The sequence below is a fragment of the Miniopterus schreibersii genome (assembly GCF_964146895.1).
Source record: "Miniopterus schreibersii genome assembly, chromosome: 16".
Classification (NCBI taxonomy): domain Eukaryota; kingdom Metazoa; phylum Chordata; class Mammalia; order Chiroptera; family Miniopteridae; genus Miniopterus; species Miniopterus schreibersii.
The window spans coordinates 24602007-24731338 of NC_138116.1; the positions used below are offsets into that span (position 1 = coordinate 24602007).

General features: G+C 49.6%; 6 protein-coding genes across 17 annotated transcripts in view; 4 read left to right on the forward strand and 2 right to left on the reverse strand.

Annotated features, from left to right (window-relative positions):
* Positions 1 to 26298: 26298 nt before the first annotated feature.
* On the reverse strand, positions 26299 to 45650 carry DCAKD (dephospho-CoA kinase domain containing). Its single transcript, XM_081162373.1, has 5 exons — positions 45554 to 45650; positions 35235 to 35448; positions 34659 to 34862; positions 30624 to 30711; positions 26299 to 27568 (listed from the first exon to the last, which is right to left on the reverse strand). Exons 2-5 carry the CDS (start codon positions 35344 to 35346, stop codon positions 27277 to 27279), a joined length of 696 nt encoding a protein of 231 aa, XP_081018499.1. The 5' UTR covers positions 35347 to 35448; positions 45554 to 45650; the 3' UTR covers positions 26299 to 27276.
* A 9146-nt stretch (positions 45651 to 54796) lies between these two features.
* On the forward strand, positions 54797 to 83334 carry NMT1 (N-myristoyltransferase 1). Its single transcript, XM_081116087.1, has 12 exons — positions 54797 to 54950; positions 64976 to 65084; positions 68572 to 68716; positions 73872 to 73990; positions 74709 to 74800; positions 75682 to 75798; positions 76606 to 76776; positions 77926 to 78034; positions 80261 to 80431; positions 81053 to 81220; positions 82196 to 82333; positions 82977 to 83334. The coding sequence occupies exons 1-12, from the start codon at positions 54820 to 54822 to the stop codon at positions 82995 to 82997; spliced, it is 1491 nt and encodes a 496-aa protein (XP_080972213.1). The 5' UTR covers positions 54797 to 54819; the 3' UTR covers positions 82998 to 83334.
* A 2811-nt stretch (positions 83335 to 86145) lies between these two features.
* PLCD3 (phospholipase C delta 3) lies at positions 86146 to 107088 on the reverse strand. 4 transcript variants are annotated; one of them, XM_081116086.1, is made up of 15 exons: positions 107073 to 107088; positions 96162 to 96323; positions 95855 to 96083; positions 95347 to 95476; positions 94148 to 94376; positions 93598 to 93799; positions 93286 to 93430; positions 92480 to 92632; positions 91158 to 91301; positions 90887 to 91037; positions 89943 to 90059; positions 89082 to 89248; positions 88774 to 88909; positions 88515 to 88664; positions 86146 to 88348 (listed from the first exon to the last, which is right to left on the reverse strand). In XM_081116086.1, exons 2-15 carry the CDS (start codon positions 96292 to 96294, stop codon positions 88260 to 88262), a joined length of 2175 nt encoding a protein of 724 aa, XP_080972212.1. In that variant the 5' UTR covers positions 96295 to 96323; positions 107073 to 107088; the 3' UTR covers positions 86146 to 88259. The 4 variants fall into 4 exon arrangements, with proteins under 4 accessions (XP_080972212.1, XP_080972209.1, XP_080972211.1 ...); XM_081116083.1 differs by lacking the exon at positions 107073 to 107088 and adding an exon at positions 104464 to 104714; XM_081116085.1 differs by lacking the exon at positions 107073 to 107088 and adding an exon at positions 101092 to 101203.
* On the forward strand, positions 106681 to 113330 carry ACBD4 (acyl-CoA binding domain containing 4). Of its 8 annotated transcripts, none has more exons than XM_081116089.1 (11): positions 106681 to 106762; positions 106867 to 107020; positions 107132 to 107264; positions 107512 to 107632; positions 107703 to 107787; positions 108063 to 108183; positions 108434 to 108520; positions 108851 to 108921; positions 109011 to 109089; positions 109781 to 109920; positions 112566 to 113330. In XM_081116089.1, exons 3-11 carry the CDS (start codon positions 107174 to 107176, stop codon positions 112689 to 112691), a joined length of 921 nt encoding a protein of 306 aa, XP_080972215.1. In that variant the 5' UTR covers positions 106681 to 106762; positions 106867 to 107020; positions 107132 to 107173; the 3' UTR covers positions 112692 to 113330. The 8 variants fall into 8 exon arrangements, with proteins under 8 accessions (XP_080972215.1, XP_080972218.1, XP_080972216.1 ...); XM_081116092.1 differs by having other exon boundaries at positions 109014 to 109089; XM_081116090.1 differs by having other exon boundaries at positions 106867 to 107007.
* A 3760-nt stretch (positions 113331 to 117090) lies between these two features.
* Positions 117091 to 120969, forward strand: HEXIM1 (HEXIM P-TEFb complex subunit 1). The gene has a single exon (XM_081116088.1). It carries the CDS (start codon positions 117818 to 117820, stop codon positions 118895 to 118897), a length of 1080 nt encoding a protein of 359 aa, XP_080972214.1. The 5' UTR covers positions 117091 to 117817; the 3' UTR covers positions 118898 to 120969.
* A 6313-nt stretch (positions 120970 to 127282) lies between these two features.
* HEXIM2 (HEXIM P-TEFb complex subunit 2) overlaps positions 127283 to 129332 on the forward strand; it is a 5063-nt gene continuing 3013 nt past the window's right edge. Inside the window, exons 1-2 of one of the 2 annotated variants that reach the window (XM_081115706.1) lie at positions 127283 to 127560; positions 128268 to 128452. In XM_081115706.1, coding sequence (XP_080971832.1) covers positions 128363 to 128452 — 90 coding nt within the window. In that variant the 5' untranslated portion in view covers positions 127283 to 127560; positions 128268 to 128362. The remainder of the gene's footprint in view (positions 127561 to 128267; positions 128453 to 129332) is intronic. The other variant, XM_081115707.1, reaches the window with a different exon arrangement.

The following is a 129332-nucleotide window of genomic DNA, read 5'->3' on the forward strand; positions in this document are numbered from 1 at the left end:
CTCAATATCTTACTTTGCAAATATAGTTTATTCCTTCAATAAAGCCGCCTGCGCAGGGGAATGTTTAAGCCCCGCTCTCCCCCGAGAGCCTCATTTGAATTTCTAAAGTCTTTAGTCGGCTCCTCCAATGGGGCAGCTGGGTAATGAAAACGCAGCCGCTTATAGCAGGGGATTCATTTCCTGTCCGGTCTGATCTCCGCTGCCGGCGACAATGGACCGGCCCAGGGAAAGAAGAACTACTGGCTACCTGGATGCTGGGGTGGGCGGGGGCAGGGAGGTATTGGCTGGGGCCTGAGCACCCAGGGACCCACAGGTTTTCTATGCCCAGCGGCCCCTAGACAGCGTCCCTTAGGCCAGGTGCTCCCCCAGGGGCCCAGCCCAGGAATCCCTGGATGGGAAGCCGACTCCCTGGTTGGACCCTCTAACTCCAGGGCAGCCCCTATCTCGGGCCCCCATGGGAGTCTCTAATTAAAGGACTGGCACGCCCCTTGGGGACTCATTAGGCCCGCTGTGCAGAGAACATTTAATCATTGCTCAGAGCATCGATTGGAAAATCAATTTCTTTGTCTCTCCGCACGCGGCACTGGGAAAGTGGGGGGAGCGCTGACCTCCTTCTGCTGCCATGTAAAGTGCTGCACATTTAATCAGGGAACAGAAATCAATTAGCCACTTACGAGGTTGGCTTTAGTTACCGAGTCGGCAGGGCCCGCGCCCCAGCTCAGCCGCTGACAAGCGAATCTCCTCACACACACGCTGACAGGCCGCTCCCAGGCATCCCACCAGCTCTCCAGGGGTCCCCTCCCCACCCTGGGCACCCAGCCTTCCACACAGACCCCCTAAGGACCTCAGTGAGGTCCTAGGAAGGCTCCCCAAACCCCAAGCTCACCGTCACAGCTTCCCTGGATATCCCCCTTTCCCAAGAACCCAGACTCTGAAAAGCCAAGTGGAGACTCAACAGAGGCCCATTCAAACCTCAGCTTTGCCTCCTGCTGATTTCTGTGATTTCTGTGATGTCTGGGAGGCTTCTTAACCACAAAATGGGAATAATAATAGTACCTACCTCACCAGAATGGGGTGAAAATTCAGTGACATCCTCTAAAGTGCCCACGAAAGAGTTGAAGCTCAAGGAAGAGAACTTGGCACTCACAACAGTGAGTCCTTCCAGCCCCACAGTCAGCCAGGTCAGACAAGGAACAGTGTGGGTGTGGGCTGGGGGGCTCTGGCCACTTGCTCCCTTTCACGACAGGCAAGGTGAGCCCAGTGCCCCCCTCACCTCTCCCACTTCCCCATCGCCTCCTGGGGGCTTGACTCTGAGTCACCTCTGCACCCATTCTCCCCCTCCTACCTGTGCGCCCCCACCCAGCCATGCATCTGGCTGCCCCCTCACCCCCATGCCCGCCCCACACAGCGCCGGGGGTACAAGCTTTCCAGTGACGCCTCACGCACCCTCCAGAGTTATACACACCCGATTACACAGAGTTGTACACAGTCTGCATGCCCCATTACACACAGCTGTGCAGAGTTCCTCCCACAGTGGCAGTCACAGAGCTCCGGTGCACTCGCACACACCTCCTTCACACACACAGCCGCCCCCGCGGCTGCTCGCGAGCCCACGCACCCTTGCCCGAGCTCGCGCGCGTGGGCTCACCCATGGCCCCCCACCCCGCAGAGTTGCATACGGGCGGCACTCGCACTCACTCGCACGCACACGCACACTCACACCCATTCCGTAATAATATTAGACATGCCATTTCTTTTTCATGACAGTTCCAGTGGAGATGCTCAGAGCTGTCACTTGGATGAAAAATAATGCATAATCCTCGTCTTCCTTCCTTCCCTTCCCTTTCTTTCTTCCCTGTTTAATGAGCTCCTAAAAATATTCCTTGCTGTCTCGCCGAGGCTGTGGGCTAAGTGTGAGTCAAGCCTCCCTACTCCCTCCCATCCCTGTTCCTTCCCTTGGCCCCTGAGTGGGCCGCAGGATGAAGGGTCACAGCATGTCAGGGCTCGGTGGTGCCAGGTTAGCAGAAGGGCTCTTTCCCAGGCCTTTTAAGATCTCTGACTCCTGCTCCTCCCCCTGAGGCAGGTGAGACACCCGTGGGAGCAGAAAGAAAGGCAGAAGAAGGTTTTCTGAGGTTCCTGACCACCCTTGGCAACCCCCTCCTCGACTCCTGATCAATTTCACAGGAAATGCCCATCCATCATCCCTCCAGCTTGGGGTGGGGGGGTAGTTAGCCAAGGTCCCTTCTTTACCTCCTTGTACACCTGCTTCATTCTCAGAACTCGGAGAAGGAGGAAGGTCCCCCTAGACCCCCCTGTGATTTTACTAGCACCTGAGCCTGGCCCTGCTGGGAAAACTGCAATCGTCACTGCTTCCTCCAATTCATCCTTCAAGCCCCAGAGAAAAGCCACCTCTTCCCTGAAGTCTCCCTGATTCACACAGAAGTAGCTATTCGTTCACTGTACATATTGACACACTTTAATAATATTGAATTTACTGAGGAGAGGCAATCACATGTCGTGCCTGGTGGGACCTTTGTCTCTCTGTGGGACTCTCCACCCTGCGTTTTGCTTCCTTATTTATGTGTGTCACTCCCACCATATCTGAACTCCTTCAGGCTGGGAACCTGGCTTGCCTCTTTGGATGGATGGATGGATGGATGGATGGATGGATGGATGGATGGATGGATGATGGATGGATGGATGGGAGGTGACAATTCAAGGGCCTGGATGTTCAGTCAGTTTCTGTAACATTCACTGTGACTTTGGGAAAATCAAAAGCCCTCTCTGGGCCTCAGTTTCCCCATCTGTAAAATGGGAGAGCTGGGCCAGGTGGTGTCTGAGGTCTGTGGCAGCTCCCTCCAGTAATCTTCTTTCTGCCATTCTCTGCAGTGTCAGATGGAATAAACCCGTCTTTAGTCTTTAACGTCCCATCCTCTGTGCATGAGGGGCTGGGGTATGGTGTTGAATGTGGCATAGAGCTCTCAACACAGAGACCCGGGGCTTTATTTTCCCACCCGTTCCTCTGCCTCCCACCTCTCCCATATCTATTTCTTTGCTCCAGTCTCCTTAATTCCTCCTCTGAGTTTCCCTTTCATTCTCTGTCCCTTCTCTTGCTTTTTCCAGCCTGCATCCTACCGGTTAGTAGCTCAGAGCAAGTGCCCTCCCCTCCTCCCTTCCTCGGCTTTCCCTCTCCACTCCACCTGCTTCAGGAGCCTCCCTCCCCACAGGCCTCCCCATCTCGTCCCAGCAGCTCCAGTCCCGAAAGGTTAAGCTAATAGCAGCTCCTTTCCCATCAGCTGTTCTTGTTTGCTCTACATAATTGCAGGAAAGGGGGCTGGGAGGGGGGCCCGCTGAGTGGTAGCGGGTGTATAGGGAGGGGGCTGCGCAGCCTTGTCCCTGGGAAGGGGAACTGGGGGAAGGTGGCATAGAAATGGGACGGTAGGCTGTGTGGGAGCTGACCATATGGGACAAGAATTGGGCAGAAGGCCCAGCTGTGGCAGAGTTGCCCAGAGAATGGGAAGTAGGGTCCGGAGAAGAGCTGTCAGAGGCATTTCTAGTCCTGGGAAGAAAATAATAATAATAGCCATAGTAACATTTGTCAAGGATGTAGTGTGCCAGGTCCTGTACCAAGCACTTTACTGGCTTTATCTCATGATCTTCACAATAGCCCCAGGATGCAGGGTTAGCCCTTGTGCCCATTTTACAGAAAACTGAGGCTCCAGGAGGTTAAATTGTTGCCTGAGGTCACATGTTGTTAAAGGGCAGAGCCTCAAACACTCTGCTTTTATTCATTCCTTCTGCTCAGAGATTAGCATTTGCAAGAACCTGGGAGGTTATTAGATCCAACCTACTCATTGCCCAGAGGGACAGAGGAAAAGGGACTTGTCCAAAGTCACAGAGCAAGTTACTGCCACAACTGGGCTGAGGCTTTAGGTCTGATGCAGAGGGCTTTGCTCCCCTTCTTAGCCTCAGTCCCCTTGGAGACTTTCTGTGCATGAGGTGCTCAGGTGAGGGGTGACAAGGTAGACAAGACAGCCTTCGGGGTGGAGGGTGTGGAGCTGAGTGGGCTTGTGTTCACAGTGGAGGGGGAACGCTGCTTCTCTGCCAGGGAGCCGCAGCTCTGGCCTCCTGCTGGCATGAGTATCTTCAATAATTCATCAGGGGCAGAGCAGAGAGGAGCAGCGAGCGGAAGGTAGGGTGGGGAATGTCACAGGCAGTGGCAGTGAATTTAGGCCAGCACCAGAAAGTTGGAGATAGGAAGTCAGCTTGCCTAGGTTCTCAGACCGAGCCCTCTCAGCTGCAGACCTGGGGCCATGCTGGCCTCCACATTCCCACCTCCCATCTCAGGTCTGGGGCACCAGATATCTGCTCCAATCAGGACAACCTGCCTCTTGTTTTCCTCCCAATGGATAGATGCTCTTGGAAGGCACTGTTTTCCCCTTTACACTTGGGGGCTCCCCAAGGCAGAGACTGTGTCTCTACCATCAGACTGGGGCTCCCAGGGCAGAGATTGAGTCTCTCCCATCAGATTGCTCCCCCTCCAGCCTTTGTCCCTGTGATCTAACATTGGCTCCATCCTGATCCATCACTGGCCCCACCGCACAGCAGTGAATAATACTGTCCCTTCCTGGCTTCTGCCTGAGTACCTACCAGATTTTCCTTGCAGTGACCTGCTAGGATGGATGCAGCTGTGCCCCTGGCTGGTTATGCCCATTTCCCATCATCCACACCACTAATGGGACCCCTGATGACAATACAGGGGCAGGGTTGGTGAGAGGGGGTGACTCAGAGGCCATCTTTCTTGAAAGGGGGTCTCCCAAACTCTGGTCGGACACTTCCAGTCCAGGGCACTTGGTGTCTCCGGAAGTAGGGAAACTCTCTCTTGTGGAAAATGACCTGCTTTCTGGAGAAACCTTCCTCACTGGGAGCCAAAATCCATCTTCTGTGACTGCCCCACGCAAACCTGATGCTCTCTGCACATTTTCCTGCAAGTCTGCAGCTTTCTCAGAGCTAGGGTGCTCCAATCAAGAGCTGCATCCCACAACCTACCATGGGTCCCCCAACACCCGCATCTGCAGCTCATTGCATGCTTGGGTGCATGCCCCCACCTCTCATCAGAACAGATGGTCTCATTTGTATTCCGAGTGGTCAGGCTGGATTATGGCTTTCTCCATGAAACCCCATTCTCTCCCCCAGCTCCATCTTTCGAAACTTCTCCAAGCAGCATCAATAATGGGAATCAATTGATCAATGAATATCCTGGCCTTAAGGCCTATAGCCCCTGTGGAGCTTTGCTGCATCCCTAAGCACTTCTGTTCCCTGCCCACTCCATGCTCCATGCCCCATGCATCACTTCTAGGGACCTGGCCCTGCCCTCTCATGTGCCACCATCCCAAAAAAACAAGCCTCAGGACACCTTTGTTTGGACTGAGCAAGGAGTGTAGCCTGGGACTGGAGGAAGCCCTGGGGCAGGGAACCAAGGACTGATTCTGAGCTGAGAATTGTGTGAGTCTTATCAGGCACTGTGCAGGGTGGGAGAAGGAGTGCCATGACTTCAGGGTGTGGGAACTGATCACTTTATCCCCAACTCCAAATACTGACTATTCAATATTTTCCTCTTAGCACTGACTAGCCAAGTGACCATCCCCAGCAGTACTGACCACCCATCAACCCAGCTCCAACCTCCCAACACTGATGGCCCATGCCCAACCAATTATCGAATATCAACAATCCATTACTGACGCCTGATAGCCCAATATCAATATGCTAATACACCCTCTCCATACTGGTCACCCATCACCAACATCTTTACCACGACATACACTCATAACCCTCAATACAGACCTTCCCAAACTGACCGCCTCAAATTTTTTTTAAAAAATATATCTTTATTGATTTCAGAGAGAGGAAGGGAGAGAGAGAGAGATAGAAACATCAATGATGAGAAAATCATTGATCGGCTGCCTCCTGCACGCCCCCGATTGGGGATGGAGCCCACAACCCGGGCATGTGCCCTGACCGGGAATCGAACCCCTATCACCTGGATCCTAGGTCGACACTCAACCACTGAGCCACGCACGGCTGGGCTGACCACCTCAAATTGACCACCCCAAACCACTCTCCATTGGCTGTCTAAGATTCTATCTAACAAGTACCCCCCCCCCCAGCTCCCCAGTCACTATCACCTGTTACTTTCCGCTGGGCCCTGTGCAGCTCTTCACCTGTCTGCTGGTCACGGCTGGACTGCCCTGATCCTGACTAGGCACTAATCTGAGCTTCCCCCAGCTCCTGGGACCTGTCTGTTCAGCCAGGGGTGGAGCTGTCGGCTCTCCAGTCTCATTCCTCTCCATCTGACCAGGCCCTAAGAACTCCTCCCAGCTGGCACTGACCAGCTGAATAAAGTGTGGTTGGAGAGGGTCTTCCTCACTGTCCTAGGGCTGTCCTCAGAGAAGTCCGACTGCTGCTTGCTGGACACCTCCATCACCCCCCCCCCCCCCCAAGCCAGGGTGTTACTTGCTTGCAGTGACAATTGTGAAGGGCCATGGCTCTGGGCTGGGCTGATCTCACCCGGAGCCCTAAGGCTGCTGTCTTTGATGTGAGTAGTAGGTGGAAGGAGGCGCCTCTTCCTGCCCAATCCCCTCCAGGAGCCAGGGTTCAAGGTAAAGGACTCAATGAAAGACTCTGAGAGGGGGCAGAATATAGGATGGACTGGGTCCAGGAACCAAGTAGCAGGAGATTACTCTGTCGGTGAAAGCTCTGGCCCAGCCCTGGCCTAAGGGTTGGGAGGCTGTCTGTCCAACCTCATTCTCTGTGGAACCCATCCAGCGACATGCATGTGCCAGCTGTGATCTCTTGCCTGCTGCCAAGCTTGGAGCCAGGGCTCAGGAGACCCCATACCCAAGGTGGGAAACTGGCTCCTGGATTTGACTCTGACATGTGTGTCCATGATCACGTTTCTCCATAATTCCAATGAGGAGGCTCAGTTCCTCCTTTGAGGAATGCTGCTGCCCCAGCTGCCCCAGCTGCCCCAGCTGCCCCAGCTGCCCCAGCTGCCCCGAGGGGGCAATCTCTGGGCTCCCCCCTTCCTCTCCTGGGCACTGCCACAGTCCCCCTGTAACTTGTCCTGAGCTGAAACAAGGCTGAGCTTGTTGGCCATGACTCTGGATTCTGGACCCTTTTTCTGCTCTCTAGCCCCACCTTGGGGATCCAAGGAGAGCCACCATCTGCCCAGGTGGTGGACAGGAGGACCCTCACAGCAGGGCATGAAGGGAGGGTAGGCACAGGAGCTGGAAAGCTGTCCAGAACCCGCTGGCTCAGGATAGAAGACAGATTGGGGGAAGCATAGGGGCTTTGGGAGATGAAGGAATTCAAGATGAAGGAGATGGGAGGCTGACTTGAAGTTGAGATACCTGTCACCCCTCTACCTGCCACCTCCAGATGACAGGGCAGAAACTCTTAGAGTGATGTAAGGGCTGCCCTCCATCACTAGAACTTTCTGAGCTGGTGGGAAGGAGATAAGATGCTGCTGCAGTTCCTTCCAGTTGCAGGAGTCCCGGAGGCCGTGAGTCTAAGGCTGACCAGGCAGCAACCATGTGCCGTGCTGTCTACTGTGGGGTTGGGGCTGATGGGGATGGTTAAGACCGGGCCCTTACTGTCCAGTGGAGGAGATGAGAGTCTCACCCAGGAGACCACAGGACACCTGGAGCCTTCACTGAGCCTCCACATGTATACATTCACACACACACACACACACACACACACACACACTCAAAGGAGATGGCAAGAGGGAGGTTGCTGTAGGGGACAGTCCACAGGTAGTCATTGAAGGAAGAACCCAAGAAGGCTCTTGACAGCTAGGGAAGCTTCAGTGGGAAGCAGGAGTTAGTCTGGAGCTTCAGAATTGCCCAGGATGTGCATTCATGGAGAGGAGATGGAGAAGGCATTCCAGGCAGAGGGAACAGCCTGTGCAAAGACATGGACAGGTGCTGTGGGGACTTGGGAAACGTGCCAACTCCAAGGAGCCTAGAGTGCAGGCAGGATGGGGAAGAAGCTGAAGAGGGGTGGTAGGGACCTCTCGAGGTGTGAAGGTTATGCTCTGATCCCCAAACCTGAGTATATGGTGTGATTGGTTGTATGTGCTTAAGGGCCTGATGAGGCAGGATGTTTGAAATCTGGGTCACCTTGGAAAAGCAGGTATTTTGGGTAGTGGAACCTTTTCCCCTTGTGTGTTTTTCCCCCCTTCCCCAGGTGCAGGTCATACCTCTTAGATTCTTGGGTCATCTCTCAGGAGCTGCATTGCCAGGGGCATATGGATTGAGGGGATCACTCCCAGGACCTTGGTCTAGGCCCTGGTATCTCTGAGGCACAGCAGCCCTGGTGTCCTCCCTCCTGCCCTAGGCTCTAGTTAAAACCCAACCCCATTCCTGCTGGTCCCAGGGCTCCCCCCAACAGGACAGAAATCAATGTGCAATTTTGCAGCTATTTGTAGATACCCTTTCCCTGCTGGCCCCCAACCCCAGCGGGTCCTGACCAAGTTCAATGCTGCCTCCATCCTCAATCAGATGAACTGGCACTCTGCCCAGCCACGTGGGGCCTGGTGCTGAGAACCTGGCCGTGGGGCTGGGGGAGGGGGTTATGTGCCACAGCCCAGAGGCAGGGGCCAGGGCTGATCCTCTACCTGAGTAAACTCCTGAGAATCTAGAGGAAATTAGGACAAAGCAAAGCATAGGCCCAGGAATCTGTACTTTTAAGAAAGCCCTCCAAGGGATTCAAAGAGGGCTGGTGCAAACAATACTGGGAAATTCACAGCATTAGCTACTGTCAGCCTCCCTTCCCCTGCTAGCTGTGTGGCCTTATTTACCTTCTCTGTGCCTCAGCATCCTCATCTGGAAAATGAAGGCAATAATAGCTTTGGCCTCCTATGGTTGTCCAGAGGATTAACAGAGAAAATGCAGGCATGGGGCTAACTCAACGCCTAGCACTGGATAGGTACTCAATAACTGATTGATGATCCCAGCAAGTGAGACTAAGGGCTCTCAGCACCAGCACACTGGACTTCCCTGGGGTCCCTGGGTGGGTTGGCCTGGTACTGCCCGGGAGGAGAGTGCCCCTGCCCCCTCCCACTGCACTCTGGAGGCCCGTTACCTATCTCATGGCTACAGGTGAGAGAGGCTTGTCAGGAGGATGTGCTTGGGTGAGCTTGGCCCCTGGGGGTGGAGGAAAACAGAGCTTTGACTCCCCAGGGCAGTCAGGATGCTGCTTGAGGAAGCTGTAGAAGGCTTTCTGTTGGAGGGGCCCCAGCAAGAGCTCAGGCACCCCGAGGCGGTCAGTTCCTCCTGCTACTGGGAAAGCCACAGAGAGGTTGGGGTGGTAGGGTGGGGGAGAGGGGGACAATAGGCAGAGGCAAGCTGGGTGCTTCCTTCTGGTGGGGGCGGGTAAGCAGCTTTAGAACCACAGCCCTAATCCTTTCTCAAAGGGGCTCCAGGAGCCCATTGCTCACCTGCCACTCGAGAGACACGGGGCATAAATAGTTACAGGTGTGGATTTCAGCTCAGCCAACTGGGCTTCTTTTTTTCAATTTTATTGAAGTATAATTTACATACAATAAAATGCATACATTTTAAGTGTTCAGTTGGATGAGTTTTGACAAATTTATACACACGCATACCCACCACTACAATCAGGATACAGAGCACTTTCATCACCCCCAAAAGCTCCCTTGGGCCCCTTCCCAGTCGATCCCCACCCTTCCCCTAGCCCCAGGCAACCACTGATCTGCCTTTTGTCACTATAGATTAGATTTGTCTGTTCTAGAGTTTCATATAAATGGAATTATGTAATGTGTACTCTTGGTGTCTAGCTGCTCTTCACTTTTCATAAAGTGATTCATCCATGTTGTTGTTTTGTCAGTTTACAACTTTTTATTGCTGAGTAGGATCCCATTGTATGAATATATATCAGTTTGGCTGCCTGTTGATGGACATTTGTGTTGTTTTCGGGCTTGGGCTCTTGTGAATAAAGCTGCTACGAATATGTGTATACAAGCCTTTGTGTGAACATACATCTTCATTTTTCTTGAGTAAATAAGAGTGGAATGACGGGATCCTCTGGTAATTGCACGTATAATTGACAAACTATTTTCTAAAGTAGTTGTATCATTGTACATTTCTACTGTTGATGTATGAGAGTTCCAGTTGCTCCCAACCTCACCAACACTTAGCTTGGTCAATCTTCTAATGAGTATGTAGTGATAGTTGTTGTGGTTTTAATTTGCATTTCCCTGATAGTGAATGATGTTGAGTGTCTTTTTCATGTGCATATTGGCCATTCTTTATCTTCTTTTGACCATTTTAAAGATATATTGTCTTCTTCTTATTGAGTTGTAAGAGTTCACTGGATACAAGTCTTTTGTCAGACATATGTATGGCAAATATTTTCTCCCAGGCCTTGGCTTGCCTTGTTACTTTCTTAGCTGTCTATATCTTGACTCTGCTGGTTCCATGTGTGCAGTCTTGAGGAGGTTACTTAGTCTTTCTGACTCAGTTACTTCATCAGTAAAATGGGGATAACAGTAGGTTTCATGCAGAAGTATTGTGACATTTAACTCGGTTCACGTATGTAAAGTGCCTAGACCCAGAGGAGGTCCTCAGCTCGTGGTGGTCAGTATTGCTCTTAGTCTCAGGCAGTTAATGACCTCTCCTTTACCTCTCTTGGATCTGGCCCTGATGGAGTAATATCTCTTTTCTGTTCATCTGGCTCCTGAGGATCCCATGGTCAGCCTAGGCAGGGGCAGGATGCAGGTGGGATGACTAGTGCCATCACTCCATGTGAAGCTGGGTCTCCATCCTGGCTGTTGGCCAGACACACAGATCTGGGGACCACAGAGGCTGGGCCCAGGGGTCCACCATCCTGAAGTTTCAGAGGGAGAAAAAAGTGTCCCTGGGAACCCACAACTCCTACCTGCGGACCCTTAGTTGCTCATGGACACCCATGACCCCTTAGTCTCAAAATCTACACAAGCACACTCATGAAACCCTTTCCCACTTCTTCTGTCACCTGCACAAACTCAGACACACCAAAAGTGAAATGCAGTGATCACCTACTCCTAACCCCCATTGCCACTGATCAGGAGTGGCAGGCTCACTGGCCAGGCCATGTATAATTCAGAGATTTGGCCCAAAATAGTTCTATTCGAGCTCAGCCTTCTGGATAGGAGAGGAGGAGTAGGAAGAGCAGCAAAGGGAGTGGGGACAGTGACCTCAGCCCTGGTGAAGACCCTAGAGTCTGCCTCTTGCTGCAGGTGCCTGGGCAGAGCCTGGGGAGAGGGGAGAGCTAGAAGAGCCCCCTGAAGGGCTCCCTTCCCAAGTAGAGGGGCCCCTTTTTCTCCCTTTCCCACTCCTATCCCCACATCCTCCCACCTGGAAAGACAGGGTCCCCTGAGGGGCAGCTGGGAGAACAACCTGGTGAGCTGCACTGCCCACATCCGGCCACTCGCACCTGCTGTGGCCTGGTGTCCCCACCCGTATGTCTCTGACTCCCTGACCGTTCCTCAGGGCCCAGGGTGAGAGGGACACTGCTCACTTCTCAGGCATCTTTGTCCCAGGCCTCCTGACTTCACCTCACCAATCAATCAGTTAAGTCCACAAATATTTACTGAGCACCCGCCCAGGCAAGGCTGGGTCCTAGGACATTGGAGGGCACCTGGGCTGTGTGGAGAGAGGCTCATAACTTGCTGAGGAGGCAGGACGTTCACAGAAAGGACAAGGACCAGTCCAGGGAGGGACAGGCCGCAGGGGTCAGGGATAGGGGCTACAGGGAGGCTTCCAGCTGAAGGCCTGCCTGGATTATTCAGGGAGATGGGCAGGCAGGAGGGTGTGGTGTGAGCTGGGTGAGGGGCTGGAAGGGACAAGACTATCTGGATGTTAATAAGAGGACTGGTTGATGGAAGTCGGGGTCATGTGAGGATGTCACAGGACTGGTCTGGTGTGTCCTTCAACCTTCTACAGTCAACAGCGACAGGGACTGCGCCATAATCAATCCCCTGGGGTTTCCCCCAAGATTCTGTCACATGGTGTTAACCACTTCGCCTTGGAGTCAGCCTGCTTGGGTTCAAATCCAGACATCACTACTTCATTGCCCCATGACCTTGGCAAGTGACTTAACTGAACTGTTTCCTCACCTGTTAAGTGTAGGTAATAACAGTCACTACCTCATTACCTGTGAAGAGATGCATGAGAAATGCTCGTGGGATCCGTAGCCTTGCAGCCATCCTGACGGTCTCACCGCCCATGTTCTCCCGCCTGCACGCAGAGAAGCGGCAGTACTGCGTCTGCAGGCCCCGGGTGGCTGGTGGAGACAGCGAGCCTTTGAGGTCTGATTAGATTTGAGGTACCTGACCCCAGAACACCTAGTGGCAAAGGGGACTGGTGGGCCCAGTGGTATGGGCCTGTGTCGTGTGGAGCACAACACTCCCATGATGCCGCGAGAGCCCCAGGGGCTTTGACTGAGCTTTGCTGCGTTTTCTCCCTGAACAGAGTCAGTGTACAGGTTATGCTGACCCTAAGTTTTGGTGGTTCCCTCCCTCCTTTCCTCCTCAGTCTCCATCCATCTCTTTGGGCTTCTGGCTCAGTGTTTCCATCACTCTGCCTCCACTTCTCTTAGTCTCGCTAATTTTGTCTTTCCCTGAGTCTCATCCTCCCTCCCTCCCTTCTTCCAAGTCTCTCTCAAGCTCTGATTCCATCTTCCTTATCTCTCCTTTGGTCTCCAGGGACCTCCCTAAAACTACACGCTCTCTTCCTGGGACTGGAGGCACCTGGGCAGGGGGGAGGGGGTCCCTGCCTCTGAGGGGCCCACCCCACGCCAGCCATATCAATTAGGGCTTTTTTCAGAGGGAGGGAGACATCAGTGACTGCTCTAAGCCTCGCCAGCGCTGCTAATATTAGCCCAGGAAGGCAGCTCACTGATGGATTAGGAGAAATTAAGAATTCAAAATCTGTAATTTGAATTGGAGGGCCCTGCTTGGTGACAGCTAATACTGCCCCAGAAATTAATGAGTGAAGGAGGGATGGCAGCGCTGGTTTTCCTCTTTGACAATATAATTTTCCCCATGATCTGTGCCTTTGAAATCCCCATCTCCAAGGAGGCACCTGCCTGGAGGGCTAGGGTTCTGTTTGTTTCTGATCTTATTTCCAGATCCTTGTAGATCCCAGAAATTCCTGGGCTCTAGTCTCTTAATGCCCAACAGTGCCCTGGGCTCTTGCCTGCTGGTGCTCCTGCTCAGGGGAAGGCAAGGTGAGGCTGGGAAAGACAGGCCGTGGGGCACAGGCAAACCTTGCTTTCTGGCCCTGCTGCCTGCGTGTGGCCTCGGCAAGTGACTGAACCTATCATCTCAGGACTCTGATTTCTAAAATGGAGATGATATTCTCCCCCGCCTCCAGGGGGTGTTGTGGGGTACAAGATGCACCTTCTTTCTCCCTCCCTGCCTCTTTTCCCTGTGCATCTCGGCTGTGTGGTCCTTCAGAAGGCCCAGAAACTTCCCCACAGCCAAACCACGCCCAGACCTTCTTCCTGCAAGAAGGCCACTAGGCATTTTCCTATTGAGACTGATGGCTCCTGAGTCTCCAGGGCCTCATTTCTTCACCATCTTTTCTGCCAAGTCTTGAAGTTCCAGGTTACCCCAGGAAGAGGGTGTCCTGTGTCTCAGACCAGATTGCCAGCTTCCCCAAGGCCACACTTGCCCCATGCTTGGTACAGAGTAGGTGCCCAATATCTAGTGAATGAATTTAATCAACACCTGCTATTCCCTTTGTGCCTACCTCGCTGTCCCTCTACCCATGCCCACCAAGTGCCTGATAAATGCTTGCTTATGACTAGCAGATGCTGGAGTCTGCCAGGGCCTGGCCAGTTCCTCCCTGTGGTCCCAGTGCCCCTGTCTTGGTGGGAAAGTGCAGGGGGGCACATTCGCTCCTGCTGTGGGTAGCTCCCCAGAGGACACTCTCCAAAATGGCAGCTTTTAAGCAATTTTCTAAAAAGTTTTGGCATTGGGTTTGTTAAGATGATGGGCGAAAGTCTTTAGAGAGAGCCCTTGGAAGGCCAGAGGTGGGTCTTTCACTGTGTCCTTCCTCTTCACCCCTCAACCTTGGGGACACACCCTGCTCCTGACCTCCTGCCCCAGTTACAGGCTTAGTCTCTCTACCTGGCACCTGGCTGAGCTCTAGCTCGGGCATGAGGAGGGGCATCCTTAGCTGGCAGGGCAGACAGGCCCTGCAAGGCTTGGAGCCCACAGGTCCCCACAGGATTGGCCACCAAGGAGTTGGGGTTGGACTTCTCCAGCCTCATGAGAGCAAGAGCACATGAGGAATCAACAGAAATGGCTTCCTTCAGAGCTGGGAAGGGCCTTAGGGGTCACCTAAGACTAACTGTCTCTTTGACAGTTGGGGAAACTGAGGCTCAGAAAGATTAGTATGCAATCAAATCCTAATAATTTGTCCAAAAGGGAGAAAGTTGGCAGGGTGATCCCCAGAGCAGATAACACCAAATCCCTCTAGAAGGCTCTGCAAGATTCTGGAAAATCAGATGTTCTTCAACCCAATTCTGCTTCCTCAGGTTAGTGCTTGAGCAAAGGTTTACTCCTGGGGGGTAGGGGGGCTGGGCCAGGGGCAGAGATGGAGATTGACAGTGACTGAGAGCTGCTTTGGGCAGTAAACACGGCTACTGGAATCCTGCCCCCCAAAAACTCTTCTCCAACCTGCTTTCCTGGGAAGCCACCCCAATCAATTTCCCTTTCCCTGCTGAGGCTCACCCAGATCCAGGATGAATATCAGGGAGGGGGCGCTGGGGGGAGCGGCTCAGAAGCATCTACTGCCCTTCAACACTCAGGGGCTGGCGGGCTCCCGCCTGACATTCCCACGCTGCCTCCGCAGCCCAAGGGCCCTCTGATGCCCAAATCGCCTTTTCCCAGATTCAATTAAAATGCTGTTTGGAGCAAGGCTGAAATAATCACATAATCATTTTCTCTAGTAAGGTTACTAGCTGGAGCTCGATTGGAAAGCCGAACTGGAAATTGAACCTGAGGGGCAGTGACAGCAAAGGGGCTGGAATGGTGGGGGCTCTTCTTGGGGATCAAAGGTTCCGGCTGTGATCATCTCTCCCACCCCAGGCAGTGGGGGTGTCACAACCCCCACTCCTACTGTCCATCACCGTCTCACTCACTTCCTCAGGTCACACACGTCTCTCGGGGCTGCAGGACTCTCAAACCACGGAAGACAACAGGTCTGGAGCCCACATCATCAGACTTTCTCAGTTCACGGGCCCAAAGTCACCTAGGGGGTTAAGCAAAGCTAGGACTCCAGCTAGGTCTTAACTCTCCCACCAGAGCTCTGTCTCCACCCCAGGTTTCCTGTCTCCCATGTAGGAAGCCCCAGTATCCACATATCCTCCCTGCCCACCCTCTCCTGCCCTGTCCACCCCCCATCTCCCAGGGTTCCCTGAGTGCCCCCCCCATTCTCTGCAGAGGGGGAGGGGCTTGCTTGCTTGCTCTCTGGTCCGATGGACCATGCATGCCATGGAACCCCTGTGTGCCCACATCTGAAATGCCTACACTGGGCTGCCCTGTCCTTTGCAGTGTCCTTCCTCCCAGCACTAGGCTGGGGATCAGAATATCTGCCACTTGTGGCTGATTCATTTCTTCCCCTCCCCTTCCTCCAGCACATGTTCACTGTGTCCTTATTTTATGTGAGCGGCCTGCCGGAGACGAGCAGGAACAGACCAAGCAGTGGCTGCCCTCAGGTCCCAGCGGCAGGTAGGAAGGAACAAGTTAAGGACTGTAAGAACAGGACAGGAGGGACCTCACCTGCAGCTGGGGGGGCAGGGGGTTCCTGGCCTAAGTGAGCGCTAAGCCGAGGCCTGAAAGCTGAAGAGGCGTGTGTGTTCCCAAGATGAACTTGAAGGCTAGGACACAAGACACAGCCAGGTGTGACCGTGGGCAAATTGAGGTCTCAGTTTCCTCGTCTCTAGAATGGACTTCCTGCTCTGTCTGCCTCACGGGATTCTGGAGAAGAGTGGATATGCATGTACTCTGTGAGATGGACAGTTCCATTCAACTGGGTATTGCTGTTAATGGAGGGCATTTCCCTCCACCCCAGACAAGGGGACAGAGTCTGAGGGAGGGCTGAGTCAGTGGTGTGTGTGTGGGGGGGGGGGTAGTGGGGGAGGTCGGAGGTGGGAGGAACAGGAATTGAGGATTTACTCTGCAGAGCTCTTGTGGCTTCTTGGGATTGGGAGCCAGCACCTCAGCATGGGGAGTGCCTTGACCACAGGACTGGGAGTTGTGGGGGTGGGAGAAACTACAGAGTTGGCAGTTGTTGGCAGGGCTAAGCCTGGCCACTATTATCAGTGTCTAGCTTCCACATAGCAGTACGTCTGGGCCCTGGGCATTCCAGGCCCTGAGAATCCAGGTGAGATTCTGAGGGGAGTTAGTCCCCTCCCTGCACCTCTCAGCCAATCAATAGCTGCTCTACCCTCCCGGCCTTCAGCAGGGTTGGTGCTCTATGTGCCATTCTGGAACTGACTGGCTGGCCAAAAGAGCCACTATCTCCCAACCCTACAGAACCCTCCTCCCCCCAAGAGGGCTCTGGAGGAGACCTAACCATGGGCAAGCCTTGTGCCTCCTTTACCAGTGGTACCAACCACTGGGCTTCCTGCCCCTTGGGCCCTCCTAAGGCCATGCCTGTGGCCCCAGCGCCCTTCCTAGCACAGCTGGCCTGGTCAGCAGCTGCAGGGGTGAGTCACAGCTTTCATTAGAGCTTAATTAATCAATTGAGTTAATCAGACAGCTGGGATGTGCTGTGGTTGCAGATGGGGGCAGAAGAGAGAGTGAGCCAAAGCATGAAGGGTTGGTTCGGGTGAGCAGGGGCTGCCAAGGCCAAGGTTGGCGGTGGAGCTTGGTGGGTTGGTAAGGGAGGAGGGTGCTGGCCAGGACCACACCTGGGGCCTCTGGAAAGGAGGATGAGTGGGCTCAGCAGAGGCCCGAGAAGGGCCACTCCGAGGGTGCCTTTTGCTGGGTGCCAGAGACAGGGCCTGGGGAAGGAGAAAGCAGAACCTCTTCCACCCCTGGCTCCCGCTCTCATTTTTTATCTGGTCATGTGTGTCTCTGAAAGCTGTTTGAAATCCTTATTTGAATGGAGTGGGAAAATAAAATGAGAATAAAAAAACAAAACGAAAAGGTAGGTCCTCACATTCCCAGAGATTCCAATGATGGGGAAACCAGATGTCTACTGGGACCCCAGACAGAGATCTAGACTCAGAGACAAAGAGACGCTCATCTCTCCAGTTGAGCGACTCAGGCTCTGGACATCTGGACTGAGGAGATGGGGAGGAGCCAGAGGGACCAGAGCCAAGGTCGGGCCGGAGTCCAAGAAGAATATTGGGAGGAGGGGAGCACTTGAGCAGAGTTTACATTGTGATTTGCAAAATGTTGTTTCATCTGTTTTTTTCTCACATCCGACCTTGGAATTACTTTGCGGGCAGGGGGAGTGAACAGGACAGGAAGTGTGATGGTGGGAAATGGATTCAGAGAGGACTCATGGACACCCCCCACAGACCCTGCCCTCCAGGGCCTTACAGTTTCCACAGGGCGACAAGCTAAATGCAGTCTCAGATGGCCCAGAGTCTAAGTCTGTGAGAGGTAAGGGTCCAGGGCCTGAGACATGCAAGGGACTATGGGAAATGGATTCAAGGAGGGCAGGCATTTCTGATGAGGCTGTGAAAGGCTTCATGGAAAGGGTGGCACGTGAGCCAGGCCTTGCAGATGGGTGGGATTTAATAAGTAGAAGTGGGCATGGAGAGGAGGGGTGCTGCAGGAGGAGAAAACTACCGGGGCAAAGGCAGGGAGGGTGGACTGCATACGGCGTGGTTAGTTAGTCCCACAAGTTGGGCTGGAAACAAGGTTCCTGTTTGTGTCAGGAAGAGAGGGCTTTATGGCTCAAGGCTCTTTGAATGCCAAGCCTAGGAGTCAGAAACTGAATTTGGTAGGCACGGGAGTCAGTGCAAGCCTCTAACTGGGAAGAATGGGCTAGAGCAGTTTTGGGGAGAGGATGCCTGTAGAGGCGGCCCTGTGCAGGATGGAACCAAGATGGAAGAAGCCTGAAACGGGGCGGGGGGGGGGGGGGGGGGGAGAACACGTGTATATGTGTGAGTATATGTATGTGTATTTGTGAGTATATGTGAGTGTATATATGTGTGTATTTGTGAGTGTGTGTGTAGAGCAGTGGTTCTTACTCTTTGGGGAGTCACAGATGCCTCTAAGCCTTGACAAAAGCTCAGACCCTTAGCTTAGAAAAACATACATCTCAAGGAGGACGATGCCTTCAACGATGGAGAACAGGAGGTGTGTTAATAGATTTCCTGAAGCCCATTTGCTGGGCCACCTAAGGCTTAGGTTTCCTAATTCCCAGCCCTCCCCCTTTGTTGAAGAGTCTGCAAAAGCTGTAACTGAGGGCTCACCGTGGCTCTCAGGACCCGGCAGGCGTGCTGAGGGCGCTCGGTCCTGGGCATGCTGCCTCTTCCCACACCCTTCTCCTGGCACGACAGTTCTATAGCCAGAACGGGCAGGAATGGTGGGTAATAGGAGCTGGGCCCCTTGGGCACAGGAGCAGCCAGCCCAGTTGTGAACACTCCAGGAGGCCAGGCCCCTTGCCTGGCTCCCGGCATCAGCAGAAAATGTCAGGCTAGGCCGGGGAGGGCTGCCTTCCTGTCAGCACTAAGCGCCTTTCCCTTGCTCAGAAATAGCCCCAGTCACTCTTTCCCACAGATCCTAGAGCTGAAAGTAGTTGAGAAGCAGGACCTAAGTGTCCCAGCTCCAAACCAGGGAGTTCTGGCTAAGCCATTTCTGGGTTTGCTGTGTGGCTCCTGGGGAATCACACCCTTCCTGGGCCTCCCCTCCTACCCTCTTCCTCCAGCTGGAGCCGGCCTCACCAGGAGTAGGGTGGCCCCTGCAGACCCCGAGATCATGCCCAGAAGTAGCCATCAAGGAAGAGGTGGCATTGGAAGAGGCTTCCCTGCCTTCCCTCCTCTCTTTCTCTCATTCACACATGCCTGCAGAGGCCCCCTCCCCACTGTCCCAGAGGTAGAAGCCCCTTCCCGTGTGGGCTTCTTATTCTAGATCTCTGCTGGTCCAATATGGCAGCCACTTACCACACGTGGCGCCTGAGCACTTAGAATGTGGCTAGTGCCACATATTAAAATGATAACATTTTAAACATATTGATTAAATTAAAAATATAATTTAAATTAATCCCCCCCTTTTTTTTACTCTTTAAATGTGGCTACCAGAACGCTTTAAAGCACATGTAGCTTGCACTATATGTATTTGTATTGGACAGTGCTGTTCTAGATAGCTACAGCCCCTCACCTCGTACAGGGTCTTGTATAATCTCATTAAAAACTGTGTGAGATAACATTGAATGTCAACTTCAATTGAAAAATTAAAAAAAATTTAAACTCTGAGATGAGAGGTGTGGGGGTTACAAGCCTTCATTTTACAGATAAGGAAAGTGGGACTCTGTGGGGTCAAATGACTTAGTCAAGGTCATATAGCCAGGAAGGGTGGAGGCCAGGTTTCCCTGACTCTGAAACTGAGATCACTTTCCAAGACAATCCAGAGATGCCCCTTTCTCCACATTGACACTGAGCCACTCACTTCCCCCTGCCCCTGCTGAAGCCCCTTTCCCCTTCCCACACTCTGGGAACCTCCTGCTAGAAACATCCCCCTGACAACCCCATTAAGACATGCCTATTGGTCCTCCACTAAAGCCAGAGCCTAATCAAAGCGGGTGCCTTTGCCCTGTCATTAAAAGCATGCTCTTTTGTACCTGCTGTCTTTCACATAAGTGCCCCAGGGCAAAAGAAGCTGCTGCAACTGCTCCCTGGGACACACCCTCTTTCCCCCCCACTCTGATCCTCAGCTGGCCCCCTCCGCCTGCTTCCACCCCTTCTGCCTCCAGCTTGGAGAGGAGCATATTCAATGAGGCTAAGGGACTGTTTCTTTACCCACCCCCCACCCCCCTTCCGTCGTCCCTGGAACATGATAAAAATACCCAGCATTGATCTTTTTTTCTCCCCCTCTGCCGGGGTAATGTTTACCCAGGTGTCAATCAGAAGAATTTGGCTTCCTAATTTCTCTTCTCCTCCCTGGGGGCTGCTTGTCTCCCGCCTCACATGGACACTGAGCTGGAATCAAGGTTACTAATAATCCCCCAGCACACACAGACACTGAGAGCACATATATTAAAGTCACATATTGATTTATATTTTCGGGTCCCTTTGCCTTTCTGCCCAGCCTCAGCCTTTCTCTCTGCCAAGGAGAAAGAAAGAATTACACAGCTATATTTATCACCAAGATGTTTAATGTAAAGAGCATTGTGTCCGAACGTAATTCCTACCCCCTCTGCCCTTTTTGGGGATATTTTTTAAGAATAGTGTGGCATCGCCTATTCATAAGCATTTATCTTTTGTTGTCCATTGTTTAAATTTTCCCTGAAGGAAGTGGTGAGAGATTTAAGGTAGACTGTTGGAAGGACTTCCTGACTTGACAAATGGTGCCTGCCACCCCCAAGGAGGCTGGTGGTGTTGTCTTGTGAACAGAGAGGTAATCTTGCTGCAGAGGGAGGGGGTGGTAGGTAGGAGCCTATGTGGAAAGTGGGGCAATGGATCTCAGTAACAGAGACTTATCTTTTAAGGTGAAATGGCAGAAGGAAGGGCTCCCACAGCTCTAAATGCAGACACCTGTCACTCTCTCTGGAAGAGCAGCCATTTAAAAAAGCCAAACTAGCCCTAGCCGGTTGCTCAGTGGTTAGAGCATCGGCCCTGGGACAGAAGGATCCCGGGTTTGATTCCAACTAATGGCATGTACCTCGGTTGCAGGCTCGATCCCCAGCCCCAGTTGGGGCACATGCAGGAGGCAACCAATCGATGGGTCTCTCTCACATTGATGTTTCTCTCTCTCTCTCTCTCTCTTTCCCCCTTCCACTCTCTGAAAAGCAATGGAAAAAATATCCTCGGGTGAGGATTTAAAAAAAAAAAAAAAAAAAAGCCAAACTATTTGACTCTAGTTCCTTCAAGAGACTCTTGGAATGCAGTGGAAGCAACAGTGAGCATGGGAGCTCACATGCGAACTCTCACCATCTTCTTAACGCCTGCAGTGAATTTCCTTCCTGCTTCCATACATCACCTCCTTTATTATTCATAAATGCACTGGGAGCTATAGGGTGTGACCCCATTTTACACATAGGAAAACTGAGGTTCAATCATTTGCCCAGCATCATACAGCTGGGACAAGGCAAGCCTCAACTACCACCTGGCTTCCTAATTCCTCTGCAGGGCTCACCCCCTCAGCCGGGCCACAGGTGTAGCCTATGGTGACCTTCAGATCCCTCTAGCCTCCTTCCCTGGCCCGGCCTTGGGTCATGGCTCTCAGCTCACCTCTAGGCCCAGTTAACTTTCCATCCTCAGTGCCAAAGTCTCTCTTCTGGTTGTGCTCAGATGCACCTGGGTTGAGGGTCAAAACTTTCCCTGGTGGATCCTGACCCCATCCTGCTGCCTACAAGCTTCTGCCACCCCCCCCCCACCCCGTATTTTCCAGCAGCTTGATTGAGTTACTTCCGACCAGTGCCCCTCACTTCATTCTGAAACTTATTCTACCCCATGGCAGGACTGAGAACTAACGTCTGTGGAGTGCCACTATGTGGCAGCCCAGTGCAGGGCCCTGTCCCGCTCGTGGTTGACGCCACAACAACCCTGCAAGGTGAAGGTAGAGCCCCATATAACAGATGAGAAAACCGAGGCTGGGAAGCACAAATAACTTCTAGGTCACTCAGAGGGTAAAAGGTGTTACTGGGATTGGGTCAAGTCCCTGTGACCCAAAGTCCTGGCTTTGGAGCTCACTCCTACCGCCAGGCTGTCCTCATGAGACCGCGCTGGTGAGGGCGGAGGGTCCAGACAGCGCAGGGCGCGGCAGGAATCAGCAACGAGGACCCTCCAGGATAACTTTTCCCATTGAAAATCTGTTCCCCTCGCGGCCACGGGTGATGTATGGCTGAAGCTGATGAGAAACGTGCGGCGGAATGAAGGCAGGCAGCGCGGGCGACGCCGGCGCGGGGCGGGGGCAGCTCGGCATTGAGATTCCGCGGGGCGCGGGGCGCGGCGCGGGCCCTGACGCGGGCAGGGTAATTGATCTGGAGGTGCCAATTTGCAGCAACTAAATATTTGGTTTCTGCCTCTGCCTGCTCCACACTCTGCTCAAACAAACTTCAATTAAAAGTGAAAAGCGAGGGGCAGGGTGGGGGCGGCGCGCCTGGGTCCCCGCGGCCCAATCAATGGGCGGAGCCTGCGGGCTGCGGGGCGCAGCAGCGAGCCAGGCTCCCCGCGCCGTGGAGCAGGGTGGGGAGGGGGTTTGCGGGGCGGGCGCCCTGTTCCGGATCGCCGGCCCTTGAGAGGCTGTGCTTGGGGCCTGAAGCAGCGATTTTACCTCCGTTGGCGGAGCAGAGGGTGCCCACTATGTGCCAAGCTGGGGACACAAATAGGGCTAGCCGACAATCCCAATCCAGACGTCCAGGCCTGTGTACATGGGCAGGAACCCCGGGGCAGGAGAAGCCCCAGGGCACTGAACCCCCTCTCCCAATGCACCCACCACGGGAACTTTGATGATGGCCTGCTGCTCACCAGCATTCACTGAGTCTTTGCTGAATGCCGCAGGGTGCCTGGGGCACTGGGTGCTGAGGTCCATCCCCTCTCCATTATCTGCCCATCTGTCTACACTTGGGTGGGGGGAATCAATGAGGGTGACTCCAACCAGGCCCCAGCCCTGGAGGGGTCTGGAGGAGAGGGTTTGGAATTGAGGGAGGAGGCAGTGAGATCCTGGGAATTGGGAAGAGGACCTGGGGAGGTGGCTACAGCCTGGAGCAGGGGACGGGATCATTGGGTCACAGTTGCCTCTTTGGGGGGTTCAAGACAAATACAGCAACAACAATCACTGGGAAGTTTCTGGCCCTCAAGGATCTTCCAGGACTTTCTGGGAGAGACCCCAGGACTGGGAAGGGGAGCTAGTCATTGGTGCTGGGAAGCTGGGGCATCTCAGGGTCTGCTGGATGGGCAGCCTGGGGGTGGGGGCAGTTAAGGCAGTTCTGGGAAAGCTATGATGAAGGGTGGGGGTGGAGTGGCAGAGGCATCCAGGTTCAGGGTATGGGTAGATGCAGACAGATGGAACGTGGAGGGGATTTGGGATCCTTCCATCTGAGTGAAAGTTTCTTGAGGGCCAGAGTTAGGAAATGAGGCTGAGGGACTAGAAAGGTAAGTGAGGAGGCTATTATCACCTCCCACATTTCTGTGCCCACCTCCTGGAGTGAAAAGATTGCTTCCACGCTTACGCCTTCACCAAGTGAGGCTGCTGCTGGCCCAGTCAGCTGCATACTGAAGCCCCTTCCCTTTCCTCTTCTCCTTTCAACCCCTGCCCACTGCCCCAGGATCCCCTTGGTCCATGGCTGGGTGTGGAGGCACAGGTCCTGCCCACGTGGGCCACAGCTTCTAGGTAATCAGATGGCCCTGCAGGACTCTGGACCAGGGAGGCTTGGGTGCCATCCCCATCCCCAAACACAGGGCTCTGGGGGAGGCTGATCTCACTACTCCACCTCTACTCTAAGCAGTTGCCTCACCCCTCCCCAACCCTGCTCATCAGCCCTCAGCCCCCAGTTCTCTTTGTTGCTTGGGACACCAGTCTATCAAAGGGGACCTGAATGCAGAAGCCTCCTCATACTCCGCTACTCTCCCTCCCAGCTCCTCCCAGGGGCGGCCACATTCCATGCCTCAAGCCCCTTCCCAGACTGTGAGCTGGGCTTCTACTCCCTCACATTCCCCCCTCCTTCCTTCCCACCCTCTCCCTGGGTGCTGAGCTGTGGAGCAGAATGATTTCCTGTAATTGGCCAGCAATCTGGCTGCCCGACTTGTTCTATCGACATGCTGGTTAGCTGGAAATTGTATTGGAATCTGAGCGACAGGGAGGGGAGGGGAAGGTGGGGAGCAAAGAGAGGAGGCTCTTTGGGCCCCAGCTGGATGCAGCCTCAGCTCTGTGGGTGGGACAGAGGAGCCACCAGCCACATCTCCCCTTCATAGGAAGGAGCAGAATGCAGCCAACCCCTAGGACTTCACCACCTCCTTCATTTTGCTCCTTCTCTCACCATCTCCAGGGGTCTCCCCTGCCTACCTCTAATGTGCCCCTATGGCCTCAGGCAATTACTGCCACCCTATTCCCTCCTGCTCCTAGGACTAGTTCCTCCTGACTTAAAGTATCTTAGCAAGAACTAGGGGTGCCCAGCATAGCCATCCCTCTCATCCAGTTTCTAGCCATGGAGGCTCCTCATGGTGTCCCTAACCTTCCCCTGCCTATCCCCAAGCAGGGAGGCTAAACATCAGAAGAGCTGACAGTAACTCCTAGATAAAGAACCAAGGTATAATTAATGGGGGCAGTGCAGTTAGTGGGAGGAGCATTGTATTGGGGGCCCAGAAACTCAGTTTTTAGACCCTATGGCTCAAACTGAGCCTCGGTGAAATTCTAGCCTGGACTCCTTCGCAGAACTTGATTTTAAGGAGATAACCATGTGAATGTACTTTGTAAACTGTAAAGCTCTGCAAATTAGGTACCCTAGGGTCTGGGAGTCCCCTTCATCCCTGGCCAAGAGGCTGGTGCATCTGCTGCCCTCACTGGAGTCTTCATTGCTCCTTGTTGGGTGGGAAGGCCCCATGCTGAAATAGAGTACAGTGCCCAAGTTTCAGGCTGGAGGGTGGGAGGCTGGAGTCCAGGGTCTCCTGCCCTCCGAAGGGAGGGTGGGCAGAGCAGGATGGGGACACAACCCTCTGCCCCAACACAGCTTCATAATTAGCACCCAGGGCCAGGCAGTCTGCGCTCCTGATTCTCCACAGCCTTTGCGGATAGTTAGTAACTTCACCGGAGCCTGCCACAGAGGTTGGACCCCAACCTAGGTGGGTGCTGCCACCTGCTGGCCAGGAGGGATGCTGCCCACTGGGGTGCAGGGCTGGGACTCCCTGTGGCCTGGCTCTGGCTGCTCTGGGGCCTTGGGAGCCCCATACTGGCCTAACCATGGCGTCATGACCCTTAGGAAAGCAGGCTTTTTTTAAGACTGCCTTCGGTCACCCAGCCTGGGAAAAGGAGGTGGTGAGGAGGGAGGTGTAAAGAGGGGGAGTGGGAGTTGTATGGGACCGGAGGTCTGGGGAGGACTGGATCTCGTTTTCTCACCTTCCATGTTGGCCATCCTCTGACATTTTTGCATCAAACTCAGCAAACTAGGTCACGGAAGAAAGTAATTCTTTGGAACTTTACAGTCTGCAAAGGGTTTTCACTGTCCTCCATTCATTAGGTCCTTTGACCTAAGCATCACGATGCCTACCTGATAGAAGAAACTAGAGCCAGGAGGCCACATAAGGATAGGACCAGGTCGCAATCCCAAATCTGTTCCTCCTAGAGGAGGCTCAGGGGTACAGTGGGCAGAATCCTGAAGCTTGGCTGTGACCCGAATCAGATTTCTCCATCTCTCTGGGCCTGGAATCAGGATAATCAGTTATGTCACCACTAGAGTGTTAGACATCTAGCAAAGTGTCTAACACATCACAGGTGTTCATGAAGAGTCATTTTCTCAATGACTGGAGTAATAGGACACCTTGTTACCTCAATGAGGGGTCCATACCCCTCATGCCAGGTCCCACTAAACCCAGGAAGCAGCTGCCTTCTTCCTTTCTCATCCTGCCCAGGCCCCAACCCGAAGCTCACCAGCCTTTGCCCCTATGGGTTTGCAGTGAGTTAATAAGCTGGTCTCCAAGGTCTGAGCAGCTCTGGGAAATGGGCACTAAATATGGCCACCAGAGCATTCACATTTGTCACACTCATTTCTGGCCTTAATAGGTTGCTGGCCAGGATCACCACATCAGCAGGTCTGCCAGCTCTGGCAATGGAAAGGTGATGTCTACACTGGTTTAATTGGCTTGGGGAAGGAAGATGGAGGAAGTGGGCACGATGCTGCCCCTGTACCTCCACCTGCCTCTCACAAGGGTACACCTGGAGCTAGCTGGAATCCTCCTGGCACCCCAGGAGAAACCAGAGGGCTACTGTACCTTCTGGGGCCCAGGCTTCAGTGTAGGAGGAGGCCAAGTATAACCCAAATGGTATCAGCCAAGTCTGGGAACCTTAACTGGCCCATGGTGCTCGGGGAACAATGGCAGTGTAGGGCATTTCAGATCAACACACTTTATTAAGCACCAATGGCGAGGCAGGCTCTGCACAAGGAACAGAGATGAATAAGACAGTCCCTGCCCTCAAAGGGCTTACAGTCTAGTAGGAGAGACCAATAGCTTTGGGTTGATTGCTGTACTGTGGATTCAGATAAAACATGATGATGGTGGTATCCCAGAGCACCTAACCCAGCCTGGGGCTTCACACAGTGCCTGAGCTGGGAGTCAGCCAGTTACGGGGGGAGGAGTATTCCAGGTAGGGGAACAGCACAGTGAAGGCACGGAGGTCAGAAACAGCCTGGTGTGCTTGGACTACCAGGAGTTCAGGGCTAGGAGTACATGGAGTGGAAGGTACAGAATGGTGGGAGGTGATGAGCAGGGTAAGGGGAATGCTGGACAAATGCCAAAGGGGGACAGTGGGTCATCCCAGAAGAGGCCTGGCCTCTGCAAACTACTGCATTACCCACAGGGAATCCTCACAGCATCCTGGCCAAGGGCATCAACCTAAGGGAGAGTCCTGTTTGAAGATGGTAGTCCTTGGTCCAAAATGATTTGCCATGGTCCATGAAGGAGGTTTTGGCCACAATGGGGCATGTGCTCAGAGAGGGTCCAAGCCCAGGGAACTTCCCAGCTTTAAACACTGCTGACAGCCACACAGACAGTGTTCCTCATTCCCACCCACAATAAATTTATGTCTCCCACAGTTGCTTTCATGTCCCACTGTGGACACTGTAGGTGGTTTCAGAGGAAAGGGCCCTGGGGAATGTAGGAAGGAATATCTACTGACAGGGCTGTTTCTTTGCCTCAGACAGAATGTACCCCAAACAAGGGTCAGCCCAGTGCAGGGTTCCAGCCCAGAGAGAGAGAGATAAGGAGAGCGAGGGGGAGGGATATGAGGGGGCTGAGAAAACAGGATGCATTCATCACCTAGCTTCAGCCTCCGAGGAGATCGAGGCCTGGGTCTTCCTGTCTTGAAGTCCCCAGCTAGGGGGAAGGCAGGAGGTAGCGGGTGAGCAAATAGAGGAGGCTGGCAATGCCAGCCAGACCTGTGAGGACTCCGAGCCTCAGGGGCAGGTACTCTAGGGAGCGCTCCAGCTCCGCGTGCAGAAGGATGACCTGGCGTTTGGTGATGCTCCACTCGCCCGAGTTGTCTAGAACGTGGCGGGCCATGCGGGCTTTGTCCTTCAGGGGCAGCTGAGCATTGATCCGAGCCTCTGCGTCCTCACGGTTCAGGTTGTTCCGCCGCATCAGCCGTGCTAGCTGTGTGTCCCGGTCGCTATGGGCAGGGCAAAAGGGCTGGTCAGGCTTTGTAGGCCCCACCCTCCCTCTCCCCCACCAAGTTACAGGGGTGTGCAACCCCTTCTCTCAATTCAGTTTAGGGTCCCACAGCCGGGAGGAAGGCCTGGGAAGTTCGCAGGCTCCCCCTACCTCACACTACTCTGTGAGGACCCTGATAGCATGATGGCCTTAATACAAACAAGGGGAAAGGCTGCAAAAGCTGCTTTCTGCCATCTGGGGCTTCTCTGCTTTGCCACCAGACCTGAGATTTCCCAGTTATAAGATGAGAGAATTTGATCACCTGGAATCAGCTACATCCTGGATCCCTGGATGGATGACCTTTACTGAAAGGCCTGTGCCTGCGAGCTAAACGCTTCCTGCACTTCCCCTGGGGGCTTGGGCCTGCTACATCAAAAATAGCTTCCTGGGCCACCACAAAGACCCCTTTCCTTGCCTCTACTCCCACTCCTTCGTATTTAGAGCAAAAGGACCATGAGGAAATGGTGGCTGCTGAAGAAAGATGAGCGAGCCTCAATATGCTTCTCGTGGAGCAAGGACTTGAGAATTGGATCCCCTCAGTCCTTGGGACAGGACAAAGCACTGCACATTAAGCTGAACAACCCCTAGTCTCCTAACTACAAAAGAAATTCAAAGGATACCTCTTTGGCCCACTCTGATGTCGCTACCTTGGTCCTTCCTCAGGAAACTCTCTGTCTTGCCTTTGGCTACACAGGAACAGCCCGCTGTGCTCTGGAATAGGGTCATCTCTGACACCCCTCCAGCTCCGTGACTACCTAAGCCCCTCATTGGGAACAAAGGAAAAGGGCTGCAGCAGCTGCTTCTGCCACTGGGGCCTCTCTGCTTCACCCCTTGGCCTGAGATTTCCCAGTTATAAGATGGGACAATAGGTCACTACAATTTGGTCCTTTCTTAGGTGTGGCCTACACCTGGGATGTGAAGACAGAGCTTCTAAGGACAGATATAACCTGAACACCAGCCAGTTCAGTTCCAGTTCCATTCAGAACAAAATGCTGCAGAAAGTAATTTCTGGCTGGGTGATCAGGGAAACCTTTCAGAGGAGGTGGCATTAGTAATGGCCTTGAAAAGTAAGTAGGACTTCTGATTTCCTTTGTTATGGGGGCAGGGTACTATTAAGGTCATGGGACCAATCCCTGCCTGGCTGAGAACAAGAACTCTATCAAACCTTAGGAATATCTCAGGTCTAGGGCTGGGAAAATCTGGGTGAGAGAAGAGATGGCTTAGGGACACCTGAGTGCACACCCTTCAGAAGGTGTGGCCTAGACCAGAGAGCCTCCTGGAATGTGAAGGCAGAACTCTCCAGCAGCCGTTCCTGTGGCTCAGAAATATTTGTGGTAACGAGATTTTTACAAAACACTTATTCCACAATTGGCACATTCCTTGAAAATGTCAATTATCACATTTTAGTATAATCATATTTTGGTAAATGCCCCATATTATTTCAAATGCATCAGGGGTAGTAAGGCAGTTAAAGGAATCCATGAGGGGAACCTAATTTTTATAAAATGTAGATCCCTTTTATGAAAAGCAAATAACCACACTCATTCATACCTCTGGCAGCTCTCTCGAGTCGTATACCCACATGTGCTGAAAGTGGGGCATGAAACCACCAGGACTTTGGCAAAGGTTCCTTGGCTGGTGAGTGGGGCTGGAGGATCTCCTGGACAACAGGGAGAATCTACAAAGCCCCATTTATCTGCCAGGAGTCATAGCTATCTCTGCTCTTAGCAAATAGACCAACCTTGAAGGGAAGTGCCGGAAGACGGTGGCAAGGGCAGGCATGGAGGCATCTGGTGACTGCAGATGCAACCTGTTTTCTCACCTACACTCAAGATTCTTTCTTTTGGATCCCTTGGTGCAAAGTTCCAATTGTATTAAGACTCCAAGGCAAAGAGAATTCCAAGTCTTCGTGGAGTTTGCTTGGCCTCAGTTGACAGTCTTTCACAAACAGGGGACAAAGAACCCAGAGAGGTTGTATGTTTACATGGAGAGACATGGGCCCAAGCAGGAGCTATGAGGAAGCCTGAGTCTCTACACCAGGCTCAGCAGACTCACATTGGGTTTTAAATGACAGTCTATGGGGGGGAGCTGGGGGGGGGGGGGCAGGGTGATGCTTAGGGCAGTTTATGGTGGGGAGGGAGGGCAGGGTGATGCTTAGGGCACTGAGCACGCTAGGCCCCATCTCCAGTGTGCCAGAAACCTCCCATGCATTAGTTTCCTGAGAGCCACCCAGTGCCCAAAATACCCACAGAGCCAAGTGCCCACCTTTGTGTCTGTTTTGCTTGTGGGCGGCATCCAGGAAGTTTCTGAGAGACAGAAACACTCATCCTACTCTCTCACCCCACTGGGACTGTGACTCATTTTTTCTGACAGATCCTCCTCTGTTTGTCATACCTGATTCTGGTTTGCTTCATATCCTGGGGGATTCTGAGAACAAAGCTCCTTCCTAAGCTGGGCTCTGACAGTTCACTCCCTGCAACTTTCGGTCCAAATATGTTGCCAATGGGAGACCCTGGACAAATTCTGTTACCTCTCACCACGTACCACACCCCCCTCCTCGCCCAAGTTTTCTTTTCTATAACTCAGAAGTATCAGCTAATGACCTGAATACCTCATCTTGAAAGGTAAATTGAGTGAAGTAATAAGTGTGGGAGCTGTCTGGAAAGTTGAGAAGTGCTGGAGGAGGGAAAAGGGATCCAGTGAACAACAACATGGTAGCCCTGGGCAGAGCCTGCCATCTGGTATGAAGTGCCTCCAACAGCCAGCAGGGGGAGACCTTCCCAAGCACTAGAGAAACCTGGGGGCCATCCCTTCCCACACCTAACTGGGGGTATATTTGGATCAGGCACAGAGGTTGGCTTCTGTAGGCTCTGGGTATTGCTGCCCTAACCCCCTGTGCTTCCTGGCCGCCCTGTGGGGAAAGGGCAGTGATGGGGCCATTTCTCAGGCACATGCCTTACTCCAGGGGTCCTGCTTTCTAGCTTCAGTCAGGCCAGGCAATGCCACACACTCACCAGTATACCACCACTGTGTGCTTCATGTACTTGAGTAGTTTCTTGGTCTCAAACAGCAGGGGGATATCCAGAATCACGTAGCGGTATCCTGGAGAAAAGATGGGAAAGCCACAAGCTCAAGTCTGCAAGCACACACTAAGGACTATGTGTTAGGCATGGGAACATAGTTGAAGCTACTGGCTCCTACCAGTGAAAGCTCCCCAACAGAGGGGGATAGGCATAACCTGACAGCTAGCCAGTTCCAAAGCCAACAGAATGCTGCAGAAAGTAATTTTTGACTGGATGAGCAGGTAAGACCTTATAGAAGGAATGGCATCTGTACTGGCTTTGCAAAGGAGGTAGGACTTTTGATACTTGAAAATGAGTGGTTGAAAGTGAGAGTTCCAGGAATGGGGAACAGCAAATCACAAGAATCAGCAAGGTCCTATTGCTCTGGCTGAAGTGGAGGTCTTGAGCAGCATGAGGCAAAATTGACGAGGTGGTCAGGCAGGCCCAAAGCATTGAGTTCACCCTGACCCTGAACCCAAAGAGTTATTTCTGAACATGGAAATGACACAGCCAAAACTGTAGGAGACTGGGAAGAATCTGCAGGAGTAACTGGGTCCTTTCCACCCTACTTGTGCCAGGTCCAAGCCTGCCTCCCTGCTGAAGAAGAATCCCGTATGGCTACCTCTACCAGCTCTCCACAAGAGACTCACATGTGGATTGCAGCCATCAAGAAAGGGGCTGCTTCTTAGGGTCAGAGGCAGACCTCCAGCCTGGGATTGGAGGGACAGGGCTGGAGGTGTTGCAGTGGTTATGATAAATACTAAACTAACTCCAGTGGGGTAAAAGCACTGGCTGGCTCTTCCACGACAAGCCAAGTCAAGTCAAGGGCGGCACCCTCACCCACTGTGAGTGGGCACATCCCTGGGCTGCCCACCCAGGAATACCGTGGGCTCCACACTCCTAGTTCTCTTTAAGCCAGTGACCCATGTAGGTGTAATAAAGCTGGTGGGGGTCCAGAAGCAGTAAGAGGAAGGGACGGGCACTGCTCTACCTACAGACTCCTGCCTGGCTTACATGGTGTCCCACTGCAAACACTTCCAACCACAGATCCAGACACATATCACACGAATTCCAAGTGTGTCACAGGGAAACTCGCACTCTAGGTGATGCAGGGAACAGAGTGACAACACAAGCTACTGGGTTTCCTGTTCCCCAGGATCTGTTGCTCAGGAAGACTTCAATTGAATGAGGAGTTAAGAGAACGGGCTTTGATGACATGCTTGGGTTTGTAACGCCCCACTTTCCCACCATGTGACTTTGGGCCCCTTAATAAACTTCATTTGGCCCGGCTGGGCATGGCTCAGCGGTTAAGCGTCGACCTAGGATCCAGGCGATCAGGGTTCGATTCCTGGTCAGGGCACATGCCTGGGTTGTGGGCTGTACCCGATCAATGACTCTCTCATCATTGATGTTTCTAGCTCTCTCTCTCCCTCTCCTTTCCTCTCTCTGAAATCAATAAAGATATATTTAAAAAAAAAATAAATAAATAAACCTCATTTGGCCCAGCCAGCGTGGCTCAGCGGGGTAAGCATCAACCTATGATCCAGGAAGGATATCAAGGTTCAATTCCCGGTCAGGGCACATGCCCGGATTGTGGGCTCAATCCCGAGCAAGGGGTGTGCAGGAGGGAGCCGATCAATGACCCAACAGCTGGTGATCTTATCTGACGTTTGATTATACGAAGATGGGTTCATCTTGCAGAAACATCAAACTCATCATTGATGTTTCTATCTCCCTCTCCCTCTCCCTTCCTCTCTCTGAAATCAATAAAGACATATTTAATAAATAAATAAATAAATAAATAAATAATAAAAATAAACAAACCTCATCTGTGTAAATGAATGAAAAGACTACCCACTTCACAAGATGGGAAGGATTAAATGAATGAAGTCATGTAGACCACACAGCAGCCCCTTACCCAGACCCTCACTAAGTGCTCCATAAATGCTGGCTATTATTACTACTGTTCCCTGAGGAGGGAGGCCTGCAGTGCTGGCTCCCCCGCTCCCCCCCAACTCAGAACAGGAGCCAGGGCCAGATCCTCTCTGGGCCTCTTATCTCTCTTTCCTGCTCTGCTCCCATTCCTTCCTCTCCCCTCACTGTCCTTTCTCCCCAGCCCCTCTCGGGAGCTCGTGGCCAGTTCTTTGGTTCACCAGCAAAGGGCTATTCAGCTGTCACATCCCTCCTGCTTGATAAGCTCTGCAAACTAACCTGACTCTATTAAGACATCCGTCTGCCTACACAGAGACCTCCCCAACAGCTGGTGATCTTATCTGACGTTTGATTATACCAACTCTGACAGTTGTATTTGTTATAGTCATCAGGGAAAAACTGGGACTGTGGAAGCCACAGCTGTCCCCATTTTTCACCTTATCGAGCTGAAAAGAGCTTTCTGGCTTTTATTTAAGTGGTGGTGGTTGGAGGGGGGGGGGGCTGGGTGGATGACACTGCGGGAGAACTTTGGAGCGGGTGACATTATCCGACGCTTAATTTCATAAGGGGAAAGCCATTGTTGTCTCAGAGCCCAGCAGATGTACTTGCAACTGGCCTGGGAGTGAACGCAAAAGGGCAGGAATAAAAGGCAGAAGGCTTCACTCCTGGGTGGGGACAGGAAGGGATCCTGGCACCCACACAAGAGGGATGACAAAGGGAGAATCTAGAGACTCTCCTTGAGGAAGGGAGGTAGGCCTGCGGGAAGGTACTGAGATGCAGAGCAAAAAGGTGATCCAGCAGGGAGGGTGCCTGGAGCCAGATCCCACCCTGGCCAGAACTGGGGAAGGTAGGTCAGCACCATGGATGCTTGTCAAGTCATCCCTTTCCTTCTGGAGAAAGGTTCTGGCCAGAGGGGGTGGGGTTCCCCACTCTATATATGAACTTGACTCCTGAGAAAGTAAGGGGTTTGGACATGATCGCAGTGCAAAAGCCAGAAGAAAACCTAGAAGCCACCCTCATACCCTCCAGGAAGGAAAGTCTCAGCATCATGACTGACAGTGGGGAGACAAGCAGCCAGGCCTTTAACACTGAGACCAGACTGGAGGCCACATGTGCCAAAGGCTGCAGGGGGCCCTAGGCCAGCCTCTCACCTGATCCCAAGCCACTGCTCTCTGCTCAACCACTTTTGGTGACTGGCTCCATCATGGACAGTAAGTATTAGGTCACCCCTGCCCAACACAGTCCTGAAGAAGAGGATTTGAAATGTGCTGTATAGTTTGGGAAAGGCTAGCAACAGCTGTGGAAGGTGCTTGCCGACTGACCACAGACCCCTACTTTTCAAACACTCTTCCCTTCTTTCAGTCCCAGCAAGGCACCTGGCTGTCTCTGTACACACCAGGCTAACTCTCTCCATGGAGCCCTAGCCTCAAAGGATTACTCTCCACTTAGAACCCCTCCACCACCTGCCCTGGCCACCCTGGATCCTCTCCAATTTCCTGTCTGCAAACTCACTTTCCCAGGAGGCTTGACCAGCACCAAATCTGACTCTGACTGTGGTTTCTATTTGTGGGGTGATGAACAGTCACTGATGTGGACTCTTAAGCTCCCTAACAGCTTTGCAAGGTTGGCATTATTAGTCTCACTAAGCAGATGAGGAAACAGGCACAGGGGTTGGCTCATTGACAAAGTCAAACAGCTATAAATTGTGAGGGTGAGGACTTAAACCCAGGTCTTATGATCCCATTAATCATCAGCTGTTATTCCCATCCCTACTAGAAAAATCAACTTACTTCCTGGGGATCATGGCTCAAAAGCCTCAAGTGTCTCTTCTCATTAAATTGTCAACCTCCTTAAGAGTTGAGGGACATGTGCTTCTTTCCTCTGGGACTGGTACGGGGCTCTGCATGGGGGGTGCCAATAAACAGTGTGAACTCTACAGCCTGGATATCCAGCTCCCCACCCCACCCATCCCACCAACCTTTCTGCAGAGGAGAAGGGCGCTGGCCCTGGAAGGAGAGGGCTTTGCCCACCCTTGTCCCAGGCCCTGGGTCTTACCCCGAAGGAAGTACTTGAAGGTCTCCTTCATCATTTCCTTTTGGATCTCAGGGTGGGTGATGGTGTTGAGCAGATGCCGCCGGTCAGGCTGGTTAAATATCAGGTCCCCCAGGACCTTGCGATTGATGTCTCCATTCTCCAACAAGACTTCAGTGCCAAAGGCCTCCACGATGCGCCGGTGGGCAGGGCATCCTGGCTGGACAACTGTGGCAAGGGAGTAAGATGGGGTCACTCTTTGGAGCCTCTAGGCCAGCCAGAGGACCCCAAGTGACTAGAGGCAAAATGATGGGGGAACCCAGGGTTGCTTCTTTCAGTTAACGAGGGGAGGAAAAGCAGTTAAGGAAGAGAACAAAGTACAGAGAATCCCTCATGTTGGTCATGGGGTGAAGGGAAGGAGAGGGGATGTCTAGTGAAAGGGAGGAATAAAGAGAAAAGCAGGAGGACGAGCATGGGACAGGGAGCGGGACAGGGTCGAAAAGAAAGTCTTCCCTCCTCTGAGGCCTTGGAAGGCTTTATAAGAAGGAAGCACAAGGGAGCTGCCATGTATAACCCCACAACCCAACCCCTCCAACTCACCATGTCGGGCGATGACATCAACATCAATCACTGCACAACCCAGCTGCTGGAACACCTGGATCACTGAGCTCTTGCCTGAGGCAATGCCCCCTGTCAGGCCCACCAGGAACATCTTCCCAGGAAAAAGGCCGGCAGTGAGACGAGACCAGACGTCAGATTAGGGCAAGCTCAGCTAATCAGGATGAGCCACCACAGGAATTCCAGAAGGACCTGCCTGTGGGACAAGAGCAGGCCTGGTCAGTGCTGGGAGAGGAAGGTAGAGGAAGGGGAGGGAGAAACAGCCTGGTTGGGGAGTCAAGCCTGGAGCTTGGGGAGCTCTGGGTCCATCCTGAAACAGAAAACTCAGGAAAGGCCTCTGGTATTCTTTTAAAAACACTCATAAAGAAGGCAAACGAACATAGTCTAAATTTAGCAAAGTGCTGAGGAGGCAGAACAAGGTCAGGTGCCATTAAGCAAAGTGTGCTTTCTAGGAGGTGGCAGTAACTGACATAGGCACACTTCCAGTAGGAAGGGGACACCTGTCCGTCTATGGTGAACCCAAGGCACTTCCAGATGCCCACAGAAACAAGTCCCCCCTTCCCAGCCTCTACTTTTTTGTTAAATTGATTTTAGAGAGAGGATGGGAAAGGGAAAGAGAGAGAGAGAAACATCAATGTGAAAGAGAAACACTGACTGGCTGCCTCTCACATGCACCCCAACCGGGGATTGAGCCTGAAAGCTGGGCATATGCCCTAACTGGGAATGGAACTGACAACCTTTTGGTGAACAAGATGACGTTCAACCAACTGAGCCACATGAGCCACTTTCTAGTCTTGAACACCTAGGCTCACAGAAAGAAATGGCCGGCCTGCCCCACCCTAACACCAGCAGGACTATCTGGGTGGCAAGTCTAGATTGAGATGAGTAATCCCTCCTCCTCAGCTAACAAGGGGGCCAGATGGGAATCTCAACGGCAAGCAGTGGTTCAGTGGCCACTAAACCTGAGGTTTAGAGAAGTATGGATCTTGCCATGAAGAAATGTGAGGAAAGGATAACAGGCTTGGGGGGATAACTTTGAGCTTGGTGTAACTTGCGGTTCTCACACTGAGCAGCAGTAGTACAGCATGAAGGTAAGGAGCATGGACTTCTTCAAATCCAGTTCCTCGCTTACATGCTGTGCAACCCCAGGCAAGACACCTGCCTCTCTGAAGCTGTTTTCTCATCTATAAAATGCAGTGACATTATCTGCCTCCTAGGCTGTCATGCAGACTAAATGAGAAAATGCTTATGAAGCTCTTGGCACGCTGTCTGATAAAGGAAGTGAGGATGGTGATGTGGGGTGGAAGGTGGGGGTTACAGTCAGACTGCAAGAAAAAAAGACTTTCATGAAGTTAGGTCCCCATTCCTCTAACCTCAAGACTACCTAACAATATATTTTTTAAATAGTCATGTTGTAGCCCTGCCTGGGTAGCTCAGTTGGTTAGAGAGTCGTCCTGATAGGCCAAGGTTGTGAGTTTGATCCCCCGTCAGGGCACATACTAGAATCAACTAATAAATAAATGGAACAATAAATTGATGTTTCTCTCTTAAAAAAAAAAAAAGTCATGTTGCATTATCTGGAGTAAACAGGGTTACCATGTCGTGAACTTTGGTAACCCTGGATGAAAGTAATTAAATTCAAGGCTAAGTCTTCCCATCCTTCCTTCAGTGTCAAATGATGTCTCCAGGACCTTGAAATCTGTCATGACTTTTTGTTGTTGTTAAATAGCAGATTTACTGTCCTAATTACACTTTGCTTGAGCTTATACTGAAATGAGTTTGCTACCCTGAGGACACACCAAATGGCAGGGGAAGGCAGCTGTTTAGATGTGGGCTGAGTGCATGGGTGGCTTGGAGCATCACAGGGACCAACCTAAAAGTTTAAATCTACCCAGGCTCATTATCACCCAGGGAAGCCAGGGGCGGAGAGAGGGAAATATCCACCAGCTTTGTCATCCAAATGGAGAGACCTAACTAAGTTATTAAACCATTTACAAAGCATTTCTCCTCAATCTGAGACTGGAGTCGTCCCCAGGTGGTCTCCCTCCAGCTTACAAAAAGGATTTAGGATAGGGTTCAGTTGCCAAAACAAAAGTTCGTCTACACAGCTGAAGTTTGACATGGAGAATCCAGCAACAGCGTTTTTTTGTTTGTTTTAACCCACACCTGAGGATACTTTTTCCATTGCTTTTCAGAGAGTGGGAGGGAGAGACATCGATGTGAGAGAGATGCATCAATTGGTTGCTTCACGCACCCCAACAGGGGCCAGGGATCGAGCCTGTAACCGAGATACGTGCCCTTGGCTGGAATCGAACTCAGGACCATTCAGTCTGACGCTCTAACCACTGAGCGAACCAGCCAGGGCAAGCAACGGTGTTTTTAATCCCAACTCTGTCTTGTTGTCTCTAAAGCAATGAGTCCGCTACTCTTTTGTTGAAGACCAATCAAACAATGGGAGTAGGACTTGAGAATAGGTCCTGGTGGAGCAAAAAGGCTAAGGGCAGTTCTCCACAAAGCCCTGACCTCTTGACCTTAAAAGCAAGCCACTATCACAGGTCAGTGGGGCTTTGCCAGAGTTGGCTGAAGGGACTATAAGGCCATGTGGCTGAGACTTTACCCCCTGCCCACCCACAGAAACCTACTGAGTCAGAATCCTGGGGATGGTGGTGCCCTGGCAGTTCTGCTGTGTAACAGGGCTTGGGATCAACTCTAACTCTTCACTTACAGAGGCAGAGATGATCAGAGAAGGGAAGGGGCTTGCCCAGAGCCACAGCTGTTAGTGGAGCCTGGATGGAATTCAACACTCCTAACTCTGAGTCTAGACCCCTGCCTTTCTATATTCAGGGAATGCAAATTAATTTACCTTTAGACTAGGACAAAATAAGGACGGTGAATCTGTCTGCAGGCAAATCAATTCAGAGCCAAAGAAAAATGATTTCTTGATCATATTGGTACTTCCTCCCCACTGGCAGAATAAGGGTGGGGTCTTATAGGGAGCGGACAGCACAGGTGTGAATTCCAGGCTCAGCTCTGTCCCAGAGGCCTGGGGTAACCTATCTTCCCTTCTCTGTGCCTTGGATGACCATCTGCGGAAACAGACCAACAGCTGCTTGGCCTCTGTCAGGAAGGCCAAGGGGATGGAGGAGCACAGGCCCTGGCCCCTGGGCTTAAAGGGGCTGGACAAATACAGCTGTTCCTGTTTCCTCTATAACTTATTCCCTCACTAACCACCGACTGAGCTCCTCCGGGCTTTGTGGCATGATACCTGGGACTTCTCAGGCAACCAAAGGAAAACACAGGCCTTGCCCTCAGGAAAACTGGACAGACAGACAGTAGCAAATGAAACCTGCTGACAGGCAAGCAAGAGTAGTCATACGGTACACACCCTGGGCCTGCGTGTGTATGTGTGTGTGTGTGTGTGTGTGTGTGAACTCACTCACAGATTTGCTCACAAATCTGTCCAGAAGGAAGCTGCAAACAATAAGAGCCCACTGTCCCTCAAGGCTTATCAAGAAAAAAATGAAGGCTTGGGTTCCAAGCTGTCTCCAAGTCCCACACAAGCCTGTCCCCACAGCTCCTCCCGAGGCACCCATGGAGAAGTGACCACCCTTGATAACCTCTGATGACCTTCTTCCTGCCCTGGCTCAAGTCATCCTTCTCCAGAATCAGCTCATTTCTTCTTATTCCACGGAGAAACTCCTAAACCTGGCTCTGACCTGAATCCCCTAGGAAACTTTAGAAAAGGTACAGAAACCCAGGCCCCACCCAGTGCACTGAATCTGAATCCGGGATGGGACCTAGCATCCCAGCCAGCCAGGCACCAGAGCCACTGCTAAAATGGAAAGTTGTGGGCTGAAGTAGAGAGGCCTGGGTCCCAGTCTCTGAACTCTGCCACAGAACTACCTGTGTGACTGCAGAAATCATTCTCACCAGCCTGGCCCAGGGTGGTAAATTTGGGGTAAGCTGAGTCCCAATCATCTGCCTTTCTTTGAACCTCGGTCTCCACACCTGTAAACAAGGGAAGAACTGGACTTCCAGTGCTAATACCAGCATCAGCTCCTGGGGGAGGCTGTGACTCACACTGGTGCCTTCTTTCTCTGAAAGTGCTCTTCCCAGAGCAGTCAATAAATGCTCGCCAGAGTAACCAAAGAATGACATGACCTTGGTGGCCTGGGAATCTTCCCCCTCCACACCCAAAGCTGTTAACAGAAGTGGCTTGGCTGGAGGAGGAAGGACAATACCAGGTCCCATAGTAAGAGAGAAAAGCTAATGCCCAGTCCAAGAGTAAGGGAAGCTGGATTCCACAACCAACCCTAGGCCTGGCAGTCATCAGTCAAGATGGGCTCTAATCCCAGGGGAGCCATATCTGATCCTTTCTTTTCCCTTCTCTGTGTCGGAGGAGAGGCAGCAGGGTGTAAAGAAAAGGTAAGGACTAGAGCCAGAGAGGTGGGTCTGCAGCCTGTAAAGAGGAGCACAATTCCCCTGTGCTCCATAGATGGCAGGCCCTCTCACTGAGCCTCTCCAAACTGCCTTTCGGGTTTTACCTCTTGGGCCCCAATAGCCTGGAGAAGACAAAAAAATCCCTTCAGGGAAGAATGGCCTCTCTTAGAATCTCCTTGGCAGTGTTTCTTAGGAGAAAATAAAAGTGGCTGCTGCACAGGCTTCCAGAGAAAAAGCCCCACTGCTGAGTGCTGTCTGTGGAATTCTGCTAACCTAAGCCACTAGCACCTCACCCAGACCTCTGCAGTCACCTCTGACCTGCCTCCAGTCCCTGCCTTATTTCTCCCAAGGTGGCAACGGTCATGGCTTCAAGGACATCTGATTATGTCACTCCCCTAATTAAAACCTTCACTTCATTCCCCACCCGCACCCCCAGGCCCTCAAAGAAGTCTCTGGGCCCCATGTGACCTACCCATTATCCAGCCCTCCACTCTTAGTCACTCCTGTGCTTGTGACACACCTGTCTTCTGTCCCTGAACATGCAGGCTCTTTCCTCTCTCAGAGCCCCCTGCCCCCTACACTCACCATCTGGCTAACTTCTCTTGGCTAATTTCTCATTCATTCCTTCAGCTCGTCAGGCACCAGGCATTGTTCAAAACAAGGGTACCTGTCCCTACAAAGCTTACTCTACCTCCTGGGGAAGGGTGTGTGATATAAACATGAAGCTCATAATACATGTGGTGGTGCTAAGGAGGGGAGGGTATCAAGGGTGATGGGAGCCAGTGTTTCAGATGAGGGACCAGGGCGGTCTCTCTGAGTGAGGACCCAAAAGCAGCCTCTTCCACCCCCAACCCAAATCGGGCCCCGACATCTCTCACCGCTCCACTTCTTTCCCTTGTACTCCTCGTGCTTTGTACTTTCGTTTCACTATTTTCAGCACATTAGATAAAATAAGCTCCATGAGGCCACCGCTATGTCCATTTTGTGCCCCTTTGTCTCCATCATCTAGCATAGTGTCCAGTGTTTGTCTGTCACTCACCAGGTGAGTGATATTGGTCAAGTTACTTAACTTTTCTTCGATTCAGTTTCTTCATCTGCAAAATGGAGCTAATGGAACCTACTCTCAGTTGCTGTGAAAAATAAATGAGTTAACACACGTAAAGTGCCTAGAATAGTACCTGGTACACATTAAGCACTCAACCAGTGTTCCTTATTAGTTATGAGAGAGTATTTAATAACTATAGAATTTACTGAATGACCAGGGAAGGGGAGGGGAAATACTTAGGGTCACATTCCCGTCAGTGGCAAAAGGGAGGCTGGACCCAAACTCCTAATGGGTTAAAGAGAATAAGGAATTGATATTTGAATGGATACTTTCTTTCCTCCCTTGGGGGAGCTCAGGACTTCAGTTGGAGGTGAGTTCTATGCTTTGCATCTCCCAATCAACAGCCGAAACCTGCCTCCCTCATTAGCTGGCAGCTTGTTTCTTCCTCCTTTTGCAGCCTCTCAGGATCTCATACTGGGCATGACTGACCAGCCATGCCCTTCTCCTTTGAATTTCTCTCCAAAGGGTATGTATCCATTTTGCTCCAATGATCAATATAATCATTCACGAATACGAGTCACTTTCTGTCTTGGGACCCAATTATTTTCTTGTGGAAGCAGTGGTTGCAAAAATATATTGTTTTCCAGTTAACTAGTAAGTGCTATTTTTATCTATGGTTTCCCCACTCCTGATCTTGTACTACTGATGAGAGGTTGCTGTTTAAACCTGAGCCCAAGTTCCCTTGTCTGCTAGGTCTATTAAGTCACCACTTTCTCCAAGCTGTCAATTATCTGAAGGGGGCCACAAGGGAAGGTGTTGGCAGTCAGTCTTCCTCTCCCTTCTCCCCTTGCCAACACCAAGGGAAGGGAAGGAACAGGTGTCTCTTCTTGAGCACTCTCCAAGTACAAACCATCACTCCAGAGAGATTTTATGGGTGAGCAGAGAGTTTGGACTGAACTACTATGCTGGCATTTATGCAGAAAGGGATCAAAGGGAATGCCATCTCTCAGGGTGTCATAGGGGCCTTGGCTGACATCTCAGCTCCGTCCCTTAAACTAGTTGTGTGGCCTTAGGCAATATGCTAGCATTGTGAAACTGTTAACTTGCATATAAAATGGGATCAATAATGACTACTCACAGGGCTTTTGTCAGGATTAAATGAGGTAACATATGTGATGGTCACCTTATCTTCCGCAACTCAGAGTGTGACATGTCAGTCACTGAAGTCTACTCTATTTCCCTAAAGGGCACCTCCATCCTTTCAATTGCTTAGGCCAAATACCTGGGTGTCCTTCTGGCTCCTCTCTCACAATCTTCATCCACCCATCGGTGCCCCCTGCCAGCTCTGCCTCCCACCTTTACAACCAGGCCAATATCCCCTCTCCCATCTACCACCATCATCTTGCTGCTGGACTACTGCAGCACCCTTTGAGTGATTTCCTTGCTGCCACCTTTGTTCCCCAACAGTCTATTCATAATACAGCAGCCAAGCTAGTGCAACCCTTTAAAAATGCAAGTCCGATCATGTGATTGCTATGCTCAAAACCCTCCAATGGTTCTCGTCTCACTTAGAGTACAAGCTGAGTCCTTACAGAGTCCTACTGGGTTTCATGATAGACGCCGGTATTTCCTCCGCAGGCACCTCTGGCCACTCTCCACCTTGATCACACCCCTCCTGACACACTGGCCACCTTACTGCTCCTTGACCATGCTATGCACACTCCCACCGGGCCTATGGACATGCTATTCCCTCCATGTGAAAAGTTCTTCCCCCAGGGGACGGCATGGCTAACTCCCTTCTCTGCCCCATTGTCCCTCTACCAGAGGCTGTCCTGAATTTACAAAATAACACCCCCATTTCATTCTCTATTCTCCTTTTGTTCCACTTTTCTTCACAGCACTTATCAATTTATCACCACCCAACATATTGACCATCTGTTTATTTATTGTATTCTGTCTCTCCCTAGAATTTGGGAGCAGCTGTATGCTTAAAACAGGGCCCGAAAGTAGAAGTCCCTCCAAAGATATTTGTTGAATGAATACATAAACCATGAAGCAAAATGTCCAGCTCATGAGTAAGCAGGAACTCAACATGAACTATTTCAAAATAAGAACATAATCTGGTCTAGAAAACCTACTACGAGAATCACAAAACCTTTTCACATCATTTCCCACCTCAACTTTCCTGGGCTGACAGTATCTTGGGCTCACAGCTGAGGAAACTGAGGCAGAGAGCCTAGGAAGGTATATTTCCCAGCAGGCAGGAATTAGAGTATAAGAGCAGCCACCCACAGAGTGCTCTCCACGTGCCAGGGACATCTTTGATCCCATCTGATCAGCACAACAATCCAATGAAGTCAGTTCTTTGATTTACTCCTATTCTAAAAGTGAAGAAATGGAAGTTAAAAGAAGTCAAGTATTTGCCCACAGTAATTCCAGGTGGTCTTCACAATGGGGAATGAGGAGCCCTACGAGATGCATTAAGCTTTTCTAAGGGGCACAAAGGCACAGTTTGAAGGAATCAATTTCATCTCAACTGCCCATCTTCTTCCTATGAGAACAAATCAGCCACGGAACTTGCCTACAGACTCTCCTTTCCCAGACACCTCCCCCCTTCAAATTCACCCACTTCCCATGTTTCAAAAAAAGGCACAACTACCCACCCATGGCAAATCTTAACTACTGTGCACTGTCACACAGTGCAAAATATCCCTGGCACCACAAAGGGGCAATTCAAAATACCAGTATTCGTGCTGAGGCTGTAACTGCCTATGGTGACTGTAACAAATCCTCCTGCTGAGTCAGGTGGTTTCTAAACCTTTGCTTTCAATCAAGTTAAAGGAGGACCTAAAAAAACTGTCCGCTGACAGATCGTTAATAAACGATTTCAATAATAGATCACTGTGACTTTTTGGCCCGTAACTCTGAAGATGTCCAAAGAATTGAGTAATACTGTCACAGCCAAATGCCTTCAATTCCTGTGTATTTACTTACAAGAACCAACTTTATCAATGCTTAGTCATGGAATAAAAAAGTTGTGCTCATTCTAGCAAATATACACTGATGAATGCATGAACTAAAAGAAGTAGTTCCACTCAGCTTATGAAAATAAGCATTTTCAAATAAAACTTTTTATGTTTAACAATTACCAAAACTAGTAATATATTTATGTTTTGATCAATTGTGTATTTTAAATTGTAAAAACTTGATCTCAAGGAAAATGTTAAATATTGTGACAATTGTTAAAAATGTTTTAATTTTTGTGTATTTTTGTTGCGGAGAAGTAGGATGACAAGTAAAAGGCTTTCAAGCATAAAATCTATTATACTAGAAAAAAATTCCATCAAGGAAATAAAGTGGAAATATGAATTCAAGGACGAAAAATGAACGATGTAAAATTTCAACTGTTAAATAAACTGGTTTGTGTATTTTTTTCAAAGGATGAGGTATTTAGTAGATTCCACTAAAGATTTAAATTCCTGATGTAAGTTTTATTTTTCAAATGTCAATATTTACAATTAACTACAAATCATACCCTTTGGAACTACTGAAACTTTCAAAGAAAAATTTCAGCTACCTAAAAATATGCAAGTGGGTAGTTTTCAAAACAAAGCTAAGCTCACTGTTTGCCTGCCTTCAGCTATCAGCCCTGGTCTTTTCTCCTTAAGGCAGGGGCAAGGAAAGGCTCTGAACCCTTTAAACATTTTATCCAGGACAGATTCTAACTGCTCAAGGTAAGAGGATTTGGTGAGAATTTAGGGCCCTGCTAAAGAAAACCACAAAAAACACTCTAACTGGCCTGTTCACTTTCTATTCATCAGCCAGCTCTCTACCATTTCACTGTTTTCCAGGTCTTTGTTTGCACCCCGCCAAATCAATCTGACTTATTCAGGTAAAATCAACTCCCTCACTCCATATTCAAAGGCTTCCATTTCCTCAACTTTAAAATTAGGACTTAATGTCAAAGTTAATTTGGGTGAAAATTTTTCCATATGTAAGGAAGAGAGAAAAACCTCTGAAAACTTCATAAGCAAACTCAGTGCCAAAGGTGCCAAGGACTCCACTTGGGAAAGGAAGAGAAGCAGGCCTCCACCCGGCCGCCCTCTTACTAGCCGCCTGGGGGGGGATTTCACTAAAACTTTACAACCAGTCTCCCCTCCTGGGGAAGAGAAAAGCAAAGAAAGCCTGTCTGAAAAGCGAAGATGATCGCTCAGCAAAACATCAGCTATCCAGCCCAGAACTTTCCATCCACCCTGAGATAGGTATCATTCTCATTTTTTCAGGTGAGCAAATTGAGAGTGAGAACGCTACCCAAAGTCACAAAACTGGAAACGGCAGAGGCTGGATTCAAAACACAATTTTAGGTCTGACCACAAAGTTCTAAGTGAAGTGGCTTTGCACTGAACCTGGATATGAATCCACATTTTCCACCGCTTTCTACTTGTAAACCTTTCTTCACAGCTGTAAAACAGGGAAAAATAGCACTGCTCGGTCGCTGTCAAGGCAGTGAGCCACGGATGCAAACGCGTTTGATCCAGGGGCTGCCACCTGGCACGTGCTCAGTAAGTTGTACCCAAGGCTTGAAAAAAAGGCGCGTACACTACACCCCACCTCGCGACACGACTGGTGCGCCTCGGGCGGTGGTTCTGCGCGCCCAGAGCCCAGCCCAGCAACAAGGCACAGCCCGGGGTTGGCTCGACTCCTCTAGGCCGGGTGGCCCGGACGCTGTTGTAAAACGAGGCAACCCCGGAGCTGCCCCCCCTTCCCGGGGGGCCCAGCCGCTGCCGCCAACCCGCCCACGCGGCGTGCTACCTACCCGGGGCCTCTGACCCGCCTGTGCAGCTGCCGCCCGCCCAATCTCAGAGGCGCTTACTGGGTGGCTACCGACCGGCAGGCGGGGCTTCGGCAGCACGCGCTCGCGAACCGGAAGTCCGATCAACGGAAGGGGCGGGACCGGGGAGGCGGCTTTAGCCTGGGGAAGTGGGCGGGGAAAGAGGTAGAGGCCCGAGAGCTGTGGTAGGGGTGAGGCCGTAGGGTAATTCATCCCTCGGAGCCAGACTCTTTCCAAGCGAGAGGGTGACGGGGCGACTCGAGAGCCCTATCCTCGAAAGCCGGCCTGGCCATCATTGGCTGCGTAGCTTCTGGCAAAGGTAATGATAGCTGTGGTTAAACCGAGCACCCTTTACCTGACAAGTCTTACGAGCACTGTAGGAATGATCTCATTGAATCTTTCCTTGAGGTGAATGATGTCACCATCCCCATTTTACAAAAGAGGAAGCTGATATTTAGAGGTTAATCAGTTCCCCCTGTCTCACAAAGCCAGTTGGCTGCAGAACTCAAATTCTGTTCATAGAAGCCTAGCAAGTCACTTAGTCTCTCATCCTGTGTCCTCTCCTAAAGCGCAAGGAATCGCTACTGTGTCGCTTGTTGAAAGAATTGGAAATACGGAAGTTGCCCTTTATCTGAGGTTTTGCTTCCATGGTTTCAGTTACCCATGGTCTACTTCCGTCTGAAAATATTAAAGGGAAAATTCCAGAAATAAACAATTTGTAAGTTTTGAATTGTGTGCCTTTGAGTAGTGTGATGAAATCTCACTCGTCCTGCTCCATCCCACCGGGTTGTGAATTAGCCCTTTCCAGCTTATCTACGCTATCCACCTGTAAGTCACTTAGTAGCCATCTCAGTTATCAGATCAACTGTCACAGTATCACAGTGCTTGTGTTCAAGTAACGGTTATTTTTTATTTTACTTTTTGTAGTGGAGAAATATTGGCTTTCATTATAAACACCACCCAGGAGGTCAGGAAGCTAAAGATCAAAAACCCAAACTTCCCGATGGTGTGTAGATTACAGGTTATATAGTGCAAAATCACAAAACACTGTGGGTTAGAGGATTTGGGGTCGTGCTGGGAGCTGATTGGTCAGAAGTGAGGTAAGGGTCATAAATTATTTCTTCAGGTCTTGGGGACAACTCTGAGGTCTCTTCTGGTGTCCCTCTTTCTGGTTTCATGGTAAAACAGCCAGGGGTCATTCTACCTTAGGGCTCAGGAGCTGAAACATAACAGGTCAAGACGTTATCTTTAGTCCTGGCTAGTATGGCTCAGTTGGTTGGAGCGTCGTCCAACGTGGTGGGTTTGATTTGGGGTCAGGGCACATGCCCAGCTTTCGAGCTCGATCCCCAGTTGGGGCACATGTGGGAGGCAACTAATCAATGTTTCTCCCTTGTATTGATGTTTCTCTCTCCCTCCTCTGTCACTAAAATAAATGGAAACATGTTGTCACATGAGGATTAAGTATATATATTTTAAAGATGTTATCTTTAGCCTGCCCTAAGTGTGGACCCTGTGACCATTTGTCAGATCCAAGCTACTGTCTTCTGCTGCCTAGGGGGTTTGTGATTATCTGGGGGAAAGGCTAGGTTTCTAGGGGTATATATATAGAGAGCGAGATGATTTCTAGGGCTAGGATTTAAAGCTAAGTTTAATCAACATCATACGGACCCTCAGTTTCAGGTTTGTTTAGAATGGAGCCTGATACTTGAAATATTTAAAAGATACCACAAGGGTCAGAGCATGAGGAAGCTTAGGTGAAGCCATCAACAAGGATAGATAAGGTGGTCTATACTGGAATACCTAAGAATCTCAGCTCTTACTCTGCAGCATCCTTGCCACTTAGGATTCTATTTGGTTTGCTAGTTTAAATGATATCCTTTGACTCCTACCTACAACCTGTGTACCAATCATTGAGCTTATTCGACATTCCCCTTTGCTCCCAATTTAAGTTGTATTTCTACTTTGTCAGAGAATGCTCTTCAACTCGTATCTCCATATTTGTTTTAGCCTTAGATTAATAATTAAACCTATTCAATTTTCATTATATGTTCTTTTGCCAAAATTTCCCAAGCATCTCTTAATTAGATGAAACTTGACCCCTAGTAGAATCCTCAGCAGGAGCTCTTGAATATAAAATTTCTTGAGTTCTGAAAGTTTAAAACTAAAATCCTTGGCTCATACTTTTTACTTGAGTTTTAAAAAAATGCTTCTTCACTCTTACTTTCTATAATCCTGTCATGTAGTTTGATGCCACTTGATTTTTTTTTTTTAATCATGTTTTATTTTTCAATTACAGTTGATGTATAAAAATTAGCTTCAGGTGTACAAACATTATAAATGATTAGACATTTATATAACTTATGAAGTGCTCACCCTGATAAATCTAGTACCCATCTGACACTGTAATACTTAATAATTATTTAATAATGGTCCCAAAGCTCAAGAGTAGTGATGCTGGCAATTTGGATACATCAAATAGAAGCTGTAAAGTGTTTCCTTTAAGTGAAAAGGTATGTATATATAGGACAAAAAATAATATATATAAGGTTTGGTACTATCAGTGGTTTCAGTCATCCACTGGGGGTCTTAGAAAGTATCCCCACAGACAAGGGGTGACTATTATACATAAAAGCATCTAATGATGCCTTACATAAAGTAGGTGGTCCTTACTTAACTCCTGCTCTTGACTCCTTTCCCTCTCCCTAAACTGTATGTCTGCACTCTGCTTCCTTTAAGGTAGGAATTATGTCTCACTCTAGGTTCCCCAGTGCCTAGGATAGTGCTCAGCATAGGAGGGATCCAATACATTGAGGAATGAAGTAATTCAGCATCTTTCTCTGATCATTTGTCACTGAAACCTTTCTTCTTGACATCAATAGCACTGGCAACCACCACCCAATAAATAGGAGTGCATCTCATGATCAAAAGGGCCATTTGGTCCAAACACCCTTCCAATGTTTGAATCTTCTCCACATCATCTCTCCTGTCTATACTTGGATATAGCCGGTGTCAGGGAACTCACTCACTGACCTTTGAGACAGCTTCATGCTGTCTTTGAAGTCTAGTCCTGGCAGTTGGAAAGTTCTTCCTTAGATCTTTCCTAGTTCTAATCCATGGGGTCATGCAGAACAATTCTAATACCTATTTCATAGAACCAGATCTAATGGCCCAGTCTCCTTCCTGGATCAAACAACTTACAGATAACCTAGGTTTGTGGTTTTCAATCTTTCCCTACTCCAGACATATCAGAGGGATACCCAGACTCCCACCAGTAACCATGGCTGGCCATGGCAGTGATAGGGATAGGAACATGCCTGCCCCTCACCGCAAATCATCAGGCTTTTCCTGGGGCATATTGTTAGGAAATTGCTGCAGATGATCCTGCTTTTCCCAGATACTGCCTCAGAGTATTGTGAGCTATTTGTGTACAAGTGGGAGCTTTGTCTTCTAAGTAGGCATCCTTGTGGTCCAATTTGTCAACAGCAACTACATTTTGTTCTGGGATGGTCCCAGAGGAAAGGCTTAAGCGCTGCTGCAGGGGCTTCATCTCAGGCACCTCCTCGGAACTGAAGTTCTGCCTTTGCAGTTTTGAGGTGATGCCATCAGGGCTTTTTCAGCTCAAACACACATCCTTCATTATTTGGGAGGGCAATAATGATCTTGAGCTGGTCTAGCTGCTCACATGATCTCACTCCGTCCTGACAATGACCTGCATCTCGGTCACCTCTGTGTCTTTAGCATCTAGCATGATGCCTGGAGTATAGTGCTGCTCCAAGTTGTGTGATTAACAACCCTCTGAGTTCAGTAGAGATCACTTCTTTGACTCCTGGGTCTTTGATTCTTGGTCTTAAAATTAAACTTACTTTCTGTATGTTTATTTTAGATAAATATTAATGTGCAATTAAACTTATACCGTACCTCACAAATACCATTAATATTTATTCTTTATTAAACAGCTTTAAAAAAACCACGAAAACCTCTCAAAGGTTGTCACCAGCTAGAAAGTAAAGTGCAAACTCCTCAGCCTGAAACTTAAGGCCTTCTGTGACTTGGCCCCTGATCACCCCTCCAGATGCATCTCGCCATATGTTTCCCCCTTGGGAAACACCAAGGAGGATGGTAATTTAGTTACTGCACCAGACTTTGTGTTAAAACACCAGGTTGAAGTATGAACTCATACTAAGTAGCAGTGAAACTTTGGGCAAATCACTGAGCTTATTGTTTTTTCATTGTAAAACGGGAATAACACCTGCCCTGCTAATTGCACAGGGTCAAACAAGACAGTTGACAGTAGGGATCAAACGAGATGGTGTGTTAGTGCATTTCATGGGCAATAAAGCACTGTACAAACATAAGGGGTAGTAACTACACTGTGTTCCTGCCTCTGCCTTTTGCTTGTATTGTTTCTGCACCCTGAAAGCTTTATCCCTTCTTTCTCACCATTCGCTTATTTACTCACTCATATGTTAATTAATCCAACAAATATAGGGTGTCCCCAAAATGTATACACACACTTTGAATAATTATAAAGGCAGTGTCTACTAAAATACATTTCATTTTCACCTAATAGCCATCAGCTGTTAAAGTGTGTACACATTTTTGGGGTCACTCTGTATTGGTGACCTACTGTGTGCTGGCCCAGAAACAGAGGTGAGGAAAATGCAATCTGTTCTCTGCCCCCACAGAACACAGGGTCTTGTGGAGGGAAATGGTTACAAATGGAATAATCACAAAAACGGAAGTAAAACTACAGCGGTGACTTAAGATCAGGAGTGGGTCTGTAGGGCCTGCCCTCGGAAACTATAATGGGGAGCTCAGGGTTTAAGCTGCCTCCAAGGCCAGGTTCAAAGTCTGCTTTCTCCAGGAAGCCTCTTCTAACAGTGCTGCTCCAGAGAGCTGCCCACACACACCTCGCCCTGCCCCCAGTTTCAGTTATCTTTCTAGCTCATTTAGTCATACCCAGTCAGGCCTTGTTATTTTGTTTTCAACTAAGCCTGGTTTTCTGGATTTCACTGGAAGTGCCTTCTGGGCAGGGAATGCCTGGCACACTCTCGTACATACCACAGCACCAAGCAGAAGGCTGTGCCCACTGTGCTCCAGGCTCACGTGTCAGGAGATGTCACGGGAAGGAAGGGTACCATTCCTGAAAGTGAGCTCCAGGGGAGACAGGAAGCTGCCTAAGACCATCTCCCCGTCCCTTATTTCATGATTGAACCCAGCAGCCCTATTCATCTTCGGAGAAAAACCCTCTTCCTTAGGACATCCAGTCAGCTCCCTAGAATACCATCTTTCTCCAACAAAATTTGATGATCTCTTCCCAGCTAACCATCTTCATCGGCTCCTGAGTCTTTAGGACAAAGGCCAAACTCCTTAGCATGGCATCCACATCCCTTCATGGTCTGACTCCTGACTAGCTCTCCAGGCTTGACTTCCAAAATGACCATCACACTCTAAACTCCAGTCACATCATTCTTGTTGTAGTATCTCAAAAGCACCGCACTCTCAAGCAGCTGGACTTTCATACCTTCAGCCTAGAATATCCACCCATTTGTCTGCTTCCCCTATGAAAACTCAGCTTAGCTGTCTTTTCCTCCAGGACCCCTTTCCCCAGGTTAACAGTCCCTCTTCTAGGCTCCTGCTACATCCTGTGTTCCCCGCTCTCTTTATATACTCTTCTGTAACTGTCAGACTGTGTACTGACCAACTCATGGAATGAACCCAGGACAGGGACTATGTTGTTCTATCCCTGATTCTCTGGTTCCTGCCATAGAGCCTGACATGTCATGAGTACTCCAAGGTGTTGAATATATGAACCACAACCTGGCTCATGTCTTCCTAGGCCCATTAGAAGAAAGGACATCTGATATGCTGGGAGTACAGCAAGGGCCTTGATCTGTGATAGACATTATAAGAAAGTTTTTCTTTGATTATCACAGTAGTAATGCTGACTTCCTGGGAAGGGAAATACTTTATTAGGTATTGACTACCCCAGACACTTTACTAAGTGTTTTGTGTAATACTGTCTCGTTTTACTGATGAGGATATTCAGGCTCAGAGAGGTAAAATGACTTGCCTAAGGTCACTGATTAGACAAAGGCAGAGCCAGGATTTAGAACCCAGAAAGGCCCTGGCTCGATAGCTCAGTTGGTTAATGTGTTGTCCCAATACGCCAAGATTGAAGGTTTGATCCCTGGTCAGGGCACATACAAGAATCAACCAATGAATGCATAAATATAGTAGAACAACAAATCGATATCTATCTATCTATCTAAAATGAATTTTTAAAAAAAAGAACCCAGGGAGCCCAACTCTGAAGCCTGTTCTCTTAACAACTATATGCTACTATCCCCAGTAACAACCATGAATGGATAATGGAGGTATCTACATGAGGAGCAATTTCCAGAATCTGCATAACTTCACAGGCACAGCCCTCAGTCACCCTCCGGGCCCTGCTGTACCCCACTTCCTTCCTATAATGCTCCTGCTACAACGGGTGGGTAGGAAGAGCCAGTAGAGCTAGATGGGAGAGTCCTGCTATTTAGTGCGATGAGGTGCTCAGAAAGCCAGGAATGTTTACCTTGAAAAAAATAAGAATTTTAGGGAACCAGCTATTAATTGTAGAATATGTAACAACTACCGAGGACACAGGATTATACGGATCTACATAACCCCATAAGGCAAAACTTGGCCAACTTTCTACCAATGAGAGCTGTCTGAAAGAGGAAGGCTGTCTCATGAGGGAGTGGGGAGGGACAAATAGGAGAACTCTTGGAACCCTAGGAAAGCATTAATATGTAGACCCAATTTAGGAAACTCTACCTTGCACTGTGACTGTGAACTCAAAAGTAAAGTTAGACACCAAAATCGCATATGGTAATATTCAGTTACCCAGTGGTTGTTTTTTAAAAAATGTCACATATACTCAATTTTTTTCGAAACATGAAATTTAAATTTTATTATACAGAAATCATGGATTCTACAAAACCTAAGTGAGGATTCTAACTTGAAAAATCCTAAGAGAGAGGGAATAAGAGCCTCTCTCAGGTCCCTTCTAATTCTGAAATTCTCAGAGGTACTGAATTCCAGAACTTTGGATTTGGATTTGCATTCTGAGCTGGGTTATGTTCAAACTGCCTGTTTACTTCCCAGAAAAGGCTCTCCACTGAGTATCAGTCTATGATCCGGGAGATTGCGGTTCGATTCCCGGTCTGGGCATATGCCTGGGTTTCGGGCTCAAGCCCCAACAGGAAGTGTGCAGGAGGCAGCCAATCAATGACCCAACAGCTGGTGATCTTATCTGACATTTGATTATACCAAGATGGGTTCATCTTGCAGAAACATCAAACTCATCATTGATATTTCTCTCTCTCTCTCCCTCTCCCTTCCTCTCTCTGAAATCAATAAAATAAAAAGAATACCAGATGTGGATTCTGCTTCTGCAACTAGGTGGCATTGTGATTATTAATTTTTTTTTGCAAGCACAATTTTCTTCAAGTACCCTTCCCTATCTACTTCACAAGGTCACATAGCTACAATAGGTGAAACTAACACATGTAAAGCTTTACTATTGTTTTCTCTGACCTCTACTCGCCTGAAGCTGCACGTAAGGTTGACAGCAGTCTTGGCCCTGCAGAGATGTGTGGGTGACAGCTCTCAACCTGAGCAGGTGTCTTTGACTGCCTTTTGAAGTCAAATATAAATGACTTGAGATTATCTGATTTGGGTCATATTTACTTCTGCACTTGCCACTGATATAAAAACTAAGAGTTGGCAATCTTTAGCTCTTTTATTTGTTTCCCTGAGTCAGATGAGAACTGTCTCTTCCCATGTTGAGAGTTTCCCAAAGGCAAAGATCACTTCCCTTTTTGGCCAAGGAACTCTCCTCTGTTAAGAAGTTGTCCTTCCCTTGCTACCCACAACCCAACCTGAATGGGAGATCTCTTAGAATGGGAACCATGTCCTCGGGCTCTCTCCTCAAAACTTAGGTGTATCAGAACACACTTTTGATTTCCACCAGACGCCGCATTTCCCTGGTTTGCAAACTATTCATCGGAATAAAGTTTCTAAAAAACAAAACAAAACTCAGGTATGATTACTCAATCACAGAGGTGAGACCCAAGGGACTGAAGCATCCAGTCAAGGCTGCAATTACCTTCTAATAACTGATTTCCTTGAGTAGACTTATCAGACAATGGGACTTTTGTAGTGGTAAAGTATTAAAAGGGCCTAATGGCAGACAGATTAAGATTTATATACTGACTTTGTCACTTATTAGCTATGTGACTGCAATTTGCCAAACAGTCTGGTTCACATTTCTTCCTCTGTGAAAAAAAAGGGAATAGAGCACACATTCTAGGCTTGTTAAGTGGGTTAAAGGAGAAGTTTCAAAATCTTTATCACAGAGCCTGATATATAAGGGCTCAATAAAGAGTAATTGTGGAGCGTTGCTGCGGAGAATGAAAGGGACACTGAGGGGTGGAGGTAGAACAGGGCATAGAGGGGATAAATGGTGATGGAAAAAATAAAACAAAACAAAGGGGCACTCTTTGTGGAAGAACTTCGTGGAGACCGGTACTTGCAGGTCCTGGAGCGCAAGGTTTGACCAGCCAGTCAAGTCTCCTGGCTCAGAATCATTGCTCCGCATGCCAGAATCCACCGCCTCTCATGAGGCCTTTACCTACCAAACACCAGACGCCGCCCAGAGTCCCGAGTAAGGAAGGCGGCCAGGAGCCAACCTAGTTTCTTGCTGGAAAGCCCCTCTAAGAAAGCCTGATGCCTTCGGGCTCCCGGTGGGTCATACCCGCGGGCCTCAGGCCCCCTTACTTACTCGAGAATGGTAACGGTCCTTAACGGCAGTCAATAACGGCTCATTTATGGCTCTGGCACTAGAAGGGGCAGGATGAGGTCAAACCTTGTATTTCGGAGCCTCCACGCCCGAAACTCTAAACTTACACCGAACTACAATTCCCAGCATGCCACATGATCTCCGGGTCGCGGAGCGTCGGTCCTCAATGCGCGGCCTAACGCCCAGTGCTTCCGAGTAGTGCTGGCCCCGACGTTAGCACGGCCTCCCCTCATAATTTCTGGGTATTGTAGTCCACCTTGTTCCTGTTTTCCCTGGAAAGAGCCGCGCCCAGTTACGGCCCACTTCCCTACAAAAACTACAAAACCCAGAATACAGCGCCAGTTCCCCTTGTCCAATAGGAACCCCCTATGTAGTGAGGCGCGGAGGCCGGCTCTCGGGACTCAAGATGGCGGACGAGAGTGAGACAGCAGTGAAGCCGCCGGCCCCTACGCGGCCGCAGATGATGGAAGGGAACGGAAACGGCCATGAGCACTGCAGCGATTGCGAGAACGAGGAGGACAACAGCTACAACCGAGGGTAACGAGATCCTCGGAGTCCAATTCCTGTCCAGTCTCCCACCACCTGGGTCTCTGGGGTGCGGGGAAGTCACCGGGAGCTTAGAGTAACCCCACCCCCCATATTCTTATTGGCTGAGACATTGAGATTCTCCTTGGCGATTGGTTGCTTTCTTTGTCATTTACTAGGGTGGGCGCTCAGTGTATTAAGAGCCGAAGACATTCAATACTTTTATTATATAAAAGTTCTTCTGTGTGTGCTTCAGGCGCGTCCTGGGAAACGAACCAGTAGGATGATGGTTTTCGATGGCACAACACAGGTCAACATAACAGTACAGTTCAAAGGGAATGTTACTTATAGATGTGATGTGTGAACAACGTGATCAGCAATAAATAAATAATACAACATTTCGCTGCACTTCATCTTCAATGAGGAAATTAACCAGGCTATACAAACCATAATTATGTTGTAAAATGTCACTACCAGAGAATCTCAAAATATAAACTCACCTTATAAACCCTACGCAATTACTGTATAATAGTGCTTTGATGTATAGGTGTCTGTTGCTCCAAATAATCCATAAGTTTTCTGAACAATATATAATTAGATCTGCTAGCATATTGGCTCTTTTAACTTTGCGAAGTAGCCTCAAGCTTCAAGAAATTGAGTGACGGGTGATGCTTCTTCAACAGCGTTTGGGAGTGGGTTTAATACTGCATCTCCTGTACTTTAGGGTCTTGCCTGCTGTTAACTATTTGTTCCTCCTGCAGAAGAAATGTATCAGGCGTTTGAGCTCTGAGTTCTATTTCCAAATCAGTTTTCACTCTCGTAAGCCACACCCTGTCATTCCTCTCTCTCCACGTTGTTACAGTGGCTAGCACTGATGCTCACTCTCCCCATCTATATTTACATATATGTGTTTTTAACGGAAAGTCATGAGAGACTGTTTTGGACGTATAACTTTGGCAGAGTCTGGTCTGATTTTCGTAGCCGTTTTGTCATTTGCAGTATTGATGGTATTCCTGGAGGTAAAGGTAGAAGGTTGAGGTCTTTGGATAAACTTTAAAAAAAATTCTGCAATCTTGTAGAGATGAGAGAACATAGGATTATTAAAGTGGTTTATAATCTACCTCTGATGAACCCTTAGGTTAAAAGACCTTTTATATTCAATTGGCATTAAAAATTACAAGAAGGTAGAGGAAACGGAAGTTTGTCAAATTTGGTTTTATAAGACTATGTTCTTTTGCTATAACCCACAACAGATCTAATGTAATAAAAGCCTTGTTTTGAAGTTGGAGGTTCCTATGAATGGAAGAGCTGAGAAAGAGGAAATAGGAGGAACAGGAAGAAGGGAAAGTGCAGTCCTTCTGAATAGAGATTCTGCTCATAGATGAGAGTTGTTAAGTTAGAAAGTCATTTCAGAAGTGAAAGTACAGTTTCTGCTGATGATTGCTCTGACCAGTGTCTATAGCTCTTTAATGGGTTTTGTTCCCTATAATCTGTGAATCTTTTGCAAAACTGCTCTGGTTTATTAAAGTATAACAAAGTGGTAACCTTAAAAAACTTTGAAGGTGTTTCTTTTTTTTTGGTGGTGGTGGTGTTGTTGCCTCCCACATGCGTCCCAACCAGAGCTGGGGATTGAACTTGCAACCCAAGCATGTGCTCTTGACCGGGAATGGAACCTGCCGCCCTTCGGTGCTCAGGGCGGCACTCTGACCATGGAGCCACACTGCCAGGGCTCACGTACTGTATTTTTTGTAGCTTTTATCATAACACTAGTTAAATAACGTATGTGTCCAGTTCCTGCCTCACCTGACTGTAAGGTGCCTGAGAACAGGTTCATGTCTTTGAGATGCCTGGCCCTTAGTGTGTCTTTAATTAGTATTTGCTGGATGAATGAATTGCAGATGTTAAAGTTCTTAGCCCAGTGTTAGTGGAGTTTCATTTCTCCTCACTGAGGAGAAGGGTGTCAGATTTTTCTTACATACACACTTTCATTCCCCGATTAAGTCTCATTGTAAACCTTACTACAGATTTTGTGAAATACCTACAGAAATCAAGGATCCTCCAATTTACTGTGGAAGTTTTCCACTGCTTTTTGGCATCTTGAAATTTTTCTTGTCTTATATTATTTAAAGTGTTTTCAAAAGTAACATAAGAGTTGAAGGGGAATGAATATCTCCCTGTGATGCTAATGATTCTGAAGTATGCAATTGGTTAATAATAGTTCAAACTAACCCTATTCTCTTAGGTCTTTCTTTCAGGATGGGCTCACAGTGCTTTACACTAATGAAATGAGCTACATTCATGGGCTGGTATAATAGGAAATGCAGTTGTGCTAGTTTCTTATGTTCCTTGTGTATAAGTTTAGTTCCTGACTTTTTTTGTCATGTGTTTCTTTCCTAATTAAACATTTGCTGAGTCTAAATTTGATGTGTACGTATGAACATATATGTGCACATGCATACATATATAGTATGTGTGTGTATGTGTTTGTGTAGATGTATAGATGTATCTGTAGTTTTTCTGTCAGCTATTTTTTTAAAAATTCACTCAGCAGAGGAAAGGAAGGCAGCATTTTTATCCCGATTACTTGCCTGACATAAGTTAGTTACCCTGAGCAATTGAGAGGAAGAGTCAGACTAAGATCATCTTTATACCACATCCCCCTGCAGTTTATGATTCATCTACATATATGCTTTAATTTGCGTGTTTGTTTTTCATGAAAGGCTTTCCAAGAAGTATCACTAAAAAATAAACTTTATCAGCTGGCAGATTTTAATTTTGAAGTACCAAATAGGTAAAGTTTATCTGAGTGTTTTGGAACAGGAAAAAGCTTTGGAAATCGCCCCCTCTCCCCCTGCCATTAATCCTTACCAAAGGATATTTTTTCCATTGATTTTTTTTTTTTTAATAGAAAGTGGGAGGGAGGGGGGGGGGAGAGAGAGAGAGAGAGAGAAACATTGATGTGAGAGAGACACATGGATTGGTTGCCTCCCACGTTTCCCCCAACCAGGTCTGGTGACTGAGCCCGCAACCCAGGTTTCGAGCCCTTGACTGGGAATCGAACCTGTGACCCTTTGGTGCACAGGCCGGTGCTCTGAGCAACACTGGCCAGGACTGGAATTTATTTTGCTATGTCATTGATACCATTGAGATGCTGGTAAGCCATGAATCAAGAACCCTTTGATAAGGGATATTTCTTTTCTCTCCTGTTCTTTTACTCCATGGGGACAGGTTAAGATGAGTTCTTAAAAGTTTTCCTCAGTTTCTAATTATTTGTTGTTATCTCATATGAAGAAACTTAACAGAAAAGAACAGGTTTTTTTTAAAGGAATTCCATAAGCTATCCTTAGTTGCTTTTTTTTGTTAATGGTTCAGATTCTCCAAGAATGGTTCTTTCCATATTTACTTGATGGCTCATAGCTGCATCTAGCTCTTGGAAAGAAGGAATCTTTTTTGTTTCTTTTTCTTAATCTCTGCCTTCAGCTTTTGGTATTTCAAAACTAGATCAAAGCAGAAATGAAAAAAGAAACCTCATCACTGATATCAAATAAGTTTTCTAATTTTATTTCCCAATTAAGTGGCAGTTAAAAAGAAACTAATCAAGAGCTGCTTCAAAGAGAAGAGACTGGAAAGCAGAAGAAATGAAAAATAAATGAGAGCCTATTTCAGGGAGATTGCTGCTCATGGCAAACAAGTTTTGCTGATTTTTCACATTGTTTAATGTGCTCACTCCAAAATTTCCCAGCTTTACTAAGTTAACCCTTTCCCTGTGAAGTCCAGAGATTTTGGGACCATAGATTTAGTAACTTTAGGAGGATACTTCTTTAGTTTTTCCTCTTTAACTGTTTATTTGAAATCTCTACCCTGCTACCCTCTCTTCTAATTCCTCAAGGAAGGCGCTTTTGTGATTGTTGCATTTAGGGCACACAAAACATGGTGTTTTCTATTGAGAGCACACACATACACATACAGATATTAAAATTCTTCAACAGGGTTAGTCCTTCAAAATTTTCTCTACTGCTGCCGACTTTGAGAGGCAGCTGAGGATGATGCACTGTTAAGTGTACAATAAATGTTACCTCTCTGCTATTATTACTATGTGCTGGGCACTTGGACACTGTGCTAAGCCCTTTGCATGGATTATCTCAGCTACACTTCACTTATAACTGGTTTAGCTTTTGTAATGAGGCTTGGGATTTGCATCACCTCTCCCTTTGACACCTGGAAGGACCCATTCTGAACTTACAGATTTCTTTTCCCTACTGCATTGACTTCATCCTGATTCTGTGAGAGCATGAGTCCTGTCTTTGTATCCACTTAGTAACCCACGGATTTACCCTAACTAGGAAGCCAGTTGGTGATGAAAGTGGCTGGCCCCTTTAAACTCTCCTTTATGGACCAATGTCTTTTTCAGTCATTCTAGTGTGTGAAATTGCTGCCAGCATTGAGTCATTGCTCAGAAAATTCCTGAAAATGGTCTCTGAATAGCATTTGATTTGACCTTGGAGTTGCCAGGTTACAGTCTACCTCACCAAACCAACCCAGAGGATGTAGAATTTACATTTCTGTCTCATTCTCATTTTAATCTATTGAGTATATCAGAGCTTTTGTGACCCTTAAAAACAACAAAAAACAGTTTTCCTCCATGACAGGAATTGGCTTGTTCACCCTCAAAACTCTGACTAATTATCCCACGGAGGGCAGAGGGTGGCAGTAACAGCAATCTTTTGTAATCCCTTCCCACAGCCTGCTGTTTTTCACAGGCTTCCTAGGGTACCTTGATTGCTGTACTAAAGTGTTTGTTTTTCCTGTCATGTAGAATTCACAAGCAGGTTTTTATATAAATAACTGATGGGAGGAAATTTGCAGAGTTTGCATTAAGTGTTCCTGCAGTCACAGCAGTGGGGAGGATAGGCAACTGATACTGATTCATACCATGTGGTTTCTACCTGGGCACCCTTGTAAATGCCACTTTGTTCACCTCTCTTTGGGCCTGCTGAGTAACTAATAGGATTGCTGGTGGATGTATCATACCTCATGAGTAAATAGATCTGCAGAAGGATTTCCTGATGTCTAAAAGTGGAATCAAAAGGATATTAGAGGCTAGGATTTATTTAGTAAGTTTCTCTGGAAATTTTGAATTTTAGCCCAAAGAATTAATTTCCAGTTTTTAGGGGTAGAAAAGAAGTGACTGAAAATTGTGAGTTTTATTTTCTGAACTCATTTTTTTCTGTTGATCTCATAATCAAAGCTAAACCTGTGGTCTGTGTTTAAGACATTGGAACCATTTGATGTAGTTAAGAGTGGAGCTTTTTTGTTTTAATTCTTACAGGAATAGTATAGGGCCTAAGGAGGGAGAAGACAACAAATAAGAAAGTTGATAATTTAAAATCTTAACCAGTAGCTCTAACAAGTACAGCATGTCCACTGCTTTCATAGAATATTAACTCAGCTGTCCTGTGGAAACATTACTACAGATGTTTTCTGACCCTTTTTTAAGCTCTAGCTTTTCAGAGTTTTATTTTTGTCTGCTATGCCTGGAAAGCATCATTCAGGCACTTATTTGTTGAACTCTTAGCTGTGTGCTCAGCACAACCAGAAGTGCTGTGAGAAACAGCCGCATAAGATGTGGTCCCTACACTTAGGAAATTTGTAATTTCATTGGGAAGCCAGGAAGCAGTGCATTGTTATATATAAAGTGTTAAATTGGGAGATCATCATCTTAAACAAGTCAGGCATCAAGGAGAGCTAGAATAGGCAGAGGAGGGAGGCTTCTGTATAAAACATGGCTCACTCTCCTCATTGCCTTTAATACCTGCTCCTCTGATACACAATATTTGTTTTAGGGTCCTGTGTGATGAAACAGTGCTCTTTTGGCTTTCAAGATGCTCAGGCAAATTCTCACAGGGGATGAGGCTGTAGTGTTGAGGGAGGAATGGGCCAAATCTTTAGAGATTGGTGGTTTTTCCGTGAGTACTAGTTGGTTAGTTGATGACCAATTTGCCTCACATCTTGGGTCTTGGTTTCCTCTTCTGTAAACAACAGGTTAAGCCAGATGGTCCTGAGATTCCTTCCAGCTCTGGTGGTTTAGCTTCCAAATAACAGCTTCTGTTCTTTAGCCATGCACCTTTGAGTGGATTTAGTCATTCAGTGGGATTGAGAGGAGGCCCACGTTACGATCCTCACTGCTCATGTCGTCTGGAAGTTCCCTGCTCCTGTTGGGCATCTGTCAGCTTGCCCTTCCTTCCCACCCACTCACAAACCCTTATTTCTCTTTCTAGAAATAAGTACTGAGGTTCATTTTCCATCTCCTCCCCCAGCCCTAACTTTCTACCAGAGCATCCATAGAGTTTCTTATATGCTTGAACTTAGAATATTTTGGCCTCTGGTTCTGTCATTCTGCTGATTCATCCCATGTTCACTAGGTTGTTCATTAATGACTTGGGTTGGTCAACTTTACTTTAGAATGTAAATTTCAAAATTTTTATGTGAACTCCCTCCTCCCTTTCCATTGTAGGCACACATCACTCTCCTGACACCCCAAAAAAGAGGGTGTATTTCACTAGTTCTCCGCTCATTATTTTGGAACCAAATGAACCGAAGTTTGATTTTGATTTGGCTTATTCCAAGATTTTGGTTGCTCTTGAGTATGTTAAGGTGACTAGCAGGCTCAGGGAACTCTGAGCGATTTCTGTGTCAATTTGCAGAATCCCAGAATGCCCTGGGATACCTACCCAGTGGGTATGGACTTCAGGTCCCTTTAAAAATGATGCCGAATTTTTTAAGAAAGGATAGCCTGACTTCGGTGGGATCCCCTGATTTCGTTCTCCCCAAATCCAAATTGAGGCCATTCTTCTATGAAATGATATTGGCTTCCTAATGCCTTTTTAAAAAAATATATCTTTATTGATTTCCAAGAGAGAAAGGGAGAGGGGGAGAGAGATAGAAACATCAATCATGAGAGAGCCGTCATTGATTGGCTGCCTCCTGAACGCCCCCAGCTGGGGATCAAGCCTGCAACCCGGGCATGTGCCAGACCGGGAATTGAACTGCGATCCCCGGGATCCTAGGTCAGTGCTTAACCGCTGAGCCATACCTGGCTGGGCTTCCTAATGCTTCTTGAAGACCTACTCTCAGTGTCTCTGAGCTTGATTTCTTGTGAATAATTATAATCACCTTAAAAGCTAACCCTAGTAGGCTACTTGGAAGTCTCTTCTCTGAGTCTTTTTGGGGTTTGGGGTGTTGACTGTAAGACCATGGTGAGCTCATAATGTGTTCTCATGGGTATGGCTCAATACCTGGTAGCTCAGTAAAAATGACTTTTTTAAAAAAAAACTTCCCTTGGTTCTTCAGCTGTCTCTGTAGGCTTGATTTACAAGTTGAAACAAGATTGTTGCTCAGTAGCTGCATGTGAAAAGTCAAGCCAATACAAGGAAGTGGTTTTAGCTTGGGTCTTGGAGTTTGTCAGGCACTTGTATTAATATGCATAAAACAGAACAAGCATTCAGCCCAAGATCCTTCCACAAAAATGGGGTTGTTGAGGAGATGGCTTCATAGAAGGTCTCCACTGAATAGCAAGGGCGAAGGCAGAAAGGTAGTTTTTTAGTGATTTTTGCACACTTATGAAGATGTATAAAGTTGAAGGAAGTAATTTTTTCTCTTTTCCTTATGTGAAATTGTTTAGTAAGTATCCATTTGGTTAATATATAACATTCACCTTGACCTTTTTGATTCTTTTTTCCACAGAATTATAAAAAAAAATATTCTTACCATAATTCATATACAGGGACCAGAGAATTCATTCCATTAACTGAGATGAATGAGGATTTATAAATTGTATCAACAGTGGAATGTGGGTTTGTTTCCTAACATCAACCAGATTTTAAACCTTCTCATGCTACATATAATCCTGAGACTGAAGTGAGAATATCTCTGGAATAAGAAAACCACATAGAGTTGTCATAGGCTGCAAATGGACCTCTGTGTGATAACAAAATTGAGTTATTAAAAGAAAAAAATTATCTTCAGGGTATAAATGACTTTATGGTTCCTGTTGTTTGCCACGGCCTTGGGGATTTTGCTGAGCACCTGGTTTTAAGGAGTTCACCTTATTCCCCCTCTGAATGTTACCAATCTTTCTTCCAAGTTGTGCCTTCTATGTCTCATTAATATAATAGGTAGGAGGGTGCCTGGTCATAGGGTAAGGGCTGCCCCCCAGACTGGGCCCCTCTGTGGCTGACCAGGAGGAAGGAATAGCTGAAGTCGCAGCCACAGTCTGGGCAAGAGTAGGGTGGTCTGCGGGTGGGAATGTCCTTGAGCCAAGGCTTAGTAGAGCTTCACCTAGAGTTCCAGTAGAGCTCTGGGCAGGTAGCTTTGTGACGGGGCCCAGGTGGTATGCTGGATGGCAGCCACTCCTTGAGAAAGGCTCCCATGTTCCATCTCTTTTCATTTCGGACTCTTCTTCAGCCCTTCTTTCTCACTCCCATCCCTGGATCCTGAGCCTCCCTGTTCTACCTCTCCTTCCACCCAAGAGATGAAAGCAGGTTTGGGGCCTGAAAATGCAAGGGGGAACCCAGATAAGAGGTTGGACCCCACAGCATAAGAAACTAGTAGATGATTAATTTTGACTTTTTGATGGAAGAATTCCAAGGAGGATGGCAATGTGATACCAGGCATTACTCCCAGGCTGGCAGTGCCAACATCAGTTTAGACATGGCAGAAACCAATAATAGCAGTGATTAGAAAAGCAAGCTGCAAGGTGAACCTTAAAATTCATCAATATAATGAAGAAAACCCAGAGTCAAAACTACTTCCTAAAATCAAGAATTGGGAGAAACATTTCAGAGCAAATGAATTGAAACTGTCAAAAAAACAGTATAATATATGATTTGTGTCTCACTAAAGATATTGGGAGACAATACAGAAAATGATAAAAGATGGTAGGAAACCTAAATATGGCTAAGAAACTGTTTTTGCTGTATTCATTGGGTGTATCACAAAGAAGGAAAATGGCATGAAGAAGTACCCATTACCACGTTTATACTCACGCACATTTCACGTAATCTCTGTGGCAGGAATGGCTGTGTGCTTCACTTTTCCCAAGATTCCTAGTACTGGATTTTGCCTGTGGTGATCACCCACTCTTAACCAGCTGACAGTTGTTTTCAATCTTGCAGGCCTGATTTAGGCATTTTTTGTGATTATTTGACTATTTTGGACACAGAGGACAGCAATGTTGAATTACCTTTTTCCCTGTCGCTTCCTCCCTTTCCAGTACTGCCTTGTGCTTTAGATCCAGCTGGGGAAACTCATTAAACCTAAGGCATTGGAGAGGGTGGGAATAGGGGTGAGGAAGGGTTTCCACAAAGACTGCTTTTGGCTGTCATCTATTTATTTATTTATTTATTTATTTATTTATTTATTTATTTATTTATTTATAAAATATATCTTTATTGATTTCAGAGAGAAGAAAGGAGAGGGAGAGAGATAGAAACATCAGTGATGAGAGAGTCATTGATCGGCTGCTTTTTGCACACCCCTCACTGGAAATAGAGCCCACAACCCGGGCATGTGCCCTGACTGGGAATCGAACCCCGGTTGCCTGGATACTAGGTCAACGCTCAACCGCTGAGCCACGCCCGGCTGGGCTGGCTGTCATCCTTTTAAATTTAGGGCTCTAAGGATGTGTTGGTGGTATGAAAGCCCTGTTAACAATTATCATTTGCCTTTGGTGCCAGCAACCTGACAATCTAAAGAAAATAAATATATAAAATAAAAGCGAGAATACAAACAGTCCTTTCAAACAAATAGGACATTCCTTGTATAGCGCTCCGTCCCTGGGAGCTGATGGGCATGGGAGGAGAGCTGTGTTTTCTGGTGTCCTCCAAATGCCCCTTCTGGGAACCTGGATTCTCTAGTCTGCTTCTGAAGCCAACAGGCTTGATTAAGGGAAGTCTGACTCCACAGAAAGCTCTTTGTCAGTGTAGCCCAAAACGGATGATTTTTAAAAAACCCTGCATCGGTATTTACTTGTCTTACAGTGGTTTGAGTCCAGCCAATGACACTGGAGCCAAAAAGAAGAAAAAGAAACAAAAAAAGAAGAAAGAGAAAGGCAGCGAGACAGATTCGGCCCAGGATCAGCCTATGAAGGTAACAAGGAGGCTCTGTTTTCTTGCGACTGAGAGTCGATTTTTCAGATGAGCATTTTGGGGTAAATGTATCGGAATGATTTAGATTGACAGTGTCTACTGGTATTACTTCAAGATGGAGGATATGGATCCTTCTGCTGCCCTCTTCTGCCCTAGATCTAGGTGATGAATCTGCTCTCATACCTTAAGACACAGCAGTTTAGTCATTGACTCCCAAGCATGGTGCCTTCTGAGAATGCACAGGTACATAACTGCATGTGGTGCTTTGCAAGGTGCCAGACGGAGAGTAATTACATTGTTCCAGCTCCTGTTACCTTAGAGCAGTGGTTCTCAGCCTTTTCCATCTTAAGTCCCCACCATTGTGGGAATACAAGACCTATTCTTTTAAGGCAGACCTTTATATATTGCAAGCATTCTCTTAATGCCATAGTCATTATAATGAAAATCATGAGTCCCACAGTCAGTTTCCAAGTTCCACTAGCTGAGAACCATTGGCCTAGAGTTTATGACCTAAGACTGGACCCAGACGTATAGGTAAGGAATGTTTTGTTGTGTAAATAAAACAACATTTCAAAAAGAAAACCTTTTATTTCAGGTTAGTCCTATCCTCTTTAAATGTGTTTTTTTTTATTGGTTTTTTTTAGAGAGAGAGGAAGGGAGAGGGAGAGAGAAGCATCGATATGAGAGCATAACATCAATCTGTTGCCTCCCATACGCATCCCAACTGGGGATTGAACCTGCAACCTGGGCATGTGCCCTGACTGGGAATTGAACCGGCAACCTTTCACAGGCCTATGCTCAATCAACTGAGCCACACCCAACCAGCTGAGTCATACCTCAGGGCTAGTACTCTCCTCTTTAAGGTAGGCCCTGGGGGAAGTTCAAAACATGTCCGTAATTCTCTTTTAGACTAGCCTCTCAAACAGTTTATAAGCTTCACAAGAAATTTGGTCTCATTCTAGTCTACTTACACTTTGCTTTATGCCTCAAATGGTATGCTCCAACTTCAGTCTTCTATCTTATTGAGATATGGCTTCAAGTAATTTTTTACTATTTTCAATATCAAACCCCTTATGGAAAAAGAACCCCACCATTATTGACCACAGTGTTGACTAAGTTCTTGTCAGGCACTTCAACATCCTTACAAGGTAGGTGGGGATCTTCCCATTTTAAAGATGAGAGAGGTGGCTTGCCCAGGTTTTTTCAGTCAGGAATTCTAGTCCAATCCCATGCTCTTTGGCTTTAAGGATTTTTGTTTGTTTTTTTGTTCGTCTAGTGATGGGTATTTGAGTGACTCCAGGGGGATTTAACTTTGAGCCTATATCAAAATGGTTCCCTTTGAAATTAGAAAATTTTAACAAAACACCATTTACATAGCTTTTCCATTTTCCTCTTTACAAGAGTGCTGCAGTTCATTGTAGAGAATTTAGGGGGGAAAACATAGCAAGAGGAAGAAAACTAAAATCACTTATAATTCTGTGGACGAAAAAGGGGCCACATAGTAAACCTGGCAAATTAAGGGGAGGCCTGCATGGTGGGCCTTAAAAGCTTAGAGACCTAAAAAGTAACCTCATAGGATGGTCTGAAATTAAAACTTTCTAACCAGCCTCGCTGGTGTGGCTCAGCGGTTGAGCATTGACCTATGATCCAGGAGATTATGGCTCGATTCCCAGTCAGGGCACATGCCCAGGCTGCAGGCTCGATCCTCTGCAGGGGGCGTGCAGGAGGCAGCCGATCAATGACTCTCATCATTGATGTTTCTATCTCTCTCCCTCTCCCTTCCTCTCTCTGAAATCAATAAAGACATAATTAAAAAACAAAACAACAACAAAAAACCCAGAAAAAAACCCTTTCTAACTAAAAGCAAGCCATGGCAGGTAGTCATGTCCTAGGTAGTATCTTTCTGAGAAATCTTTACCTTAACTGAACCTGTCTTATCGTCTTTTTGCATCTAAGGTAACACACCTTTGGTAATCCCCACTGCACCAGAGCAGAGACCACAAAATCCCTTGTTGTTGTTATTGTGTTCATTGTTAACTGCTATCCTTTACCCACAAATGTAAAAGAAGTATGTGTCTATTAGGTTTACTTTTTATCCAGTCCCAGAGATCATCCCCCCTTTTGCTTTCTCCTGCCTCCCTAATCTATCACCAGTGGATTTCATGTAACCTCTTTCATGTCCTCCTTTGATTGTATTGTATAAAATAAGGTGCAAAAACTCCCATTCTCTGGAGCACTTTCTCCGTTGAGATTTTGCTTCTCCGCAATTGTCATCAGTTTGGCTCAAATAAACTCATAAAAATTCTCTATAGGTTTAAATGTTTCTTATGTTGACAATCCTACCTCCCAAAGCAATGTAAATATGTTGGTTGATAGTCTTTCTTTCCTCCACAATCTAAGTGAAAAAAAAAGTAGTAATGTTAGAAAAAAGTATGCATATTTTTATAATCATAAGCCTGACATAAGACCCAGAAGCCATTAAGAAAATTGACAGCTTCTCTGTAAAAGTCAAAAGATAATAAACTGGGAAAATATTTGTGATACATGAATCAGTCCATTTAAAATAATGAACTGAGTTGGCAGTTCACAAAGAAAAAATATAAATGTTCAGTGTATGAAAAGATGATTAAACTTAAATGAAAGAAATTAAAATTAAAGCAGTATTTTTTTCTCCCAGATTGGCAGAGATTAAGATTTGTTAAATCTTATGATGAGAATCTGGAGAAACATACATTCTCAAAACACTCTTCATTGGTTTATTAATCTGTTTTTAGAGCACAGGTTGACAATATATATTATAATTTCAAATGTACATATCTGTTGACTTAGCAAGCCTGCAGGAATACATATCCAAATGAGCAAAAGTAGATGTACAAGAAAGTTCATTACAGAGTGTTTGTAACATGGAAGAACAAAACCACAAAAATACCCATTGGTGGGGTGTTGGCTAAATACACTGTGGCCCATGCACAGTAGTTGGAATGGGCAACTCTGTTTGGTCACATGGAAAGGTCTCTTAGACATAGTGTGTGAAGAAGAGCAGTTTGTAGAATAATACTCTATGATCAGATTTCCATTTTTGAAATCGTGTATTTGTTTAGAACTTGAATGCAAAAAAGTCTGAAATTATATTTGCCTCTTCTCACTCTGCTTCCCCAATTAAGACTTGATGACAGGATTATATTTGAGAGATGAGATTGTTGGGTTTTTACTTTCTATGTGTATTACACGTCTACATTGGTTGGAATTTTACACTGAGCAATATTCTGCCATCAAACATCACAAGAAGGGGAAAAACCCTGTAGGAAGCACCCACTAATCATATTGCTTATTGTCAAAAACTTTTTACAGTTGTACAATATGTTACCTCTGGGATTAGGACATAACACCCCTTCTTTGAGTTGTACCCCTTAAGTGTTGAACCTGTAATTAATCAAGTGCTTAATAACATAATGGTCCTTTTCTCTCCCTGACTTTGTCTTATCTAGATGAACCCTTTGCCAGCAGAGAGGATCCAGGAAATACAGAAGGCGATTGAACTGTTTTCAGTGGGCCAGGGACCTGCCAAAACAATGGAGGAGGCCAGCAAAAGAAGCTACCAGTTCTGGGACACACAGCCCGTCCCCAAACTGGGTATGTATGTGCTTTCCTCCCTAGTCGAGGGTGGGGGCAAGGGATGTGCCTTAGCTCTGCTAAGGGTTCCACACTGAATTTGTGAGGGAGGACAGTAGCGTCCTGGAGTGCCTTGGTGGTTATTTTTTTAGAGGGTAGTCTTGAAAGTGCAGTATAGAAAGGGCTATTGTTCAGGGACCTTATCGTTACACAGTAGCACACACTGAGAACAAATAGTGGTTCTTTTAGTCCATCGTCATCCAGTACAAATCTACAGAGAAAAACAATGCATTGGCACATGATGAGTGGGTATGTCTGCCCGTGAGTCTATCTTCCTACATAGATTATATTTATAGAGAGACTCTCTTGTTTATCTGGGCAAATGTTTAATCCTGGAATGGCCAAGTCCTCAGCCTCTTCCCCTTATCTATTGCCAATGCATGCTTACTAAATGCAAAGGAATTTGACATTTTACTTAACAGTAATGGTTCAATACCTGGAATACCATATGCAGGTTTGGTTGGCACCCCTTAAGAAAGCTATAATGAACTCTTAAAGGGTGGGGCAGGCAGAAAATCTAAAAGGATTCCATAAGAGGCTGGACATAGCAGTTAGAGATACCTGCTGAGACCAAGCCACAGCTAACCTTGATGGCTAGCTTCAGAGGGTTGCTGTTGACAAAAAGTTTCTGGAGTGGATGCATCATGATTCTGGGCTCATTGATAGCCCAACTCCTGTTTTCTATGTGATTTGGAAAGTAAGTGTGTTGGGGGGAAAAAAGTGTTCCAACACCAAATGTGAATAACCTTCAGGTTGTTCATGTTACTGTTCCCCTGCAGAAACAGTGCGACTTGACAGTATGTTTGGTGGGGAGGAAGAGGGTGGAGACAGGGCCGGACAGGGCCAAAGACTGGTGAGGGGCAGCTGTGCCAAGGAGATTCATCTACTCCAGCAGTGGGGACTACGCAGTACAGAGCCTTGCTACTCGAAGTGTGGTTCTCAGACCAGCAGGATGGACATTGCTTAAGAGCTTGTAAAAATGCAGGATCTCAGGCCCTGCTCCAGATCTTTAGAATCAGAACTTGCAGGGGATTTGTGTCCACTTTGAAAGTTTCAGAAGCTCTGCTCTGGAGCATTACAGTTCTTGGGTAGCTTAGTCACAATCCAGAAGTAAGTTGAGGTACACCCCTACAGGCAAAACACTGCCTGGATGGTTATGAGCCATGAAACGGCAAGCAGGCACTATTCCAGTACCCTGTCCCAACCCATCCACTTTGTCTGTTGGGTTGTCCCAGTCATGCAGGTACCAAGCCCACTGGCTAAGCCCTCTAGCAAGGTTTGGGTCATAGTAATGATGTTCCTAGGGCATTACTGGTAACCAGTTCCAGTGACTTCCCCTACAGGGAGCAGGAAGAATGCAGAGTCATACACTCTGCCTCTGAGTGAAGTTCATGGAGACATTGTGTGGTGACCACCAGATATCTTAGCCTGTTATCAGTGTGGTTTGGGGTTTGGGTTTGATTTGATTTTTCATTAGGACTTTGCAAATTGGTAACTTAGCTCCATTTTTTTATAGACAGTGGGACCTGGGGATGAAGTGAATTAGGTAATGGGCTTCTGTTCCTCTTCAGTCCAGCTATTCTTTGTTCTTTGCCTCAGTTTCTCCATCTGTAATTGTAGAAAGTGCTGCATTTTTGTTTTCAGGAAGTTCATGAGAAAGCCATATAGTTGCTCACAGGGACCCTGACACACTCAGGAAGGTGCAGTGATGCTCAGTGCTATTTTTGGACATGCCTTCTGGACAGTGTATGGTGTGGGGCTTTGTGGAAGAACAGTCACTCTGAGCATCTGATCAGCCTGCCTTTTAGGTCCATGGCCAGTCAATTCCAAGTAAAGGATCCCTTTGTTTCTGTGACTCAGCCCATAGAAAGTACCATGTGTTACAGGGGTCAGCTGGTCTGCGTGGATGAGGTGCTACTCTCCTTCTACTTCTGAGTACCCTTAGTGTAGTGTGATTTTAGCTAGCTGCCTTTATACTTTCCATTGAAATGGGGCTAATGATTGTAAAATTCAGGCATATCAAATGAACTGTGTTTTCCATACTCCCTACCTTGTTGGGAGAGGTATAGATTGTATTCCACTAAAGGGATCTAGAATTCTTTAAAAGTTTAAAGTCACCCTAAATTCCCCATTTAAAGGCCTTCTAAACAGCAAATGTTTTAGGCTATGTAATAATTCTGTGTGCTCCCAAGTAAAATTTTTCTCTCTTTTCAGATCATGTCATTTTTTAAGAAAAAAACTGTTTTAAATTCATTGATTTTTTAAGAGAGGAAAGGAGGGAGGGAGGAGTGGGGATGGGGAGGGAGAGAGAGAGAGACATCGGTTTGTTGTTCCACTTATTCTTGCATTCATTGGTTGATTTTTGTATGTGCCCTGAGTGGGGATGGAACGCGAAACCTTGATGTAGCAGGACACTGCTCTAACCCTGGGCATCACTGGACAAGACTCATTTTTTTTTTAAATCCTCACCCAAGGATATTTTTTCCATTGCTTTTCAGAGAGAGTGGAAAGGAAAGACAGAGAGAGAGAGATATCAGTGTGAGAGGGACACATCAATCGGTTGCCTCCCGCATGTGCCCCAACTAGGGCCAGGGATCGAGCCTGCAGCCGAGGTAGTGCCCTTGGTCAGAATCAAATTGGGACCCTTCAGTACAAGGTCTGATGCACTAACCACTGAGCCAAATGGGCTAGGGCTCATTTTACTTTTTAAAAGTCACCTATGTCCACTTCGTTTACCAGCTCTTGCTACAGAACTGGTATATCCTGAGATTTCATGAACAATTGGTGAAGGAGTGAATGGAAATGCTTGTTGCATGCAGGACCTAGTAACCAGCCTAAATGAAAAGATTTGGCCTTGGGATTATTGTAATAGAGTCATGTGCTGCATAATAACACTTCGATCAACAATGGACTACATATACAATGGTGGTCCCATAAGACTATAATGGAACTGAAAATTTTCTATCCCCTGGTGACATTGTAGCATAATGCGTCTGTGGTGATGCAGGTGTAAACAAACCTGCACTGCCAGTTGTGTAAAAGTATAACACATGTAATTGTGTATAGTATGTAATACTTGGTAATGATGTGATAATGATAATAAATGATTTATGTATTTACTATACTATATTGTTTATTGTTATTTTAGAGAATATTCTTTCTACTTAAAAAAAAAAGTTGTTTGCTGAAAACAGTGTGCTGTGTTATGCTGACAGCAGCCTTCTACATCTCATGTTTACGTCTCTTGATTCCATCATTTTCTCTTGGGCTTGATTTAATCTCATGTTGTTTTGTGCAGTAATGTGCTGTACTGGCTTGTAGCCTAGGAGCAGTAGGCTATACCATAGAGCCTAGGTGTGTAGTAGGCTAGACCACCTAGGTTTGTCTAATTGCACTCTATGATGCTTGCACAGTGACAGAATCTCCTAGTGATGCGTTTCTCAGGACGCCGTATCCCATTGTTAAGTGGTGCATAACTGACTGTACAATGGGGAGGACCACTGATATCTTGTCCATGGAAATCATTTAGGAAAATAATAATAAAAAGATTCTGAAGTTAAATGTATTTTGGAAAAGGTGTAAGTTCAGTCTAAGAGGGAAAATAGACTAGCACCTAGATAAGATGAGAGTAGAAATCTTAGTACTTTCTGGGGGTCTGGCCCTTGGCTTTGTATACTCAAAAATGTTTACAGGGCAGTGAATTGGAAACTGCTTCACAGGGGCTACTCTATGAGTAAATCAAAAGGTCAGTTTCTAAACTAAGAAAGAAAAATACCAGCTCTCTCCTAAGCACACCTCTTGGGGAGCCAAATTGTAAATAGGTAGCCAGCCGCTTCCCTGCTTTTTATCCCCATCGTTGCCTGTAGTTTCCAGTTAATGACCCTTACCATGTTGGTAATGTCTCATTTCTTGAATATTTTTCCCAGAAGATGGTACATTTTGTAGAGACGGGAGCCTTGTCTTTTCCTGGCTGTATCCTGGTGCACGATGTCTGATGCCTCTGACGCACGTTGGTGTTCAGTAAATGTGTTGAGTGAAAGAGTTAGACTGTTAGTGCTGACAGTGTTGTCCTCAGCTCATAGCCACAGGTTGCCATTTCTACTTCACCTGCCCCAATTTATGTTACTGGGTCGAGAGCTGCCCGTTATACATTAGAATGATATATTTGGGCCAGGAGTTCAAAAGTCAGTAAAAGCATGAAATGAGTGTCTAGAGTATACAGTGTCCTATACTAGGAGCAAACAATGTACCAAGTGGGTTCCTTTTTAAGACACAGTTTTCAGAATGTACTAAACATTGTGTTCTTCCAGGTGTGAACGTGAGTAAACTCTGAATTGTAGAAACTAAGTAACTCAAGCAGCCAAAATTAAGTGGTTGATTTGTCCAACATTTATCAAATGAGTCTGATTTGGCTGTGGGTGGGAATTGGGGCTGTATCTTCTGAGCACCCCGAGGCACTCCCCACACACTCCACAGAGGAGTGATGTCTGTCCAGGGTAGGGGTGTTATGTCAGAGCCTAACTTCCCAGCAGCATTGTGTGGATTCAGTGATTCAGCCTAAAGGCGCTTGCAGGACTCTGAAACACTGAGGGACCGAGTTGGTGGCAGCTGTTAACTGGCCCACATTGCTAAAAGCTAAAGCTGGCAGGGCCAAGATCCAGCCTGGCGCCTAGATGCCATCATCTGGCTCAGGAATGAGCCCAGTACATTGTTGTTGCTGGTGACACAAAAGCAGTCTTGTTGCAACTCCTTCTAAATCCGTCTAGGTTGATGGGCCAGGGCCGTGACAGCACTCTTTGCATCAACCAGGAGGCAGGAAGCCAAATTAGTCAAGATTAATGTTTGTCATTCGGTAACCAGAGGGAGATGTAAAAGAATTTCCAAAAACCAACCACCTTCGATCCCAGTGATTGTTCTGAAGTTTTGCCATGAATTGGCCTTTAGTTAGGGGCCAAGGATAGCTGGAGAGATGGTCTGTGGTTGCCAAGCACAGAGTGTTCTTCAGATGGGGGGCTCCTGGAGACAGGAGGAATTTGTTCTAGTTGATTTTTGAACTGAGCTCCTTCCCTCCCCTGGGAAGCAGAGGGTAAGGCTCATGGCTGTGCTCTTCTTCTAGGAGAAGTGGTAAACACCCATGGTCCTGTGGAGCCTGACAAAGACAACATCCGCCAAGAACCCTACACCCTGCCCCAGGGCTTCACCTGGGATGCCTTGGACCTGGGGGACCGTGGTGTGGTGAGTAGGCCTGGGCAGGCCACAGGTGTGGATTGGGCGCCACTTTCACAGGGAGCCCTGCATCATACGGAGACAACTTCTACTCAAGCCTTCTTCAGGGACTCTCTTAAGAGCTGAGCCAAACAGGTCTGAGAAGAGCCCCCACATCTGTTGCCTCTGGGGTTTGCCCAAGACTCCACAGAAATAGCACTTGGCTTCTCTGGCAGGTTGAGACTTAATCTCTATAGCTCCTCAAGGTCAATACACTTTTTTCGTTTTTCTTTTTTAATTGATTTAAGAGAGAAAGAGAAACATCAATTAGTTGCCTCCCATATATGTCCTGATTGGAGATCGAACCCTCAAACTGGGCATGTGCCCTGACCGGGTATTGGACTGATGCCCAACCGAGCCACACAGGCCAGGCCCACATTTTTCTTCGTCCATTCATTCATTCCCGTGTCTTAACCGGGGGGTGGTTGGTTAGTTGGATGATTCTTGGTCGTCTGCCACTTTATGTACTTAAGTCTGCCACCGTACCCCTTGTGGCTCAGTTTTGTGTTACAACTGGGATGCTCATTCCAAAAGAGTCCCTGCAGTGCCTGGGCTGGAAAGGGTTTGTGAGATTAAACATAGTTTTTGGTAGTTTGCCTTGTCCTTCAGAAAAGCTTGGAACCCCAGGGTGTTGGAGTTGGTCCCCATCTGGCAGAATACCTCTAAAGCAGCACCTGTTTCTGTACAGCTGAAGGAATTATACACCCTCCTGAATGAGAATTATGTGGAAGATGATGACAACATGTTCCGATTTGATTACTCCCCGGAATTTCTTCTGTGGTGAGTTGTGAGGGCCGCTTTATGGTTCTGGGCCAAGGCGGAGAGCAGAACCACCACAGGGCATCAGAGTTTTCGTCTCCCCACTGAGCCAGCCTTTGAATGGCAAGTTAGTGTGTAATTTCTGAGTTTCTTCATCTGAAGGAGACTTGCTTCCAGTGGAGCTTAGCATCGAAAGCTTATTTAAGACAGAATGACTGGGTGAGGGAAACTTTGTGGAATTATTACTTAGAAGAAAATCATCTATTGTATGGTGACTTTATGTAAGGGAAAGAGCAATGAAAGCTACTAAGATTTAAAAAATAAAAATAAAAAAGGAAGGGTCATTTTCTATCTAGTTCGTTCGTATGCTCGGTTGTATGAAAATGGCCTTGCCTGGCTGAGCCATCCATTATCCTAGGCTGCATTTAACATCCCGGAAGGTAGAGGCATGAGGCTGAAACGTAGAGGGGCTGCCTGATGGGGGAGGAAAAGGAAGAACAGGCAGATAGGAAGAGGGGAGTAATGGAGCCCAGAGGGCAGGTACAGACTGGTGCTCCAGGGGCTCCATAATCGGCTCCAACCATGGGATCCACAGGACTCGGAGCCAAGGAGGCCAGTCCTGTGGCTTACGCTGTCAGAGTGAGTGAGCACAAAGAAATTGGATCGGATATAAACCTCAGTATGACAGCCTTGGATTGGGTGGGTAAGTAGGCCAAGTGGGCTGAGCAGCAAGGAGCTATGACTCAATTCCATTTGTGTCTAGAGGGCTTGGCCCTAAAGGGAATTTAGTTGCTAACCTCCAGGGAAGTGGTAGCAGAAAGTTAGAACCAAACTCAGCTGTGGACCCCAAATAGCCTGCCCTGCCCGCTGGCAAGCAGCACCGCAGCCCCTGTCTCTTCTAGGGCTCTCCGGCCACCTGGCTGGCTCCCCCAGTGGCACTGTGGGGTTCGAGTGGTCTCAAGTCGGAAACTGGTTGGGTTTATCAGCGCCATCCCAGCAAACATCCACATCTATGACATGTAAGCACCAACACCATCCCCCAACTCCCACGTCCCCACCATCCTGCTCTGTCTGGGAGGGAGGGGAAGGAAAACAGGTACAGGTACATACACCTTCCACAAAAGAAAAAGGGAAGGTCCCATGAAGGGAGGGAACTCAGGCCCTGGGAATAGAAATTCATAGTAAGAACTGCTTATTTTACTCTGAATTGTTGCTGATTCTCTTGTCTGGGACCTGGGCTGGAAGAGGGTCACCCTGAGGGCCAGTGCACTACCTGAACAGGAGCTCAGTGTTTGCACTCACACAAGGCACGTGCTGATGCACTTGAGCAGCTTCAGCAGTGGGCCGGAGCCAGTGTAACTCTCATTCACTTCGTCATGGGGCCTTCAAGCTCTGCTCTTCATTCTCCCTGGAAATGTCAGAACCATCTGCCATAGTCTTCTGGACTTGCAGGTTGTGGATTCTTGTTGGTGTCATAACCCTTGCAATCCTAGAATAACCCTTGACTTACTCTGTGAGTTACCCTGTCTGCTGAAGGTGGGATTCCCCCAGCCTGCCATTGCAGATTCAACAGGGAGATGCTGGCAGTGCCTTCAAATAAAGCAATTTGCTTGAGTCCCACTTAACCTTTGAAGTAGAGCCTGTGTTGTGGTGAGAGCTGCTCCTTGCCTGGTGGAGCAGAGCAGTGGGAAAGAGTCCAAGTACTGACTGTGGAGCGCAGGTGGTGGTACAACATATGCCTGTGCTGAAGGCCCGGTCCCTGCATGTGCTTGAAGGGATTGCCTTACCTATTAAAAGCCTTGTCACTTTTTTTTCTCCCTCTTTAGAGAAAAAAAGATGGTGGAGATCAACTTCTTGTGTGTCCACAAGAAGCTGCGCTCCAAGAGGGTGGCTCCAGTCCTAATCCGTGAGATAACCCGGCGGGTTCACCTGGAGGGCATTTTCCAAGCTGTTTACACTGCTGGGGTGGTATTACCAAAGCCTGTCGGCACCTGCAGGTAATAGTCTCTTCCTGCAAGGCCGTAGAAGTACTGACGTGTATGCTCTAGTTGAGGAGCTGTGTCACTGTCAGTCACAGCTCTGCCTCCCAGCCTAGTGCTTTCCTGAGAGCATCTGGCTTCTTTAGTGTCTGATAAGAGGGGTTGTGGGTACACACAGGAGCAGGTAGGGAGCATGGAGGAGTAAAGTTAGGAACAGCAGATTGGAAAGTACATCATACCCTTTCCAAAGGGATTAGCCATTCTCAGCTCCTGTTCATTCCTATTATTTAGAAATAAGGGATCAATCTGCTAGGATTTTGTTTTAGTTTTTTTTTTTTTTAATATATCTTTATTGATTTCAGAGAGAGGAAAGGAGAGGGAGAGAGAGAGATAAAAACATCAATGATGAGAGAGTCATTGATCGAGCCCATAACCCGGGCATGTGCCCTGACCGGGAATCAAACCCCGATCGCCTGGATCCTAGGTCGACGCTCAACCGCTGAGCCACGCCCGGCCGGGCTTGTTTTAGTTTTTAAGGACAAACCCAAATCTGGATTTTTTATGGTAAATGTCTGAAAGTTTTTTCAATTGTTGGCTTAATTTTGTTTTGAATATTGTGTGAGCCAGAGAGAGGGTGCCTGATCCCCATGTGACCCAAGGAGAACCTCTTACTCAGAAAGTTGTTTGAAACAATCACAGTTTGTGCCTCAAGAACTTAAAAAGTACAAACACCAGGAAAATGCAGTAGAGGAGGGAGGAGGAGGGTGAACACTTGTAGAGAACTGTAAGTCTTTTCCATTGACTTGATTCCAGCAGTGGGGAGTGCTCTTCCCAGACAACTACTGTGACAGAAGTTGCTTTTGAAATTGAGAAAGAAAAACAGGGAGAAAGAGAATCCAGGAAGAGCTCTGGCAGCTCTGCATTCATGGGGGGGGTGGGGGGGTGAGTAGGGCAGTGCCACTGGCTCAAGAAATGTGTATCTCATGCCACCTGCTGGCCATCTGGGGATCTCCATGTCATTGTCTTTTTCTTTTTTTTTTGGTACATTGCTTTGTCATTTTATTTTTATGATTGTTTTTTTAACATCTTTATTGTTGAAAGTAGCCATTGTCCTCTTAATGCGACTTACCAGAATCGTCTGAGGACAGAACATTTGTGTCCCCACAGGTACTGGCATCGGTCCCTAAACCCACGGAAGCTGATTGAAGTGAAGTTCTCCCACCTGAGCAGAAATATGACCATGCAGCGTACCATGAAGCTCTACCGACTGCCAGAGGCCAGTGGTGGCCCAGGGCGATGGGCAGGGGGCAAGAGAGAATCTCAGGAGAGCCTGGTCCTAAGGAAAACAGGGCTTTGGGGGGTGGGGAGGGGTCAGAAAACGGACTCAACCCATAGTTTCCAGATTCCTAGACTTTCCATTTCCGTTGTTTTCTGTCGCCTATAGCAAGGGCTTTATTTTAATTTGACTTTCTCAGTTCTCCTGCGCCTGGACTAGCTTCTCTGTCATCTGTTGATGGGGCTCAGAGAACACCTCTTTTCTGCAGTTTTAGCCTGAGTGAGCCTAAATAGAAAGATGAGTCCACTCACTGAACTGCAGTACCTCCCAGAGCCCAGTGTAACTAAGCCATAGAGTGTCTGCTGCTCCCTCTGCCAAGTCAGGTAAAGGACAAATGACCTGGGCTCGTGAGGGAAGCCCAGATTTCTAACTCCAATGTCCCCATCTAGACTTTGCCATTGAAGGACTGGGCAACCTGGAGTGAGCTGACTTTCTGTTCTGGGCTTCAGTTTGCCTAGTTTCCCAGCAAAACAAATGTTCCATGTTCTCCAGGTGTGCCTGGCTTCAGTATCCTAATGGCTCTAAAGATCGTCTCTCTTCCCCCAGAGCTCTTGCAGGCAGCCTCACAGAGTTATTGGGTGCCTGCTTATCAGAGGGCTTCCTGCCCCACCTGGACTCATCAGCCACTCAGCTGGATTAGTCACCCTGGGATCAAGCTAATCCACCACTGGATTGGTGTCATTAGTGTCCCAGTTTGAGGGACTGCTGCAGCGCAGTTAGACACTGTTGAAAAGAAGCAGATTTGAGGGGCAATGTTGGGTGTCTTCTCCTTTCTGTTATTATGACAGATTTGCCCTGATTTCTAGGCAGGCAGAGAACATTAAAGTGTATAGCAACCAAAGAATCTCTGGGTCTCCCTGCCTGTGGGTGAAAAACTTTAGCATGACTGCTTTAGGTGTGGGAGCTGTCTTGTAGAAACAAGTCAGTAACTATTCCCTGGCAGCATCAGGATTAGCAAGGAATTTTGGCAGCGAGAGATCCTGGAACTGCTATTTTAAGAGCAATACCTACCATGGGAAGCAGTTACATCAGGCAGTGACTGAGGTATATAAAACTATCACTCCACCTTGTTTTCAGATTTGGCTGATCCCATCTTTACAGATTGAGTCTTTGGGGACATTCTCTCAGCCCCAGTATTGACTTTAGAGCACCACATGGCTTCATTCCACTAAAACATTTTTTAAGAAAAAGGTGTGTGGTGGGATTCTGGTTTGAGGTTAATTCCAGGAGTTCGGTGCTTTTCTTCTGAACTTAACTTGCATGAGTGTTCTTCTGGAGGACTCCTGGTACAGTGGCATCCAGTAGACAAAGTGAGCACCCAGTACAGATCTGCTGGGCCTGGGGGTTCCACAGTGTCTGCAGCGGGAAACCTGTCTGCTGGATACTCTTAGTCTATAGGAGAGAGACCAGTATAGAACCAGATCAGGTACAGTTCAATGGGAGAAGTTTGTGAGGTCTCAGAGGAGAGGGGACAAGAAAGGCTTCGCCTGAAGCCCAGGAGTAGCACTGGGCTGGGCCTACTCCATCACATCTGTGGGGTAGTCAGGGCTTCTCTCCCTCTAGGCACCGTTCACATTTTGTGCCGGGTGATTCTTTGTCATGGGAACTGTCCAGGGCATGTAGGATGTTTCAGCAGCGTCCCTGGCTTATACCCACTAGATGCTAGTAGTACCCCTCCCCCCAGTTGTGACAACCAAAAATGTCTTCCAGTATTTTCAAATGTCCTGGGGGTGGACATTCTGGTGCAGTGGCATCCAAGTAGACAAAGCGAGGGACAGAAGGCGCAGTCAGAACAGCCAGCTGGCCCAGGGGTAGAAGATCTTGTGCTCTGTGTTGAGGAGTTTGGAACAAGGGAGAGGTGTGGGGGGTTGTGTTTCTTAGGAAGACAGCCTGGGACATATGGATAAGAGGTTGAAGCAGCAGCCTTAACGAGGAGGGAAAGGGCCAAAATACACTGGAGAAACAGGACTTGTGCCTGAGTAGATATGGACTGTGGGGGAGAGGAAGTTGCCAAGGGTGACAGAGGATTCTGTCCTGAGGGCCTGGGTGGATAGATCCAAGGTCAGGTAAGAAGGGAGACAATGTGAAGTTTTTGGTGCCTGTAGGATCTGAGAGGAGCTAAGATGCTCAATCAGCACATCTGATGCTGTTTTGTCTACCTTCCAGTCTCCCAAGACAGCTGGACTGCGACCAATGGAAAAAAAGGACATTCCAATAGTGCACCAGCTCCTCTCCAGGTACCTGAAGCAGTTCCACCTCACACCAGTCATGAGCCAGGATGAGGTGGAGCACTGGTTCTACCCCCAGGAGAATATCATTGACACTTTTGTGGTGGAGGTGAGTGGGAGCGGTGTTCGGGCCTCTAACCATTCACAGAGAGGCATCCTTAAATGGCTAGGTTTCCTAGGCTCAGTGACTGAGGAGCCAGTTGACGGGAGTGTTGGCATCCTAGACTTCCTGGACCACCCTTGCTTGGTCCTCCCTAAAGACAGGAAGTTTTAGTTTGCATTTTCTAAAATGATCCCTCTGGACTTGCCATGAGCCCTTCTCTCTCCCCTGGGCCCCAGTCCTCATTGGTGACAGAGAGAACTGAGCTCTTCTTAGTCAGGTAAGCCTGCAATCCCTGCCTGTCTGGTTTGAGGTGGTGCTGGTCAGGCTTCGGGGATGCAATTTTGGGGAATGTGAGCCTCAAGAAATCCCTGGGGGTGCATAAGCCAGGAAAGAAAGCTGACAGATTCAGCCCACATTCTGGCCTGGATTTTCCTCCTGGCTCTGTCCTCAAGTGCCCGGCCAGTATATTTTCTCCTCCCTGCATATCCTGTTTCAGTTTCCACCCATTTGTTTAGGGGGGCAGAGCTGCCTGTGGGGGGTTTGAGAGCAAGAGGAAACATTTTGTTCCCAGACCACAGGATCCCTGTGCATGCGTGACATTGACTCCTTTTACTGTCTTCCCTTCAGAATGCAAACGGTGAGGTGACAGACTTCCTGAGCTTTTATACGCTTCCCTCCACCATCATGAACCATCCAACCCACAAGAGTCTAAAGGCTGCTTATTCTTTCTACAACGTTCACACCCAGACCCCTCTTCTAGACCTCATGAGCGATGCCCTTGTTCTCGCCAAAATGGTGAGGAGCAGATCAGAGGGAGGGTCAGATCTGTGGGGCAGTGGCAGTGCAATGGTGGTAGCTGCCCATGGGCCGGGGGCTCTGAGCCTTCCTTGCCCTCCTGCTCTGCTTAGGGAAGAACCCACCAGTTTTCAGCCAGCACCTAGAAACTAGGAGGGAGCAAGGAGCATCCACATGAAGTGAAGGCATTGAACTCCTCCTGATTTATTTCAGTGAGTTTCGTTCTCATGGGAGGCGCTGCCAAGGAGCCTGAATAGCCAGGCCTTCTCGGGGAGGAAAGGGGTTCTCCTTACGACTTCCCCAGCGAGGGAATGGGGAGATTGGTCTCTGTCCTGGTGAGTCATTGGAGTGCTGACTATATAGAGTATGGGGGGGAGGGGCCCAGGTGTCCTTTATACCCAAGAGGTCATCCTCAGTCCTTCATTATGGGTTCTTCCTATAGTGAGCCCAGGCTCTGCCCTGGAGAGCTTCTGATCAAGGTGGTGAGATGTAGGAAGTATCTTAGTCACAGTCCTATAGCAGCAGTTATGAAATCACAGTGTGTACACTGAAGGCCTAAGAGTTGAGGTGTCCAGGGAGTGAGGGAGCAGTGCAAGTGCTGACAGGAACCAGCTTCTCCGAGAAAGGGGTTCAGGGCTTAGTCTCCAGAGAGGACTGTGGAAGTTACTAGAGTATTTCAGGGAGGTGTGACAAGGAACAACGGGAGCAGTGGCCTGGACACCAAGTACACAAGTGTGCTTGGAGGGACACTGAGGAGAGGCCAGGTAGGATGGCCTTAGAGTGTCCTGAGAAACGCCACTAGTGAACGGGAACTCTCTGGAGTTGGGATTTAACATGGAAGCATCCAGAGCTTCGGAAGGAAGATCACTCTCGTGGCTGCCTGTGGGGTGGTTCTGAAAGGATAGAAAAGGGCTGGAAGGTAAGGCAGTTTTTACCTTTCTTCATCTCTCCCTCTTGCTCCCTGCTGCTATGCAGAAAGGGTTTGACGTGTTCAATGCACTGGATCTCATGGAGAACAAAACCTTCTTGGAGAAGCTCAAGTTTGGCATAGGGGACGGCAACCTGCAGTATTATCTTTACAATTGGAAGTGCCCCAGCATGGGGGCAGAGAAGGTATGTAAGCAGCCCCCTAACTGGTGTTTGACCCCTTCAAAAGTCCCCTTCCTCTGGGCCAGGCTAGCAAGATCATTGCTCCCCTTTTAGCAGCTGGTGTGAGGGTGGCAGAGGGGATGGGCTCCAGAGCCACACAGAAGCAGGAAGGTTGTCTCCAGCTTCTCTTCCCAGAAGGTGAGTTACTTCAGCTGGCTGGAGGCAGGGCATTTGGGACTATCTCAGGGAACCATGCAAATCAAGTTGCCCACAGTTAGCCAGGAAGGTCGAGGCTGAGAGTTGAGGATTTTTTCCTCTGCTGGGGTGCTGCCCTCCCAGCGTGACCCTCCTCATCCCTTCCTCCACCAGCTCCAGAGGGCAGCCCAGGACCATGGGTGTGGTCAGCAGTTAAAAAATAACTGACTGCTGGACGGAGGCCTGCTGACCAGTGTTCCTTAAGATGCTGGCAGTTGCTCTCCGTAAAGGGTGTGATAAATGTATAAAAGTTGATGAGGTGTGCGCCTCGGCTTGCTGTGAGTCTGCTCGCACAGCCCAGCGGCAGGCACTGCGGGCTCAGTCGTTTGGCCCTTCAGGTCTGGGTGGGGAAGTGGGAGAGGCTTTGAACAACTGTCTACTCAGCTCTACCCCTCCCCATTGGCTCTCCTAGGTTGGGCTGGTGTTACAGTAACCAATTGCCAGTGAGATTCTGGATAAAGCCACTGAGAATTCAAACCAGGAAATGGAACCCCACCACTTGATGGTCCAATTTTCACAAACGTGAGAATCCCTGGCAAAGGGAACAGAAGTGAACCGGCTTTACCAAACCGCCACTGAACTTGCCAATTGTATTGCAATGGCGTAGGCTGCGTGATGTCACCTCTGGCTGTGTCTCTGGTCTCCCAGTTTTCCAGTTAATCACATCCTTATGCAGCCGTGATCAAGGGAATGTAACTGCTGAAAACTAGCTCGTGATTGGCTTATTATGGAGTTAACGGGTGAATAATAAAAGTATATATATTATATATATATAAATATTTTAAATATCTTTCATGTTCCAAATGTACAAGGATGTTCGGTCTCTAATGAAAAGCTGAATCCAGATCATTCCTCAAAATTAGAATCAAGACAGTGCCAGACATACACACTGGTACAGTGAATTGTTTCCTAGAAGCAGGCATTGACTTTTCTTGGGGGAGCAGGAGAAAGGATGTGGGGAATTTTATCCAGTTCCCCTTCTGAATTGGCTGGAATGATTGGCTTGAAGAAGGCAGGGTATGGTGGAGGGACTGTGCCAAGCTTTGGGGAGGCTTAGATCTCACAGACTACAGGTGGAGTCCTAGGTGGAGCTAACCCTACTCAGAGGCTTTCCTGCAGACCCTGGGCCTTTTCTGCATTCAGGAACTGGGCAGTGGTGAGAGTCTGTGGAAACAGATTTCATTAATTGAGTCCCTTTTCCCATCCTCTTGGCCTGCTCCCTGTTGGAAGTCATCCTGCCAACTCTTTAGCCAGCTGTTGTCAATCTTATAGGCATGAGTCCCCGTGAGATTGTTGTTCCACTCCGAGTGACTGGCAGTTTGAAGGGGACCTTTGACCTCCTTGTAGCATTTGGGACTTTGTGGAGACCATGTCAGTGCAAGCCCTGTTTAGCTCATCTAAGAGCAAAGAGGCAGCACCCTGATGCCCCCAGGGTGGCTGGGCAAGAATGGTGTGGGGCAGATTTCCAGGCCCCTTCAGCCACTGGTCCCTGGCCTGTGCCTTCCAACCCATTGGCCATCTCTTGTGCTCCTTTCCAAAACAGCCTGCAAGAAATGGCAAGGAGCAGTGGTTAGATGCCAATCTGAACTTGACAACAGAAATGATTTCATTTTGCCATTGTCTGAGTGTGATTTTCACTGATGATATTTGGTGGATTTTTGTGGTGGTGGTGACGGTTATTGATGTTGCCAGTTTCTCCACAATAATGGAACCTCTGGTCATGTGGCTGTCTGTGTAGACATTCCTATTCCTCACTTGTGCTCAGCCAAGTGGCTTAAGGAGGATTGGGCTGTGGAATTGTCAGCAACCCATATCCTGGCTTGTTATGTAACTTTTGCTCTAGGAGAAAGTAAATGAGTGGATAGCGTGGTGTGGGGGTTTCTTGGCTGCTTTCACCTCTCAGCTACTTGTAGGGGGAAGGAAGTCTTAGCCAGGAGGCCAGGCTCAGTCTGATCTTACTAACTGAAGCCATGCGCTGCAGGCCAGCAGAGCTGTTTCAGGCTGTGGGTTTTGGTGAGGGTTACCAGAGGCTAATTCTGCAATCTCCAAAGCTGGAAGAAATTGTGTGCTTGGGAAAGCAGCTGTGCCACCTGCTGGAATGTTGCCTGCTCTTTGTAGACTGGATTGGATTTTCATCAGAGGCCTCTAGGGGCCTCGCTTCTCCTATTGTCCCTGTGCTGCAACCCACAGGCACCAACGATCATGCCTGACCTTTGACTCCTTGACTCCAAGATACCCAGACCAAAGAAGCTGCTGTTCTTAGCAAGATGCTCACTGCATTCCGCAGACAGGAGGAGTCAGAGAGGCAGGGGCTTGCCTTACAGCCCCCCAGACATCAAACACAACGCCCCAAGTCCCAGAGCAGCTAGGCCTGTGCAGGCTTATATGGATATCAAAGAACAAAATACCCGACTCTTTCCTACCTTGGGCAGGACCTGAAACTTAGAATGTTCCCTGTCAGTGGCTTGGTAAGCTCTGGACCAAGTCCCAGCCCGAACTGCCTCTATAATGTGGGGTGCATAACAGCCCCTGGAGTGAGTTTGCCTAGGTTGACCCAAGGGTAACAACAAAACTGTGAGGCCTGTGGCTGCTCTGGAAGAAACAGATCTCCTGGAAAGGCCCCAGTGTCTCCCTCCAGAATGGTGTGGCTCCTTGGACTCTGCTGTTATTCATGGTAGCACCACAACCCAGGTCTTCAGGAATCGGCTCGGTGGCTGCTATGTCTCCTTTTTTCCAGTCCTTGGGTTCTTCAGTCAACTCCTTCCAGGACTTCAGGTCAGAGAGAACCATTGTTTGGGGTTCAAGGCCTCCCTACAAAGAGACTTGCAGGATGGTGGATCCATGGCTGGCTAGAACCAAACAAGGGAAGGACCTGGGACCTCATCACCTGGGACATGCCTCAGGCAGCTGCTGTTGGAGAGCCTCCTGGGCATGGCCCTTACTCTGTGCCACCAGTATTTCTTGTTGGCACTGGGCTTTTGGGCACTCATGTTTCTGTGTTTATCTCCTGGCTTTGGATTGACTGCATTTGACCCCTGACCTTGTGGCAAATTCCCATGGCCTCCTTGTCTGTGTAGGGAGAGAGCTGGGTAGAAAAAGAAGCCTCAGCTCTGGATAGAGGTCTGTATAGGGCTTGTTACCCCACACATGCCTACTTTCAAAGATGCTAATGTCTGGTTTAAAAGCAGGCCCATACCAAGCCACTTCAACACCTAGATTTATGAAAAATTTCAGGCCTTTTCTGTACCTCCCTTCTAACTGCCAATGCCCCCCTTACTTGCTAGCTCACTGAAGCCCAAGGGTGGGTGTCCCAGTGGTCTTTCTTTGCTCAAAGATGACCAGCATTTAACCCAAGGGATGTCCCAAAGGCAGGATAGCTTCAGGGAGCTGCGGTCTAGGAGAGGGTGAGGGGCTGTCAGACCAGGGGAAGGGGGTGGAGTGTATCTCCGTCCAGTGCCTACCTGCCCAGGGGGCAGCCTTCCTGTGGCCTGGCCCACCTGCCCCAGACAGAGGAGACCCAAGGCTTCGTTTTTGCCCTACTGCAAAGTGAAAGCAGGCCTGCGAACAGAGTCCCTAGGGATGCTTTGTGGGACAATTTCATTCAATTAAAAAATACTGACTACAGGCAAGGTGCTGCATCTGGGAACGGAACAGGGAAGCTTCACCTTTTTGTCTTGGCTTTTCTCTGGGCTGTGGGAGGGGCATCCATTTCCAGGGTGGGGGAAGAAATACCAAATGCATTGTTCCGCTTGATACATCTCACTTGTTTCTAATAAAGGAAGCAGCTGAATAAAACCTCGCCCTCCTGGTTTTCCTGTGGACAGCAGGTGGCAGTGGAACTGATGGAGTCTCTGACTTGGGCTAGAGTGCCCTCTCTCCCTGAGTGACAGCACCCTGCAGGAAGGGCTCATGCCTACAGCACTGGGCAACTTTTGAAGACTCTTGGCAAGGCTGCCCCTTCAGGGCAAAACTTGACTCTTTTCCCCAAACCTCAGCCGCCAGCAAGGAGCCAGTACTGACCCAGCTTCACTCCATGTAAGAGGAGCAGCTGGGCTCTGTGCCAGCACCAGGTACCTTGGCAGAGGAGCCAATCCTGGGCTTCCACAGCTGGGAGCAAACGGGCCCCCTCAGGCTGGGTCAGCAGTGGCTCCTCTGATGCAGGGTGCAGGTACTGCCCCTTCCCACTCGGCCAGATGCTACATCTTTCCTTCTGGGCCAGGGTCTGGGTGGGTCTTTTGAGCCACCAGGGGTAATTTTAGCACTGTAGGTCACCAGGCCCCACTGCCTACCTACTGAACCAGCTTCTGAGGAAAGGCCTGAGTAACTGCTTTGGACTTGCCACTCCCTGTTCTCTTCCTCTGGAACTTTTCATCCATTCCCTGACCCCATGCTCCTTTCAGGCCCCCCATGGCTGGTGCCTCTGAGCCCTTTCCAGGGGACGTGAGCCCTGAGCTGCAACCTGAGAGGACATGGCCTGCCTCCGGGGAACTGCTGTCACTCTCTGCCCTTGTTCAGTATTAGTGCTGTTGCCTGATGGAACCCAAAGTGCCAGGGATCCACATTTAACCCTAGAAAGCCCCCTTTCTGATAGGTTTTCTCTCTGGATTCTATCATCTGGTGTCTCGGCCCACTCTCCTAGCATCTATAGAGGTAGACCAGAACAGCTGCTGCCTCCAGGCCTTCATCTAAAAGGCTGGTTGGCTGGTGGAAGGTGAGCCCCAAGTCTCTGGGATTTATCTACTGACAGGGGCCTTAATCCCTGATGAGCCTGGAAAGTGGGGGTCTGTCTGAGGCCCCTCAGAGTCCTCTCCCCATCCCCTTTAGGGCCATAACAGTTCTATTCTGGCAGAAGCCCATCCGGCTGCCTCCCCATTCAAGGCTCCTCCAAGGGTTGGTGGGGCAGCTTGTGATTGGTGTCCTCACAGTCATAATGCATGCAGCAGCTTTAAGGTAAAAGGAGGGGTAGGGCTATTCTGAGCTGTGGCATCTCCAGCATCCCCTGGCAGTCTTAGACAAATCCTCTCCCCCCCTGCTGGGGGAAGAGTCCCAAGGGACTCTGCCCCCATCTCTCCTCATGGGCCTGGTTGTGGCTCAGGTGCTCAGGGTGGCAGTAGTAAAGGAAGCTTGCTTCTTTATTTTTTAAAAATAGTCTTGTTCTACTGTCCTCTTCAGGACTCTTCAATGAAATGAGCTAAAAACCTACTTCTCGGTGTCCCAGGGCTCCCAACCTCAGGTCTCCCTTCTTGCTTTAACAAGGGAAGGGAGCTCAGGTTCAAAAGCTGGAGGGAGAGGCCTAGGAAAACCTGAGGAGGGAGTCCTTAGGGGGTGGCCAGTGCCTGGGTGAGGGGTAAGGGCTGTGGCTGGACTCCTTTGAGGGGGCAGAGGGGCTAAGGGTTCATATGTCCTACGCCCCAAGTCTCCTGGTAGCAGCAGGCCTGGCTCTTCTTAAGCCATAATTCAGGGTGGGCCAAGTACTCAGGGAGCTGGGGCCATCTCAGGGTTGCAGGGAAAAGATAAACCGCCTGTCCTTCAGGAGAGGCTGGGGCAGCCCTCAGCACCAGGCTGAAACCAGAGCCTGGTGAGCAGGCAAAGTGGGCAGGCTGGTACTCCCCCTCCCCTCCCCTCCACTCCAGAGGTGGCCTCTGCCTGGCGTGCAGACTGGATCCGCAGAACCCCAGGGTGGGTGAGCGGGCCCTCAGGAGTGCTGGATCCGGATATGGACGAAGAGTGTGGCTGGTGACAGCGAGGCCCCGTCCTTGGAAAGCAGGTGGATGTGACGATACCCTGTGGGGAGGGTAGCTAGGCATCAGGTCTGCTGCCCACATCCCATCCCTTGGGCCCTAGCTTGAGCCTCGCTCAGGAAAGTTCTCTCAGGAAATTTGCAGCCCAATTGAACAGGGTCTATGGGCCCAGACCTCTGACCCTTCCCATCCCCACCAATCCCACCAACCTTGCTTCAGGCTGTTGAGAGGCAGCGTAAACTGGCCCACAAAGTCATTGGGGGACGTGGTGTCATAATCTTCTACCATGAACCGGACCAACACCAGCTCTGGAGCCCGCAACTGGAACTGCAGGGTCTGTCCCCAGCGGGGGTTGAAGCCTAGGGCACAGATAGGCATGGCAGTCAGAGCCAGCTGGCCTCTGCCCTGCACCTCCCTGTATTCTCTGCTATCTGCCCCACCCCACTTCCACCAGCTGGGTCCACCCACCATTGTTGAGCACGTAGTTGGTCTCCTTTCGAGCACAGTCCATGGGTACCCCGTGGATCTCAATGCGCACCAGGGGGTCTACAATGGAGTTCGGCTTCTCAGCATTCAGTTTGGGCAGCTGCTGTGCAGTCAGCACCTGTGGGGAATGCAGAGCTTCAGCCTGGCCCCCACTGGGGCCCCTGCCTGGCCTGCCCACCAAGCAGTCCCCAGGCCTCCACTGTCTTCCTCCATTTCAGGCTGCCACCCGTGGGCTAGGACGTCCAGAGCCAGCTCTGAGCCCAGGGTAGGGCTTGGTCCAGGCGGCTAACCTGGATGGTGAGAGTAGTTCTGGGGGGCCCAGGGCACTCGGGGTCAAAGTTTGTGTCAGGCTGCCGCAGGCAGGCAGGTTTCAGGATGTAGCCGCACTGCCCGTTGACGAGGAAGCGCCCAGCATTGAGGTCCATCTCATAGCCTGGTGTCTGGAAGTTCAGGGCCACTGTGGACACAGCAGGATCAGGACAGGCTCTTAGTGGCCCTCTCCTCACTGCTCAGTTTCAGGGGCCTCACTGCCCTCTCCTCTAGACAGACCTCTCCCCTAGACAGACCTGTAGGCAGAAGACTCAGTTCCTCTCTAAAGATGGCCCAGCGTGCTACTGTCTGGGTAGTGCTGCTCCGATCCCACTACGGCTTGGGGGGTGGGGTGAGGGGCGGTGTCATGGGAGCCAGGTGATTTAAACCCCACTGTCACCTGGTATCTATTGAGGCTGGAGTGTGAGGCTGAGTGGGGCATGCTGGAGAAGCCCTCCACTTTCAGGGCCAGGCCTGGGCCAGAGCCAAGGTCAGGTTTCTATACCTACCCCAAGGGGACCACACTTGCCTCCCTTGGTGGGCTCAGCATGGCATTGCCAGGGGTATATGTGCATGTGTGTGTCAACTGGGCACATGGGGGTGGAGACTTTTAACTTCTACCTTCATAAAAATGTGAGACTTTTACACTATCAAGAACAAACGAGCCTGGTTTGTGTTTCCCCACATACCCTGCTCACAATTTTAAAATAATTGTTATCAACAAAACAGTTTTCCACCTGGAAAGCCATGTGGCCCTATCACCGCTGGGGCCTGCTATGCCACCCCAGAGGCTACCCCACAAAGTGGCACCCTGCCACTCGCAGCTCTGCAGCAGCACTCACCCAGCTGACAGCCTGCGTTCCACATCTCCTGGGGGCTGTAATTAGCTGAGTTCATCCGCAACCCCAACGGGTAGACACGGGTCAGGTGGTGGGCATTGTGCCTAACGAAGCTGTTCCCTGGTGGGGAGTTTGGGCGGGATTGTGACAGACTCCTGGGGTATCCCTCACCTGGTGTCAGGCTGTAGCCCCTCCCTCAATTCCAGGGACAAGCTGGGAAGAGGCTGAATTCTCATCCCCAGCTTCCCCTGCCCCAGCTCCTCTTTTCTCTGACCCAGAGGGTGGGGGAACCTCACGAGGAGGCTGCTGAAGTCCAGGTAGAGACAGGGACCCCTCCCACAGCCCTGCACTGCATCCCAGCACCAAATCCCCACATTCCTCACTCAGCACATCAAACACTTGGCCCCAGGCTGATATGCTGTCTCTCATCACTCATCCCACATACACCCTCCAGCCACACTGGCTTCCTGGAACCTTCCAGTTGTCATGCCTCCAGACCTTTGTGCAACCTGCTCCTCCAGTCTAGAAATTCCTTCTCCCTTGTCACCTGGCTGCTTCCTTCTCATCCTTCCCTCAGGTGTCTTCTCAGGCATCACCTGGTCAGGAATCCTGCCCTGATCTCACCCCCTTCTGGGCTCCCCGAGTCCCTGTCATGGCCCAGCTGATCACCCCACGTCATAATTACCCAGCTACGTCTGGCCCCACCACTTGGCTGTATGCCTGGGGAGGGCAGACCGACGCCTCCCTCTCCCCTGAGCCCTCTCCCCTCGTGCATGAGGGCCTGGTACTGGGCATGTGCTGGGCACTCATTCCCTGAGCCCCTCTCTGGGGTCTTCTGACCTCTTTACTGCCCCCAAAGACTCCTTAATCTCCTCTCCAGACCAACTTCAGGATACCGCCCCACCAGGATCCCCCACTGGCCTGCCCCCAGATGCCAGCTATCTTACCTGCCTCTCGGATGAACTTCTTGGCCTTGCGCTCGCTGAGGGAGCCCAGCTGGCAGGGCTGGGGCGGGGCGGGGGCGGGGCGCAGGGTCTGCAGGCGAGAGGCGCGGCAGTACACGACCAGGGCCGACAGCTCCGGGGCGATCTGCTTGGCCTGGAAGACAGGCGCCAGAGGGGTTCCCCAGCTCCAGCCCCGAGCCCTCTTCCCTTCCCTCCCTCCGCCACCTGCCCCAGCTCTGCAGCGGTGCAGCCCCCTGCCCAGCCCTCCACTCACCTGCCGCTTCTGCTCTTCGGCCTCCATCCCCTCTTCCTCCTCCTCCTCTTCCTCGTCGTCCTCCCTGTCCGACAGAATTCGCCCGTCCTCATTCCGAGGAGCCAGCAGCTTCTTCGCCTTCACCAGGACCCGGCCCTTCAGCCGCTGCAGAGGCCAACAGGGAAGGGTTAGGCCCCCTTGCCCGTGTCAGCTGGTGGGTCGGTCATTCAACAGGGTTAGGCCCCCTTGCCCATGTCAGCTGGTGGGTCGGTCATTCAACCACCAGCGTGAGAGGCTGGCTGGGCACCAGCGAGGCACAGGAAAAGAAACACAGAGATGAGTGGTTTCTAATAGAAAAAAACCGGAAACAACCTATGAGGCCATCAACAGGGGACTGGCTAATGAGGTCCCTCCAAACATCAGGATACTACCCAGCAGCCTTTAAAATGAGCAGCAGCTCGGGTTGAAAGAGAAGTCGTCGTCTTCAAAAAAGATTTCCCATGAAGGAAGTAGTGTAGAACATGGAATCACATGGGTTTTTGTGTGTAACGTTTGAAAGAGAAGATAGCTATGGACAGAGGTATATATGCATGGGGAAATCCTGCAAGGACACACAAGAAACTGCTGAAGATGGGAACTACGTGTGAAATAGGGCAAGGGTGAGCCCAAGTGGAAGAAAACCCATTTTCCATTGTGTACAGCTCAATTTTTTTTTACCATATGTATGTTTTTTTCATGCTAATAAAAAATCAAATCTCACACACACACACACACACACACAAAGATGAATCAACATATTTTTGCATATTTGGGACCAGGAGTAGGAGGAGAGTTTTCTCAAACAGCCATAAAAGGATACATATCCAGATAAAATACCCTGGGGTTTGGAAGGAAAGGAGGCAGGACCACCTCCCGCCACAATGCTGGGGAAGTTCCTAAGGCCACAGGGAGAGGAGGTTTAGCTGCGCTAGAATTCTAGGCAGGTGCGCCTGGCGAGCCAGATGGCTAGGAAGGGAGCTCCAGGTGCAGATGATGCCAACCAAGGCCTTCAAGGTGGGAATGGCTGAGCTCGCGGGGACTCTGCGACGAGGCGGTGAGGCAGAGCAGGGAGGTCAGGGCCTCGAAGGCCAGGTGAGAAGGTGGGGTGGGTCTAGTCAAAGATGGACAGCAAGAGACTGATAACACCACAGGATGGCAGATGTCAGATGAAGGGAGGAGTGGGGGGGGCGGGTAAGGCAGAGAGGGGTGAGGGGTCCCGAACCAGGAAGGTGGCATGAGCAGGGGTGGATGGTGGACCACAGACAGATCCTTCCCCACCTAAGCTGGGGCTCTGGGAGCATCACCTCTGGGGATGGCAGCTCTTCAGGGTTTTGGGAGTCCAGCGCCTGCGTCACCAGCATGTCCCCCAGGATGGTGCGGAGGTGGTGGGCCATGACAGCCTGCTGCTCCAGCCCACAGTGGTTCTCAAGGGATAGAATGACAGGGTATGGGGACAGCTGTGGGAGAGACAGGCAGCAGCTTAGAGTCATTCACCTCTTCCTTCTTCCCATCCCAACCAGGACCCTTGCTACATGCAGCCCCCAGCCCCCTTCAGGACAGGCAGGCAAAGGCTGGGGTCTGGAGAACCCACTGGGGGGTGGGGGTAACTGAATCAGAGGGATGTGGGACACACACTGGGGCCAGTGTGTACGTGGAGGGGCAGAGGTCAGATACGGGGCCTGGGGAAGGGGTGGACTACCTGGGAGGATGAGGGCAGCTGCAGGAATGGCTTTCTTTTATAAATGCTCTTTATATGTCAATGACAGTGACCATGTCTTTAGGATGCAAACTTTGCCCCCCAGTCTGTCATTTGTTGGTGGTAAGATTTTCATAGCTTGACTGAAATTGCAATTTTATGTAGATACCATGTCAAGCTTCTCTTTTATGGCTTACTCTTTGGGAGTAATTATTAAAATGTCCTTCCCTACCCCAAGGTTTTCTTCTGGAAATTTTGTGATTTTGTGATACACAAAATATGAAGGTGGGAGAAGGAAGCCTCTCACTCAACTTTATTCTATCCCATTGGCCAGCTGTCCCAGCAGCACCTGGTCAAGGAAAGAGTCTCTGGGCAGGGGTGCCTTTTGGAAGGACTGAGGGTGGCTGGGCTCACCGTGAAGGCATGGTCACGCACGGCCTGGACCACATCTCGGAAGAGGATCTTGGTGGTGAGCGTGTGGCCATGGTAGATGATGGGCTCCCCTCCTGTCCCCTCCCAGCAGTCCAGCTCCACACAGCGGCATCCCTGGGCAAAGGCTCTGTGGACAGACAGATAGGCAAGGTGTCATGTGGGTGGCACAGAGCAGGGAAACAGACATGCTGAGCCAGGTGGGCCCCAGGAAACCCACAGTGGGAATTGAGCCCCATTTTCCCACCAAACTGGGGCCAAACTGGGCTTTACTGCCACCATCCCTCCGCTAGGTACCTCACGTAGGCCTCGGTGCTGCTGAGACCCCCAATCTGGGAGTCGGTCAGATAGGTATTGTGGGAAGAGGAGATAAAGTAGTGGGCGAGGGGCTGGTCCATGTCCTGGAACATGCATGTGTGGGCTGGGTTCAGGGCATCCCCCTCGGGCGACAGCAGGTACATCATGAAGCCATCCAGCGTCATTAGCTCGTGCTGCTTGGCTGCAGGGATGGGCAGAAGACAGCATCAGGCCATACAGGGGACTGCCGTGTCTGGTCCCAAATGCCCCCAAAGCTCACTCTACTTAGTAATGATGAACGCCTGTCTACCTACTGGACTCTACAAAGTTATGGCATTTAATCTTCAGCCAAACTCTGTGAGGAAGGTACATTACTATGTCACTTTACAGATGTGGCAGCTGAGTCTGGAATTGGTGAGATAACCTACCCAAGATGGTGCCCACAGCCAGTAATAGCAGAGCCCACTTAGCTGGGAACCCAGAACTATCAGACCTATCAGATGCCAAGACCTGGGCTGTGTTGACCCTAACCCATCTGTCAGACCCCCACCTGTTTCATTGAGCTCATAGGTCTGGATGAGCTGCTGGGCATGGGCCAGTGTGGCGCTGTCCTCGCCCTGGTCCTCCAGGAACTCCAGCAGCTCAGGGGCGCTCAGCACGCGGTCCTCGCCCGAGTACCGATGGAAGATCTCCTCCAACTCGGGGCGTTTCAGCAGTCGCCGCAGAAACTCCTCAATCTCAGTCCCCTCCAGCCGCTCGTTGTTGGAATGGTCACACTCCTAGGAAGCACAGGGAGAAACTCAGAGGATGGGACACCCTGGGAAAGGTGGCCTGCACTGACACCTGTCATCTACCATGGCCGGAAAGTCGAATGTCCCCCATTTCACAGGTAGAGAAACTGAGAGCTAATGAAGCTCCGGTCTCACTCAAGTGCACACAGCTGGTAGCCTGCAGGGCTGAGATGTTAAGGAAGGTCTCTTGGGTTCAGTGCCTGTCCCTCTGTATCATTACTTGCCCCAAGAATCAAGATGTGGGAGGGAAAATGTGGGCAGGACTGAGCCCCTGTGCCACACCTTCCCCCCACCCCATGTGTATACCCCATGTGATTACCATCCTCACATTGCCACATTCATACCCAGGGTCAATGAGCAACAAAGAGCGGAGGACCACATGGAGCTGTTGGGCCAGGAGTACAGGTGCCGTGACTCTCCTATCTCTCAGTGTCACGGGCTGGTCACATAGTCAACATCCACACAGAGGTCTGCCATGTGCTCTAAGCCATGAACGCAGAGCCCAAGCCTGTGTGCCCCTGTCTGTGCTCCCAAAGGTGTGGAGGTGCTACATGTGCCCCAGCAGAGGAGGGTGTGCATGTGCCTGTCAGCCGACTCCTCCTTGCTCCCGTGTGCAAATCACACATGGTCGCCTGTGCAAAGGGTGCCCTGTGGACTTAGAGAAATGAAAACTACAGCTTCGCTGCTCATGTGGGAGCAGTGGGGAGGCCCAAGGTCCTCCCTACCCTTGGGGTCTGCCTGAGGGGAGGAGAGAAGTTCTAGGCCAGCCTTTCCCCTCAGCACTCCCATCCTGACCCCTGGCCTCAGGGGAGGGTAAAAGGGTAAGTAGGCCCAGATGTGACCCTTCTGTGGGGAAAGGCCTCTATCTCCACAAAAGCTGGATGAAGACGAAAGCTGATGACTCAGATGGTCAGGGGGAGGGCAGAGGTCAGAGGTCAGAGAGGTGGCAGGTGCGTACCTTGAAAAGGCGGTAAGCGTACATGTCATTCATGTCCACGTTGACCATTCTGAGCAGGCTCTTGATCTCCTTGAAGCTCATCTTACTGTCCTGGTTGGAGTCTGCCCGGTGCAGGTAGGAGTGGATCCAGGTGTGGGTGCTCAGGAAATACCAGCGACAGGTTTGGCACCACCCCCAGCCGGCAGGTAACTGACAGGTTTGGCACCACCACCAGGCTTTGGGGGCTTCTTGGTATAGGGGCCTGTGGACTCCCTGACCACAGGAGCAGGCTGTCCTCCATGGAACTGGCCCAGCGGGCCGTCCTCCGTGGGCCTGGGGCTCCCCAGAGCCAGGAGGCCCTGTCCCCATCCTCAGTTTTTAAGACAAGGGGCAAGGGACTCAGGCTCAGACTGTGCACCCCGGAAGGCCAGGGCCCTACCTCCCCTCGGCTTGGGGTTGTCAGGGCCCACCTCCCTCCACGCACCGACTTGCCCCCCACGTCGGCCCCGCCAGCCGCCGGGCAGGATATTGATCCAGGCGCTCGCGCTGGCTCATGGCGTCCAGGCGCGCGCGCAGCTTGGCCAAGCCGCGCACCCAGCGCTGCGCCTCCTCGGCGGTGGGCGCCGCCAGGTCCAGGTTCTTCCGGCGGCCCTTGAAGGCGATGGTGAGGCAGCGGGCGGGCGCGAAGGCCCCGCCGAAGCGCCGCAGGCCCTCGGACTGGTGGCCCTCGCGGACGGCCTCGATGTGCTGCACGAAGACTGCGGGAGGGGCCGCGGCGGGTCAGCGGCGGGCGGGAGCCGCCCCGCGGGCTGTCCCCGCCCCGCGCCCCGACTCACAGATGTGCTGCGAGGGCGCGCGCGGGATGCGCCGCTGGAACCACACGCTCAGGCCGTCCTCCTGCAGGCGGTACAGCCGCTCCTTCTGCCACGTCCGCGAGCGGATCTTGCAGAGCCGGGAGCCCCGCAGCATGGCGCGCACGTCCTCGTCTTCCGTCAGGCCTGCGGGGTGGGGGTCCCAGGCGCGTCAGGGCCGCCCTGCCCGGCCTCCCAGGGGGAGCTGTGGCCTCCCTCTCGGGGCCTCCTCAAACCCACACAGGCCTCTCTCTAAGTGGCACATGCCCCCAATACTGGGCTTGACTCGAGGCTGGGTGTGCCCCACCCAGGCCCCCCGGGAGGTGTGCCAGTAACAGGCCCTTCCTCCCTGCCAAGTAGTGGTCTCTGGAGGCCCTAAAGCAGAACAACCCCTCAGGCCTCACTGTCACCCTTTCTGCCACTCTCCTCCATTGAGGCCTCCAGCCTTCAAGTCCAGAATCTATCACCTACAGCCTTTTCACTTGATTGGAAACCCTGACCATCAAGAAAGTAGTCTCACTATCTAACCTAAATCTCTCTTGCTGCAACCCAAGCTCCTCACCTCTCCTTTCCCTAAGCCAAGGGAGGACTGCAGAGGCCACTCTGGCTCTAGGATCACAGATCAAAGCCTCCAGGACCTGCCGTGGCTACCCAGAGGCTGCTCTCTAGGTGTCCTTTTTGTGCCCTAGTGGGCCCAGCTGAAAACATGGTCTCCTGTGACATCTGGCATTTGCCTAGCCACTGTCACAACCCCATGTAACCCCTCAGCCCAGTGTCCACCTTCCCCAAGGTGCTCTCTGGTCAGTGTCCACCTTCCCTAATAAGAGAAAATGTTTACAAAGCATCTATGACACACACTCCAGACCCTGCTCATGTATTAACACACAAGGAAACAAGCAGAGAAGCTTGTCAAATGTGGGAATTCCAAGGTAGGAAGTGGTGGAAACAGACTACAAACCCTGGAGGGTAGGATCCAGAACATTTGCCCTTGGCTGTGACAGTGAACCCTTCTGCTCCTATCCTCCCCCCCCCCCCCCCGCCCTCACCATCACCCTGGGCAGAGGAGGCAGGAGAGAGCAGAATTTAATTAGTTGTTTATTTTACATTCAACTTATTTTAAGTAAAAAAAAGTTCACCCAAAGTGGGTCTGGGTTTCTCAACCCTGGCTGTGCATCAGTATCACTTACAGGAGGTTGCAAAACCTATGGCCCAGAGATTCTTATCAAGCAGGTGTAGGCTGGGGCCTGGGCATCTGTGGGTTTAAAAACCCGCCCTGTGACTTTGAGGGCAGCCGTGATGAAAAGTCAGGGTATCTGGGGCAGGAGGAGAAATCTGCCATCCTTAGGAGGCTAAGGTCCCCCTTGAAGCCAGCCTGTGGCCCTAATGGCTACAAAGGGTTTCTCAGGGTTTAGAGATTGTGGCCCACTTGGTGCCCCCTAGCCAGGAAGGGGAGTTGGAAAGTAGCATGTGCCAGGCCAAGAGATTCACCAGACCCTCAGACCCCTATCGCCACATCTGGGCAACCTCTGAATTCTCTCATCCTGAGGAACAATGAGGTGGGGGCAGGACAGTCAGGGAAACCTGCAGGGCCACTACAACTGAGCCCATCCATCCTCCACCTCCTCAGCTGCAGGGGAAAGGGCCCTTCATTCCCGAGACTACCAGATTCTGCAGCAGCGGCCACCTCCCCAGACCTGGCCAGCCCTTCGATGCCACACCCATAGCTTGGGGGGGGGGGGAGTTGGGGAAGGAGGGGGGCTAGTGAATGACTAAGGCCGGAAATAGAGGTGAGTCACTGAGGGCCTGCTTTATCCAGAATCTTCTGCAAACAGGACATGGAGACAGGAAGCCTGAACTCTTGACCCACCTCCCACTGGGACAGGTTCCCACGATGAGGGGGCCCCAGCTCCCTATGAACCTGTTGTGGGAAGAGGTGACATTATAGTCTGCCCACCCAACTGGCACTGGCCCCTGGGTCACACTGTCCCTTGGTTCACACTATCCCCCCAACCATACCCCCAGTGGAAAAGCCAAACAGAATGAGGGTGCAGGGCTAGACTGGGCCAGGGCTGAGTCCCTGGGTCGGTGCCTCTATTTCCCCATTGAGCTTCTGACCCTGGGGTAGTGAGGGGTTTGGGGGGTCAGACAGGAGGGGCAGGACAGACAGAAGTGAGGGAGTGAGGTCAGGAGGAGTGCCTAGGCCCTGGGCAGAGATGCTGGGAGGAGCCTGGCTCTCTGACCAGCTACCCAGTAAACATTTATAGGTCCTGCCAAGCCCAAACCCATGGATGTTTTCTCCATCACATTACTGCTTGCTCGGAGCAGGTACACAAGCTGCCTGCCCTTGGCAATTTCTGTGAGTTCTCTATCTATCCATCTCTGCCTGGAAGCTGAGCTGGGCAGAGCGATGGCTACCTCGACTGAAATAATAATCATGAAATAATAGCAATAAAAATGAGGACAACAATAGCCGAAAGGTGGAAACGACCCAGGTGTCCGTTGACAGATGAACAGATAAGCAAAATGGGGTGTTATTCATACAGTGGAATATTATTCAGCCAAAAAAGGAGCGAAATCTGATCTGTGCTCCAACATGGATGAACCTTGAAACCATGCTAGGTGACATATGCCAGACCCAAAATGAAAAACATTGTATGATTCCATTTATATGAGGTACTTAAAATACTTCAATTCATAGACAGAGTATATGTCACTTCAATTTAAAAAAAAAAAAATCAGAGACAGAAAGTAGATTAGAGGACCAGGGGCTGAGGGATGGGAGGAAGAGGGAATTACTGCTTAATATTACAGCGTTTCTGTTCAGGGTGATGGGAATGTTTTTAGAAAGTCCAACATTGTGAATGTAAATAATGCCTCCAAATTAGCCACTTAAAAAAGGTTAAAATGGTCTATTTGATGTTATGTATATTTTAACACAATTTTTTAAAAGTAATAATGTAGTAAGCCAGAAACCACTGCACACTAAATGGGTGAATTGTGTGGTATGCAAATTCTTAATGAAGATGTTAAGGAGCCGTGGCAGGTGTGGTTGCCGGTTCCATTCCAGGTCAGGGCACATGCCCGGGTTTCGGGCTTGATGTTTCTCTCTTGTCTCTCTCTCCTTCTCCCTTCCCCTCTCTAAAATCAATAAAAACATATTTAAAAAAAATATATGTTCAAGAGGCACAAGTGGCTAACTTGTCCAGGGTTGTGGAATAAGTGGTGGGGCTGAATGCATGAGAGTTGGGGAGGCCTAACTCCAGAACTGTGTGTGGCTCCAATGAGCTAAAGTACATAAAATGCTCTGTATAGGGCCTGGCCCACAGCAGGCACTCAGTAAATAATAACAAAGAAGGAAAGTGAGGCAGTGCCCCAGGAGGGACGAGGGACCCAAGTGTCTCCTCAGTCCCAAGGCCTCCAGCTGGGCCCTTTTCCCTCCCAGTTCTGTAATGTCAGCTGGGGCTCAGACAACTTCCCTGAGCCGACTGGTTATCTCAGCTCCCAGAGAGGGGCCAGGAGGTGGTAAGGAACGGGCAGGCCCACTACCACCTTCAAACCGGGCGGTTTCGCCCGGCCGGGCGTGGCTCAGCAGCGGTTGAGCGTCGACCTGGGATCCAGGCGATCGGGGTTCGATTCCTGGTCAGGGCACATGCCCGGGTTGCAGGCTTGATCAATGACTCTCTCATCATTGATGTTTCTATCTCTCTCTCTCCCTCTCCTTTCCTCTCTCTGAAATCAATAAAGATATATTTTTAAAAATAAAAAAATAAACAAACTGGGCGGTTTGGGTTGTGTGGGGTCTGAGGCCTGAGCAATTCTGTCTCGATGGCCAAAGCCGGGGCAGGGAACTGCCTCAATGGCAGAGTAGGAAGGGTTCATGGGGAAGGACAAGTCCATCACTGATGACCCCCAAATCCCACCCTTTTTATGGATGGTCCACTGAAGCTCAGAAAAGGCAAGCTGTGGAGGCTGAAAAGAGTGTGGGCCACCCAAGGAAGGGAGGGACTCAGGGGCTGCGTAGGGGACAGGCAGGGGCCAGAGCAGGCTGGCAGTGGAAGTATGGGGGAGCTGCTGTGTGTGCATAGGGCGTGTAGACAGAAAGGTAAGATGCAGAGAGCAGGGTGTGAAAGGAGTGATAGGTCTCCAGTGAAGCGGGTATAGGGTGGTGTGTACATACAGGGTGTGTGCACTACTGTGTGTGTGTATGGGGCTGGTGGGAGGAAAGAAGGTAGGTCAGCTTGGGGAGGAAAATAGGCAGTGTGTGTGTGAGTGTGTGCGCGCCAGTGCACACTCAAGAAGGGCACATGGGGCTCCAGCAGGAATGTGAGACATGCAGGGAACAGTGATAGCTGACAGCTTCATGCCAATGGGGGAGGGGGAGGAAGAGCAGCTTTTCCTGGTGGCTGGGGTCATGAGACTCTGGGAGGGGACACACAACTGGTGAGGGTTCCCAAACACCTTCCTACCCGAATCCTCTAGCCAGCAGGCAGCCCCAGCACCTCAGGGACGAAGCATGGCCCCCTTGGCCCTGCTGGCTGCCACACCCAGGGCTAGAGCCCAGCAGAGCTCAGAGCCAGAGTCCATAACATTCCTTGGAGAATCAACAAAGTCAGGAAAGGCATATAATGCTCCCCTGTCCCTGGGCGGGACACAGTGAGATGAAGGTGGCAGCACCCATCCTGGCAGGGCCAGAACAGGCATGAAGCCTGTGTAAGCGCTCCCCAGAGTTGAAGAAGAGGCCGGGAAGGGAGCACAAGGCATGACAAATCCAGCCCCCCTGTCCTGCCTGGCATGCTCCTGCTTAGCCAGGAGGGCTGCCCTGCCCTCTCTACTACCAGGCCAGGCACCTGCCAGCACGGGGGGCTGCTCTGAAGACTCCCACCTGCCAGCACTCACCCAGGGCAGCCCCACTCACCCCTTAGGGGACATCCTGGGCAGGCCATCCGGAGAGCCCTCTTGCCCTGTGGCACTTGGTGGTGCGTGCAGGCTGGAGAGGACAGGGAGCAGGATTCTGCCCACTCAGTGCTCTGCTCACTGGGCGGATTAGGGACAGGGTGGAGCATTAAAGGCACAGAGTCAGACAGGGGCTCTGGTGTGACAAGGTTGTAAGATAAAATTCAGGATGCCCAGTTAAATTCGAATTTCAAATAAACAACAAATGGTATTTTAGTATAAGTTGTCCCAAATATTCGTTGTTTATTTGAAATTCACATTTAACCAGGCATCCTGTATTTTATTAGGCAAGCCTATGAGGGCATCCCTGAAAACTGGCAGGGCCACCAAGGGGGAGAGGCCCTCCCCAGGCAAAAATGACTGATTCATTCATTATGTCCCGAGTTTGGACTCTGAGCCAGACTGCCTGGGTTCACATCCTCTCTCGGCTACTTCCCAGCTTTGAACCACTCTGAACCTCAGTTTCCTCATTTGCAAGATGAGGCTCATAGTACCACATACCTCATATGATTGTGAGCATTAAATGAGTGATGTGAAATGCCTTGGCATACTGTTATAAAGGTGTTAATTAGTATTCATTCATTCTGGCAATAAAGACCCATCATTGAAAACCAGGCTTTGGCAGCAGGCAGGCAGAGGCTGTGTGGGCTTGGGCTGGTGACTTTACCCCCTTCACCTCGAGTTTCTCATCTGTAATGTGAGGAGAGCAGCAGCACCTTCGCCTCAGGAGCGCCGGGGACTAAGTAGGATCTGGACTGATGCAGGCTCAGCACTGCGACTGGCCCATCAGAGGTGCTCACTGGGCTCCTCTTCTAACTCTTCAACTATTCCCTGGCTTCCTGGGGGCAGGCCAAACCAGCAACCACCCCGGAGCAGGGACAGGAGAGGGACCCAAGGCTCCACAAATGACTCCCACTCAACGTGGGCAGCCATTCCTCTCTCCTCCACCTAGTCCTGGTTCCCACCCACTATGGTCTTAAAGGCCCTTTGACCTCTGAGCCACTCCCTGTTCTAGTCTCTCTCTTGACCTGACCTGAAATAAAATCTGTTCTGTTAGCCTACGGGGTGTGGCCATGGCTGAGACTGTCATCTCAGAACTACCCTGCTGGTGAGTCTTGGTCTTGTTGATAGCCTGAGGAGCTAGGCCCCCGTGACACCTGGGGTTCCTCTCCACCCTGTCCCTGGAATCGGTGAGGCCTGGGGAGGGGGCATTCCCCACACACTGGACATTCCTCTCTCAGCAGTCGCTCAGCAGGACAAGGCAGTGGTGAGGAGGAAGGGCAGCCAGATGACATTCTGACACCCACATAGTTCCTGACAGTGTCACTGTGACAGAGTGCCCAGAGCTCCCGTGCAGCCTTACTCAGCCTGGGCTCAACTGTAATTATTTGTCTACAAGTGTCTCCTGCCACTAAACTGTGAGCTCCCTGAGGCCAAGACACTGTGTTATTCATCTCCATAGCCCCAGCCCCTGGCACACAGATGGGGCTGAGCAAACGTGTGTGGAATGAAGGGACAGACAGGTGTGCAGGGCATCACCTCTGCCCTCCCACGGCATTCAGAGCCCCTGTGAGTGGCTGACTCTTCTGGCTGTCTCAGTGGCACCTCAACTCCCTACAGCTCTCCTCCTGTCCCCAAACCACCAGTGTTCCTTAGCCCAGAGAACGACACGCACCAGAGACACATTTCCAATCTCACTAACGGCACAGTCCACCCCAGTCTACATCCTAGGTGGTTCTGGAATCCATCTCAGCCAGCCCAGCTCAAGTCTATCTGCCCAACTGACCCCTCAGCGTCCCTTCTATGGGTCTCCCTGTTTTACCCCTGCCGTCATCCAACCCAACCCTACTTGGCACAACTCCTGCCCTCCAGAGAAAGTCCCTAACTCTATAAGGAGGGGCCTTGAAGATCTGGCCCTACCTGCCTCTCACCTTTTTCCTTACTCCAGTCTCTGGCCCTCACTGGTTCCCCAGCATCTCACTTGCTCCCTCCCTTCCTGGTCTTGCTTTTTTGCTTCATTGTCTGACCTCCTTCCTGACACTCAGCTCTCTAAGGGCCAGGCTTGTGTCCGTCCTATTCGATGCTGAATCCCCAGGGCAGAGCATACTATAGGCATTCAATGAATGTTTGTTGAATGCATGCATGATTGATGGAGGGAGGGCAAAGGTCATGCCTTATGTCTGCACAAGGAGAAAGCCAGGCATGTTGTTCAGAACATAGTGCTCAATAAATTCAGGTCAAATGAGTGAGAGGAGGTAGAAGTAAGAACAAGGGGGTAGAGAGCAGTGGCAAAAAGAAGGCAAGATTGGTGACAGGAACCCCTAAATTCTGCCCCAAGATTCACACAGGTCTCCTGAGCAGCCCTGACCCTCTGTTCCCTCAACCATGCACCGATCTTCAATCATTAAGTATTCTACAAACAGCAGTTCCGATACACTAGTTTCACAGTACTGTACATTTTACAAAATATTTTCACACATACACCACTGTCTTTAAAGCCACTCAACCAGCTAGTCAGTCCCACTTTGCCCAGATGCTGAGGGTAACAGTGGCAGTGTGGTGGAGCAAGCCTGCATGCCAGCCTTTGCCTTTTACTAGCCGTGTGGTCATAGACAAGTTCCTTGACTTTGCTCATCTGTGAAATGGGGATTGCACCATCTACCTGTCAGGAAGGCGAAGAAGACTGAATGACACCACATATGTAAATACCCAGTGCTGTCTGTCTCTGGAAGACGCTTAATAAGTCACAGTTACATTCCCTTCCCGCAGGGATTTTCCCCAAATCTGAGACAGGAACTCTGGTTTTCTGATACTAAAGACAATGTTCTCACCAGTTAGACTGGTCTTACCAGTGTTGGATTGCTGCTGCAACCCCTGTGGGGGCTGCTAGGTTGGAGGGCTGGCTTGGGAGGCCAGTCTCTTCCACTGCTCTCATTGGGCCAAGAACCGGGAATGCCCTGGAACCCTCGCAGACGCTAAAAGGCACCAGGTGTTGGAAAGGTGGGTGAAGGACACACCAAGTCTGTCTCCCACTCCACGCTCCGGACCCTCAGGGACCCCCAACCCACACCCTTCGCCCAAACGCCCACTTCAGCACGCCCCGCGGGCGCCTCCTGGTGGGAAACAAAGGCCATCCTGGGCGCCAAGCTTGGGCCCGGGGACCTCGGGTGACCGCAGGTGCGACCCCCAGCTGGAACGGCGCTGGCATGCCATACCTCGCCGCCGTCTCCACAGCCTGGGAAGCCCGCTAACGGCTCGCCAGGGTACCCCGGCCTCCCAGGCCGCGCCGTGGGGACAGTGCTTGCCCACCCGAACCGCCCCCGCCGTCACTGACCCATCTTCTTCAGCGCGCGCAGCCCGGGCCTCCTGGTGCTGCCGTCCTGGGGTGCGCGCGGGGCCGGGGGCGGGAGCGCGGCGGACGCTGCGACCTGTGCGGGCACCCGGGGCTCCCGGCGCCGGCAGCTCCTCCAGCGGCCGCACAGCATGCCTCGGGGCGGGGGCCAGGGCCGGGCCCGGGTCTGCGCGCGGGACAGGGCAGCGGGGCGCCGCTCGGGCCCGGCCCCGGCTCTCCGCCGTCACAAGCGAAGAAACTTAGCGGCGCTGGGAGTTAGGTCGGGAGGAGCAAGTGTGGGGAGGAGGGAGAGAGGAAGGGACGAGGTTCAGGGAAGGAGGGACTCCGGGAAGGAGGGACACGCAGGGAGGGGGCGGGGCCGAGGAAGGCGCGGGGGAGGCGCGAGGCGCGGGCGGAGAGGGGTTGGTGATTCCAAGATGGGAGTTGGGGTGGGAGTTGGGCCCTCCCTGAAGTATGGGGTGGGGGCCGATCCGAGCCATCCTCCCCCGAGTCTCATCTTTCGCCCCCGGCTCGTGAGTCCCTATTCGCCAAAAGATCTTCGGATCCCAGCCTCATAAATGACCTGCACTTCCACTGGGGCACTGGAGGGGGCGAGGGTTGCCATCGCGCACTTTTCTCTGGACCTTGAACACAGTGCCGACTCAGGACCCCTCTCCACCATTTCCAGGCCCACCGGGAAGCTTCAGAAGGGAGCCATTTAGGGGCGGGGGCCGGGTCTGCAGGGTGGCTTGTCCCGGGCCAAGGGTACTGGTCTCCGAAAGTGGATAGGGCCCTGGAAGCTGAGGCGGACGGCAGGACCGCCCGAACAGGAGGAGTGGGGGAGCGGGAAGTGGTGGGTGGATAGGAAGGCTCTTGGCTGTGACCTCATAGGATTAACTCTCTCTGCACCCAGCCAGCTGCCAACCTCTCAGTTGTAGCGTCTCGAAGTTGACTGGTCTGGAGAGGGTGGGGTGGCTAGAAGACTACAGTCGTCGGCAGAGCTGGGTTCTGAGGTTCTAGGCTTGGTACGCTCACCTGCTTGATTGTCCCAGGAGAGCCGCTGCATGCTACGTAGATGTCCGTGACATCAACCCGTAGGTGAGCGTGGAGTGCGGGTTCTGGTGACATGTGTACACTTACTATGAATAAAACCACCTGTGCCCCTCCGCCTGGCTCAGTGGCTGAGCTTAGACGGGTGAACCACAAGGTGATGGTTTGATTCCCAGTCAGGGCACATGCCCAGGTTGCAGCTGGATCCCCAGTAGGGGGCCTGCAGGAGACAGCCAATCAATGACTCTCATCATTGATGTTTCTCTCTCTCTCTCTGTCTCTATCTCTCTCTCTCTCTTCCCCCGTTCCTCCCACTGAAATCAATAAAAACATTTAAAAAAACCCCACACAAACAAAAACAAACACCTGCATATTTGTTCATGAAGAGTGGTAGGGAGTGCACACATTGTTTGCCTCAAGTGCCCTGGGGCCAGCGAAGAGCTAATTGCACACCCACCACCTGCCACTCAGCAGCTGCCAAGAGTGTGCCATCAGGACATAGATTTTCCAACTACTGGCCCAGGCTCTACCCCATGCTCAGTTATCCCCAACTCAGAGGTCCCTCATGCTGGGTTGGGTCTCATCCCTTTCTGGATATTATTTCTGAATGTTGAGTCTTCTCTGCGCTTCTGATCCAGCAATTCCTTCCTCCAGAATGACCTTCCTCATTCTTCTCCTAGCAACTTTTTTTTTAATTGATTTGAGAGAGAAAGAGGGAGAAAGAAATTGCTGTTCCAGTTATTTATGCATTCATTGGTTGAGTCTTATATGTGCCCTGACCAGGAATCCAACCCGCGACCTTGGTGTGCACGGGAGGACGTTCAACCAACTGAGCCACACTGACCAGGGCATGACTCCCTATTTTATTTACAGCGACTGGTAGGTGTCTGAAGAGATTTGGGTTGAGCTGACGGACGCTGGTTTCCACCAGGGGGCGCGAGTGCTCCGTGTTATTTCACTATGTCCACCAGGAGGCGCTTCCGTCCGCCTCCGGCAGTCAGGGTAGAGGAGCCAACCCGCGGATTCGCCCCGCCCGATTGCGAGAGGCACAGCTAACTATTTGCATAATCTTGAAAGGGATGCGCTGAGTGGCTGGAGCATAGAGGCCGAATCTGAAACGGGCTCTCTCATTGGCTTAAATTCCCCCTCGCTCTACGTCCCGATTCCCGGCAGACCCGGCCGGGAGGTCAGTAGGAAGCCTATGGCTAGTGGCGAGAAAGGACCCAGGCGTCCGGGCAGCGGTCTCCGCAGGGTGAGTGCCCGGCGGCCGAGGCGGGGTGCGGGGTGCGGGGTGCGGGGTGCGGGGCACAGGGCGGGAGGATTGCTCGCCCGCCTGACTCCTCGTCGCCTGTCTAGGAGTTGGAGATGCGCATCTAGAGGGGCACTGCGACCCCTTACCACCTGCCTCTCCACCCAACCACCGAGGTCCTCTCCACCCTCCCCAGCTGCCTTGGGGTAGGAAAAGGACTCTTCAGTCTCAGCTTCTGACCTCCTCGGGTATCTCACTCAGGTCTCTAAAAGGCTTAGTTTGCCCCTCTGGAAAGTGGATCAGATTGGCTTACTCAGGTGTGTGCCCGGGTGGAACCTGGAGGCCTGCTCACAAGGAGGCTTGTTCTTGCAGAGTTGCTCAAAAGTAGGGCCCCAGGGCTCGGAGCAGCTGGGGATGGGTACCGAGAAAGAAATCCCAGAACCGGACTGCCAGGAACAGTTCCAGGCTGCAGTCAGAGTCATTCAGAACCTGCCTAAGAACAACAGTAAGTGAGGGCACGAGGACCTGCATTTGGGGGTCAAGATGGCTGGGGTCTGCCTCCCAGGACGCTTTTATCCCTTCAGTTTTTGCAGACAAGTGTCTGCCTGGGCCGCCCCTGGTTCCCCTCTACCTCCTGCCCCTGGTAGACGCCTCACTATTTCTGTCCTCTCCTAGGGTGGTTCTCCCCCCACCTCCATCCCCTTGGAGCTGGGGGCGATGCTCTGCTCTCCACACCCCAACTTCCTTCCCAGGTTATTACCGCCCCTCCTATGAAGAGATGCTTCGATTCTACAGCTACTACAAGCAGGCTACCATGGGGCCCTGCCTTGTTCCCCGGCCTGGGTTCTGGGATCCCATTGGACGATATAAGTGGTGAGCTCTCCACCAGCTGGGCAAACAAGCCCCTGCTGTCAACCAGCCTCTCACAGCTCTCTGCCCCCAGGGATGCCTGGAACCGCCTGGGCAAGATGAGTAGGGAGGAGGCCATGATTGCCTACATCACTGAGATGAAGGTGGTGGCACAGAAGGTAGGGATAGGCTGTGGGCTCCTCTCTGTCCCCAAGTTCCCAGCCAGGTGGCCTGCCCCCCACCTTTCTATTGCTGCCGCCATTATGTTTCCTGCACGTTGACACTTTTTGGGAATTATCACCTTCATGCGCTTCCCCCAACCTGTCTCCGGTCTCTGGCTAGGCACAAGGTGGAGGCTGAGACAGGAGCCGGGTGGAGGGGGCCCAGCTCAAAGGGATAGGAGGGCAGGGGGGGAAGGAGCCAGCTACTCTCCAATAAACCTTATCCCCTACAGGTGATCGATACAGTGCCTCTGGATGAGGTGGCACCTGACATGTTTGGTTACTTTGAGCCCCTGTACAGGGTGATCCCTGACATGCCGAGGCCCATGGGAACCTTCCTGAGAAGTATCCCAGGTCAGGCCCCCAGGATGAGTGCTCTGTAGGCACTGAGTCAACTGTCAGGTTCAGGCTGAGGGGGCTGCTTAGTTGGAGGGGGGCCCATGGGCAAAGGGCTCCAGGTGATGTCCCTGTAAGGACTCCAGCCACTGCCCCTGATGGGGTGGGTCTCAGGCAGAGTCAGTGGCTAATGGGGAGCAGAGATCTGATCTCACTGGGAGGCACCAGCCTCTTCCCGGCCCCATCCCTGAGTGCTATGTCTCTGCAGGTTTCGAAGAGCAGGTACCGAATGGAGATGCTGGGGTTGCCCCAGAGTCTCCCTGCCTCCCCAAGGAACCAGCACCCCCAAGCCCAGGTCAGTGGCTGGGCAGGAGGGACAGAGGGCCAAATGCAGGCCAGAGTTGGGGGAGACGTCCACGTGTGGTGAAGGGGAGAAGGCTGGGTGCCATGCTGTGCCCATTGCACCTCATGCCCACAGACAGAGACCTCCTATGCTCCAGGGAAAGCCAGGAGGACATTTCTGGGATTTCTGTTCCAGGGCTTCACTTCTGGGACCCATCTGTGCCTCTTGTGGCAGTGTCTCTATTGTCCCCTGAACAGGTGTCTCTGCCCAGTTCTACACTCCTCCCCTCCCTCCATAGCCTCCCTCTTGTAACTAACCTACCTACCCCCCCCCCCCCCCCAGAGTCTCAACCAACCAGGGACCTGGACTCTGAGGTTTTCTGTGATTCCCTGGAGCAGCTGGAGCCTGAGCTGGTGAGATAACCCCTTGTACCCTGCCTTTCCCACCCCACTGTGCCCTGGCTGCTCCTACTGCTCCCTTTGGACTTTGTGACTCACCTCAGCAGGTTTGGGCAGAGCAGATGGACACCGCTGGAGGAGAGCCTGACACCAGAAACAGCCCTGTGCCCCCAACAGGGAAAGGTGAATCAGTGCTTGACCTTTAACCCCCGTCTGCCCTTCCCCATGGTTCTACTGCCCCGGCCTTCCCCTGGCTGCCCTCTTGGGGCAGAAATGAAAAGCCAGTTCTGGGAACTGGAGAGAGCAGCCTCTGCCCAGGAAGGGTTGCCAAACAGCCAGACACTGGATGGGCAAAGTCTTTGCCTGGCCTTCTCTCCCTGAGGGCCATCAGGAGCCACCAGGCACTGAGTAAGGGCAGCTGGGGCAGAAGTGCTAGCCCCCCACATAGCTACAACTACATGGCTTTGGGAGTCATTCTCTCTCTCTGGGCCTCCCATTTGGGACTCTGAAAGGACAGCAATGTGTTCCACCCTATCCCCTTTTATAACTGCCAGTGCGCCACGTCCCATAAAGGGCACTGTCATAAATATCTCCTTTGAGCCAGCCTCCTGTGAGGGAGACATCTTTCCCTAACTTTCAGATGACAAAATGAGGCTCAGAGATATTACTGACTTGCCCAAAGTCACACAGCTACCCCTTTTAGTCTGGTACTCAGACATGTGGATGGACTGCACAAAAGTCACACTTGGTACAGGGGATTGTGCCCTAGTCTTACTTTTCCCTGGGACTATTCCCCTGCCCCCAGCCTGCATCCACCCTGCCCCTAGCGGAATTGCCCCCTGAGTCTTCTTCCCTGTGTGTCTGTTTTCCGCAGAGGGGTTGAAAGGCAGCTTGCCAGGGCCCCAGGAACTGGACTCGTGGCTGGTGGGGACAGTTCGAGCACTGCAGGAGAGCATGCGGGATGTCCAGGGAAGACTGCAAAGCCTGGAGAGCATGCCTGTCCCCCCCAAGCAGGTGAGCCCCCAAGGCCAGGGTGAGACTGGGGCAGAACTCTGAAGGTCTCTATACTAGGCTCTTCATCCAGCCACTTCTTTGTCCCCACATCTCTACTTCCCACACCTTTGCCTCCCCCAAGAATGGTGTGACTTACGTCACCGGCAGGGAATTGGGATCTGAAGTGCTTCCTCCTGGAAGGGAGAGTGGGAAGGGCCCTCTTTTCCTGCCCTTACTGCCCTTTGCTTGAAAAGACACTGAGCAGGAGGACTAATCCCAACAGTTGGAAGGGCCAGGATGTGTCTGCCCTTTGCATTGGGGCTGGGGATCCCTGTTGTCCCTCAGTTAGGACTTCTGTTCCCAGATTTAGGGTTCACTCCCAAAGAATTCAGCCTTTGCATTCCTCACTCCCTTTCCACACTCCAAGATCTTCTTGCCCCTTACACCTCAACTTCTGCCATTTCTGGAGCCCCAGCTGTGTGCCAAAAACCATTAGTTGCATTATCTCACTTAATTCACTCAAAAACCCTATGAAATAGGTTTTCATTTCGTTATTACAGATGAGGAACCTAAGGCTCTGAGAGGCTGAGTAACCTGCCTGAGGGTACGCAGCCTGGAAGACCCTCACAGAGCTGCTGTGAGGATTGGATGAGATAATGCTTGTAGGTACTTCCCCAGTATCCAGCACACACAAAGATCTCCTGGAATGGAGTTCATTGTTATTATTAGTATTAGTATTAAGTGACAGAGCTGGGAGTGGCCCTACGTCTATCTCTCTCCAAAGCTAGCACCCACCACTAACTCTGAGTGGGTCTGTTCTTGAGAAGCCTGGGGTGGTGGGGGCAGGCGAGGGCTGAGTTGCTGGATGTAGGCAGTCATTTAGGTGACCCCTAGATCCCCTTGGCACAGTATCAACCAGGGTGGCAGGAATTTCCTCACATCCACACTGGCTAACATTTCAACACACCCCACCCAGGCTTTTTAAATTTTGTTTACCTTTCACTAATTTTATATGCTGAAGATTTTAAAGATTTCCACCCTGGAATACTTGGGTTTGCATCTCTAAAAATAAGAACATTCTATTACCTAATTTTATCACACACTAGAATTCCTTCATATCATTAAATAGCCAATCCAAATCTCTCCAGTTGTCCCTAATTGCCTTTTCCAGCTGGCCTGTCCAGTCCAAGAGCACATTGCTGCATCTGGTTCCTCTGTCCTTTTAAGACTCTTAATCCAGACCAGTCCCTTTTCCTTGCTACTGACTTGCTAATGAGACTTGGCCAGTGGTCCTGTAGAAATGTTCCACTTTTTGGGTCTATCTACATTCTGGTGGCTAATTTACATGGCCAGATTTCATCAGAGGTAATGTCCTTCATATCAGGGGACACATATCAATGTCCCGCCATTAATGATTCTAACATGGGCCACTAGCATGAATAAAGGGGTGACAATCTGGTCCCCTCATTGTAAAGTCATGTTTTTTTTCTTGCAGCCAGGGAATGTCCAGTTCCTTGTCCACTCCATTTGTCACACAGGTTTTGACAACAATTAATACATAATCCTGAATCAATAATTTATTTAGTGGTTGCAAAAAAAGTTTACTTTTAAATTCTATTATTCCTTTAAAATTTATTAGCTGTTAATTTTTTGTAGTTTCCTTCATCATCTAGGATTTCCCTGAAATACAGTGCCTTATGAAAAGGCAGCATGCATGCTTAATTCTATTTAGTTATTTATTTTAAACATATCTTTATTGATCTCAGAGAGGAAGGGAGAGAGAGAGGAACATCAATGATGAGAAAGTCATTGATCGGCTGCCTCCTGCACACCCCCAGCTGGGGATCAAGCCCACAACCCAGCCATGTGCCCTGACCGAGAATTAAACCTCGATCTCCTGGATCCTAGGTCAATGCTCAACTGCTGAGCCATGCCCGGCCAGGCAGTTCTCTTTATTTTTTAAAAAAGGAGTTGATTTAACAGCCACCTCAATGGTGACAAATTTCCAACTTTCTCTTTTTTTTGAGTATCAGTGTGGACTCATGGATTTTAAAGATTCAGTATTTCAATCAACTGCAATCATTCTTTTTGATGCTCAGATTGTCACGACTTTGGTCAGTGGAGACCCTTTCAAGTTGGGTCCTATCATGACCTCATTAATCTTTAAAAGCTTCCTTGCTTTCTGGCACAAGATGTCCTGCATTCACCTCTACCTTTCCTGCTCCAGACCTGGTATCAGCCACTTCTCCAAGGAGCCCTAGCTCCTTTTAGCAAAGAATATTTGAAGACTAAAATCTGAGCACTCAGGGTCATTTGAATTATGTGGCACATCCTTTACAATATGAGGGTCTTAAGGCGACACCAACAGGGTGAACAGCCTAGTAGCCAGTAGGGACTCCAGGCTGCAGCCTTCTTGGCACCCGGGATTGCCCTGGGAGGAAGATGTGGGAGTGAGTTGGAGTTGATCTGCCAGGGACACACTAGGAACCCCAGCATCCCTTCCCTTCTAGTGGTGCAGATATGGGGGTAGGGGCTTTTCTGTTCCAGTTCTCACAATCTGAAGGAAGTAGAAGCTCCTACTGAGTTCTGGAATCAGGTTTCTAAGGAAGGCTCAGTCTATGCTGAGGCCTGGACTGGCCCCTGACTCCCTCCCTCCCTCTTGGCAGCAGAGGCCTCCGTCCAGCGCTCGGCCTTGGCTCCTCAGGCTCTCAGGTCCTACGCTGCTCTTCTTCCTCCTGTGGCCCTTCATTGTCCAATGGCTCGTCAGACAGTTTCGGACCCAGAAGAGGTGACTTTCAATGGAGGAGTCTCTGCAGCCAACGGAGGAGGATCTGTGCCCCTTAGCCTTCCTAGGGTTTAGGAGAACAGCATTAATCCCACCCACCACCGCTACCAATTAATGTTTGCCTTAGCACTCCCCCGCCCCATGGGGGGGCGCAAATAAGACCCTACCCTTCCCTGCAGCCTCAGAAGGATGCTTCCGCCACCTCCCAACCCCCAAACCATCCCAGATTTCCTCGGAAGGTTGCAGTTGCGGTGCACACCCTGGGTTCTGGGTTGGCCAGTGATTCGGGGTGGGGCTGCAGCGGCTCAGCCTCTGCCCTCCCCAACCCTGGGTCACCTGACACTTCTCCCACTCAGCCTCTCCCAGTAGAGGCTCAGCTCTAGGACAGGTTGGGACTTGGGCCGGGTCCTGGGATTGGTTGGCTGGGAGGCTATGGGAGGGGGCCGGGAGGCCCCGCCAAGTTGGGGGAAGGCAGAGAGAGAAGGCTCCGGGGGAGGGGCGTGAGCTGAGTTTGCTAGCCTTCCTCTCCCCACTTATACTATACTCAGGACTTCTTCACTGAAGATTCACTTACAAATGAATGTCTCACTAAATAAAATAAAACCTTAACCTTCTGCGGTCTACAAAGTGAGGCGGAAGTCGGGTCCGGAGTGTGCAAGGCACAGTTTCTTTCCTGCTCCCCCCACCCATGTCCCTTCGGACAGCCAGAGAGGCCAGTGGCTGGTGTTTCTGAGGAAGATTGTCCCTCCTCCACGGACAAATGAAGGGAACAAGAGCCGGGGGTCTTTCGAAAAAGTGGAGGGGAGCGGGGATGTCCCCAGAGGGGTGGGGCTGGAGCGTTGGGGGAAGGGGAGGGGCTGCACCCGCAAGGGGGTAGGGGCAAAGGGCCCAGTCCTCCCTGCCCCTCCCCGTCGGGGGCCTAGCGGGAGCCTGGCGTAGCTCTGTCACCACCACAAGGCGAGAGTGGCCGCTCCCTGCTCTCTGCGTGGGCACATAGGGCTGGGGTCCAGACCCCCGGGCCGGAAGTGCCCACTGCTCGCTTACCTCTCAGATGCTCACTCCCCGTGACCCTCGCGGTCGGGCTTTCCCAGGGAACTTTCTGGAAGTCCAATACCAAGTGGGAGCCTTTCCCCCGCCCTGCCCTTAGGCGTGCGGGTGGGGACCTGCGCGGGGAGACCCCTGGTTGGGGTGGGCAGAACACCTGAGTGGGTACGGACCTCCCAGTGACACTGGCTGCTGGGGCACTGAATTTATTTTTCTCACCACCTGGCAATCTCGGCCTTCCTCTGGTCAGCACCAGCCCTGTCGTCCAGGCAGTGCTGATGCCTCAGAGCCCACTGGCTATGTCCCCATCTGTGGAGGGCTGTAGCAGCCTTGAGCCCCCTGTAGCTGCCACCACTTGGGCCCCAGGACCTTCCTGCCCCTGGGTGAGGTAGAGGTAATTCTGAAGGCCCCTCCTTGGAGACCCTTCAACTCCTGAGTTACCTGGGTCAACCCCTGGCCTTGCCCACTCTCCCAGGCTTAGCCATCACTCGCCCCACTGGAAGCCAGGTCACTCTTTGACCCTCAGTCCTCAAGGCAGTATCCCTCAGAACAGACACATGGGCCTTGCTGCTCCACAGCTGGCCCAGGGTTATAAGCAGAGGCAACAGCAGGGCAGTGAGAGAACAGAATTGGTGCTGGGATGCAGGTGTGGGGCAGAAGCCAGCTCCACCACTTGCAAACATTAATTGTGTGACTTGGGCAAGACAAGATATTAATTACTCTGAGCCTGGGTTGTCTTGTTTGTGAAATAAGGATGATAATCTCTTTATCATAAGGCAGTCCTGGGATTTAAATTACCAGGACATATAAAATGCCTGGCAAAGGGTTAAAACTCAGCTGGGTACCTGGCCTTCTGTTTGATAGCATTCTAGAATTCTACAAACTATTAATTTGGGCACCCCTCCCCCAATATGACAAATGAGCCCATACAGCTGAGTCCTGCCCAGTAAACTGAGGCTGGGCTCAGCTATACCTTCCAAATCCCCTGACTGAGGGTACCCAACAGTCCTTTGGAGTCTGAAAATGTGGTAACAAATTGTAGTTCTCTGACTCCCAGTGTGAGGGGCAGTGCTTGCTCTGAGGAGTCTCCTGCTTGCCTGATGAAACAGCACAGAAGGCAGGCTTTTCAGATGGACCTGAGTTCTTGGAAGCTCAGGGAAAAGCTGGGATGGTCAATTTCAAAACATCTGGCTGTGCCCCAGAGGCACTCTTGCTTACCTCTCCCTTTGGGCATGCCATCACCACTTTGTCACAGAACCTCTCTTGAATTCCCAGACAAATCCCTTCTTTGGACATGATGCTTACTCTTCATAGAACACCCTTCTTTATGCCACTTTGCCTGAAAACGATTCATCCCTCAGAGACAGCCAGTAAATCACTTCCCCTTGAAACCTGTACACAATCATCAACTCCTAAGCAGCTTGGCTCACAGCTCCTATCTGATTTTGTCCCCTGTCATTTTGGCTCACTGTGGTTTGATGGCTTCTCTATACAGTCCACGAGCAGCAAGGATGACGTATTATTCATCATTGTGCCCTCCTAACAAATTGCTAAATGAAGAAATAAGAGCCCAAATTATGATGAGGCGGTTAGGAATGAAAAGGAACTAAATCCAGAGTCCTTGAGGAAAAAGGGAATTTTGCGTTTGCGACAAAGAAACACAGGGGTCACAAAGACCTTCACACAAGCTGGAATTGCCACTTAGTTGTCATGTGACCTTGGACAAGTCACTTAATTTCTGAGTCTTAGAGACTTCTTAGCTCTAAAATGGAGACAATAATTTCTATCCTTATTCGCTGGGCTGTGGTGGGGTCAAATGGCTCTGTGGTAAAAGCACATTATACGGTGAAAAGTGGTTGGAATGTCAGCCATTGCTATTAAGGAAGAAATAATAAGAATGGGTCACTGGGTGTGTGGCAAGAGGGAGAAGTTTGGATTAGAACAGATTTTAGGCCTAAGTGATTAGGACCAAGGGTTTGGGCTACTCCCAGGCCCTGTCCTTTGTTCAGAATCTGGAGAATTTTCTCAAGAACAAGCCTTCCCCCCCCCTCCTCATAAGTCTACCCACAGTCCTGGGCCAAAATCCCCCTGTCCCCGTTTTTGGGTAAAGCCTCCTCCTTAGGGAAGCCTTTGGCTCTGCTTCCCTCCGAGTATTGCCCAGGGCCCACTGATAAGGAAGAGCCTCTGTAGATGATACCTCCCTTCTCTCTCAGTGAGCCAGGGTTGATTATTTAAACTCATTATTAATTCGACCCCTCCCCAACAACGAGGCTCATCTGCTGGCGTGGACTCCCCAGTCCATCTCAAGAAATGCTCCTGGTGGGCTTTGAAGTGAACAGACCAAGTCAGCCCTAAGAGGCCATTTTCTTCTACAGAAGCTGAGGCCCCGGGGAGGCCTCTTTGCCCCGGGTTTCCAAGGAGTCCTTGGCGCCCGCCCAGCGCTTCCCAGATCCCGGCTGAGGAGAGAGGCTGTCTCGGCCCACCATTCTGCACTGGTCCCTGGGCCAGCGGTAGCCCTGAAAGGCTACACTGGGGCTGGGGCTCGGTCACTTTCGCCCACAGGTCTGGAAGCCAGTCCGAGGGTAGACGTCACTCGGGACTCGAACCTGCCTTCTCATCCTGTGAGGCCTAGTCCGAGGTTGCTGTGCTAACGCAGTCACACTGTCCCTTTAAGACGGCACTTTTTATTTTTCATTTGTTTACTTCTTCATGCGCTTTTCATTTTTTTTTACAAAATGTGTCACAATATCCATCCGCAAACGTCAGTCTCAGGCACTACCAACACGCTTTGAAACCATTTCTGTAATCTTAACAATCGAAAGTTACCAGCCGTGGGCCAACAGCTCTCTTTATAAGATTTAATTTTCTTTTACACCTTAGGAACTACTTTTTAGGAATAAACCATTTTTTGCTACAGTTAACAAATATTTATGACCTTTAGAACCATTCCGCTGAGGACAGAATACGATAACATGCTTTAAGACGCACCTTTTCATTAAAATATTCTGTGTGGGCCCTCATAGACCTTCGAATCTTCTCGTATTCCTCAGGCAGAATGGTATGGTCCAGAGCCCGCCCCACCTTTTCTGCATTGGTTTGCCTTCCTCCGAGATACGTGTGACTGTTGACCAATGGTCACTCACGTTTTTCCAGCGAGGGCTAAGCGATGGAGGGAGGTGGCCTGGAAAACGCCCCCTACGCGTCCTGGGGTTGGCTACGTCGCAAGGCGCGTGAAGACGGCGGGCCCGAAAGATGGGAACTACGAGTCCCAGCCTCCAGCAATGGGGACCCCGCTACGCATGCGCATGGGCGGGGTGGCCAAGCTTCTATATAAAAGCGGGCAGAGAGCTGGGAGGGAGCAGTTGGAAGTTGGCAGGTGGAGAGGCAGGTTGGGAGGGGAAGCTGGGAGGGGAAGCTGGGGGAGGAAGCTGGGGGAGGAGGCGGAAGAGGAGCTGTCGGAAGGGGGAGGAGGGAGGGAGGAAAAGAGGAGGAGGCGGAGGAGAACTGAGCTGAGCAGAGCATCGAGCCAAAGGGGAGATGAGTTTGTCTGTCCTCGGATAAGGCTCCGGCCCGGCCTAAGGAACTGGGAGCGCGGGTTGGAGCGACACTCGTGGAAGTGGGAGGTGGCGGCTCTGGGACCTTAACCCCTTGTGGGCTCTGCGGCTGGGGACTTAACCCTTTGTGGGTCCGGCCCCTCGGAGGCAGCGTCATCGGGTACTTTTAACCCCTTCGGGGCTGGGTTTAACCCATTGGACTTAACCTCATCTCCTAGCCCACCAATTCCTCCATTGTGGGGGCGCTCTGCGGGGAGGCTTGAGGCCGACCCCCTCCGCACATTACGCACTGTTTCTGCTGCTGCACCCCTTTGGACCTGCTAGCTGGTCGCGCTGTGGCGCTTAACCCTTTACTGACTTGAGCTCCCCCAAGTTGCAATTAGAGTTTGCTGACAGGACAAGCTAAAGGCGTCTCAGCAGGAACTGCCGAAGTGGATTCTGTTGGACATTTTTTTTCAAGAAAAGAAAAACCTTTTTTCCTCAAGGACTTAACAGCCAAAATTCTTCAAACTTTGAGAAGAGGACTCTTTTAGCCATGGCCGAGCCACTCGTGTCGGAATATCAGCACCAACCTCAAACTAGCAACTGTACAGGTGCTGATGCTGTCCATGAAGAGCGGAACCCCGATCGCCCCCCAGGCGCGGAGGAGCCGGTGCCGGAGGAGGACAGTAGGTGGCAATCGAGAGCGTCCCCCCAGTCGGGTGGCCGTCCAGGGCAGGAGGGGGAAGGGAGCCTGGAACCCCAGCCGCCTCCTTTGCAGACCCAGGTCTGTCCAGAACCTAGCTGCCTGGAAGCAGACGAGAAGGGCCAGAATGGAGACGATTTGTCCGCTGGCGGAGCATCGCCACAGGCGGCGGGAGGGGAGCCGAGGCCCGAAAATGAATCGCTCACCCAGCCATGCCACGACTCCGAAGCCAGCAAGTTGGGGGCTCCTGCCACTGGAGGTGAGGAGTCGTGGAAACAGCAGCAGAGACAGCTGGGCAAGAAAAAACATAGGAGACGCCCCTCCAAGAAGAAGCGGCATTGGAAACCGTACTACAAGCTGACCTGGGAGGAGAAGAGAAAGTTCGACGAGAAACAGAGCCTGCGAGCTTCGAGGATTCGAGCCGAGATGTTCGCCAAGGGCCAACCAGTCGCGCCCTATAACACCACGCAGTTCCTCATGGATGATCACGACCAGGAGGAGCCGGATCTCAAAACCGGCTTCTACCCCAAGCGGGCTGCAGCCAAATCTGACACCAGCGATGAAGAGTTTATGGAAGAGGCTGGCGAGGAGGATGGGGGCAGCGACGGGATGGGAGGAGACGGCAGCGAGTTTCTGCAGCGGGACTTCTCGGAGACTTACGAGCGGTACCACGCGGAAAGCCTGCAGAACATGAGCAAGCAGGAGCTTATCAAGGAGTACTTGGAGCTGGAGAAGTGCCTCTCCCGCATGGAGGACGAGAATAACCGGCTGCGGCTGGAAAGTAAGCGCTTGGGTGGCGGCGAGGACGCGCGTGTGCGGGAGTTGGAGCTGGAGCTAGACCGGCTGCGCGCCGAGAACCTCCAGCTGCTGACGGAGAACGAACTGCACCGGCAGCAGGAGCGAGCACCGCTGTCCAAGTTTGGAGACTAGACTGAAACTTTGGGGGGGAGGGGGCAAAGGGGACTTTTTACAGTGATGGAATGTAACATTATATACATGTGTATATAAGACAGTGGACCTTTTTATGACACATAATCAGAAGAGAAAATCCCCCCGGCTTTGGTTGGTTTGGTAAATTTAGCTATGTTGTAGCTTGCGTGCTTTCTCCTGTTCTTTAATTATGTGAAACTGAGGGATGCATTACTTTTCCTTTTAGAAGTTTTTTTTTTCTTATGTGTAAGTCATTTGACCAAGTTACAATGCATTTTTCTGTTAAAAATCCTCTCCTTAAAAGGATCTATAAGGTGGCCAAATCTGAGAACCATTAAATTCATTCTAGTTATAATAAATTTAATATTTGTAAATGTAACATAGTTTAAGTGTGATTTCTAGAGCCAATTCAAAAATAGTACTGATCTATGCGATTACATTCTGGGGGAGTAAAGAAATCATTAAATTTATTAGTTTGAAAAAAATCTTTAATGGGAGAATTTTCAATTTGCCGACTTTTCCCTTGAATTAATCTTAGTGTGCTACAATATATAGTTGACAAAATATAAAGATTTAAATAGCTTCAAATTTAAGTGTGCTTGCTTTCTAGTGCCTTGGTTTTCTTTCCTGATGTTGGAGAAATAAGCCAGTGTTGGATGTTTGGGGAGTATAAAGTAGCTACACTCAGAAGCTTAAAACTTAATTCTGCTTCTCAGTAGCCATTTATAAGTCTATTAAACAAAAATATAAATCTAATTTGGCAGTTTGTTAGACAACTGACAGCCTCATTTCATTCCTACAAGTAGGTTTTTAGTAATCTCCATCTCCCCCACCCCTTCCCCTTTGAGGCTGGAAGGAGTTCCTGGATGCCTGGAAGAGGCTCTTGGTAAACCTACTGCTTAGCGCAAGCAATGGTTGGATAACCTTTCGGGGCAGCTCTTTATGTTAAAATGTTAGAGGTAGGGGATATTGGACTTACGGAGGAAACGACTGTTTAGGGCATTCTAAGAACTTACCCTAATTGTCCAATACGTAAGTGCTCCCAACACCAAAAAGGAATAGGAGCTATCCACCTTTCCATGAGGGCTGACTAAAATTAGAAATGCCCCCTCACTGCAAATCAAGTATAAAGCTTCTGGTTAAAGAACTAACTCCTTGGGGGCCAAGCGGGAACCCTGCACATATTCCCTGTATAGCTGCTATTCTCAGTTTCCTAAACTGTGCTGGTAGCAGCAATTCTTGAATAGCTCTGCTCTTGAAAATGCAGGGAGGCCCTGGGAATTTCTGCGCCCAAATTAAAATAGTAAGAAATTATGATTGTTCCCTCCTGTCAGCCCATCTACACCTGCCCTGTTTCCTTAGGGCAATTGTACTACTCAGATCACTAGCACAGGAGTTCTTTAACTTGGGGCCTTAGAAACCATAGGGGGCCTTGGGGTCCACAAACCCCATAAATTTATATGTAGACTTGTGTTACATGTACATTTTTCCAGGGAAAGGGTTCAAGAGACTCACAAGGTTGTCAAACTTGGTTTAAAAACCCCTGCAGGAAAGGGAAAAAAGCCTCCTACTATGAAGCTTCCTTTTGTAGGTAAATGAAATAGTGGAGGGGGTGGGAACTTCAAGAGTGAAATGCACCTTATGATGTATAAGGAGCATATACAAATCAATGAATCAAAGGAAATTATGCAGGTCAAGACTGACTCAGGGCCCTCAGCTGGACTGAGCTGGTCCCTTGCCCTATTCTGGTAGATGGACCATGGGAGACAATGTATGATCAGTTTTTCCTTTGGCCTAAAATTTACATTAAATGTCTAATTTGAAATAGTTTTCTTCGTGTTTTTAATATTTCTTCTACTATGACATCATGCAGCAGTCCCAGAAACCCGGCTGCTTGGTGGAAGGACAGCAACACTGCCCTCTGGCTTTATAGTACAGAGCAGAAGCCTCATTTTGATTGCACTAGGATGCAGCAGTGATAACCTCTAATTTCAGAACCTCTTCTTAAGATGGATTTATGTATAAGAATCTTGTTTCCCCTATTAGTTTTGGATAGACTTTATAAAAATATTTACATCAGAAAAAATGGTACATTTTACTCTTAGGAGACAAAGGCAGTCCAGTTTTTAAAAATTTACAAGTAGTTTTAAGTAACTCTCATTATTTAATTTACTTTGAGGTATATGACTTCCTGAATTCTGCTTTCAAAGGCACTGGCAGTTTATTTTTTATTATTTTTTAATCCTCACTTGATATTTTTCCATTGCTTTTCAGAAAGAGTAGAAGGGGGAGAAAAACATCGATGTGATAGAAACACATCCACTGGTTGCCTCCTGCACACACCCTGACCAAGGCTTGGGTATGTGCCCTTGGCCAGAATCAAACTCAGAACCCTTCAGTCCTCTGGCTGATGCTCTAACCACTGAGCCACCCTGGCTAGGGCAGCACTGACATTTTACTATATTTATTGCATTTATATTCTTTGATGAGGTTTGTGTGAAATAAGAGTTTCTATCAACACTTTCAATATTGAAACACTTGACTAGCATATTGCTCTCAGGGCAAAAGACTCTTGAATTACCTATAGTAATGGGGGTTGTGATGACAAATGATCCTCAAGTCCACTCTAGTCTCTCACTAAAGTCCTCCTGCCAAACATTTCAACTGAGCTGCACAAAAGACCATGCTTACACATTAGCAATTTCAGTTTGTTCCCTTTCTGATCCTGGGGCCTTGGTATCCAGCCAGTGCTTCCCAAACTTTGAGACAGCTGGCTGGACAGCTTAATTCTCCTTTGAGTAAGGAAAACTTTTCTTAGGCTAGCCTATAACATAAAAGAGGCTCTCAGGAAATAGATTCCTTTAGATTTCAGTCTGAAGAGAAAAAGCCAGGGAGTTCCAGATTGGTTTAGTTCTGAAAAACAAACTAGGTATCTCTAAAGAGAGGAAACATGGTAAAAATTAGACCGGGCGCCCGGCCGGGCGTGGCTCAATGGTTAAAGCGTAGACCTAGGATCCAGGCGATCAGGGTTCGGTTCCCAGTCAGGGCACATGCCCGGGTTGCGGGCTGCAGCCGATCAATGACTCTCTCATCATTGATGTTTCTATCTCTCTCCCTCTCCTTTCCTCTCTCTGAAATCAATAAAGATATGTTTAAAAAAAAAAAAAAATTAGACCAGGCTAGGAGTCAACTAGGGTCCCAGTCATACCTTTAACATATACTAGCAGTGCAATCCGGGACCTCTCTCTCAAACTCTGAGCCTCTTTCATCAGCAACATGGGGCTATGGCTACTTTACATAACTATTAAAAGGATTAAATTAGTATGAAGATGTGCTACGCATGCATACAGCAGTTGCCCACTTGATTTTTTAAAAATCCTCATCTGAGGACTTTTTGAGAGAGGAAGGGAGGGAGGAAGAGAGAGGAGAGAGAAAAACATCAATCAGTTGCCTCAGGTACATGCCCTGACCAGGATTGAACCCACAACTTGATAGGTATTTTTAATTTTCAAATTTATAAAAATATAAATTTTATATAAATACAAAAATCTTTTGCTTGGGGAAATGTAAATAAATATATTTTATCCTAATGACTTCAAAAGTTAGAGAAACCAAAGAGTGAATCCAAGAAATAAAAAAAATAAAAATCCACAACCCAATAGTTTACCTTCAGAAGATCAAGAACTGGCTATATTTAGTCAAACATTAGGTAATACAATACAGGTGTCCCCCTAGCCACTTACACCCAGAACAGCTGGCAACAAATATTCACAACAGGGTGATGGAAAAGTTGGCTAGGGTAAAGACAGTACTTGCACCTAACTAGGTAAACTTTCATATGTATGTTTTGATTTTTGTAAAAAATTGTCACATTTGACAAGATCATTGGAATAAAGTTCCACTTTACTATTCTTTCTCACATAAAGTATAAATCATTGATGCTAGAATGAAAACTAATTTTTAAAAGAAAATGTCTGCCCAGCTGGTGTGCTCAGTAGTTGAGCATTGACCCATGAACCAGGAGGTCATGGTTCCATTCCTGGTCAGGGTACATGCCCAAGGTTGCAGGCCTGATCCCCAGTAGGAGGTGTACAGGAGGCAGCTGATCGATGATTCCCCCCCCCCCCCCAATTTATCTTTATTGATTTCAGAGACAGGAAGGGAGAGAGAAACATTAACGATGAGAGTCATTGATCAGCTGCCTACACACCCCCTACCCAGGATCAAGCCCGAAACCTGGGCATGTGCCCTGACCGCGAATCAAACTGATCTCCTGGATCATAGGTCAATGCTCAACCTCTGAGCCATGCCAACTGGGCTGATCGATGATACTTTCTCATCACTGATGTTTCTCTCTCTCTCCCCCTCTCCCTGAAATCAATAAAAACATGTTTAAGGGGGAAAAAAATGTCAAATTCAGGCCCTGAACACAGCCGCCTGCTGACAAATGCGTAATAGTCACACTTTGCAAATGGGACAAAATCTGTGGTCTAGGAGGCAAACGGTCAAACTTTGGCCAATTTTTGCCAGTTGTCTTTGGATATTGGAAAGCTTATCATCTCATTCCATCTCTTGTTGAAAAAAACAAAGGCTGGGTCTAGACAGATCAATGCTATAGCTCTTACAAATCCTCCTGAATAAACTTTCTTTTCGAGGCAGTTCAATTATCAAAATTCTTTCAAATGGCTGAGATGCTACAGGAAACTGTCGGTCTTTTGAAATAGTGTGATCTTTTAATACAGCACCAAGAGCAGCTACATTGGCTTATACATTTTTTTTTTTTAAGAAGAGCAAACATTCAGAAAGGAATTGTAAAAACTCGTCTGAAGTCATATTCTATTTAACACACTCACTGGCTTTGTGTGAAGTGTTAAAAAGCCCTGGGTCTGTGGTGAGCAAAAAGAATATTCCTGAAGGAAAACGTGGGAACTTTAGAGTGCTTCGTGCAAAAGAATTTGAGAAAATGATAGCATTCCTGCTCTTGTAAACTACTCAGCAGAACTTGGTCCTAACCTCCATAGAGACATGGGAGGTTAATTTGAAGTTCTGAAGCCTGCTCTTAACATGTAATTCTGTGTATCTGGATAACTCCAGTACAACTTTCAGGCAAAGGCATAAGGCCAAACTGGAGGTTGGAAGGGAATGTCTAAGAAGTTAGTTCTACCTTCTGCTCTAGTTATCACTAAAAGTGTACTTAACAAAACAGCAAACATTTGAACAGCTTAGAAAGACAAAAGAGGATGGTGAGATCTAAACACAAAGAATAAAAAATCGATTAACTGTGGAAATCAAATAGCAAGCATCTTCATCCTGAAGAGGACTGCTGCAAAGAATCAACGAATCCTGCTCACACATAGCCACCAGTTCCCAAGAGTTGGCATCAGGCAAATGTAAAATGTCCATTACTTCGTGGTAACTGCTTGGTACCCTGAGAAACTGACCCTCGTTCAGCCTATTTGGATGGGCACCCTCTGTACTGCCATGGGCGCATTTCAGTTAAGGCAGGCCTTCCAACTACTACAAATAACCTTGGAAGCATAGTTCTAATGTTCCCAAATAACGAAGTTATAGCCAATAAATGTTTAGATGGCTTCGGAAGAATAGTTACTCAAAGTATTTATGAGAAAGGTAGCATTGATTCCATTTTCAAATTAGGAAACTGAGACATACCTAATAAACTCAATAAAAAATAAATTAAAAAAAGGAAACTATGGAAGCATATACAAGATAGTCTACTGTAGAATTTGTCATAAACTACAAAGCAACTCATCTGAAAGGAGAAAGCTGAGAAGGAAGTCGAAGTTTTGGTTCAACATCAGATGAACAATAGGCTCAGCAACAAAATAGTTTGGCCTAATCTTTAGGATTTGGCTTCTCGTCAAGCCAACCAAGTCATGGTAGTACGCACAGAAATAGAACTTGGAGTTCCTTATTTCCAGTCCTGTGTTTGTTCAGTAGATAACCAAACTGGTTCTATTTCCAACTTTTCTTATCGAGGAATGGAAAAGCTTAGAGGTCAACCTTAAAGAGGATAAGCTTTCATTTTTATAAATTAGTAACAAATTTCCGCACCTGGTATTCTCTACTTAGTAACATCCAAAGGTTTGACTAGATTACTTCAAAATGGAGGATGAATCACAAGAGTCTGGGATGCTCCTCCATTAAATTCTTGACAGAAGAACCACAAAAATAATCTTCAGAGCCCCTTTCAGCTCCTATGACTATTTAACTTAACTCCTACCAAGTGTCAGCTTTTCCTAACTCAAATCTTCTCTTGATCTGAAGAACAGTGTGAAATGAACATGACATAAGCCAAAAGTCGACCTACAGTATGAATTGAATGTACTGAAGCTTCATTTAGGATTAAGTGGCTAAAATTTTCAATTAAGAACTGGAATCAATGGTGATCATATCTTTGCAATCCAGTTCTAAGACTTTCTCTGAGAATACCTGGGGGGTAGGGGAGAATAAAGCTGTGGAACTGACACTCTCACAACTTTTTAACATTTACTTTATATATAGGAGGAGCAGGGATTCAGTTCTGAATAACTTTTCAAGGTTCTTGCTATTAAGGCCAAAGGCTTAGAAATGATTTGACCATCTGTAATTGGCAATGAGATTTATCACAAGGAACCCTCAAAGAGAGTTTACTGCCCAGTCACTCCACTACTTCAGAATCTACCTAGGCATAATTTTAACTGACATTTAGCAAAAGAATTATTAAGATATCCCTGAGCTATAAATCTCCCTGCATTTAGATTCCTGGCAGTGGGAAACAAGACGGTTTAATCTGCAATTCAAAAAAAGAACTTCACATCAAACTTCAATCTTTAAGAAGCTACTATAGCTGTAACGCAAGGCTGAGAATTTATTTTTTTTCAGAACAGGTCTCCCCTACCTCTAAAATTCCATATAGGTGAAGTAACTCGAAACTGCAATTTCTATTTTGGTAGCATCTAGAATCTATAGAAGAGATTTTCAATTACTTGGAATTTCAAAAGAGAGGTTCCCTAGTAACAATGTACCAGTGGCAAAATACTCCCCAATTTAGTTTGTGGGATAAAAGTTCTTTAAGCTGGAATGAATTTGTAGTCTTATAAAGATTACACTGGAATTCGTTCGTTTTTTCCCTCTAGGAGGGCAGACATTTCTCCAAAAGTTTTGGTAGAAGTTATGGCTCAGATTTCAAAATGCAAACAGATGTTCCCGAAGCATCCGAAATGGGCCACTCCCCTTTTATTCCCATAGCCCTGACGACTCTAAATTATTTTGTGTCCTAACCCTGTAAAGGGCAAAACCCCATACCCCTTTGGTGTAAACTTTCAAGAGAAGTGGAAAAACACACATTTGGAGTTTCCCAAAGTGGCTGGCGACGTGCGAGGTCAGGTCGTTCGGAGAAAGGGCGCTGGTTAGGATAAACCTTGAGGAGAGCGTTCAGATTTCCAAGCATTGGGCTTGTGAAGGTTTCTACATGCCCCTGCCTAGCGGGTCAGGGGGGAATCAAGGGTTGGGTTGTAACACTAGGAAGAAGGCTGTTTCGGAGCCCGGGCCGCGGATGGCCTTGGTGTATGGGGGTGGGGAACGGTGGGTGCACCGGGATCTCTGACTTTGGAGCCTCCAGCTGACTGCTACGCCAGAGGGACGCGCAGCCAGGGCTGCGACCTCCAACCTCCCCTGCGGCGCCAGTCTTTGGAATCTGGCGTCTTCGCCACCTCGCCCGTCGAAGTGGGGGGCGGGGGTCGCGCTACTCTGGGCCTCGCCGCCATACCCAGGCCGAATGGGGCTGGGGAAAGAACGTGGCAGAGCTCGGCCGCATGGAAGGACAGCAGAAGATAGTCGTTTCACCCGATCTCTCCCCAATTTGGGGTCTCGGGAAACACGCGGTAATTACCCAAGAACCCCGCCCTCTGTAAGAGGCGAGGCTGCGAGGCTGCCGGGACGGTTTGAGGACTAGGCCCGGCCGGGAAGATTCCAGCCTTCACCCCGCAGACCCCCGATCCCACTTCCCGCCGTCTCCCGGCGTCGCCACTTCAGGCAGCCCACTCGGCCCGGCCTCTCCCCATGCCCGGACCACCCCCCAGGGGGTGCTCTCACTGTGCAGCGAGTCCCTCCGCTGCCTCCTCCCAGCCCAAAATGGCGGCGGCGGCCACCGCTCCTTCTCGTCGCCTTCCTCTAAGGCCTCGGATCCCTCCGCGGCCACAGCCCCTCCCCTCCCAGCCGGACCTACTTTCCGCCTAGTAAAGATTAACGCCATCAATGAACTCTTTAATTGAGCTTGGAAGGCGGATCCGGTTGTGCTTCCGCACGGCAAACGTTGACAAAAGCGAAAATATTGGCAGACGAGCTGACCAATCAAAGGAGGCAGAGGTGAGCGCGGGCCGACTCCCGCGCAGGGTAGATGGGTCTTGGAGCGCTCGGGGTAGCTGTTGACGTGACAGGATCTTGGGCGGCCTTCCCAGGCTAGAAGACTCTAGTCCCCAGCAGGCACCGCGCTGTAAGGGCTGTTCCCTCCCCCCAACCTTGGTGCCCGAGCGGCTTGACCAGAGTGAGCTGTTGCAACTGCAGCCAGACGTAGGGCTGAAGCCTTGGGAATTGCAGAGACAGGCGATTGCACAAAAAGACACACAGATACAGTCGTGTGCATAGCCCTTGACAACAAATAGGTCAGTTCCGCCTTTGCAATACCTCTTTTCCCGACCATTTCCTCTCGTCCAAGGAATCCATCCTTAGGTTTCCCTCCCAGCTGCAAGTAATGTGAAGACTTCCCCCTTCCTCTGTTTCCCGCCCTGAGGGAAAGGAGGGAGGCAGGCAGGCCATGTCCTGTGGGTGAAAAGGCCTCAGTCCCAGGCTCAGCGCAGGCCCCAGACATGTTTCTTGAGGCATTGACTTCTGGAGCCCAACCTGAGGAGGAGTTGGGGGGGGCTGCAGTTAAGATTGATGCCTCGGGAAAGGACCCCCTGACCCAATGCACTGTTGAGTCTCTCCAGGTCATTGCTGTATGTATATTGGTCTCCCCAGGGAGTCTTCTTTCCCACTTGGTTGTTGGGGGAACAAAGCTTAGTCCTACCTTCCTAGTTGCCAGCCTGGGCCTCAGGGACTTACAGGAGAACAGTATAGGATGTAAGCCTGGCCCTGGAGCCTGAGAAGCAGGACTGGGAAGATGGTTTCTTAATCCCCATTTGGCTCCTTGCTGGCTGGAGGTGTGAAAAACAGGATGTGGAGGCAGCCTTCAGGGCCCTCATTTGAAAATGAGGGTGTGAGATCTGGTGCTACAAAATGGCTGCTGCTGCCTTGGTAAAAAATTCCTGGGCAGCCAGTCTTCCTGAGAATTCTCCGTCAGCACTTAGGTTTCTGTTGTTATTTAAAGCAGGTGTCACTAGTTAAAGGCATCTGCCGAGAGATTTGGAACAGAAGAAGGTGGCCACTCTGAACCAGACGGACTGTAATACAGAGTGATCAGCAGCCATGGAGGAGGCGAAGGTAAGCCTCATCCTCCCAACCCCGAGTGCTGTGAACATGGATTCTGCCATCTGGGATCCTGGTTTCGTGTCTCAGGTGTGTTGGCAGATTTGGGAAACCACTATTTTTAAATGAGTCCCTACTATGCACTGGTTAATATGCCAGATGCTAAATCTGTGCTATCTAATGACATCCTAGTAGCCCTTCAAGGTAGGACTTCTTATTTCCATTTCACAGAAGCTAAGGTTCTAAAAACTGAAATACCTTTTCTAGAGTCATACAGCCAGCAAGCAACAGATCCAGGGTTTAAACTTGGGGCCTTCTAACAACAGAACCCTGCCTTACATTTTGTCCAGCCTAAGAACCAACTCAGAAGCAGGGAAAAGAATTTGAGCAATTGGTACATTATTTGGGATGGAGTGGTGGGTGGGATATCACCCAGGAGAGATGGAGAGACAGATCGTATGAAACCCTTAGAATGTCACCTTCTGATCTGGCAACAGGAACCCAAACCTTCCCAGACCATGCTCTCTCTTATTGCCCCCACCTTGCCTATTTTTGCCTAGTCCACAGCTCCCTATATCTGAGGAGGGAACTCAGCTCCTCAGACTCACCCTACCTAGCCACTTCCAGTGTTTTCTGGATTTATTTAATTTGGATTTCCTGGCATGCCAGAGCTAGAAGGTTCAGAGAGGGCAAATGACTTACCCAGGTCACACAGCTTACCTGCAGTAGTAATGGTGGTAGAGAGAGAAACTTTTAGGAGGGAGGCAGCATGTGGGGCTTAGGGGCAGGGCTGGCTTGGGTTAGGGGAAAGATGATTAGTGAGCATTTGCTGAGGGTTGGGAGCAGGTGAATTACTGTGCACACAAAAACAAGCCACCCCTCCTCAGAGTTCCCGGCAGCCTGCCTCTTACCAGGTGGGGCAGAGCTCTGTGTCATTTGACCTAAGACACTGATGGAGAAAAGGCCCATC

Coding starts and splice junctions, on each gene's coding strand:
- PLCD3 (XM_081116083.1), bottom strand. CDS start 104,614: ATGCTGTGCGGCCGCTGGAGGAGCTGCCGGCGCCGGGAGCCCCGGGTG. Junction 94,377..95,346: donor ACGCTTACCGCCTTTTCAAG/GTACGCACCTGC, acceptor TGTGCTTCCTAG/GAGTGTGACCATTCCAACAA. Junction 89,249..89,942: donor GAACGCAGGCTGTCAGCTGG/GTGAGTGCTGCT, acceptor CTGTGTCCACAG/TGGCCCTGAACTTCCAGACA.
- ACBD4 (XM_081116089.1), top strand. CDS start 107,174: ATGGGTACCGAGAAAGAAATCCCAGAACCGGACTGCCAGGAACAGTTC. Junction 107,265..107,511: donor GAACCTGCCTAAGAACAACA/GTAAGTGAGGGC, acceptor CTTCCTTCCCAG/GTTATTACCGCCCCTCCTAT. Junction 108,521..108,850: donor ACCAGCACCCCCAAGCCCAG/GTCAGTGGCTGG, acceptor CCCCCCCCCCAG/AGTCTCAACCAACCAGGGAC.
- NMT1 (XM_081116087.1), top strand. CDS start 54,820: ATGGCGGACGAGAGTGAGACAGCAGTGAAGCCGCCGGCCCCTACGCGG. Junction 54,951..64,975: donor GACAACAGCTACAACCGAGG/GTAACGAGATCC, acceptor CTTGTCTTACAG/TGGTTTGAGTCCAGCCAATG. Junction 65,085..68,571: donor CCCAGGATCAGCCTATGAAG/GTAACAAGGAGG, acceptor TGTCTTATCTAG/ATGAACCCTTTGCCAGCAGA.
- HEXIM1 (XM_081116088.1), top strand. CDS start 117,818: ATGGCCGAGCCACTCGTGTCGGAATATCAGCACCAACCTCAAACTAGC.
- DCAKD (XM_081162373.1), bottom strand. CDS start 35,346: ATGTTCCTGGTGGGCCTGACAGGGGGCATTGCCTCAGGCAAGAGCTCA. Junction 30,712..34,658: donor CTTCAAGTACTTCCTTCGGG/GTAAGACCCAGG, acceptor TCTTTTCTCCAG/GATACCGCTACGTGATTCTG. Junction 27,569..30,623: donor CACACAGTGGTGGTATACTG/GTGAGTGTGTGG, acceptor CCCTGCCCATAG/CGACCGGGACACACAGCTAG.